Source organism: Mustela erminea, chromosome 5 (genome assembly GCF_009829155.1).
Source record: "Mustela erminea isolate mMusErm1 chromosome 5, mMusErm1.Pri, whole genome shotgun sequence".
NCBI lineage: Eukaryota > Metazoa > Chordata > Mammalia > Carnivora > Mustelidae > Mustela > Mustela erminea.
In genome coordinates this window covers 84,839,265-84,950,632 of record NC_045618.1, presented here as the reverse complement: position 1 = coordinate 84,950,632, position 111,368 = coordinate 84,839,265, and the positions used below count along the sequence as shown (strand labels likewise).

At 42.5% G+C, this 111,368-nt stretch overlaps 1 protein-coding gene and 1 long non-coding RNA gene across 2 annotated transcripts; both read left to right on the top strand.

Annotated features, from left to right (window-relative positions):
- Positions 1 to 11,562: 11,562 nt before the first annotated feature.
- Positions 11,563 to 47,726, top strand: LOC116591257. Its single transcript, XR_004285913.1, has 3 exons — positions 11,563 to 11,788; positions 16,936 to 17,012; positions 47,110 to 47,726. It is a non-coding gene; the product is annotated as an uncharacterized LOC116591257 (long non-coding RNA).
- A 307-nt stretch (positions 47,727 to 48,033) lies between these two features.
- Positions 48,034 to 72,486, top strand: SPTSSA (serine palmitoyltransferase small subunit A). Its single transcript, XM_032344013.1, has 2 exons — positions 48,034 to 48,224; positions 71,341 to 72,486. Exons 1-2 carry the CDS (start codon positions 48,122 to 48,124, stop codon positions 71,442 to 71,444), a joined length of 207 nt encoding a protein of 68 aa, XP_032199904.1. The 5' UTR covers positions 48,034 to 48,121; the 3' UTR covers positions 71,445 to 72,486.
- Positions 72,487 to 111,368: the final 38,882 nt, after the last annotated feature.

Sequence of the window (111,368 nt, the reverse complement as noted above, 5' to 3'; positions counted from 1 at the left end):
GGAATTCTTAAATACAAAAATCCAGTGTATGAATTAATGTCAAATATAATGAAAATCTATGTTTTAAATTTAAAAATTAATGATGTTTATATGTGAATTTAATTAAACATCTCTTACTTTTGTAGGTTTATTTTATTTAGAACCAGGACCTGCCCATATCACAGACATTTTTTCCCTGTGGATTTTCTTTACTGGAAAAGCTTATAAGCCCTGGGTACTGTGCCTGCAGTGCCAGATGGATAAATTGGTTTTGTTTGACTCTGCCTGTGGATCAGTAAGGGGGCAAAAGGTTGACAGCAGTTTACTAACATCCCATCCTCAGAAAATTAAGCAGTTTCAGTAATTCTTAATAGTATGACAGATTTTACTTTCACTTAATAGGTGTTAGTTTATGGGACTTAGAGAAGCACAGGAAAATTTTTCTTCATACTAAAGCAATTCTAGGCAGAATACTTTTCATTTATATCTGTGCATTAGTTTGCTAGGGCTGCCATACAAAATACTACAGATTGGGCGGCTTTAATATACATTTACTTCCTGATAGTTCTGGAGGCTGGAAGTTCACATTCAGGGTGTCAGCAAGTTTGGTTTCTTGCTTTGCGTTGCAAAAGGCTACCTGCTTGTGGTTTCTTCACACTGTGGTTCCTCTGTGTTCCCAAGTGTGTGTTCTAATCTCTTCATAAGAACCAGTCACAGTGGATTAGGGCTTGCCTATATGACCTCATTTTTCCTTGATTATCTCCTTAAAGACCCTGTCTCCAAGTATAGGCACATGGTAAGGAAAAGGTATTAGGGTAGAGTTAGCTTTCAGGCAAACAGGCTTGAGCGATGGAATGTAGAAAGGGCCCACAGTGACCCCCCCCCCCCCGGAGGAATAGAAAGCCCATCAGGGCGACCCTCCTCAAAATATCTGTAGGCCCTAACTAACCAGTGGGCTACTTACAACCAGGCACAGTTAAAAAAAAAAAAAAGGGGAAAATTCCATATATCACCAATACCTTTTCACCTTACCCCACCTTGAAAGCAGCCCCTACCCTCTGTCTCCTCACAGACACCGTCTCCTCTGCTGTCCTGCCCTCCACTCCCTTGTGCTATATTTGATAAACTTCTCTATTCTTTGTTCTGCCTCAGGTGAGTTCTTCGACTGCCCAAGCTACCGCTTTCCACCAAATTTTCGCCTCATGTTTGGGGGCCCCCATCTGATCTGACAGACACCGTGTTTAGACACTACAGTTAGGACTTCAAACATGAATTTTGGGAGGATGCAGTTAAGCCCATAACAATTGTCATCCTTCATTTTATGAGATGAGCAAAGTTGATGGTAAAGCACATTTCAATGAAGATGAGTCTTATTTTCCATTGCCTTCTAATAGAAACCCCCCTACCCCTCAGTGATGAAGCATATCAATAGTGGAAGTAAGAGTGTAAGCCAGAAAGCAGGAACAGATTTGTTTGTTTATTTATTTATTAACATATAATGTATTGTTTCAGTGGTACAGATCTGTGAATCATCAGTCTTCATACAATTCACAGCACTCACCATCTCACCATAGCACATATCCTCCCCAATGTCCAAACCCAGCCACCCTAACCCTCCCCTCCACCCCCCAGCAACCCTCAGTTTGTTTTGTGAGATTAAGAGTCTCTTATGGTTTGGCTCCCTCCTGATCCCATCTTGTTTCATTTTTTCCTTCCCTACCCCCCATGACCCCCACCCTGCCTCTCAAATTCCTTATATCAGAGAGATCATATAATTGCCTTTCTATGATTGACTTATTTTGCTTAGCATAATACCCTCTAGTTCTATCCATGTCATTGCAACGGCAAGATTTTGGGGTTTTTTGATGGCTGCATGGTATTCCATTACATGTATGTGTATAGATATATACACACACTCCCCATCTTTATCCATTCATCTGTTGATGGACATTTAGGTTCTTTCCATAGTTTGGCTACTGTGGACATTGCTGCTATAAACATTCAGGTGCACATGCCCCTTCGGATCACTACATTTGTATTTTAGGGTAAATACCCACTAGTGTGATTGCTGGGTCGTAGTGTAGCTCTATTTTCAACTTTCTGAGGAACCTTCATGCTGTTCTCCAGAGTGGCTGCACTAGCTTGCATTCCTACCAACAGTGTGGGAGGGTTCCCTTTTCTCCGAATCCTTGCCGTTTCCTGACTTTTTAATTTTAGCCATTCTGACTGGTGTGAGGTGATATCTTATTGTGGTTTTGATTTCTATTTCCCTGATGCTGAGTGATGTAGAACACTTTTTCATGTGTCTGTTGGCCATCTGGATGTCTTTTTTGCAGAAATGTTTGTTCATGTCTTCTGCCCATTTTTTTAAAATTTTTTTTAAAGATTTTATTTATTTATTTGACAGAGAGAGATCACAAGTAGGCAGAGAGGCAGGCAGAGAGAGAGGAAGGGAAGCAGGCTCCCTGCTGAGCAGAGAGCCCGATGCGGGACTCGATCCCAGCACCCTGAGATCATGACCTGAGCCGAAGGCAGCGGCTTAACCCACTGAGCCACCCAGGCGCCCATCTTCTGCCCATTTCTTAATTGGATTATTTGTTCTTTGGTGTTGAGTTTGATAAATTCTTTATAGATTTTGGATACTAGCCCTTTATCTGATATGTCATTGGCAAATATCTTCTCCCATTCTGTTAACTGTCTTTTGGTTTTGTTGACTGTTTCCTTTGTTGTGCAAAAGCTTTTGATTTTGATGAAGTCCAACTAGTTCATTTTTGCTCTTGCTTCCCTTGCCTTTGGTGATGCTTCTAGGAAGAAGTTGCTGTGGCTGAGGTCGAAGAGGTTGCTGCTTGTGTTCTCCTCAGGGCTTTGCATGGATTCCTGTCTCACATTGAGGTCTTTCATCCATTTGGAGTCTATTTTTGTGTGTGGTGTAAGGAAATGGTCTAGTTTCATTTTTTAAAAAAATATTTTATTTATTTATTTGACAGAGACACTGAGAGAGAGGGAACACAAGCAGGGGGAGTGGGAGAGGGAGAAGCAGGCTTCCCACTGTGGGGAGACCCTGATGTGGTGCTCAATCCCAGGACCCTGGGATCATGACCTGAGCCCAAGGCATACGCTTAACGACTGAGCCACCCAGGCGCCCCTCCAGTTTCATTCTTTTGCATGTGGCTGTCCAATTTTCCCAACACCATTTGTTGAAGAGACTGTCTTTTTTACATTGGACATTCTTTCCTGTTTTGTCCAAGATTAGCTGGCCATAGAGTTGGGGGTCTATTTCTGGGCTCTCTATTCTGTTCCATTTGTCTGTATGACTCTTTTTGTGCCAATACCATACTGTCTTGATGATGACAGCTTTGTAATAGAGCTTGAAGTCTGGAATTGTGATGCCACCAACTTTGGCTTTCTTTGTCAACATTCCTCCAGCTATTTGAGGTCTTTTCTGGTTCTGTATAAATTTTAGGATTATTTGTTCCATTTCTTTGAAAAAAAATGGATGGTATTTTGATAGGGATTTCATTAAACATGTAGATTGCTTTAGGTAGCATAGACATCTTCACAATATTTGTTCTTCCAATCCATGAGCATGCAATGTTTTTTCCATTTCTTTGTGTCTTCCTCAATTTTTTTCATGAGTACTTTATAGTTTTCTGAGTACAGATTCTTTGCCTCTTTGGTTAGGTTTATTCCTAGGTATCTTATGGTTTTGGGTGCAATTGTAAATGGGATTGACTCCTTAATTTCTCTTTCTTATGTCTTGTTGTTGGTGTATAGAAATGCAACTGATTTCTGTGCATTGATTTTACATCTGGACACTTTACAGAACTCCTGCATGAGTTCTAACAGATTTGGAGTGGAGTCTTTTGGGTTTTCCACATAAAATATTGTATCATCTGCAAAGAGTGATAGTTTTACTTCTTCTTTGCCGATTTGGATGCCTTTAATTTCTTTTTGTTGTCTGATTGCTGAGGCTAGGACTTCCAGTACTATGTTGAATAGCAGTGGTGATAATGGACATCCCTGCCATATTTCTGACCTTAGGGGAAAAGCTCTCAGTTTTTCTCCATTGAGAATGATATTTGCTGTGGATTTTTTTTTTACAGATGGCTTTGATGATATTGAGGTATGTATACCCTCTATCCCTACACTTTGAAGAGTTTTGATCAAGAAAGGATGCTGTACTTTGTCAAATGCTTTTTCAGCATCTATTGAGAGTATCATATGGTTCTTGTTCTTTCTTTTATTAATGTGTGGTATCACATTGATTGATTTGCGGATGTTGAACCAAAATTGCAGCCCAGGATTAAATCCTACTTGGTCATGGTGAATAATCCTTTTGATGTACTGTTGGATCCTATTGGCTAGTGTTTTGGTGTGAGATTTTGCAACTGTGTTCATCAAAGATATTGGTCTGTAATTCTCTCTCTTTTTTTTTTAAAAAAGATTTTATTTATTTATTTGACAGACGGAGATTACAAGTAGGCAGAGAGGCAGTCAGAAAGAGGAGGAAGCAGGCTCCCTGCTGAGCAGAGCCCGATGCGGGGCTCCATTCCAGGACCCTGGGATCATGACCTGAGCCGAAGGCAGAGGCTTTAACCCACTGAGCCCTGTAATTCTCTTTTTTGATGGGGTCTCTGTCTGGTTTTGGGATCAAGGTAATGCTGGCCTTATAAAATGAGTTTGGAAGTTTTCCTTCCAATTCTATTTTTGGGAACAGTTTCAGGAGAATAAGAATTAATTCTTCTTTAAACATTTGGTAGAATTCCTCTGGGGAGCTGTCTGGCTCTGGGCTCTTGTTTGTTGGGAGATTTTTGATGACTGCTTCAATCTCCTTACTGGTTATGGGTCTCTTCAGGTTTTCTTTTCTTCCTGGTTCAGTTGTGGTAGTTTATATGTCTCTAGGAATGCATCCATTTCTTCCAGATTGTTCAGTTTGCTGGCATATAGTTGCTCATAGTATGTTTTCATAATTGTTTGTATTTCTTTGGTGTTCGTTGTGATATCTCTTTTTTCATTCATGATTTTATTTATTTGGGTCCTTTCTCTTTTCTTTTTGATCAGTCTGGCCAGGGGTTTATCAATCTTATTAATTCTTTCAAAGAACAAGCTCCTAGTTTTGTTGAATTGTTCTACTGTCCCTTTGGTTTCTATTTCATTGATTTCTGCTCTGATCTTTATTATTTCTCTTCTCCTGCTGGGTTTAGGCTTTCTTTGCTGTTCTTCCTCTAGCTCCTTTAGGGTGTAGGGTTAGGTTGTGTATTTGAGACCTTTCTTGTTTCTTGAGAAAGGCTTGTATTGCTATATATTTTCCTCTCAGGACTGCCTTTGCTGTGTCCCACAGATTTTGAACAATTGTGTTTCCATTTTCATTTGTTTCCATGAATTTTTTAGTTCTTCTTTAATTTCCTGGTTGACCCATTCATTCTTTAGTAGGATGCTCTTTAGCTTCCATATATTTGGATTCTTTCCAACTTTCCTCTTGTGATTGAGTTCTGGCTTCAGAGCGTTGTGGTCTGAAAATATGCAGGGAATGATCCCAATCTTTTGGTACAAGTTGAGACCTGATTTGTGACCCAGGATGTGATATCATCTGGAAAATGTTCCATGTGCATTGGAGAAGAATGTGTATTCTGTTGCTTTGGGATGGAATGTTCTGAATATATCTGTGATATCCATCTGGTCCAGTGTGTCCTTTAAGGCCTTTATTTTCTTGTTGATCTTTTGCTTGGATGATCTGTCCATTTCAGTGAGGGGGGTGTTAAAGTCCCCTACTATTATTGTATTATTGTCAATGTGTTTCTTTGATTTTGTTATTAATTGGTTTATATAGTTGGCTGCTCCCATGTTAGGGGCATAGATATTTAAAATTGTTAGATCTTCTTGTTGGACAGACCCTTTGAGTATGATATAGTGTCCTTCCTCATCTCTTATTTATAGTCTTTGGCTTAAAATCTAATTGATCTGATATAAGGATTGCCACCCCAGCTTTCTTTTGATGTCCCTTAGCATGGTAAATTGTTTTACACCACCTCACTTTAAATCTGGAGGTGGCTTTGGGTCTAAAATGAGTTTCTTGTAGAGAGCATATTGATAGATTTTGTTTTTTTTTTATCCATTCTGATACCCTGTATCTTTTGATTGGGGCATTTAGCCCATTTACATTCAGGGTAACTATTGATAGTTATGAATTTAGTGCCATTGTATTGCCTGTAAGGTGACTGTTACTGTATATCATCTGTTACTTTCTGTTCTACTACTTTTAGGTTCTGTCTTTGCTTAGAGGATCACTTTCAATATTTCTGTAGAGCTGGTTTTAGTTTTTTAGTTTTTGTTTGTCCTGAAAGCTTTTTATCTTTCCTTCTATTTTCAGTGATTGTCTAGCTGGATATAGTATTCTTGGCTGCATATTTTTCTCATTTAGTGCTCTGAATATATCATGCCAGTTCTTTCTGAACTGCCAGGTCTCTGTGGATAAGTCTGCTGCCAATCTAATATTTTTACCATTGTATGTTATAGACTTCTTGTCCCGGGCTGCTTTCAGGGTTTTCTCTTTGTCACCAAGACTTGTCAGTTTTACTATTAGATGATGGGGTATGGACCTATTTTTACTGATTTTGAGGGTGGTTCTCTGTGTCTCCTGGATTTTGATGCTTGTTCCCTTTTCCATTGTAGGGAAATTCTTTACAATAATTCACTTCGAATATACCTTCTGCCCCCCTCTCTCTTTCTTCTTCTTCTGGAATCCCAATTATTCTAATACTGTTTTGTTTTATAGTATCACTTACCTCTTAAATTCTCCCCTCGTGGTCCAGTAGTTTTTTGTCTCTTTTTTGCTCAGCTTCTTTATTCTCTGTCATTTGGTCTTCTATATCACTAATTCTCTCTCCTGCCTTATTTATCCTAGCAGTAAGAGCCTTCATTTTTGATTGCACCTCATTAATAGGTTTTTTGATTTCAGCTTGGTTAGATTTTAGTTCTTTTACTTCTACAGAAAAGGCTTTTATTTCTCCAGACAGGGTTTCTCTAATATCTTCCATGTGTTTTTTTTTGGAGCTTATTTAGCACCTTGAGAATCGTCATTCTGAACTCTAGATCTGACAAATTACCAATGTCTGTATTGATAAGGTTCCTAGCCTTCAGTACTGCCTCTTGTTCTTTTTTTGTGGTGAGTTTTTCTGCCTTGTCATTTTATCCAGATAAGAATATATGAATGGGAGAATAAAATACTAAAAGGGCGGCAAAGATCCCAGAAAAATGTACACTAACCAAATCAGAGGAGACCCCAAATTGGGGGGGAGAAGAAAGGGGGTGAAAAGAAGTTTAAAAATTTTTTTTTAAGTTAAAAAATAATATATATTAGACTGGTGAATAGAACAGAGCCACCCACTTGATTTTGGGTGTATTTTGGTCACTTAGAGGAAACTACCTCCCCAAATTTTTTTTTTTATTTTTTATTTTTTTTAAAGATTTTATTTATTTATTTGACAGACAGAGATCACAAGTAGGCAGAGAAGCAGGCAGAGGGAGAGGAGGAAGCAGGCTCCCCGCTGAGCAGAGAGCCCGATGCGGGGCTCGATCCCAGGACCCTGGGATCATGACCTGAGCCGAAGGCAGAGGCTTTAACCCACTGAGCCACCCAGGCGCCCCCCTCCCAAAATTTTAAAGAATGAAAATCATATATATATGTATACACACACACACACACACACACACACACACACACAAATGTGTGTAAACATGCTGAAGGGATGGAATATGACTGTAAAGATGAAAATTTAAAAAACAATTCTAAAAAAGGAATTGAGAAGATAAGTTGGTTGGAAAGAGAAGGAAAAAAAAGGGGGGGGGGAGGAGAGAATTTGCTCAGGCTGGAGACTAGAACAAAACCCTATGCTAGATTTAGAGTATATTTTTATCTACTAGAAATTGTATCCCAGAACTTTTTAGAAGAAAACCCCCTATATGTATACAAAAAATAAAGTTAGATGCAATGAAGGATAAAATAGGACTATAATAATGAAGGTTGAAAAGATTTTTTTAAAAGATTTATTTATTTGTCAGAGAGAGAGAGAGATCACAAGTAGGCAGAGCGGCAAGGAGAGGGAGAAAGAGAAGCAGGCTCCCTGCTGAGAAAGGAGCCCGATACAGGACTTGATCCCAGGACCCTGGGATCATGACCTGAGCCAAAGGCAGCTGCTTAACCAACTGAGCATCCCTGAAAAATATTTTTTTTATTTTTTATTTTTTTTTATTTTAAAGATTTTATTTATTTATTTGACAGAGAGAAATCACAAGTAGGCAGAGAGGCAGGCAGAGAGAGAGAGAGGAGGAAGCAGACTCCCTGCTGAGCAGAGAGCCCGATGCGGGACTCGATCCCAGGACCCTGAGATCATGACCTGAGCCGAAGGCAGCGGCTTAACCCACTGAGCCACCCAGGCGCCCAAAAATATTTTTTTTTAAAGAAAGGTATTGTTAAGATAAACTAGTTAAAAATGTTAAAAGAGGAAAGAGGAAAGGTTAAAAAAATTAGAAAAGAAAAAATAAAATAAAAAAAAATTAACTTTACAAGTCTAAAGAATCATGGGGAGAAAGCCATGAATTCCATGCTTTGCTTTCTCCTCCTCTGGAATTCTGCTGTTCTCCTTGATGAGTGAGTTTGGTCTTGGCGGGATATTCTTACTGATCTTCTGGGGGAGGGTCCTCTTGCCATGATTCTTAAATGTCTTTGCCTGAGCAGAATTGCACCACCCTTGCCAGGGGCCAGGCTAAGTAATCTGCTCGGGTTCCCTCTTGGGAGCTTTTGTTCCCTGAACACTTTCCATAGAGCTCTGGAGGACGGAATGAAAATGGTGGCCTCCCAATCTTTGGCCCAGAGGAGCCAAGAGCTAGGGGCCCCACTCCTCAGTTTGCTCTCAGAGAAAAGCACTCAATCCCTCCCATCTCCCACATCTCCGGATGTGCTCTGAGCTCACCCGGCCTGTGACAGAGCATTTCTGTCTCTGGCACACAGCCCTGTTTGGAGTCTGCACACCCAACAGATCCTGTCGCTCTGCTCTTCCAGTGGATGAGGGTGGGTCTCCCCGGATATGCCACTTGTGGAGTCCCTTCTCAAAGAGCCGTGGCCCGACTCTGCCTTGGATCACGGTTTAAGGTAACCCCAAGCTGAGAGCTTACTCCTTGGCTCTGTCTCTGCAGTTGGCTTTCCCCACTCTGATACCTGGCAGCTCTGCCACACTCAGACACCCCTGATCTTTCAGTGACCCCATGGGTCCTGAGACCACACTGTCCCCATGAGGGCTCCATCCCAGCTTAGCCTCTGGAGCGATGCCCCTCAATGGAGCAGACTTTTAAAAGTTCTGATTTTGTGCTCTGTTGCTCCACCACTTGCCGGGAGCCGGCCCCTCCCCACACGGTCTATCTTCCTGTTGCTTTGGATTCACTTCTCCCTATGTCCTACATTTGAGAAAGTGGTAGATTTTCTGTTTCTAGAATTGTTGCTCTTCTTCTCTTCAATCTCCTATTGGGTTTATAGGTGTTCGGAAGTTTGATAACTAACTGAACTCCTGCGACCTGATGTCATCTCAGTCTGCTCCTCCTCCGCCATCTTGACTCCTCCCCCTGCCCTTCCCACTCTTGAGATTTCCCTCCCTCCTTTGCTTTGTTTTCAGTGTTACTATGTGCTAAGGCCTAGAGATACAAAGTAAGAAGAGACAATATTCTTCTTTTCATGGAGTTTACTGTCTCTTGGGGAGAAGACAGATCATAAAGTGTTGATACTGGATAGCAATTGATAGTTGTGTCTTGATGTAAGTGTAGCTTCTAGAAGAGAGTGAGTGAGTGTGTGTGTGTGTTTTAAATTTAAAGCGGGGAGAGGGACGCCTGGTTGGCTCAGTCAGTTAAGCATCTGCCTTTGGCTCAGGTTATGATTCTGGGGTCCTGGGCTTGGCTCCATGTGGGGCTCCCTGCTCAGTGGGGTGTCACCTCCTGATGGTGCACGGGAGAAGAATGAGGCACAAACAAGTCAGCTGCAAGAGAATGGGACAGGGGGTGACAGTAGAAAATATTGTTGCCCCAAACGACTCCTCAGTCTCATATTTATTAGAAAGTGAATAACAATCAACAAAGCCAGAGAAGATTACACATTGGCCATGAATCTTATAGATATGTAAGAAGAAAGGCAAAATGTGTTTGGTCACGTAGTACATGACCTACAGTGAGCTAGCTCAAATGAAAGCATTGACTAACTGCTGATGCTCTCGGGGGAAGGGGAGATAACGAAAAAATGAAGCAGGCGGCATTCCGTCCTGAGCGAGTCTGGCATCCCCAGCTGCTCAGCTTCAAGACGTCTGTCATTCTCTCCCCAAAGACCTGTTGCCAGTACATGTTTTTCTTAAAGCTATATCTAAGCATGCTTGGTAACTAGGTTATATAACATAGGTTATAAGGTTTTATATATATGTGTGTGTGTGTGTGTATAAATTATTTATTTGACAGATCACAAGTAGGCAGAGAGGCAGGCAGAGAGAGAGGAGGAAGCAGGCTCCCCGATGAGCAGAGAGCCTGATGCGGGTCTCAATCCCAGGACCCTGAGATCATGACCTGAGTCAAAGGCAGAGACTTTAACCCACTGAGCCACCCATACGCCCCTCATAGGTCATATTTTAAGCAGCATGTTGTTCTGAGGGAGGATTACAGTGGGGAGTCTGCTTCTTCCTCTCCCTCTGCCCCCTGCCCCTCCCAGCTCGTGTGTGTTCTCTCTCCCTCTCTATCTCAAATAAATAAAAAGAATCTTAAAAAAAAAAAAAATAGAGCTCAGAGAAGCCCCAAGGAAGTGATGTTTGAGTTGAAACCTGGCCATTGAGAAGAGTTCTTTTCCTGCTGGTTGATATTTGGATTGCTTTTCTTTTTATTTATTTATCTTGCTATTATAGAATTAGTGGATCCCAATGTGGGGCTTGAACTGAGGACTAACCCTGAGATGGAGAGTTGGAGCTTAACTGACTGAGCCACTCAGGTGTCCCCTTTATCTTGCTATTATAAACATTGGTATCATGAGCATTCTTATACATTTCTTTATTTCTTCTTTCTTTTTTTTTTTTTTTTTTAAGATTTTATTTCTTTATTAGAGAGAGAGATTGAGAGCACAAGTGCGAGGAGGGGTAGAGGGAGAAGCAGACTCCCTGCAGACAGGGAGCCTGACTTGGGAGTCAATCCCAGAATCCTGGGATCAAGACCTGAGCCAAAGGCAGACACTTAATGACTGAGCCACCCAGGCGTGAGATACAATTGCTTTTAAATAAAAAAGGCAAATTCCCTCTTTAATCATATTTCTGAATTGCTTACTTTGGGTTTAACATCTATGTTTTTATAAGATACAACCACATTGGGTATTATTAATTCTTAAGGTTAACAAGAGTTGAAATACATATATAAGCAAATATATATGTATATTAATTACATATATATGACTAGCAGCTGATTAAAATTCACACCTTTATCTAAAATATTTCTAAGTACTTATTCATGATAAATTCAGACCTATGCTTCCTTAAAAAATATTAACTGACATTATAGTGGGGCTAATGGGGTACTAGAGAAGTACTTCCTGTATCAGTGATTTCATATAAAGCGATTCTTTACACAGACACACACAGGCATTCACATAGCTTCCTCCCATGCATTAAACAAAAATGCCAACCTCAGTTTCACTGTGTTTCTGTTTAAGCAGATGCTGTGTTCTATAGGAAGATGCATGAAATTGTTGTAAAACATTCTACCAGTTATCAAGACTTACTAGAAGCATGCACAGGTTGGCTTCTGTTGCCACCACCTCCTGAGGCTGCTTGTGGAATCCATTTAGACCTTGCTTTTAGCTGCGGGACTTAATATTTGTTAGTGGTTTCCTTGCGGGCTCTGAAGTGAGAGAAACCCCTTTTGATGTGAGCTGATTCGTTTATTGGCTGCTATAGCAACGGCATCTCCTGGGTTCCCTAAAGTACTACCTTTTGATTTACGTGGATTCTTCTCCCTTTCTTTACTGGGGCTTTTCCTTTCATAAAAACCAAGACTTTCATTTTTACTCATAGTGACTTTGTCATTTCCTTCACTTTCACTGAAGTCAGATCACTAATACGGGGTCTAATGTCCACTTGAAAGAATGGTTCTCTGTCCTACCCAAGCATCAACCATCATGAAAATCATCTCCTCCATTATTTTATCCGAATTTAATTAATCACTAGTTGTGCTGCAATGAGAGACATGGGAAGGCTCATTCATTCTTTTTGTTTTGGTACTGCTGTATTTTTAATTTCTTTTATCCCGGAGTCTCTGCACACCAGTGGAGACCATTGATGGTTCCTTCCTGATAATGCTGATGAACTTCTTTTTGTTTTTAATTTAAATCTTTATTTTAATTCCACTTGGTTGACATGCAGTGTTCTATTAGTTTGCTGATCAGCTTCTAAATATCTCTGGTAGAGTTTGTCGTTTAAGCATGGAGTTTTCTCCTGAAGTCAGATTTTCCAATTTTGAACTTAAGTGTTTGTTTCTAATTCTGGATTATTTTTGGATTTTTTCAATGTACAGTTAGGGAGCGCCTGGGTGGCTCAGTCTGTTGAGTGTCTGCCTTCGGCACAGGTCATGATCCCAGGGTCCTGGGATTGAGTCCTGCATCTGGCTCTCTGCTCAGCTAGAGCCTGCTGCCCACGCACCCCCTGCCTTTGCCCCTGCTCATGCTCTTTTCTCAAAAAAATGAATAAAAATATTTTAAAAAAATGTATAGTTAAACAATATCATGATCATGGTCTCTGTTTGAGTACGTTAACTTTAGTAATTGTCTGGCCTAGAATATTTAAAAATTTTTTCTATTTTTACTTAAGTATGATTGCCACGTATTATAATATTAGTTTCAGGTATATGATGTAGTGATTCGGCAAGCTAAGTGTTCAGGAATATAGGAGTTCAGCAAGATGACTGACTAGAAGAGATATATATATATATATATATATATATGTATATATACATATATATATGCTGTATCTGTCTATCTATATATAATGGGTGAGTTGTATGGTATATGCGTTATATCTCGGTGTGGCTACTGTATTAAAAAGAATCTGGTACTTGCTTTTGGACGAGACATGAATCCATACCTCAGTATACTGTAATTTATACAGTATACCTGTATACTTTATACTATACAGTTTGTCCATTTTTATTTATTTATTTACTTATTTATTAAAGATTTAATTTATTTATTTGATAGACAGAGATCACAAGTAGGCAGAGAGGCAGGCAGAGAGAGAGGAGGAAGCAGGTTCCCCACTGAGCAGAGAGCCGGATTCGGGGCTTGATCCCAGGACCCTGAGATCGTGACCTGAGCAGTAGGCAGAGGCTTAACCCACTGAGTCACCCAGGTGCCCCCAGTTTGTCCATTTAAAGCCAATTGATTTTATAAATCAATCTTATATTCAGTCATTTTGCTAGACTCTTGTATTCCTATACTTTTGTCTTTTTTTTTTTGTAAATTTGTTTAACTTTTTTTTTTTTTTTTTAAAGATTTTATTTATTTATTTGACATGGGCGCCTGGGTGGCTCAGTGGGTTAAGCCGCTGCCTTTGGCTCAGGTCATGATCTCGGGGTCCCAGGATGGAGTCCCACATCGGGCTCTCTGCTCAGCGGGGAGCCTGCTTCCTCCTCTCTCTCTCTGCCTCTCTGCCTACTTGTCATCTCTGTCTGTCAAATAAATAAATAAAATCTTTAAAAAAAAAAAGATTTTATTTATTTATTTGACAGAGAGAGAGAGATCACAAGTAGGCAGAGAGGCAGGCAGAGAGAGAGGGAGAAAGCAGGCTCCCTGCTGAGCAGAGAGCCTGATGTGGGGCTCCATCCCAGGACCCTGAGATCACGACCTGAGCCGAAGGCAGAGGCTTACCCCACTGAGCCACGCAGGCGCCCCTACTTTTGTCTTTTTTTTTTTTTTTTTGGTAGACAACGCTGTCATCTATGAATAATGGCATTTCTTTTTTCCTTTCCAATCCTTATACCTTTTATTTTTTTCTCTTACTGGACTGGTGAGAACCTCCAATAAAATGTTGAATAGAAGCATTGATTGAAGGCATTCTTGTTTGTGTGCTTCTAAATTTTTTTTTTAAGTCTTTATTTAGTTGAGAGAGAGATAGAGAAAGAGTGAACTGGAGGGAGAGGGAGATAGAATTTGAAGCAGACTGTGTGTGGAGCGCAGAGCCAGTCACGGGGCTTAATCTCATGACAGCAAGAACATGACCTGAGCTGAAACCAAGATTCAGCTGTTTGACTGACTGAGCCACCCAGGCACCTCTGCTTCTAATGTTTTAAGAAATTATGTTTGCTATAGATCTTTTTTTTTAATGGATATATTTTATCAGATTAATTTATGCTTGGCTGAAGTTTTTATAATTAATGTGTATTGAATTTAACCAAATATGTTCTCTGTTTATTAAAATGATTAGTTTCTTTTGATTAGGGAACATTATTTATAGATTTTATAAATGTTAACTCCCCTTACATTTCTGGGATATATTCAGCTAGCTTGTAGTATTGTGTGGAAAAGGGTTAACATAGCTGGTCTGACTGCTATCCTTTGAAAGTCCTTCTTACCAGGTTAGTTCTTGGCTACATCTGGGAACCAGGAATTTTGGGAGGGTTGTAACACCCTAACTTATAAGAACGGCTCACTATGCCTAAACTGTTTGTGTAAACAATGTGATTTATGCTAAACACTTACTTTCCTTCAGAGGGCCTGGAATTTTGGTAGAGTTAGGCAGAGCGTACCTATGTGACCAGCCCCAAATAAAAACCTTGGGAACCACATTTCTAATGAGTTTCCTTGGTAGAGAGCATTTCACACATGTTGTTACAGCTTGTTGTTAGGGGAGTTAAGTGTGTCCCAGTGACTCCACTGGGTGACTCTCAGAACCTTGTGCCTTGTTTCCTCTGGACTTTGCCCATGTGCCTTTCTCCTTTGCTTATTTTGCTTTGTACCCTTTCGCTGTAGTAAATCATAGCCATGAGTGTGACTATATGCTGAATCCTGTGAGTCCTCCTTCTGAACCGTTGAACCTGGGAACCCTGGTCTTGGGAACCCTGCCCAGACACAATTATTTGTTTTATTATTTATTATTATTTTTTAATTTTTAAATAAGTTCCACACCCAGTGCAGGGCTTGAACTCATGACCCTGACATCAACTTCTGAGCTGAGATCAAGAGTAGGAGCCCCCCTCCTTTTTTTAATAGATAATTTTTTAGAATAGTTTTAGGTTCATATTATAGTTTTTCTATATTTCTGGATTTGCTTTTCATATGGAATTTTATTTTTATTTTAAGATTTTTATTTATTTTTTATTTTTTTTAAAGATTTTATTTATTTATTTGACAGACAGAGATCACAAGTAGGCAGAGAGGCAGGCAGAGAGAGAAGAGGAAGCAGACTCCCTGAAGAGCAGAGAGCCCGATGCAGGGCTCAATCCCAGGACGCTGGGATCATGACCTGAGCTGAAGGCAGAGGCTTTAACCTGCTGAGCCACCCAGGTGCCCCTTATTTTAAGATTTTTTTATATCCAACATGGGGCTCAAACCTGCAACCCCAAGATCCAGTCATATTTTTCTACTGACTACCACCAGGTGCACTTTGGCTTGCATATTTTTAATGTTTTTATAGCTTTATTGAGGTATAAATGATGTACAACAAAGTACATATTAAAGCATTCAATTTTATTTTCACATATGTATGTATCCATGAAACCCACCACAGTGAAGGTGTTAAATATATATACGTGGATTGAGCTAGGGAGTATAATGCTGAGTGAAATAAGTCAGAGAAAGATAAATACTATATGATCTCACTCAATGTGGAATTTTAGAAGCAAAGCAGATGAGCAAAGGAAAAAAAAAAAAGAAAGATAAACTGAGAAACAGACTCTTAACTAATGAGAACAAATTGATGGTTACCAGAGGGGAGGTAGGTAGGGGGATGATGGAAATAGGGGATGGGGATGGATTAAAGAGTACCCTTATTATGGAAAAAAAAATAAAAGAAAAACAGATCAAAGAAAAAGCAAGCCCAAGAACACTGGAACATTCACCCTAATACAAACACCTGCTACTGTCTTCTCTCTGCTTTTGGTTGGGTGGGGTGTGTTACTTCTACTTCCAGGGCTAGAACAATGCTCGCCCCCAGCCACACTCCAGATGTGGAATTTTGGCCTCTGGATTATCAGTGCCAAATGGGGCCTGGCCTTTTTTTTTTCTCTTGATCCCGTTTCTTAGCCAGGGCTAAGTGTTTGCTGTATTAGAAGGCTTTGAGAGGATGCGCTGTGTGGGTTTGCTCACAGCAGGATTGCGGAGAGCGTTGACGAGTACTTACAGATGATTCCTCTGCACAGGGGATGGAAATGTTCTGAGCTAAGGGGGAGAAAAATGGGAATGGCCTTATCACAGATCCAAGGACTTAGGAGGACATTTTCAAGGCGAGGATGCTTGTGCTCTCGGAATCATGGTTTGTTCAGAATCCTATCTAGCAAGCAAACATTTTCTTTAGAGTACAGCCTTTGGGCTTATGGCTGGAAAACCTTTCTACCCTTTTTTCCTCTTTTATACTTATTTTATGTTTTTATTTTTCATACATTTCATTGGTCCACCTGGAAATTTATTTTGGCTTGAAGTTGTATTAAATGTACAGATTATAAAATAATACATGTATACATTAAACATATTAAGTATATACATTAAATGTATACAATGTCAGGACACTGACATTTCATGTTTCCAATTTACCAAACCTTCTCATTATCAAAATCCTTTTTCAGTTTTTTGTGAATTCATAAAAGTCCCACACATTTTCCAAGTTCATCCCTAGATATTTTTGTTTTGTTTGCTATTGCAAATGGGAATCTTTTGTCTATTATATTTTCTAACAGGTTGTAGTTGGAGGAAAGCCATTGATTGTTGCAGACAATTGCTTGTTGGATTCTGTAACCCACCACCTTGCTGAACTGTGAGTTCTAATAATTTTGGGGGGCATTCTCTTGGGTTTTCTACCTCTCATCTGCAAGGGGTACTTCTCCACTGGTGTCTGGGATACTGCACAGCCCTGCCCCTCCACAAACACATTTTTCTTTGCTACATTTTTTTCTTCTTCCTTTCCTTGAGGCCTTTGCATTCTCGAAATTTCAATCCTTCAACTACTCAATGCAGTCTCTTCCTAAGAATTCATCCACAGTTTTCAATTGTTTCAGCCTCAATGCCAGTGGCTCCTAAGTCTGTTTTGAGCCTTGACTCTCATTCTTTTTTTTTTTTTAAAGATTTTATTTATTTATTTGACAGAGAGAGATCACAAGTAGATGGAGAGAGAGGCAGGCAGAGAGAGAGAGAGAGGGAAGCAGGCTCCCCGCCGAGCAGAGAGCCCGATATGGGACTCGATCCCAGGACCCTGAGATCATGACCCGAGCCGAAGGTAGCGGCCCAACCCACTGAGCCACCCAGGTGCCCTTGACTCTCATTCTGAATGTGCAATAGCATATTGGATTTTTCCAGGACCTTGCAAAATTTGCTTTTCTAAAGATGGACAAACTGGCTCCTCTCGAATTCCTTTATGCCAGTTGTGGTAGCCGCCTCCTAACAGTGTAGGTTTAAAATTAAAAAAAATTTTCATGGTGATTTCCTTTTTATTCATTTCACACTTCCTTTTAGTTAACAGATCTTTTATTTTATTGTATCTTTTTATTTGAGAGTGAGAATGAGAGAGAGAGAGAGAGAGAAATTGTGCAGGAGCACACAAAGGGGAAGGGACAGAAGAAGAGGGAGAAGTGGACGTCCTGCTGAGTGGGAAGCCCCACATGGGGCTCTATCCCAGGACCTCGAGATCATGACCTGAGCCAAAGGCAGGTGCTTAACCAACTGAGCCACCAGGTGCCCCAACAAATCATATTTCTTCTCACTCTCAAATGGCCCTTATTCGTCTATCTTTTCCTTCTAGTCACACTGAGTGCCGGTCATTTTCATTCCCTGTGGACCATGACAACTACCTGCCAACTGGTTTGCTTTCTTCTCATCTCCCTTTCCTTCATTCGTTTGTCTGTTCTTCAGGAATTGAGCTCCTCCCATGTGCAGGGACTATTCCAGGTGCTAGGAATTGACAGGTCAGTGGCAGGGGCCTGCTGTTAACAAGTTGACATGAGAGGAGTCAGTGAAGCAGGTAACCAGCAGTGACGGTAGTGTGTGATGGGTGCCATGGCACCCGTTTGACAGCAGGTGCCACCAGAGTATAGAAGAGAAAGGACTAGGAGCAGCTCTGTACAGGAGATCATGTTTGAGCTGAATCCTAGGGCTTTAGTGTGAATTGGTCAGAAATGCAGCCCTCGGAGGTTGTTAATTTTTCGTTTGACCAAACTCTTCTTTTTTTTTTTTTTTTTTTTAAAGATTTTATTTATTTATTTGTCAGAGATAGAGGGAGAGAGAGCGAGTGAGCACAGGCAGACAGAGAGGCAGGCAGAGGCAGAGGGAGAAGCAGCCTCCCTGCTGAGCAAGGAGCCCGATGTGGGACTCTATCCCAGGGCCCTGGGATCATGATCCGAGCCGAAGGCAGCTGCTTAACCAACTGAGCCACCCAGGCGTCCCTGACCAAACTCTTCTTTGGGAAACTTTTTTTGTCTGAATGCAATTTTTCCATCTATCTTACTATTATTATTATTATTATTTTTAAAATAGTAGACTTTAAGTTTCTTAAAATGCTCTTTTCAGATTTCATTCATCATAACCCATGTACAGGACCAAATTTCAAGCTACCAAATGACTACATTTACTAAGAAACTAAACTTCAGGTATGAATTTGCTAATTACCCCAAATACAATGCTATCTAGAGTGTTATGATGGCATTTTGGAGATCAACAAGGTTCTCATAGATTTGATGGTGTCTCAGCCCATCTACAGACCTATAGTCTGACCAGCTTAGGTTGACGAGCTCATTGCAATGGGGGAGGCAATCCACCAGAGGACCAAACAAAAGATAAGCATTAATGTAAGACTTGGGGGAAGGGAGGAAATACAATTTAAGTAAAGCAGTATTTTGATAGGCTAGAAGCAAAACAGACTCATGGAAAGGGGTCAGTGTTAAGTCTAAACTGTTGTGTTGTTTCCTTGGAAACCATAGGGTTTGGATGTGGAATGCTGGGTCCACAACCTCCTTTCTGAAGCTTTGTGCCTAGGTTGTAAGTCAAGATTGCTTCTCTGTATCCGGCAATGGTTGTTTCCTTTTTACTGATAAAATTTTAAAAAGGAAAATTTCTTTTTTTTTTTTTTTTAAAGAATTTCTTTATTTATTTGAGAGAGAGTGAGAGAACACAAGTGGGGGGTGGGGCAGAGGGAGAAGCAGACTCCCTGCTGAGCAGGGAGACTGGATGTGGGGTTCATGTGGGGCTTGATCCCTGGACCCCAGGATCATGACCTGATCCAAAGGCAGAGGCTTGACCGACTGAACCACCCAGGCGCCCCAAATAGCAAAATTTCTGATAATCTAATCTGTAAAGAGAACAAGGCTTTCAGGGAGGTAGCAAGCCGTAGTCACCCAAAGGAGGGTGTTTTGATACTTGATAATGTGCCATGGGGAGAGATACTTTTCTCTTTATTTTGTGGCTGCCTTCATCTGTAACTGTTACCTTCATCTGGACAAGGTAAGGCAGATGCTGAATTTTCATAGTCCTGCCCAGCTTCGGTTTTTTCACTGCTCACGTGACAATAAAGCAGGATCTGTGGACAAAAGGCAGAGGGGTCTGATGAAGGCAGGTGCTCCTCGGTGAAGCCTGGGCTTGGTGGCTGCTGCTGCCAACATCAGCTGCTGAGCTCGCCGTTTTTTTTTTTTTTTTTAAGATTTTATTTATTTATTTGACAGAGAGAAATCACAGGTAAGCAGAGAGGCAGGCAGAGAGAGGAGGAAGCAGGCTCCTCGCCTGATGCCGAGGCTCGATCCCAGGACCCTGGGATCATGACCTGAACTGAAGGCAGAGGCTTTAACCCACTGAGCCACCCAGCGCCCCTGAGCTCGCCGTTTTAAGGAATTGTGTGGAATCATCTGCTCTGTATTTGGGCTGTGAGTTTCTTGAGAGCTGAGCCTTTCAAAGAGTCCCTTTGTATGGCTGGTTTCCGGCACATGACGTTGAGCGAATTCACATGTGAGTCATCAGGATTGCTCACCTCCAAGTTTTTCCCAATCTGTCTGCCACTCTTTCAACATATCCAAGGCGGAGGTAGCACTACCTCCGCTGAGTAGTGTGTCCCCAGAATCCCAAGGACCGCAAGAAAGCTTTTGACTTCCCGTGTTGCTTAATCGGTGAGGACAGAGGATAGGCGAGTCATTTGCTTATGTGTCAAAAGCAAGTAAGCCAGAGTCTTCATGCAGGGCCTTACGTCATATTCTGAGCTTCTTGCAGAATCTCTGGCCCCGGCCTTTAAAAACACCTCCCGTCCTTTAGCTGTGGGGGCTGGACCCCAGCACAGACTTCTGGCTGAGCTGCCCCGGGGAAGTGTGACTTCACACTCTCCTGGAACAATGCAAATACGTAAGCAGCAGTCATGGCTTTGTCAATTCTCAGAGTTTAAAAGGAGCGGTATCATATTTACATGAACTCTTAGCCTCTTAAACCACCCTCACTGGGTGTGTAAGCTGTCTGTATTGTTGTAGGAGCAGTCAACATGAGTCAGTTAAAAAAAAATTTTTTTTTTCCACAATAATCTCTACACCCAGTGTGGGCCTCAAACTCAGATGCCCTTCCCACTGAGCCAGCCAGGCACCCCTAACAGGAGTCCCTTTACAGGCCCTCAAACCAAATCACTTCTTCTTGGGTTTTTATTTTATTCATTTTTTAAAAAATTATTTATTTATTTATTTTAAAGATTTTATTTATTTATTTGACAGGCAGAGATCACAAGTAGTTAGAGGCAGGCAGAGAGAGAGGGGGAAGCAGGCTCCCTGACGAGCAGAGAGCCCAGTGTGGGACTCCATCCCAGGACCCTGAGATCATGACCTGAGCCGAAGGCAGTGACTTAACCCACTGAGCTACTCAAGCGCCCCTATTTTTTAATTTTTAAAGATTTTACTTACTTATTTATTTTGGCAGAGACAGAGAGAGCACAAGCAGGGGGAATGACAGGCAGAGGAACAGGGAGAAGCAGGCTCCTCGCTAATCAGGGAGCCCAAGGCGGGGCTTGATCTCAGGACCCTGGGATTGTGACCTGAGCGAAGGCAGACACTTAACTAACTGAGCCACCCAGGTGCCCCATCCTTCAGTTTTTAAATTGTCAGATGGGGTGTGCTTAACCCAGGGCCCCTAGCAATGCAGAAATGCCAGTTTTCATGGGGCTCCAGGTACTAGGACTGGAGAAATCTTTCTAATTTTACTGTAGTAAGCTGCTTTATGAAGTACCTGCAGCTTTCCAGTTTCAGCTTTTGGTTCAGAATGATTTTATCAAATCAAATATCGTAGCCCCTGCTTATTAACCATGTGCATCTGTAATGCACATAATACACCCGTTGCCAAGGCAGTTTTCTGCTATATAATAACATGATAAATAATTCATAGGGAGGATTGTCGTCTGTCAAAATATACTTTGTGCCTTTGTTAGCTTTTACCTGGAGATCTCAAGAGAGATTTGTACGGATGCTCTAGACTTGCATGAAAAGTGTCCTTTGTCAATGTGTCCTGAATACAAGAATAATCTCTGTCTTTATTTTTTTTTAAAGATTTTATTTATTTATTTGACAGACAGAGATTACAAGTAGGCAGAGAGGCAGGCAGAGAGAGAAGGGGAAGCAGGTTCTCTGCTGAGCAGAGAGCCCTATGTGGGGCTTGGTCCCAGGACCCTGGGTCCATGACCCGAGCTGAAGGCAGAGGCTTTAACCCACTGAGCCACCCAGTCTCCCCTGACTCTGTCTTTAGATAATGTCTAAAATTTTGTCCTTTATCATTGCAAATCTTGAAATTAAAAAAAAAAATTGGGGGGAACTTTTTAGTTTTAGTTTTTATCAAGTTAATACAGAAACTGTTTTAAGAATAATACTAACGTACAAAAACAGTGTTTCTCTCCTCTAGCTATGCTCCTTCTGTCTAGAGACGTCTCCTTCCCATTTAGTTGTTTTTTTCCGGTATTTACTCCTCCTATCTATATAATATGCTTATACCATGGATTCTGGATTCATCAACTTTAGGTAATAGTGTTTATTTTCTGTCTGGTCAACAAAGACCTAGAGCAACAAAGACATCTCTCCCACCCACCATCCTGTTTGTGTAGGTATGTGCATGCATGCTTTCTCTAAAATAAATAATAAAATCTTATGTTTTTTTGTTTTTTTTTTTGTGGGGGAAGGGGCAGAGGGAGAGGGAGAGGGGGAGAGAGAATGTTAAGCAGGCTCTACATCCAGTATGGAGTCCTATGCAGGGCTTGAGATTGTGACCTGAGCCGAAATGGTCAGCTTAACCCACTGAGCCACCCAGGTGACCCTAAAGATAAAAATCTTAAAAACTAAAAATTACCTTTATTCATTTGCTTAATTTTCTTGACCTTTAACTAAGCAAGTCTTCCCACACCTTTAACTGCTTTTAAGTGAACCATTCCATGTGGTCAAACCTGACAGATAAACTGTCCCTTCCAGGTTTCCTAGAAACTATATTCCTGGAATCCTTGATCTTACTCTACCTCTCTCTGGCTCTGCCATACACTTGCCATTCTAGGACTTCCCTTTTGCCATAATATAGGAAATTCTCTTTGTTTCTCTCCTTTGTTGGGCCTTGCTTCTGGGATTCTAGGACTTAATCATTTTTGGCTTAATCCCTCTTTTTTTTGCTAGAGCATATCTTTCAATACCTGAGAAAGGGTATATGGGACCTAAGAGATAGGTCCCATGTAAGAAAGTTTGGCCAGTTAAGAATTTTGATGAGAGGAGCACCCAGATGGCTCAGTGGGTTAAGCATCTGCCTTTGGCTCTGTCATGATCCCAGGGTTCTGAGATGGAGCTTCATGTCAGGCTCCCTGCTCAGTGGAGAGTCTGCTTCTCCCTCTCCCTGTGCCCCCCACCCCCTTCTTCTGGCTTGTGCTTTCTCTCTCTCGCTTCTCTTGCTCACTCTCTCTAAAATAAATATTTCAAAATAATTTTGATGAGAGGGGCACCTGGGTGGCTCAGTGGGTTGAGCCTCTGCCTTCAGCTCAGGTCATGGTCTCAGGGTCCTGGGATGGAGCCCCACGTCAGGCTCTCGGCTTGGTGGGGAGCCTGCTTCCGCCTCTATCTCTGCCTGCCTGCTTATGATCTCTTTCTCTGTCTCTTAAAAAAATAATTTTGATAAGAAATAATGGTCACTAAGTATTTTGAAGACATTGTTGTCTGTACTCTAGTATCTGGGGTTGCTATCAGAGGCCATTTTGATTTCTTTGTACGTGATGGTGCAGATACTGTGAGGTCCCATTTGTAATCCCTCCACTAGCCCCTTTCCCTACATGTTTTTTTTTTTTTTTAAGATTTATTTATTTATTTATTTGACAGACAGAGATCACAAGTAGGCAGAGAGGCAGGTAGAGAGAGAGGAAGGAGAGGAGGAAGCAGGCTCCCCGCTGAGCAGAGAGCCCGATGCAGGGCTCGATCCCAGGACCCTGGGATCATGACCTGAGCCGAAGGCAGAGGCTTTAACCCACTGAGCCACCCAGGCATCCCCCTTTCCCTACATGTTAAACATTTCTCCCTGTACACGTTGGAGCAGCTCTGCCCCAGGGCTTTCTCTAGGCCTTGGAGCTCGCAAAGCCCATGCCCCCCAGCTGATAAAGTGCCAGGCAGCTTCTGAGTAGCCTGCAACCAGTGATTACAGGAGTGGGTGGTTAGTACCCCTGGGGTAGGACAGCTCTGAAATGTGTTCTACACTGTCTCCAAAACATCCCTTGTGGGACAGAGTTGTCTACTTTCTCTATTGTACTACTTCCCTACTAAGGTTTCTTTGGGGTCATCTCCTAAATAAACTACTTGTATTCAGGTTCAAGGTGTGCTTCTGGAGATACACAACCTATGAGAGCCTGTATTCTACCCCTCTTCTTTTTCCCATGGTATTCTGAGATTTCACAGTAATGTGCCTTTACTCCATAGAGTGGTTACTCAGGTGCCCGTTCAATCTGGATCTTCAGTTGTAGAACTGTTTCTTTATAATTTCCCTTCCACTAGGCTCTCTTCTCTTTTAGAATCTCTTGTCAGATGTAGGACCTTTTGGATTTATTCTTATTCTCTGAGGTTTGCTTTAGAAGATGAATGGATAAAAATTTGTTCATCTGTTTGTCTTTATTCCAGCCAGGATAAGTATCATACATCTCTTTTTTATTCAAAAAATTTTTAGGGGCACCTGGGTGTCTCAGTTGTTAAGTGTCTGCCTTAGGCTTGGATCATGATCCCAAGGTCCTGAGATTGAGCCCCGCACCAGGCTCCCTGCCTGTTGAGTTCCCTCTCTAGCTGTGTTTCTCTCTGTCAACTAAATAAATAAACTCTTAAAAAGAAAAAAAAAATGTTTAACATATTTTTATTATGTTCAGTTAGCCACCATGTAGAAGATCCATTGTCCATCTCTTTGTCATTTTGTTTTTTTCTGGGAGATTTCCTCAACTTAATCTTCTAGTACACTCACGTTGCTTTCTGTTTTATACCTTAGTGCCTTGCACAGTATTGGTAGGTATTCTATAACAACCATCACCATAACAACAGAGATGCTTTGGTCAGCTGAGTTTGGGACACATTGGGTTAAACAAAGGACTTCTAAGAGCAGCTTGTGTGCTAATGTGCATTAAAGCTCTCCAAGAAGGAGCTCCACCCCTTTCTTTTGAGAATACCAGTATTCCTTAGAACATGGTGGGCAATCCTGGACTTGGTCATTTCAATAACTTCCTAATGGGGTTTGTCCTGTCTCCATCTCTCTTATCCTAAGTCCATGATTTATATTGTTGCCACAATTTTATTTCTAACTCAGAGCCAATCTTGGCACTTCAGTTCTCAGAAAGCCTCTCCATTTTCATGAAAAATACAGTCCATACTCAAGATCTTTGAGACTTTCTATGTTTTGACTGTAATAGGTTTTCCTGCTCATTCTTCCACCATTTACCTTATGCATCTGCACATTTCAGCCAAATTAATCACGAGTTTTACTTGGGCTCACAGAGTAACTTAAAGGTCCTGTTCCTTTCTTCCTTTACCCAGAATGCTCTTCCCTTACCTCCCATTATCTTCCATGAAGCCCTCTGTGATCTCTTTTTTTTAAAGTAGATTTTATTTATTTGACAGAGAGAGACGCAGCGAGAGAGGGAACACAAACAGGATGAATGGGAGAGGGAGAAGCAGGCTTCCCGCTGAGCAGGGAGGCCGTCGTGGGGGCTCAATTGCAGGATCCTGGGATCACAACCTGAGCTGAAGGCAGCTGCTTAACGACTGAGCCACCCAGGAACCCTGCCCTCTGTGATCTCTTTTGTCATTTGCCACACATGTTGGAATGACATACTCCCTTTTCTGGGCTTCCATTTTGTGATTCTGTCAGCCCTTTGCAGTTAGACTTTTAGCTCGTTGTCTCTCTGGTGGAGTCTCGGGGCAAGATACTGTCTTGCTCGTCTCATAATTCTTGTGTTGGGTACTCAATAAAAACTCATTCTTAAAGAATTAGAAATGGAAGGGTACCTGTGTGGCTGAGTCAGTTAAGTGTCTGCTTTTGGCTCTGGTCATGTTCTCAGGATCCTGAGATCGAGCCCCACATTGGGCTTCCTGATGAGCGGGGTCTGCTTGTCCCTCTCCCTCTGCCCCTCCCCGACTTGTGTTTATTCTCTCTCCCTTCATCTCTCAAATAAAATATTAAAAAAAAAAAAAAAGAAATGAGAGTACTCTTTGTGGATCTAATGTTATACAATAAGAGGTTGTTATACTTAACCTTATTGAGGAGTTGATTGCTCAGTTTCTAGATTATCTGGGTACCTTATTAATTTTTCCTCATTTCAGTGGCTTCTTAGCAGCTTCATCGCTTCCAGATCAGGGTGAAAAGGAACTTAGAATGAGATTACTATCCGATTTCGCTGTTGTTTAGCAATTTTAAAAAATGTAAGTATTGGGGCGCCTTGGTGGCTCGGTGGGTTGAACCTCTGCCTTCAGCTCAGGTCATGATCCCAGGGTCCTGGGATCGAGCCCCGCATTGGGCTCTCTGCTCAGCAGGGAGCCTGCTTCCTCCTCTCTCTCTGCCTGCCTCTCTGCCTACTTGTGATCTCTGCCTGTCAAATAAATAAATAAATAAAATCTTAAAAAAAATAATTAAAATAAAATAAAATAAAATATAATTTGAAAAAAAAGTATTTAATTGGAAAAAAGATTGAACTTGGTGTTTTAGATTCCATTAACTTTATTCACAAATTCCTACCCCCTCACTTGCACCAGTTATCAAGATCTAATTGTATGTTGCCAGATGCATCTTTTATTTATTAAGCTACTGAGATGCCAGCCTCAAACTCTTTCTCATTGATGCCCTAACCTGGTAGAACACTGTGATACTAAGGCCTAAAAGGAAACTAAAATTAGCTAGACTTAATTTTTTAAAATGATGGTAAAATTTCAGTGTCATAAATGAAAACATCCACAAAATCTAATCCTGATGGATAAATCCATGCGGTCAACTTTGAAGTAGAAGATTCATCAGGAGAAGATTTTATGCTAATTCAAAATATAAAAACAGGCATGCCTGGGTGGATCAGTGGGTTAAAGCCTCTGCCTTCGGCTTGGGTCATGATCCCAGGGTCCTGGGATGGAGCCCCGCATCGGACTCTCTGCTCAGTAGGGAACCTGCTTCCCTTCCTCTCTCTCTCCTTCCTCTTTGCCTACTTATGATCTCTGTCAAATAAATGAATAAAAATAAAAAAAAAAGAAAGCAAAAAATAAACCACAAAAAATACAAAAACCCAAAAACGAAATATAAAAATAGTAGTTTGTTCATCCTCTAGGATGCCTTGTAATTAGCTTAGGCTCTTCACTTCCTCATGCTGAGGAGACACGGCAGCAAGAGGATGGGCCTCCTGGTCAGTCTTGCAGGTTGGCTGTCCTCTTCCTGAAAAGCTTTCTGGGTTTTCTCTTCTTCTCAGTTTCTTATTGGTTCTTTCATCCCTTTTGACTTAACATATTGGAGTTAGAGTTTCCTGGGTGTAGTCCCAGCCTCCCTGTCTGGGCTCCGGATATAAACATCCAATGGCCATTGTGGTTTCTTCACCTTGAGGTCTCATAGGGCATCTCAAACCCATCATGGTCCTTCAGCTCTCCGGCTGTCTCCCTCTGGCTTCTGCATGCTTTAGCTGGATAACTTCTGTTTATCCTTCGGCCTTCCCCTTAGTATTATAATAGTATTAGTATTAATCTAATAAATACTAACTGAATGCCTAGTATGTGGGTTTATTTTATTTTTTAGATTTTATTTATTTGACAGAGAGAGTAACAGCGAGAGAAGGAATACAAGAGGGCGAGTGGGAGAGGGAGAAGCTGACTCCCCACTGAGCAGGGAGCCTCAATATGGGGCTCCATCCCAGGACCCTGGGATTATGACCTGAGCCGAAGGCAGACAATTAAATGCCTTAGCTACCCAGGCGCTCCTGTGGGGTTTTTTTTTTTTTAAACATATATTACTTTCAGAGGTAGAGTTCAGTGATTCATCAGTCTTATATCATACCCAGTGCTTATTACATCATGTGCCCTCCTTAATGCCCATCACCCAGTTATCCCATCCCCTTCCCCCCTTCAGCAACCCTCAGTTTGTTCCCTGTGGTTAATAGTCTCTAATGGTTTGTCTCCCTCTCTGATTTCATCTTATTTTTCCTCTCCTCTTCTATGATCCTTGGTTTTTGTTTCTTAAATTCCACATATGAGATCATATAATTGTCTTTCCCTGATTGACTTATTTCACTTAACATAATACCCTCTAGTTCCATCCATGTCATTATAAATGGCAAGATTTCATTTTTTTGATATTATATATATGTAATATGCATATATAGATAGATCTATGTATATATATATAGATACATATATGTATCTATATATACATCTTCTTTATCCATTTATCTGTCAATGGACATCTACGCTCTTTTCATAGTTTAGCAACTGTGGACATGGCTGCTATAAACATTGGGGTATGGGTGCCCCTTCGGATTACTACATTTGTATCTTTGGGGTAAACACCCAGTAGTGCAGTTGCTGGGTCATACAGTAACTCTATTTTCAGCTATTTGAGGAACCTCCATGCTGTTTTCCAGAGTGGCTACACCAGCTTGCATTCCCACCAACAGTGTGGGAGGGTTCCCCTTTCTCCACATCATTGCCAACACCTGTCATTTCCTGAGTGGTTAATTTTAGCTCAGCAGGGGTCTGCTTCTCCCTCTTCCTTTCTGCTCTCTCTCTCTCAATAAATAAAATCTTTAAAAACAAAATGAAGAAACAGTGCTGAGAGTGGACATCCTGTCTGTGTTCCTGACCTTAGGGGAAAAGCTCTCAGTTTTTCTCCATTGAGAATGATATTCACTGTGGGTTTTTCATAGATGGCTTTTATGATATTGAGATATGTTCCCTCTATCCTTACACTGTGAAGACTTTGAATCAAGAAAGGATGTTGTACTTTGTCAAACACTTTTCCTGCATCCATTAATAGGATCATGTGGTTCCTATCTTTTCTTTTATTAATGTGGTGTATCACACTGATTTGCAGACGTTGAACCAACCTTGCAGCCCGGGAATAAATTCCACTTGGTCGCGGTGAATAATCCTTTTAATGTGCTGTTGGATCCTATTGGCTAGTATCTTGGTAAGAATTTTGGCATGCACGTTCATCAGGGATATTGGTCTATAATTCTCCTTTTTGTTGGGGTGCCTACTATGTATTTAAAGGTCCCATCCTCAGAGAAGCGTTGTCTGATGCCCCAGATCTGGTTAGGCACCTCTGTTATAAGGTAAACCACGTTCTTCCTATTAGAGCGCTTATTACAGTAGAAGTTATGTGACTTAAAAAACAAAGTCTGCCCCCACTAAGTTTAAGATCCACAAGGGTAGAAATAACGTCTATTTATCACTGCATTCCCCAGTGCCTAGGATGGTGTTTGGTACAGAACAGGAGCTCAGTAAATGTTTGCAGAACACATGAATGTAGAAGGCTTTAACAGAACTACTTATAATCTAGTTGAAGAAAGACAAGGTTTTCACATGCAACAGACACTTACAAAGCAAAGTCAGCGAGGAAGTGGTTAGACTTTGTGACTCTCAAAGTCCTATCTGATCTTGAGCCTCTGATTCTTATCCTCATATCCGAGTTAATATAGAACAACGTATACTTCGATACGTTCTGAGGTTGTACAGAGCAAAGGGATACACAGAGTTGGGAATGGCTAATTTGGGAATATTTCCTGATTGAAATAGACTAACTCATAGCAGGATTTCTCAATCTAGGTACCACTGGTACTTTGGGGCCAGGTGATTCTGTGTGTGGGGTGGGGCTGTCCTGTGCGCTGTGGAAGGTTTCCTAGCATCCCTGGTCTCTACCAAGGAGCAACGGATGCCAGTGGCAGTCCTTAGCTCTGACAACAAAACATGTCTCCAGATATTATCAAATACTCCCCGGAGGGCAAAATCACCCCAGCCTGAGAACCACTGACTTACAGGAGAGGACTACGTTGGACTGCCTGAGAGAGATGCTTGCCAGAGGAGGGTGCTTACAGAGGCACTAATCCGGGAATGAACAAATAGTACTTAGGAAGTGGTGAGATTCTCTTGGTTAGAATGGGGAGTGCTAGAATCGAATGTTCGTGAAGCTGGGCAGAAGAGCTGAACTCTGTTCACAAAGGGTGGTTTAGGGACATCTTGAAAAAGATGCAAGTTCTGTGGAAGTTCTAAGTATGAAGTCAAAGGCAGCCTGCTGATGAAGTAAAGTGACAAAATGAGCTCCTTGGGGAATGGGTGGTGTCCCTCGCTGGGCCGGGTGCCTCCCATCTGGGCTTCAGTGGCTCCCCAGTAAGCCTGCGTCAGAGCCATTACGTCCGGGGACCGTGTCTTGGCCGGGCTGCAAGTCTTACTAGCGTGGTGCCTGCCCAGCACATTGATGAAGTTCGTTAAATGAGCTCTTGGCTGGGCTGGCCTGAGCAGGAGGAAGGAAAAGCTGACAGAGAAGGGGAAAATCTCCCAGTTTGTTGGTTTGATGCATATCCAATTAAGTACTTAGAGTGATATCAGGAAATCAGACACTTACTTTTTTTTCTTCCAAACAACTCCTTGCTAGTCATCAGATTTTCATACCTTCTGATTTCTATCTTTATCCCAGGCTAGAACAGGAAGAAGAAGGTGATAATTTCTTGCTTGATTTGTCATGGCTATTAGGTGTTTAAGTATGACACGTTTTTAATATCTTTTTAAGTCAGGTGATGGTATCACGGAAATCTTTGTATTAAAAAAAATGACTTTTCCCCTGCAAGATCCAATGTAAGTATAATATACCACTCTTTTTATTTTTTTTATTTTTAAAGATTTATTTATTTATTTATGTCAGAGATGGGGGGGTGGAGAGAAGGCATGAGCAGGGAGAGTGGCAGGCAGAAGGAGAGGGAGAAGTGGGTTCCCCACTGAGCAAGGACCCTGATGCGGGACTCCATCCCAGGATCTTGGGGGTCATGACCTGAGCCAAAGGCAGATGCTGAACCAACTAAGCCACCCAGGCATCCCAATATGGCACTATTTTTAAAAATTAATTTTATTCTTAACAGCAGTGACTTTGTGAAATTGTGTGCTTATTTTCCTGATGCTATTGTTGGTAAAATATTCTACGAGCTCTTCATTCTTTTGTTTATTCCTTCAACAAACATTTATCGAGAATGCGTTTTGTCCTAGGCACTGCAGGTGACATAAAAATGAAAAGGCCCATGGGGGAAACTGGGGTGGCTCAGTGGGTTAAGCCTCTGCCTTTGGCTCAGGTCATGATCTTAGGGTCTTGGGATTGAGCCCCGCATCCAGGGAACCTCTCCATCTCTCCCTGCCCTCCCTCCCCACCTGTGCTGTCTAGCTCTCTCAAATAGATAAATAAAATCATAAAAAAAAAAAAGATGAAAAAGCCTAGGGCTGGTCCTCAGGAGCTCTCCGAATGGTGGGGCAGCTGTGACAGCGCAGGGACAGTGACAGTGTAGGTAGAAGGTGCTGTAGGGGTGGGGTGAGTTATGCGCTGGCTCATTGTGGTGGGTGTGAGAGGGGAGGGCTGCTTGGGGTCTGAAGGAGACAGAGAGGCAACATGGAGCTCACCCTTGCAAGGTGAACTGGAGTTCAGCAGGATGCAAGGGAGGGTGGGGACTCACGGGCTTCCTGACAGAAGGAAGAACAGTTCCTTCGTGTAGGCACAAGGTACTGAGAGGGTGTGTTCCGTAGAGAGTAGTAATCTTTCAGTGTGTGGGGGAGAGATGGGGCAGATCAGAACCTTGTCGGTCGTGCTGAGATAGTAAAGAATCATGGAAAGATTCTTAGAAAGTTCACTCCTACAGTAGTGAGGAGGAAGGACTGGGTTCAGGGACAAGACAGGGAGAGGAAGTATGGAGGTCACCACTGCTCATTTGCACAAAGTTGGGTGGCACTGTGGGAGGTGCCCAAAGGAATATGCACTGCACCCCCAAATTCCTGGGGGGGGTGTGAAATACCTTTGTAATTCTGAGAAACATGTTAGAACCATCCAGTATGTGAACCGTTGACGTGCATGGTGAAATGTAGCCTATAGTTCCATCTGTCCTGCAAGAACATAGCAGTTAAACATTATTTTTAAAGATTTATTTATTCGAGAGAGAGAGAGAGAGAAAGTCCAAGTGGGAGGGGCAGAGGGAGAAGGAGGGAGAATCTCAAGCAGAGTCCACGCTGAACATAGGGCCCGACACAGGGCTCGATCTCACGACCCTGGGATCACTACCTGGGGTCAAAATCAAAAAGTCAGTCACTTAACTGTTTGCACTGTCCAGGCACCCTTAAACATTTTTTAAAAAATGTTTAAAAAAATTTTTAAAAAATAGTCTCTAAACCGAGCATGGGGCTTGAACTTATAACTCCAAGATCAAGAGTCTTATGCTCTGGGTGCCTGGGTGGCTCAGTTAGTTAAGTGTCTGCCTTCAGCTGAGGCCATGATCCCAGAGTCCTGGGATGGAGTCCTTCATCGGGTACCCCGCTCAGCAGTCTGCTTCTCCCTTTAGCCTTCCTCCGATGGTCGTATGTACTCATGTTCTCTTTCTTTTGCAAAAATAAATAAAATCTTAAAAAAAAAAAAAAGTCTCATGCTCCACTGACTGAACCAACCAGATGCCCCAACATTTTTCAATGTAGAAAATAACTGACTTCCCCTACCTTCTACCCAACCAGAGAATATGTTAGTTGTGTTGCACCTTTGGTTTATCCAGGTGAGAATCAATGGCTAACCTAAGTTAGGGAAAGGAGATCTCCCTCTCCCTCTGCCTCTCTCCCCCCACCCACCTTGCATGTGCACTCACTCTCTCTCTTTAAAATAAAAAAATCTTTGGGGCGCCTGGGTGGCTCGGTGGGTTGAGCCACTGCCTTCAGCTCAGGTCATGATCCCAGGGTCCCGGGATCGAGTCCCACATCGCTCTGCTGAGCAGAGAGCCTGCTTCCCTTCCTCTCTCTCTGCCTGCCTCTCTGTCTACTTGTGATCTCTGTCTGTCAAATAAATAAATAAAATCTTTAAAAATAAAATAAAATAAAAAAATTTTTAAAAGAATTGCCTTGTGAGGGTTGCCTGGGTAGCACAGTTGTTAAGCATCTGCCTTTGGCTCAGGTCATGCTCCCAGGGTCCTGGGATCGAGCCCTGCATCAGGCTCCCTGATCAGCAGGGAACCAGCTTCTCCCTCTCCCACTTGCCCTGCTTGTATTCTCTCTTTTGCTGTCTCTTTCTGTGTCAAATAAATAAAATCTTCAAAAAAAAAAAAAAAAAGAGAAAAGAATTGCTTTCTGAGACCTTTCATGGGTCAAGATCAGGGTCCTTCGTTTTTTACTCAGTCTATAGAGCATAAAGATGACTCATTTAGTCTTCCTTTTTCTCATTCCATAGTGAATGAACCAGTTTGGTAACCCACATGAATCATTAAATTATCCTTTAATTCACTTTGGGATATTTACAATAAAGGATCAGGTTTACCCTCCAGTAAGGATTTGCAAGAGAACATGCCCAAGCTCTACCCTGTTCTTTAAAATGTTTTCTTTTATCTGGAACTAGGAAAACATATCATAACAGGAAAGATTTAGTGAAAACTCAGTCCTGAACTGAGCTAGTGTGTCTGGTATTTTCAAGAGGCTTTGGCCTTTCATGTTTTCACTGTCAAGGCAGTTTCTTCTGTCTAGAATGTCTCCCCATGTCCCCCCCCCCCCCCCCACCATTTCCAACTTCAGGCCAAGGAATCATAACACACCTTTCGAGGCCCAGGCCAAATATTGCTCCTTCTGTCTCCTTGACACTCTCACATCACAGGCAGTTAAAGAATCCCTGCCTCTCCCGGCCCATTTTCTCTAGTAGACTGTGTGCTCTTTTAATAGAGGCTGCATAGACCCATCTTTGAGATGCCATTATTCACTTATGGAAACAGCCTACGTTTAATTCATTTGGTTGAAGTGTACAGGATTCAGAAATGTAGTAACCAATGTTCTATCTGCTTGGGAAGGTTTGGAACCCAGAGCCCACCATGAGGAGGCTACAAGGGGCAGGACGCCCTGGCTCCGGGGAAGAAGCTGTAGGTGGGCATCAGGGAGGACCAGCATGAAAGCAGGAAAGGGCTGGGGTTCAGGGCCAGGATCACTGGAAGGGCTGGAGAGACAAGGTAGTCAGGGACCAAGACAGGGACTTGGCATGGCGCTGGGGGAGTGGGAGAAGGCGCTGGGGGAGATGTTTTCAGGGGGGCTTAGGGACCAGAGGTAAGGCATGACCCAAAATGTGAGAAAAAAAAATCAAGCGACCTGGGGCGCCTAGGTGGCTCAGTGGTTTAAGCCTCTGCCTTCAGCTCAGGTCATGATCTCAGGCCTCTGCCTTCAGCATCAGGCTCTCTGCTCAGCGGGGAGTCTGCTTCCCCCCCCCTTCTCTCTGCCTGTCTCTCTGCCTACTTGTGGTCTCTCTTTCTCTCTGTGTGTCAAATAAATAAAGACAACCTTTAAAAAAAAAATCAAGCGACCTGCCAAATTATTAGTTAGCTGCCTCCTCATTCTTGAAGAGCAGGGAATCATTACATTTGAGAAGGAAAACTTAAGCTGGGTCTGGAAGAACATGAGTGGGCCATTTAGAGGTGAGTGGTAAAGAAATTCCAGGCATAGAGGTGGGAGCAGCACATCATGTTTATACATGGAGACGTGTCGTTGTGAGTGTGGGACCACCAGCAGGTGTGGGCACTACACTAGTCAGAGGGGGCTGTCCCAACTATGGAGATTTGGGAGAACATGGTACAGCAGTTCGTGCCAAATGCAGAAGGAAGAAAGAGATGCTTTCTGTGCTTTCTGAGTAGCAAGAAGAGTGATGAGACAGCCCTGTGGTGGTGGTGGGGGGGGGATGGTGTGTGTGGATGACTGAAGTCTGGGAATCCTGGAGTCCTGGGAGCTAACTTTGATAATCAAGTCTGAGCAGAAGGTGAAGTAGGACAGGCTGCCATCAGTTTGCAACTCAAATCTCAGTTGGTGTGTGTGCTGGGGATGCTTGAAACCACCATCTTCGCAGGTCCCATCTTCCTGGCACAGAGGATTTATTTGGGAGGTTGTGGGGGAAAATACTTACGTACTTTTATACTGAAGCAGATGTAGGGGCTCCTAGGTGGCTCAGCCAGTGAAACATCTCCCTGCTGCCTTGGATCAGGTCATGATCTCGGGGTCCTGGGATCGAACCCCATTCAGGCTCCCTACTCAGCACAGAGTCTGCTTCTCCCTCTCTCTCTGTCCCCTGCACCCCCCCATATTATCTTTCTCTAAAATAAGTAAATAAAATCTGAGGGAGACAAACCATAAGTGACTTTTAATCTCACAAAACAAACTGAGGGTTGCTGGGGGGAGGGGGTTTGGGAGAAGGGGGTGGGATTATGGACATTGGGGAGGGTATGTGCTTTGGTGAGTGCTGTGAAGTGTGTAAACCTGGTGATTCACAGACCTGTACCCCTGGGGATAGAGTATTATGCCTCCATCAGAAAGGATGAATACCCAACTTTTGTAGCAACATGGACGGGACTGGAAGAGATTATGCTGAGTGAAATAAGTCAAGCAGAGAGAGTCAACTATCATATGGTTTCACTTATTTGTGGAGCATAACAAATAGCATGGAGGACATGGGGACTTAGAGTGGAGAAGGGAGTTGGGGGAAATTGGAAGGGGAGGTGAACCATGAGAGACTATGGACTCTGAAAAACAATCTGAGGGTTTTGAAGGGACGGGGGGTGGGAGGTTGGGGTACCAGGTGGTGGGTATTATAGAGGGCACGGATTGCATGGAGCACGGGGTGTGGTGCAAAAATAATGAATACTGTTATGCTGGAAATAAAAATAAAAAAAAAATATGAAAGTGAAGGAAAAAAAAAAAAAGATTTATTAATTGGACACAGAGAGAGATCACAAGTAGGCAGAGCAGCGGGCAGAAAGAGGGGGAAGCAGGTTCCCTACTGAGCAGAGAGCCCATGTGGGGCTCAATCCCAGGACCCTGAGATCATGACCTGAGCTGAAGGCAGAGGCTTAACCCACTGAGCCACCCAGGCGTCCCAAGTAAATAAAATCTTAAAACAAACAAACAAATGCAGATATATGGTTTTGAACAGAATGCAAATTTAGAATGGGGTTTCAAATAAATGTGCCAATTGTTCTTGCTGGCCCCTCTGTCGCTTTAGGGGTGAAGTCACCTCCCCTCACCCCCCAAGACTTCTGGGACACCTCAGCGGTAAAGGGTGGTGGAAAGGGTGGGTGAGACGCTCTCTGTGTGCAGTGCGAGGAGAGTTAAGGAGACTCACAGACTTGTGATGGCAGTGCCTGAAGGTCACATGGCTCACACCGACTGGGGCAGCAAGGACATTTCGGGTCAACTCCTCTCCCACTGTCACTGCATCAGCAGCACTCCACTGAAGGTTAAAAAGGGACACTCTCTACTTTCCACATCACCCACCGGCGTCCTTTTCATACAACCCCTGAATATTAATTTGTGCCATGTTAAAAGCTTTAGATACTTCATGTGTTGGAGGAACGGGAGTTTTTAGGTACACAAAATTCCGATTACTCCAGACGTAACACGTGTGGACCTAGAAATAGATGTGGAAAGGATTGTTCTTGTAAACCGACATAGTGAAGGAGTCATACAGTTGCTAAGTTTAAGTTTTTCTTAGATCACTTAGAGACTTAGAACAAAATGGCTGGAGTGAAGTAGTTAAATCGAGATTAGAAGGATAACAGATTGTAGGACATACACTTATTTTGCCCATATATTTTTTAAAATTTAAATTCAGGGACGCCTGGGTGGCTCAGTTGGTTAAGCAGCTGCCTTCGGCTCAGGTCATGATCTCAGCATCCTGGGATCGAGTCCCACATCGGGCTCCTTGCTCCGCAGGGAGCCTGCTTCTCCCTCTGACTCTGCCTTCCACTCTGTCTGCCTGTGCTCGCTCTCGCTCGCTCTCTCTCTGACAAATAAAAAAAAAAATAAAATCTTAAAATTTAAATTCAATTAACATATAGTGTATTATTAGTTTCAGAGGTAAAGTTCAGTGATTCATCAGTTTTCTATCATACCCTGTGCTCATTACACCCCATGCCCTCCCCAGTGTCCACCACCCAGTAATCTCATCCCCATCCCTCTCTCCCCAGAGCCCTTAGTTTGTTTCCTATGATTAAGAGTCTCTTTGGTTTGTCTTCCTCTCTGATTTCATTTTGTTTTATTTTTCCTTCCCTACCCCTATGATTCTCTGCTTTGTTTCTTAAATTCCAGATATGAGTGAGATCATATGATAATTATCTTTCTCTGATTGACTTATTTTGCTTAGCATAATATCTTCTAGTTCCATCCATATTGTTGCAAATGGCAAGATTTCTTTTTTTTTTTTTTTTGATGGTGGAATAATATATATATATATATATATATACACCACATCTTCTTTATCCATTCATCTGTTGATAGACATTTGGGCTCTTTCCATAGTCTGGCTACTGTTTACCCATATTTTTCTAAAAACTTCAAGCTTTCTGCTATCTTTCTATACTATGTAAATGGTTGCCATCATGTTACATACTTGTAAGAAGAGCTACAGAACAGGGGCACCTGGGTGGCTCAGTGGGTTAAGCCGCTGCCTTCGGCTCAAGTCATGATCTCAGTGTCCTGGGATTGAGCCCCACGTTGGGCTCTCTGCTCAGCGGGGAGCCTGTTTCCCCTCTTTCTCTGCCTGCCTCTCTGCCTACTTGTGATCATTCTCTCTCTCTCTGTCAAATAAATAAATAAGTAAAATCTTTTTTTTTTTTTTTTAAAGATTTTATTTATTTATTTGACAGAGATCACAAGTAAGCAGAGAGGCAGGCAGAGAGGAGGAAGCAGGCTCCCCGCTGAGCAGAGAGCTCCATGCGGGGCTTGATCCCAGAACCCTGAGATCATGACCTGAGCAGAAGGCAGAGGCTTTAACCCACTGAGCCACCCAGGCGCCCCTAAATAAATAAAATCTTAAAAAAAAGAAAAGCAAAGCTACAGAACATAGGACCACATAAAGCAAAAAGTGGTCTCTTTTCCTTCCTCCTGCTGTCTTCCTCTTCTCAGGGTTAGCTGCTGTAACTGTTGTGTATTTTTTAAAGACATGCTATAGGATTACCTGAGCTACTAGGTAATTTTCCAGCTTCTGGAAGCCTGCAGGGAACATGGTAGACACGATTATAAGCCTTCTAGACTTTTCTCTTTACAAACTTGCATCCATTCAACAGATAATCAAGCACTTCCTTTGTTCGAGACATTGTTTCAGACATTGGGGTACCTCTGTGTACAAGAAGGCCTGTATCCTCTTCTGCAAGTCTTTTCTCTTTAGTTGTATCTCTTAGACATCATTCTGTTTTAGTCTGAAATGGATCCTACTCGTTCCTTTTGAAAGCTAGTCCATTCGATAATTGTGTCATAATTTGTCTGACCCCCTATATGAGCACATTGACACTCATGGCCTAGCTTTTCAGGGTTACCAACATAATACCGGGGACATTTTCAGGTTCTTAGTGGCTATTGCAAGCAATCCTGTCTCCCAGGCAGAGGTGGTCTGGTAAGCTGTGACTATAGCGGGAATGCCAGCCCCTGGGGCTGGCTTTTAAGGAGGACTACCAGTTTTCCTGAATAATAGTGATCTGGGAGGAGCCACAGGGTTGGCCAGAGGCCCAAGTGAAGAGGCAGATCTTTGGGGGGTTTTTCAGTGAAATGCCTCTGGGAGATGTGACATCCCACCTATGTTCTTACCCAGTCCAGAGCAGCTACAGAAATCCCTGTGTTTTCTTTGTGCTGGATTCCTGGTGGGAGCTGCTGAAGGGTCAGTTAAGGTGTGCTAGTTGGCATCTGGAAAACCTGAGTCAGTCTTCATGGGTGAGCTGGCAGCCACATCCTGGGCCTTGTAAACAATGTTCATGGACATTTGCTCCTCCTTTTGGCTTAATTTCCTTAGGTCAAATTCCCACAAGTGAAATTTCTGGTTCTCACATAGATGGCCAAAATTACCCTCTTTTGGAGGTTGTAACAATTTACATCCTCATTAACAGGGATTAAAGTCTTTTCCCATCCTTGACCCCCACCTATGATAACACTGGCTATTTATCAGTCTTTATAGGATGTATTTCTTCTGTGAAACACTTTTTTTTTTCATTTCTTTTACCCTTTTAAAAATATAGTTTATCTTTTTTTAAGGATTAAAGTGGATTTTACTGAAGATTCTGTAGAGAGAAGGATTTATGTCCCTAATTTATCTTTTTTATTGTTGACTTATAAGAATTCTTTGTATATTATTAGGCAAATTGGTTCTTTATCATATATGCTGCAAATATTATGAAGGAAAAATTGCAGTGGGTAACCAAACCAGATTATTTTAATGAATGTCCTTCAGTTTCTTTTCCTTTTCTATAACCTCCTTTGGTTTCTTCTGTAGTGTAATCACATTTAATGTATTTTTCATTGTATTTGAAATAGAGCATTATAAAGATATTAAGTTATGCTTAACATGCAAAGTTTGAAACAATGAAAATCCTCCCAAATTAAAAAATAATCAGGAATCATATATTCTAAAAGAAGTTGGCTTAGTAAATTCCATTTAAGTATTGCTACATGACATTTCTTCTTTAGAAGAAAGCAAAAATAAAGGCCACCCTTTGTCAGGCTCTGTTTTGAATTAATGTTTTAAATTATATAAAGTCTTTAAGAATACATCCCCTGCATAAAATCCAACAGCCCTGTATCCTAAATCACATTTTATTTCTTTAAAAAGGATTATCTTATGAATCTCTTAAGCTTCTCTTATTTTTGAATTTTAGGAGAAAGATTTATTTTTTTCCCTTCCTCCACTTAGCTAAAGACTTTGAGATGACCCTGACATGTCTTCAAAATGTGTTGATACTGGCTGAATTTCAGTATTAATAGTCAACTAGCATAAAGATTTATTTTGGTAGCACATTAGAGACAACCAAATATTCCTAGGACTTCTTAGGACAATGTCAGATAATCCAGCTTTTGTTGTACAAATAATTTATAAAATTATTATGAAATGACATCATGATTCAAGGCACCTAAATCCCTGTCCTGCATAATATCTGTTCCATATGGGATTGAAATTCAGCAGTAGGAAGCCCAACTAGATCTAGCATTAATGACTGAAAACACCAGTTAGCTTTAATGAGCAGAAATGCATTTTCGAGCCAATAGTTGGAAACCACCTCCACCTTAAGTTTTGGACAAGCTCTTCCAGACCTTAGTTAATTATGTCTAGATTAAATAGCCTGGTCCAAATCCTATTTGATATAATTTTCAGAGTCGTAGAGGGAAGTTATTTTACTTTATCAAATGATTATTTTGTAGAATTTTGTCTCATAGGTGAGCTACTAATCAGTTCAAATATCTTCCTAAGTAGTCAAATCCCATGCATATGAATTTTAGACTTTAAAAGTACAGCATCCTAGGGGAGCCTGGGTGGCTCAGTCGGTTAAGCATCTGCCTTTAGCTCAGGTCATGATCTAACGGTCCTGGTGAGGTGATGAGGGAATGGAAGACAATCTGAGGACAAAGCAGAAGCTGAAACCCTATAAGCCACCCCCACCATGGGATATTTGTGACATTCCTCAGGCACTCTTGGCTGCTGTAAAGGAAAAACAAATAGTTAACTTGTACAGATCACAATCCTGCAAGACCCGAGTCTCCTTCAGCTTACAAATATCCTGGTGATTTACAAGGAAGAAGCTTTCTTACCAACAGCCTAATTTCTAGAGACCCATAACTCAGTTTTCTCAAGCCCTAACATCATGCTCCCCCATAAAACTGAGGGAGGCTGAGGCAGAAGGAAATGTAAATAAAACTGAATTTCTTTTAAACCTACAGCTCACTGGTAGGGATAGGTGATAGGAGGAGCTCCCAACTCTCTTACTGTTAATGGCTTACTAGAAGGAAAAGCAACCTTAACTTGACAAAGAGCAAAGCCTATGGTATCCTGTGTGTCTTCTTTAACACGAAAGTTCTTGCAGAACCTCCCTTTTTCCTTACCTCCTCCATCCCTATAGTATATAATCACAACTCCCCCCTACAGTCCAGGGTAGCAGCTCTTCCTGCCCATGGTCCTGTCCCCGTGCTTTAATAAGCCACCATTTTGCACCAAAGATTTCTCAGGAAATCTTTCTTGATCGTTGGTTCTGGACTCCACCCCACTGAACCTCACCTATATTCCAAAACCACACCACTGGGATCCAGCCCCATGTTGGGCTCCCTGCTCAGTGGGGAGTTAGCTTCGGCCCTCTCCCCCCGCTCTCTTACTCTCTTCTTCTCTCTCAAACAAATAAATAACATCTTTTTAAAAAGAATATAGCCTCCTAAAACTGTTGATCACCTATCAGAATTATTCACTGAACTTCAAAGTAGTGAGGTAAATTATTTTATATTCTACATTTGCTCCCTCAGAGGTTATTTTAAAGGCTACAAAGAATGCCGTAATAGGAATGGCCTGCTATTTATTTATTTATTTATTTATAAATTTCAATATGTCTTAATTTTTTAAAATTTTTATTTATTTATTATTAACACATAATGTATTATTTGCATCTTACACAATTCACAGCACTCCCCCTTTTGTGATCTCTGTCATAAATAAATAAAATCCTAAAAAAAAAAAATAAAATGTAGTTGGGAGGCCAGAAGGGGAGCCCTCAGACCCTACCACTGATTGCAGACTTTGTAGACCCATCAGGAAGAGAAGTGAAGTACCTTGCATTTTTGTTGTTGTTAGGTACCTTGCATTCTCAACAGGAGGAAACCCACTTTACTGTAAGGGCCTATTTACCCAGAGTGATTCCATCCAGTTAAACAGTGATTTTGTTGTTTATGCAGTAAAACTTAAACTGACCCTACCCCCCACTCTTTTGGGCTCCAATTCTGACCAAGGTGATAGGCTAGTTCAACTAGCTACTATGGGGTAAATTGTAATTCAATTGGCCACCCATTTGTGACCTAGCATGACTGTGCAGCTCTCTCTGTGTGTTACAATCTCATTGGCCACCTGTGTGTGGCCAGGCTCAACCACATGGCCTTTGCCCTAAAAAAGTTAGTCTGTGAGGCTGAGAGGGGTCGCCCTCTCTGTTAAGAGGCGGCCCTGGACGGTCGGTTTGATTCTCGATGATTGGCGCGAAATAAAGCTTTGCTTGACTTTCGCTTTGTATTAGTCTCGTTCCTTTGATTACGGACCCAACATTACTACCTCAGCAAGAGAAAGAAAGGTTGTCTCCTTGTCCAGCAATGGCCCCCACAAGGCAAGACTGTCACAGCTAAGCCAATGAAAAGCCACAACACTTCCAACTCACAGTTTACTTTAGTGGACTTTTGGTTCGTAACAGCCTTTCCCAACTCCCCCCTTCCCTCTCTAAAAGAGCATTCCTGTCCTTTGTTCTCTGCACTTGCCTGCGGCTTTTGCTACAGCTTGCGTGTCCTGAATTGTAATTCCTGTTATCCCCGAATAAACCCATTTTGCATCAGATAAAATTTGCTTTGAAGGCTGGCAACTTTTAAACATAACATTGCTGAAGGAAACTCCAAAATTCATTCTCCCCCATTTGGAAGCCCATCCATTTGCCGAACTCTGATTCCACAGAAACAATCCATTTGAATAAATTATGTATGGCGAAAATGTTGATAGTCATTCTGTCATAAATAAATGTTTATTTTCTTTGTACCTTTCTGTATTTGCTATGATAAAAAAAATGCACAAAAGTTTTACCACGCCTGTACTGTGTTTTGAGGGACTGTACACCGGTTTGGAGGGTTTTCCTTCGTTTTCGTATTCAAACTGACTAGGCTTTCCTCCCATACCAAGCCACCATACTAGCAGTTTCTCTACCCTGTGGACTGACTCTCACCTCTGCCCTCCCCAGAGCCCATCTGTTTTTCACCTTCTTTTCTTTCTCCTTCACCCACAAACGTTTCCCTCACTGCTCCTGGAATAACTCAGCTTCCAGAGGCTCTGCCCAGCCCCTGCCAGACAGACGTGTGCCAAGAACCCCGAGGTTACTGTGACTGCTGGTCCAAGAATGTCACAAAAACCTAGGATTCCTCTGTTTCAGTGTCTTCCTGTCTCTTCTGCGTGGCCAGGAACTCCTTAAACGCTGGTTCCGTGTGGCCTGCCCTACCACTCCCATGGCCCCTGGCAAAGGGAGGTACTTACTATGGTTAAACTTAATTATAACATTCTTTCTGAGGGACATATGGACACGTTTCTTATCAGACCATGAACTCTGAGAGCAGAGGTCCCAACGGGCTGGTCTTCCTGTAACCCAGCCCATTGTGGGCACAGGATGATTTAAGTGAAAACATTCAGGAAGTAAAAACAAAAAACCCCACAAAAAACATGGAATAGTTTCTGGAAAACCTGTAATTCTTTTCTCATAAATTAAAAAGATTTTCAGGGGGGCACCTGGGTGGCTCAGTGGGTTAAGCCTCTGCCTTTGGCTCGGGTCCTGGTCTCAGGGTCCTGGGATTGAGACCCACATCAGGCTCTCTGCTCGGTGGGGAGACTGCTTCCCCCCCCTCAAGCCACATCCCCCCGCCCCCCTCGCAGGCCCCCCCCCACCCGCCGCCGGCCCTCTGCCCCTCCTGCCCCCCCCCCCCCGCTGCCTGCCTCTCTGCCCCCCCCCCTCCGCCGCCGCCTGCCTCTCTGCCTATTTGTGATTTCTGTCAAATAAATACATAAAATCTAAAAAAAAAAAAAAAAGGATTTTTGGGATGAAAGTTTTCTTGGAACTCAAGTTAGTGGTTAGCAAGCAGGAAGCACTGATGGTAGCTGGTCAGCCAAGTTGGGAGGACCATCCTTAGGCTTGTTATCTTGATAGAGTGAAGTTGTGTGTGGATCTCCAAAATGGCAGATTCGACTAAAGAAGGCACACCTGAGATACTGGGAGAAGGGAATTAAAACTGGTGAAAGGTTTTTGCCCTGGAGATTAAGATACTTTTTGCCGCTGGCAGAGATAAGAAAGTGAGATAAGAAAGGAGGTACAGATTAGTTTGGGCTTGAACAGGTCTCTGAACTCCAGCGTCCATAATTATAAAATAGGGGCTGTGTTTGCTCTTTCTGAGGCAATGAGATGATGTGAAAGCACTTTGAAATTTGAAAAGGGAAGGACTAGACAATTATGTTAATGATAACCTTTATTATTATTTTAACTATATTTAGATATGTTCTGCCAGCAGTTAGAATAAAGACTTGAAGTGGCATTTGGGATCTAAGGAGTATGAGACAACTGAGGAAGAAGGCATCAGTGGAGAGAGCTAGAGGGGTCAGCAGCCCTTTAGGGATGGGAGAGAAAATAAGTTTTATCAAACTCCCCAGAGAAGGTTGGATAAGGCTGGGTGGTAGAAACCAAGAGTGTGGAGGAGGTTTAGAAGCCAGAAATGTTCAGCATCAAATGCTACACAGAGAGAGAGGCTGAGTAAGAAGAGGTATGATTAATTTGGGTTGGATATGGTAAACTTCAGTAACTGGTCTTAGTGGAGGTTGGAGGTAGAGCCCAGACTCTATATTTTGGAGGGGTGGGTGAGACGACTGTAAGACAGGAAGTGATGGCCCAGGGACTCACCACAACTTAACAGCAAAGGGAAGACAGCTCATAAATTTTTTTATACTATTATTCCAAAAAGGATTTGGAGGGAAAAATAGGGGAAGAATGATTGCTTGAGAAATGTATGGAGGGTGCAGGGAAGCTGGGGGTGTGGGAAGAGAGGAGAACTCTTGAGGTGCTGTGACAAAAAGTGACATTCAAAGTCTAGGTGGACAGGGTAGCTTTACAGATTAGGTACAACTCTATTGAAGCTAAGAGGAACTCTGACCCAGTTCTTGCAGCCGGTATTAGGATTGTGCACTCCCCACTAACCTTCTTGCTTCTTTGTTGCTCTCTCGGGCTCAGCCAAGCAGGACCTCCACCTTGGAGCAAGTCTCCTAATTCATCCTCCCCAGTTCCATACAGGGGTCCTGTGGATTGCGGGTGAAAATTACACAATTTTTTTTTGCTTGCCAATCCCTAAGAAGCTTTAGAGAGTCTCCCACTCCCCTTTTCCTTTTTACCTCAACATCTTGCTCATTTTCAACAGAGGGCTTTACTTTAGAAAAGCCCTTTCTTTTTCTGTAAGAAAACCGAGGCTGTGAAGTAGGGAGTTCCTTAACTTAAGCTCTTGTGTTTATGTCCCGGCTTTCCCTCCTTGCCCTTTTAGGAAAAGAGCTACTGGCTCCAGTTTCTTAAGGCTGTAGATCTGATCCCCCAGCCCACCATCTTCACCTGTATCTTTAAGCCCATAAACTTGCTCACACCTCTCCCATCTGAAAATCAAACACAACAAATATTCTTGGTACCATCCTATCTTTTTCTCTTCCCAGGCAAGCTTCCGGCAAAGATAAATCTGATTTGCTCCCTTGGCTCCTGACTTCCCCGCTCCCTCTCTAATCCGGTTTTTGCCCCTTTCATTCCACAATGAATGAGTCATCAGTTGAGCCCCAAGTGGACAAAACAAATTGGTTCTTCCCTTCCTCCTTTTGCCTGTCCTGAGCCACTTGATCTCCTAGCTGTCCCTTCTTTTCTTGGCTTCTCCCCTAGGTCCCTGGTCTTTGCTATCAGAGCTCAGCTTCTCTTGAGTGCAATTTATTGGCTCCCTTGGGACTCTCCTCCCGTAAATGCCCGAGTGGCTGGGTTTATTGTGTACTGTTTTTCCTGGGCTGTGTGCTTTCCCTGGGTGACCTTATCTGCAATCACAGCTGCAGTTAATAGGGTCTTATTGAAAACTCACATTCCTCTAGGTCCTGTTCAGGCTTCTCTTCCGAGTTCTAGGCCATATGCCCAACTGCCCACTAAATGTCCCCCAGGTACTTTAGCCTCAGTCTCATTGTAACAGAATTCATGCCTTTTCAGCCAAGCTTCTTCCCCTGGATGCTTTCTGAATATTGTCATCATCTAGGATCCTAGTCTCTTTTCCCCCTTTCTAGTCAGTTGTAATAGTATGATGAAGGAATTTTTGCTCCCTAGATTCCCAGGGAAGGTGAGGGATACAGATTGGCTTGGTAGGGCTGTACTCCCAAAGAGATGCTGTGGATTGAGGGGCTACAAAAGTTGGGGAAAACTATGTGGTGGGAATGGCAGTGAGGGAGCTTCCCCAGGGAGGGAAAGGTAGCTGGGTAAACTTAACTGAGCATCACTAAGTGCTGAGGTATTTGGAGTTCTTGAAGAAAAAGGAACAAAGCTTGCACATACCCAAACAGATCTGAAAAGAAATACTTTGGAGAAGAATGAGGACAGAGAGAAGCCCAATACAGTTAAGATTCAGAAATGGGAAGGCCAAATGTACTTAGATCTCTTCAGGGTAGGGAGACCCGGAGGGCATATGGGTTATAGTTGCTTCCATTTATAGGTTCTCCCTCTGTAATGTCTCCGACCTGATCCTCTTTTTAAAAAAATTTTTATTTTATTTTATTTTTAAAGATTTTATTTATTTGACAGACAGAGATCACAAGTAGGCAGAGAGGCAGGCAGAGGGTGGGGGGAAGCAGGCTTCCTGCTGAGCAGAGAGCCCTATGTGGGGCTCAATCCTAGGACTCTGGGATCATGACCTGAGCTGAAGGCAGAGGTTTAACCCACTGAGCCGCCCAGGCACCCCATGATCCTCTTTGTTTTAAGTGTCTTCTAGGCGACTGTGGACTCCCAAGGCTTGTTTAATCTTATTAAGCCACTGGCTCTTTAACTTTTGTATATCCAGGTAAAAATTCCTTGGCTTCTTACCCAAGGTGCTTCAGGATGTGGTCCCTGTTCATTATCTAGCTCCATCTCCTGCTATTGACTATGCAATCTTTTTGCATCAGCCACGTGAAAGTTCTTCCAGCCTTTAAAAACATCCCACCTTCCTGTAATGGTTCCATGTGCCTGTGCTTGGAATATCTGTCTTACCCTCTCCTCTCTAAACTCATTCATTCTGCCATTTCTACCTTTCTTTCAATACTAAGCTCAAGTACTATTTCCCAGAAGACATTTACACTCCCAATCTGATTTTCGCTGGGCTTTCATGGCAGCCTACACATAACATAAAACTACGCTTCACTACATCTGTCATCAGTTAACTTGCTTCTCATCCTTAGTAGACTGGATCCTTTATGAAGGCAGATCTCCGTCTAGCTGGCTATCCCCAATATTTAGCTCATAAACAGCCGCTAATATTTCTAAATGAATAAATAAAAATGATCAACCATGAAAGTTTTAAAGTTTAAGCGGTAGGATATTTAAAAGAAACTTCTTCGCATTTAAACAGCAGGCCATTTAATTGTCATTTCACACGCTGTTTATCTTGTTCCTGAAGGTGAGGGCAATAGTGTCGACCCATCTGCCAAGTGGAAAGATCTGGATATTTACAAGGGCTTCTCCATGCCTACAGACGGATTAGCCTGTCACCTACAGAACCCCTAGATCAGCGTCGTTTTCCTGGCGTTGACCTACAGGGTACCTATGGCCAGGCTACTAAAAGAGGTATGCCGATATAGTTAAGGTAATCTTTGTCTTTAGGTTAAGGAGTGCATGGGGTGGGTATGCTGGTCGATGTGGGTGTTTGTGTGTATATGTGTGCGCGCTCGCCGGGGTAGGGAGGAAGCAGGCAATGTGTGCATCACTTCTTCGGAGATGCCTTCCCTGACCTCTCTGACTAGGTGACGTCCGCCTCGCCACCCTCAAGAGCATCTTATTCTCTCTACACCCATCACAGCTTGGACTTGCATTCGTGTGGTTAGTGCCCGTCGCCCCCGCTAGATCGTACCCTGCGCTAGTTAAGGAACCTCTTATGTTCCTGCTCACCCCTGTAATCCCCCTGCCCAGTAGGATGCCAGATATTCCACAAATATGTCTTCAACGAGCGTTTCTGGGTCGCGCTGCAGGTACCGACCACCCCCGGGCGGCCTCGGCAGGCTCCGGCGCCGCGACCCCGCCGGGACTAACTCCCCGCCCACCAATGGCCGGGCGAGGCGGGGCGGGTAGGGCGCGGCCGGTAGGGCGCGGCCGGCAGCGCGCGGCGGGCGCTCTCGCGCAGACGGTTCTCCCGCTCCCGTGGGCGCGGCCCGCAGAGGGGGAAACCGGGGAAGGGGCGGGCACGACGCGTGGCCTCACAGGGGCCAATGAGCGCCGGCCGGGCGGGGCTCGCCGCCGGCTGCCCGGGGGCGCGCGGGGCTGGGCGTGCCCACGGGTGACGCGCCGGGCCGGACCGGCCAATAGGCGCACGGTGGCGGGCGGGCGGGCCTCGCGGCCGGGGGCTGGAGGACGCTAACCGGAGGCTGGCGGGCCAGACTGACGCTCGGCCTCAACGAGGGAGGCGTGCGGAGGGCATGGCGCTGGCGCGGGCCTGGAAGCAAATGTCCTGGTTCTACTACCAGTATCTGCTGGTCACGGCGCTCTACATGCTGGAGCCCTGGGAGCGGACTGTGTTCAGTATCCTGCCCAGGCCGCGCGCGCGGGGGCCGGGGTGGGCGAGCGGGCGCCCGGGCCCCATCTTCCCGGGCCCAGGCGCCAGGGGGTGCGGGGTGGAGGCTGGGGGGCGGAGGGCGGAGAGGCGGCCCTGCGGGAACGGCGCGCGCGCGGACTCGCCCCTTCGCTGTGGGCGCGCGGGGCGGAGATCTGGGGCGGGGGGCAGCGCTCCCGAGGTTGGGGAGGGTCGGGGCTAGAACTCTTGAGATCCGAGGGGGCCTGTGGGTGGCTTGAACGGAGGTGGAAGCGGCTTTACTATTGGAGGAAATCCCCCAGGGCGATGTCTATCCAGGATTGTCCTCGCCTGCACTTCGGCCGCGCCTGCCTTTGGTTTCGTCCCCTGGTCTTTGGGAGGCAGGGACCGTGTAAATGGAGCAAATCGTTCCCGGCTGGGACGCCTTTGACCTTTAACTGTCCCCGAGTTAGCTGACTTTGGTCCTAATGAGAATGCTAACCAGTGTTCACCAGACTCTTAATCATGTGAACTTGTGTTTATGCCACCCCAGTATAGTTTTTGAAAACAGCTTGTTGTACCTTTCTGGTGTGTTTTATTCATTAACTTAATGTTTTCACAGTCCATAGTAGTCGAGCCAAGAAAGGAATTTGTGGTTAATTGTAGATAGTGTTTGAAACTGTGTTTTCATAGATAGCTGATAGATACTTGTTAATATACTACTGAAGGTTCACTATGAGCCCAGCAATTGTGCTAAGCTGTTTGCCTATATCTTAACTCATCTAACTTTATAACAACCTCACTTAATACGCAAGATTGTGAAAAAAAGGCTTTCTGAAGTCTGCGATATTTGTATCATTTGTCGGTGTTGACATCCCTTGATGCTGTTCTTGCAGAATACATATTAATAATAAGCTATAACTTTCTTCTTCCCTTTTTTTTTTTAAATTGGGGGGCCGATATGGAACATTTCACATAAGATGTCTACTTCATACAGGGTCCCCCATTTTCTTTAAATTGAAGTATAGTTAACACAGTGTTACTTTAGTTTTAGGTATACAACACTGATTTGACAATGCTGTATGTTACACGGCTTCCTTTTCAGTGCGGTTTAGTTCGGAGTAGCTTCAGAACAGCTTTGTAAATGCATTATTGTATTTAGGTGGAGTGACTGAGATTTCATTCCAAGCATTAGTAAGTCTGTTTATTCGTATTGAACTAGCATAAGATTGTACTCAAAGATGTCTTTTGTTTCAACACTTTGGAGGAATCTTAAGCTGCTTGCAAGGAAATTTATCATCTTACTTGTTTCCAAAGCTTTCCAGAACTTAAGAACTGTAATTCGTACTTTGGATTTAAAGTCTCAGTGTAAAGTATATTCTGATTTCCTGAACCATTTATTTGTTGTTGCAGTTCTATAGGTTAGATAGAGCTCATGAACTTATCTTTCTAAAATGTATACTAAAATATAGAAGCACATGCTTCTCGACTCATTTAAAATTGTCTTTTTTTTTTAAGGGGGGGCCGAGGGAGAGAGAATCTTTTTTTTTTTTTTTAAGATTTTATTTATTTCTTAGAGAACACATAGAGTGAGAGGGAGAAACAGACTCCCTGTTGGTCAGAGATCCTGATGTAGGACTTGATTCCAGTACTCCTAAGATCATGAGCTGAAGAGCAGACACTTTAGCCGGTTGAGCCACCCAGGCGCCTGAGAGAGAAAATTTTAAGCAGGCTGATTGGATCCTAAATAGGGGCTCATCTGAGGAACCTGAGATCATGACCTGGGCTGAAGTAAGGAGTTGGATGCTTAACTGACTGAGCCACGCAGGTGTGCCATCTTTTTTCCTTTTTATTTATTTATTTATTTTTAAAGATCTTTATTTGTTAGAGCATGAGCGAACACAAGCAAGAGGAATGACAGGCTTAGGGAGAAGCTGGCTTCCTGCTGAGCAAGGAGCCTGATGTGGGACTCCATGGCAGGACCCTGGGATCATGACCTGAGCTGAAGGCAGATGCTTGACAAATTGAGCCACTCAGGTGTCCCTTTTTTTTTCTTAAAAAAAAAATTATGCATTTATTTACTTAAGTAATCTCAATACCCACTGTGGGCTTCAAACTCAACAACCAGGTGATCAAGAGCCACATGCTTTCCCAACTGAGCCAGCCAGGTGTCCCTCAGTTAAAATCATCTTGAAAGTGAATTTAAACAATGTTGCACTAAATTGATACTTTAAAAATATTTTATTTATTTATTTGACAGATAAGTAGGCAGAGAGGCAGACAGAGAGAGAAGGAAGCAGGCTCCCTGCTGAGCAGAGAGCCTGATGCGGAGCTCGATCCCAGGACCCTGGGATCATGACCTGAGCCGAAAGCAGAGGCTTTAACCCACTGAGCCATCCAGGCGCCCCTAAATTGACACTTTTTAAGTCAAAAGTTGAATGTAGAGCCCACTGCTAGAGTTTATTAAATCTTTTACACTGTAAAGCTTTTGTCTGCATGTGGATACATGCTACAGTGTCAGTGGTATTAAGGTTTTTCTGTATTACATAGTAATAGTAACAGCATCCTATAAATAACCTGGATGATGGGTTTTTGGGGGATGGAGGAGTAAATTATGAACTGAAATGTAATGTGTCTATAGATTTTTTCCTTTTGAAGCTTTCTTTTTTTAAAGATTTTGTTTATTTATTTATTTGACAGAAAGAGATCACAAGCAGGCAGAGAGGCAGGCAGAGAGAGAGGAGGAAGCAGGCTCTCTGCCGAGCAGAGAGCCCGATGTGGGGCTCGATCCCAGGACTCTGGGATCATGACCTGAGCTGAAGGCAGAGAGAGGCTTTAACCCACTGAGCCACCCAGGCGCCCTGAAGCTTTTTTAAAAAAAAGATTTTATTTATTTGACAGAGATCATAAGTAGGCAGAGAGGCAGGCAGAGAGAGGGGGAAGCAGGCTCGCCGCTGAGCAGAGAGCCTGATGTGGGGCTCGATCCCAGGACCCTGAGATGATGACCTGAGCCAAGAGCAGAGGCTTAACCCACTGAACCACCCAGGTGGCCCTGTTTTGAAGCTTTTGACTTCTCATTGGTTTATGTGACCAAGTGATTTCAGTTTTTAAGAAACTAGTAAGAACTGCAACCAACTAGCATTGGGTCCTATAGAAGTCTACGGTTTTAAGCCTAGGATTTAAAAAACAACAACAACAAACCAAAACAAAACTTATTTCAAAGCTCACATGATTGAATTAATACAAGGTAGAAATGTAATGCTTTTGACATAAGCCAATCTTAAATTAATATCAGCTGTTTTGTTATTCTAACTCAACGTCTAGAGTTAAAGTCAGGCATTTAATTATTGTATAGTTTGGAACATCGATTTGAGATGAGTCTGCATCCTAGGGTGGAGGAAGGGGCTGAATGAGAAAGTGGATTTCCCCCCAGTCAGGAGCTTTAATCACTGTGGATTAGTTTGAGTTTCATAAATTCATTAGTAGTTAGTAAGCTTCACATAGAACAATTTTGTGGCTAGTTAAATGGTTTTGGAAAGAGACATTCTTTCTTAAAAATTCCATTGAAAATGGTTGTCACTGCCAGCAACCTAAGATTTCATGTAAGAGAAATTTGTCTGGCGGTCTGAGAAATGGCCTCTGAGTTGGAAGGTCCTAAGAGAGGGGGCACCAGGGTGGCTCAGTTGTTAAGCATCTGCCTTTGGCTCAGGTCATGATCCTGGGGTCCTGGGATCGAGCCCGGGGGTTCTGGGATTGAGCCCTGCATTGGGCTCCCTGCTCAGTGGAAAGCCTGCTTCTCCCTCTCCCACTCTTCTGCTTGTGTTCCTTCTCTTGTTCCTCTCTTTTGTGTCTCTCTGTCAAATAAATAAATAAATAAAATCTTGAAAAAAAATCAAAGGTATTAAGACTCAAAAAAGGTAATTGCGTTAGTTTACATGTCGCTGCTATAATTCCTTTAATAAATTGAAGTTGTCCCTGTTTTCAGGAACACTGACTGATACCTCGCTATTAACTACTTCTGCACATTTTCTAGGGGCGTCTGAACATCTGAATTTGCTTCTCTGTTTCCCAAATCTAAAAGCTAGAAGTTAATTAACAGTTGTTAAAAATTGAAAGGTCAATCCCAGTTGAATATGAGGGTTTTTGAAATTTTCTAAGGGAATTGTGAGTCACCAAAAATAATTTTCAGTATGTTTTTAAGGAAATGCATCTGTGTCAGGTCAGGCACACCATAAATGGTTCTTGAAACAGTAAGATTTAAAAATCTGTTTTGTAAATCCTTCCATGCTAGGGCCTATATCCTAAATTTCTCTCTTATCATCTGCTTTCTGTTACTACATTTGAGATGATAAATTAGCTTTTGCTTTGTCAGCCAGTATTTGAACTTTTACCATGTGTAGACATGGTTTCTACCATGCAGGAAAAGGGGATATGACACCTGATTAAAACAGAAGCTAACAATAAAGTGAATCCAGTAAATGCAGGGTAGTATTACAATGATTACTACAGGAGACCTGTGCAGACTGAAGTCCATTGAGCTTACTCCAGAGTAGAAGGTTTAACATGTTTCTAAAGCCCCCTTTCTCTACTGGCAGCCATCAGCGGGAGAGGAGAAGACCAGGTTTTGTAACAGAGACAGGTTTTGTAACTAGTGAGACACTCCCTGTAGTGCCTCACTGAATCACATTGTAACCATGTTGTTGAGGAGAGGTGTGGAAAATTTAAAAATACCTTGTTAAAATTATTTGAAGCCTAAATAAAAGTTATTTAGACTTTTTAAAAAAAATTTATTCTGTCGTCACTGAGCTATATTTGCAGTCTTTCTATGGCTTCTTATGTTTCCATGACATTTTATACTTTTATTTTAAGCAAAATGTGGGCAGTTTTTTGGTTTGTGTTAGGAATTAGATTCCCCCGAAAGATAGTTTCTTTGTTTCTTAAAGGAAATAAAAAAATTTATTATTACTATATATATATATATATTTTTTTGAGAGCATGTGCATGCACACACACACATACACACACACCATTTGGGGACAGGGTAGGGGCAGAGGCTGAGAGAGAGGGAGAATCTCAAGCTCATACTGGAACCCTGCATAAGGTTTGATCCTGGACCCCGGGATCATGACCTAAGCTGAAGTCAGACGATTAAGCAACTGAGCTCCCAGGTGCCCCAGGAAAAAACAATTTTTTTTTAAACCTCAGTGCTGGACACACAGATAGTGCTTGAGGAACATTTGTTTGTATATTGATTTGTCATTTTGAAGGAATTGCAGAAGTATTTGGGAATGGTAGAAGAGACCTGATTTTAAAGCAGTTTTAGGGTAGCTTTGGAATTTGGCTGTTTCTGATGAACAGAAATCAGTTCTTAGAATTCAGATTTTTAAAAGGAAGAAAATGCTATAGATTGAAAGAACTTCTTTGATTTATTTTAACAGAGATTAACAGAATTTGCATTGTTATGCCTATTCATTTGTACAATATATCTGTTTGCTGAATTATGCATTTCACAAGTATTAGGTACTTCCTAATCACCAGATACTATTCTAGATAGCGGGGGTATGACTGAACAAAACAGATCACGTTGTTTATTCTAGTGTCGCTAGATAAATAGGTAAAAAAATATATAGACTGTTATTAGATTGTTATAGCTGTTACAGAGAAAAATAAACCAGAAGAGGATAGGAAGTAAGGAAGAGTGAGTGTTTTTCAGTTTTAGCTAGAGTGGTCAGGAAGGGCATTCGGAAAGATTTCAGCAGGGAGAGAATTCCAGGGGAGTGAGCATTCTAGGCCGAAGGGACAGTAAATATGAATGTCCCAAAGCATGTCTGTCCTGTTTCACAGATGGCCCTCTGGCCAGTGTGGGGGAGGGGGGCAGAGTGAAGGAGGGTATCAGGAGAGGAGGTCAGATCCTGTAGGATCTGGATGTAGGGCATTGGATTCAATCTAATATAGGACATTGGGTCAGAGTTTAGGAGGTAGAGGAGGTACTCATACCTTTTGAGTAGAGTCACTCAAATCCAGTAAGAATTCTCTCATTGGTATTTTAATATTTAATAAACTAGGAAAAGAAGCCACAAAAACATACATTTCTCCATGAGACTTGAAGCTCTTTTCATTTTGAATGGAAAAAAAAAATAACATCCTGGAACAGGTTTTTATTTTTATTTTTTCATTTTTAACATACTGAGTTCTATAACAGATTTTCAAGAAGATGGACTTAAAGGATTTCAAGGATGGATGGATTTGAAATCCAAAGATGGATTTCAAGGAAATTAGAGCCAGGCTTTAGGGGAAATTGGGATTTATACACATTCTCAGCTGGATCCACCCTTGGGTCGTTGCAGTAGAGTGAGCTGGGCAGAAAGTGCCTTGGAACACAGGGCCTGGGAGTGCTCAGAGAACTTGCAGGGAGGTATTTGAGTGATTTGTTTTTTTTGTTCCCTTAAATGGGAAGAAGGTGTGGACTGGGGTGCAGAGGTGTGCTGGGACGATGAGTACACCAGACTGGTTGGAACAGGGATTCTTTAAGGCAGAAGAGGTGTGAAATAAAGTTGAAAAAGCAGGTTAAGCCATTTATTAATTCACCAGGTGCTTCTGTGTGCTTACCTGGTACCAGATGCTGACTTAGTGCATCTGAGGTACCTTGAGATATACTGAGCAGATGAGAAAAAGATCCTTGTCCTTGTGGAATTTTTCTTTTTTTTTTTTAAGATTTTATTTATTTATTTGTCAGAGAGCGAGCGAGAGCGAGCACAGGCAGACAGAGTGGAAGGCAGAGTCAGAGGGAGAAGCAGGCTCCCTGCGGAGCAAGGAGCCCGATGTGGGACTCGATCCCAGGATGCTGGGATCATGACCTGAGCCAAAGGCAGCTGCTTAACCAACTGAGCCACCCAGGCGTCCCCTTGTGGAATTTTTCTAATTGAATTGTATAATATGCTAGGTGGTAAGCATTAAGGAAAACAGAAAAGTAGGTCAGTGCACATTTCTTACCCCACTGACCTACTTTCTGGTTTCCATAATGCTGTTTTTTTTTTTTTTTTTTTTTTTTTTTTTAAACTTGTGCTTGCACCTGTTTTTAAATTATTTTTTTTAAAGATTTTATTTATTTATTTGACAGAGAGAGATCACAGGTAGGAAGAGAGGCAGGCAGAGAGAGAAAGGAGGAAGCAGGCTCCCTGCTGAGCAGAGAGTCCGATGTGGGACTCGATCCCAGGACCCTGAGATCATGACCTGAGCCAAAGGCAGCGGCTTAACCCACTGAGCCACCCAGGCGCCCCACCATAATGCTGTTTTTAAAGAGGCTATTGGGAGAGGCTTCATTGAGAAGGGATATTTGAATAAAACATAAAGGAAGTGATGGGGATAACAGGGTAGAAATCTGAGGGAAGAGCATAGCTGGTGGAGGGAACAGTCAGTGCAAAGTGCCAAGAGTCCAGAGCCTGGCTGGTGTGTGTGAAGGCCACCATTGAGACAGATGTGGCTGGAGTTGGGTGAGAGCAGTAGGTGATGAGGTCAGAGTCAATGCAGATCCTGGAGGATTTTTTTTTTTTTTTAAGATTTTATTTATTTGAGGGAGGGAAGGGGGGAGAGCAAGAGTGAGAGAGTGCATGGGCGCGTGGGGGGCAAGGGGCAGAGGGAGAGGGAAGAAGACTCTTCCGCTGAGCTGGGAGTCTGATTTGGGGCTCTGTGCCAGGACCCTGGGATCATGACCTGAGCTGAAGGCAGACGCTTAACTGGCTGAGCCACCCAGGCGCCCCTTGGCTTTTAATCGTAGTTGAAAAGGGTGCCCTTTAAAGGTTTTGAGAGAGGAGTGATCTAATCTGATTGTAAGTTTGAAAGCATGTACTTTGGCTGTAGGGTTTGGGATAGATTAAGGGTGGTGAGAGGAAGCAAGGTTAGAAGTAAAGGCAGGTATTTTGGATTGAGAGGTAGGCTTTGCATGATAGTGAAAAAAAAAGAGCATTGCAAAATTCATGGTGTATGCTATTTCAGTAGCAGCTAAGTTAATCTATTTTCTTAGATTTTTGCCATATCCTCAAGTGCTTATACCTAGGATTGAGAATTTTTCTTTGCATCTCAATATACTAAAATATTTGGGAGTTGAGAGAATATGAATTCTTAAATTGTAAATAAAAGTAGATTATAGGGACGCCTGGGTGGCTCAGTTGGTTAAGCAGCTGCCTTCAGCTCAGGTCATGATCCCAGGGCCCTGGGATCGAGTCCCACATCAGGCTCCTTGCTCGGCAGGGAGCCTGCTTCTCCCTCTGCCTCTGCCTGCCTCTCTGTCTGCCTGTGCTCGCTCGCGCTCTCTCCCTCTGTCTCTGAAAAATAAATAAAATCTTTAAAAAAAAAAAAAAAAAAAAAGTAGATTATACATCCTCATGGTTCAAAACTCAAAAGGCACCAAAAAGGTAGATGTTAAAAGTCTTCTTTCCACCCCAGCCACGCCAGACAATCAGTGTGTCCAGTTTCTTGTGTATCTCTCCTGAAATACCTATGAACACCTGGAAAGTGCTCTTCATCCATGTTTAATAGTGCCTGGTTTGGTGAAGTCAGAGTTCTTATAAGCCAGTAGAGAGGTGATTGAGGAATATATTTGGCCATGCCGCTTCTGGGGGTCTTAATAATTGAGTTTCTCTTTCTGCGTATTTCCTACATAAAATGTTTTTGTAAATAAACACAACGAACAAAACAAAATTGACTAAGAAAAACCATATATTTTGGCCAGGGACCTTTAGATCACTTTCTCTGTCTTTGGCAGAGCTTCCTCTGAGCTATTGAGTAGAAGGAATTACCATAAAACCCCCAGTTCACCAGAGTCTTCTACTAGAACTTTCTTCTTAATCAGTGCCTCTTGAAGAAGATGTTTGTATATACAGAAGATGTTTGTATATACAGAATTCTTGACACTTTAAATAGAGTTCCAGTAAAAATCAGCATGTGGTTTGATGGAAAATTCTTAAGGTCAGAGAAAGTTACTTCTAGAAAAATATTGTCAGCAAATCAGTTTAATGCTTTTTGGTAAGATTTATCAAGGTATTTTCAAACAAAATGTGATTTCAGAATAACACAGAAAGAACCTGAACATTGCCTTCAAACTTAATGGAAAAAAAAAAAGAATTTCTTCTCAGTAATCTTCAGTGTTTTCTGTTTTATGCCACTTCCTTTTGAACTTCCTTTTGTAGAAATGAATGCAGTCTCTGTTACAAGGAAGGGCTGAAGGCGGATGAAGCAGAGGGAAGAGTAAGTGTAACTGGGAAATTAATAACTTGGAAGCCTCCACCTCAGAGGCATTCAGACTTTTTGTTTGTGTAGCCCCTACAAGCACCAAAACCGTGCTGCACTGTATATCATCTTGTTCATTTAAATTAACATCAGAAATATTTCATAGTAAATTTAGACAGAAAGGATTTTATTCCTGGCTTTTCTTATGTGCATTTATTGTGTATTTTTGTTAAAACCTTAAACCTCTTTTTTTTTTCTTGTACAAGTCATAGAAAAGGTTCATCACATAATCTAATTGGCAAAAAGCCAACCCTCATCATGAAGCCAAAGAGGCAAAATCAACCTTAATTTCTTTCAGAAAAAGCTTGGTGCCATTTTTCTGCTCAAAAAATTGTCCTAAACACTTTAACTCCTGTCTCCTCCTCTTTTTTTGTTTTAAATTTATGACTTGATTTGACAGTCAGTGGTTGGTTCTCATCTGTATTGACTATAGATTTTTCTGAGTGGTGAGAGGTGCATAGACAAGCACTGTATTAAGCTTGTTGGTGGATCTTCATCCTCATTATGTTTCCAGGACAACCACACATGGGTATACTGTGGGACATCTCTCCCTCCCTTGACTCAGACAGTTTTGTGGAGCCTGATGTGGGTGTGCACATCTGGAGTTCTCATCTTCATGGCAAATTTCCAGATTTTTTTTTTTTTTTTTGAGTGCCTGAAGGGCACGCTTCTCGAAGCCCACTGTCCATGGGTGCACTTGTAACTGTTGACAGTGTGTTCTCTGGTCACAACCTCACTGATGGCAGAGAGGCCCTTCTTCTCGCCGTCCTTTTTTGTAGGAGTCATTCTGTCAGGCCCAGGCTGGAAAGGTGTCTCACTTCTGAATTCAGATTATCAGATGGATAGCTGAGGCTTGTAGCTGTGCCAGGAGTTTGTTGCCTGCATGCAATAAAGTACAACTCAAGTTAGTTATTATTCCTTTGTTTGCTGTCCCAGAAGTTATTTTATACCCCTGGGGAAATGCATGATTGTAAGAGTCAGGAAGTAAAGTGGGAGGAGAAACGAAGTTGTAAGGGCTATGGGAAGGCGAACTAGCAGGTCCTCGTAATTGTTAGATCCGTTTTAGGAGAGAGGACAGTGGCCACTGAAGATCTGTAAACCCTTCCCCTTATCCCATCCGAACTTGCTGGAAAGTCGTCTTCGTCTGTCTGAGGCTTCTGGGCTTTAGCTCAAAGCCAGCTGCTCTAGCCTGTTTTATCCTGCCTCCGTGTTTGGTTGGCTAAGGGAAAATGTTAGAATATCCCTTATCTATACTTCTTAGGATATTCTAATTTCTTCTTCAGTAGCTTTCAGGAAGGGTGGAAGGTGAATAAAACTATAACACAAGAACTGAGTGGTCGGTACCAGCATGGGCAGGGCAAGTCGCAGGAGGCTGGCCGTGAGGACAGAACGTACGGAGATATTCTGCAGTGTTTCAGCCTGTGGTGCCAGTGAGTTGTCAGCAGAGGTGACTGTGGCTCATATATATGTATATATATTTGTTTTTTAAGTAAGCTTGAGACCCAGGGGGCTTGAACTTGTGACTCAGATCAAGTCACATGCTCTACAGACTGAGCCAGCCAGGGGTCCCTTTTCACTATGTCACATTCTTAAAAACTTCGTGACCCACCTCACCCCCTAGGCTTTGAGTGTTGTAACATTCGTGGTACATAGGAACAAAAATAGATACTTTCGCTTCAAAAAAAAAAACCAAAAAAAACAAACTCCCACGTTCAGATTCAATAATTAAAACTATATGTTCCGGAAGATCTATTTAATAGAGCATATATTCTTTTCATAAATTGGAATGCTTAAAAAATAATAGTTATGAAACGATAGAAAGATATTATTTATGATCATAGCTATGAAGCGTAGAATTACTACTAAAACAAGACTTTTGGCCATCATGTGTTCCTGAAAAATCCCCAAATAATAGGTTTTATGGGAAAAGAGCACTAGGGCAGACTCCTCAAAGTCAAGGCAACTTAGTCATCAAGCACTAACTGAAATAATAATTGGCATCTTGGGGAATAACCTGGATAGCCCAGGCAGGCCGGCTGGAGGGTGCCTCAAGGGACAGGATTGACTGGAAAGGCTTCTGGAGTGCTGATGGGGTGGTCTGCCGCTGAGGAGGTCAGGCGGTCTTGTGGCCTGCCCTCGCTGAGAGCTGTGCTGGACCGGAGGTGTGCCTTTCTGGAGAGGGAGACTGGAGGCAGATGCTGACTTTTAATATTCTTTTTTTTTTTTTTTTTTTTTAAGATTTTATTTATTTATTTGACAGAGGTCACAAGTAGGCAGAGAGGCAGGCAGAGAGAGGAGCGGGGGAAGCAGGCTCCCCACTGAGCAGAGGGCCCAACACGGGGCTCGAATACAGGACCCTGAGATCAAGACCTGAGCCGAAGGCAGAGACTTAACACATTGAGCCACCCAAGATAGATCTCAAAGAATTCCTGCCTGTGCAGCAACTGAACTAAAGGATGTTTCCTGAAGAAGGTTCTAATTTTTCTCCCCACTAATCTGGCTCCCCTAATTTATGAAAAGTCCCATGGGAAACAGTGCAGCTCCTGTGCTCTACTGGTCAGGTGTGAGCTAGCCGGTGTTCCAAAATGTATTAACAGCAGAACAGATTATATTTCAGAACACACTGGGATTTTTTTTTCCCCCTTGACCTTGGGACTTCAAATCTGCATGAAATTAACAGATGCTTTATTTATAAAGGTACACAGTAATATGTAGCCTTAATGTCTCCAGGCTCAGAGCTGCAAACCATTTCCAGGACTGGTTCAGAATTGAACATGATCATGACTGGTTTCAGCAGCATGCTTTTTTTGTTTGTTTAGTTTTTAAAGAGTTCGTTATCAATTTTTAGTTTGTAAAATGAGTTTCTATACTTTGGTATAATCCACGCACGACAGAAAGGTCAGGGAATGTATTTTACTTGCTAAATACTAACTTCTGATGCTCGTGTGATGTCCTTTAATATGACCCACAGATATCAAGTTGGCTAACATACACAGACTGTAACAGTATCAGTATCTTCCACTTGCTTTCATTTTAAGACAATTAGAAAAGTATCATGAGATAGTTGATATTTTGGTAACAATACAGTTTCTTAACACTTCTCTTGGTGATGATCTCCAGTTTTTTTTTTTTTAATAAATTTTTAATTTTGATTCGAGTATAGTTAACATACAGAATTAGTTTCAGGTATATGATATAGTGATTCAATAATTCAGTATATTACTCAGTGTTCATCATGATAAATGTACTCTTTTTTTTTTTTTTTTAAAGATTTTGTTTATTTATTGAGAGAGAGAGTAGGAGGTTAGGGAGAGGGAGAGAGAATCCCAGATTCTGCTCTGAGTGTGGAGCCCGACTCGGGGCTTGATCTCATGACCCTGAGACCATGACCCAAGCTGAAACCAAACTGGCCAACTGACTGAGTTACCCAGGTGCCCTGATAAATGTACTTTTTTTTTTTTTTTTAAGATTTTATTTATTTATTTGACAGAGATCACAAGTAGGAAGAGAGGCAGACAGAGAGAGAGAAAGGAGGAAGCAGTCTCGTTGCTGAGCATAGAGCCCGATGCGGGGCTCGATCCCAGGACCCTGAGATCATGACCTGAGCCGAAGGCAGAGGCTTTAATCCACTGAGCCACCCAGGCGCCCCTAAATGTACTCTTTAATCCCCTCACCTGTTTCACCCATCTCCCCAACCCACCTCCCCTCTGGTAACCATCAGTTTGCTCTCTATAGTTAAGAGTTTGTTTCTTGGTTTGTTTCTCTATCCTTTTTTGTTTCTCTCCTTTGCTCATTTGGTTTCTTAAATTCCACATATGAGTGAAATCATATAGTATTTCTTTATCTGATTGGCTTATTTCACTTATTGTTATGCTCTCTAGGTCTGTCTGTGTTGGAAGTGTTAAGATTTCATTCTTTTTTAATGGCTGAATAATATTCCAGTGTGTGTGTGTGTGTGTGTGTGTGTGTGTGTGTGTGTGTATGTGTACACACACACACCCATGTTGTCTTTATCTGTTCATCTGTTGATGGACACTAGGGCCTCTTCCATAATTTGGCCATTCTAAATAATGCTGCAGTAAGTGTAGGGGTGCATGTATCCCTTTGAATTAGCGTTTTTGTATTTTTTGGGTAAATTTCCAGTAGTGCCATTACTGTATCATAGGGTAGTTCTATTTTTAACTTTTTGAGGAATATCTATACTGTCTTCCACAGTGGCTTTACCAGTTTGCATTCCCACCAATACTGCACAAGGATTCCTGTTATCTCCATATCGTCGTCAATACTTGTTTCTGATTTTAGCCATTCTGACAGGTGTGAGGTGATATCTCATTATAATTTGATATGCATTTCCCTGATGATGAGTGATGCTGAGCATCTCCTTATGTGTCTGTTGGCTAGCTGTGTGTCTTCTTTGGAGAAATATCTGTTCATGTCTTCTAACCATTTTAAAATTGGGTTATTTGTTTTTGGGGTGTTGAATTGTATAAGATGATCCCCAGTTTTTTGAGGTAAAGGGAGAAAAAACCCATAGTAATCAGGAATATTTCCTTTTTAGAGCCTTATTCAGTAGTTGACAATTGTTTCCACTTAGGGTTTTTATTGCTTTTCTCAAAACATTTTATAAAATGATTTTTCTTTTTTTATTTAGATGGTTCCTTAAAATAAATTAGATTTGTCAGAACTTTGGAGTATTTCAGGGTAAAAGTAGCATTCAGAATTGACTTTATAAAAGCAAGTTGACTAAAAGAAGACTGGATTGTCTTAAGTGACATTTTAGCTTTGTTTTTTGAGTGAACAGTGCAATCAGAGACTTAAAGCTTTGAAATTACTTAGATTAGTGAAGAGGTGTAAGTCACACCTGCTGGAACAAAGGTCTTTGGATTTTTCCCAATGAGAAACTACTTTGCTTTCTCTAAAATCCTGTGAATAGGTTACTAAGGTAGGCGGTGATAGTGCATTACTGGTTGGGACAGAAAGTGTTAGTTACTGTCATCTTGCTTCTGATATATTGTACTTAATCTTTAAAGCATTTCCTCTCTTTGTTATCAGGATTTTTTTTTTTTTTTCAAGTTGCTGGGAAAAGGATTGAGGATGGCCCTTGTATGGGCAAAAGAAATCGTTATTTTTTCCTATCAGAGTCTGGAAACTTACCAGCTCATGATTAGTTGGGGATCCCTGTTAAAGAAACAGCAAACAAAATACAGATATATAGTTTCACATATGCTTCTAAATTCATTTGCTTTTAGGGGCACCTGGGTGGCTCAGTGGGTTAAAGCCCCTGCATTCGGCTCAGGTCATGATCCTGGGGTCCTGGGATCGAGCCCTGCATCGGGCACTCTGCTCAGCAGGGAACCTGCTTCCCCCCCCACACCCCTGCCTGCCTCTCTGCCTACTTGTGATCTCTGTCAAATAAATAAATAAAATCTTAAAAAAAACCCTTTAAATTCATTTGTTTTTAAATCCATGGAACCTGTAAAATATTTATGTTATATCCAGGTTCAAAGTAACATCTGATTGTTCATTCAGTCCTTGAACAAACATTTATTTTCAGTGCCTGCACATATCCTGGCACATTGTCTGCTTAGTTCTTGAATGATTTATGAGGTACCTGCTTTATCTAGCTGCCTCCTGCCGCTGGAAGCAAAGGAGTAGCCGAGCCAAGGTGCTCACTCCTAAGTACTTAGAATTCAGTGGTAGAGACTGTTATAAGCATACACACACAAAATTTTTTTTTCCGTCTTTAAGGTTTTGTTTTGTTTTTATTATACTCTTGATTTCACTAACTTTATTCTATACTTCTCAAATCATGTAGCCCCCTCTAGAATGCCGTCCTGGTTAATTTGTTCACAGCTGCTGATGTATGTATTACTTGCAGACAACCCTAAGAGTTCTGTAGATAGATTACGCTATCATTTTGTGTATTACCTTCCAGCATATGTGTGTTATGAAACATTGATTGTTTACATTTTCTCTGTGTGAGAAACAGAAGATTACATTAAGGGTGATTGCAAGGTGGTGCCTAAGTTCCCTCTCGATGTGGGTGGGATCTGAAAATAATGTAGGAAGTAGCCTTATCTTATGGAGAAGAAACTTGGTTCCAGGGGGGTCATGATGTCCCAGAATTGTACTGTAAATTAATAACAAATCAGTCATAGGGTGATGTCGGGCGATTCCCAAACATTGTCTAAGTCATGATGTTAAATGCCTGAGCACTAGAACAATAGTTGTAATAAGGATTATATTGTCTTTTTTGCCAAATGGATTTGATTCATAATTCTCACATTGGCCCTGAAAGGGAGGTGATGTGTTTCCTTATTCTATAGACACGGAGACTGGTGATCAGAGAGTTTTTGACACAGTCAGGGACTGGCAGAGTCACAGCTCAAACCTAGGTTTCCTCCAGGGCCGGGGTGTTTCCAGTACCCATTTCTTGCATTTCAGTATGTGAAGGATACTTTAAACTGTGAGAGGTGTGTTAAAGAATGCAGTGATTTGAGAAATCCATTCAAGTACCAGATAAAATTATAGGTAGTCCGTGCTCTAAGTGGTGTATGGTTAGCTCTGTTTGTGAGAACACTTCTCAGTATGAACCTTGCAAACATCACAATAAAACCGGTGCCTATGAGAGTCAATAAAACTACCATTTTAAGTGGTGTCAAGCATAATATTAAGGAATATTCAACTGAGTTACATGGGAACTATTTAAACTACATTGCTTAAATTGCATTTGTAGAAAGCTACTTATAAAAGGTGCCTTCCTTTTGCATTTTTGGGAACGGTGGTTATTGAGGCTGGTAGAAGTTCCTCATGGTCCCATTATCTACTTACTCCGTGTGAGTGTCATTGTATGGTTAAGTTGGTTTTAAATATTATGTTTCAGAGCTTTAAGATAATTTTTGGGAATAATTTTGACATTTAATTGTACAGAAAATGTACAGTTAGAGGCCTACTTAATTATTGTGATTCTGGAAATAATTAGAAATGGGATCAGAATATATAGAAACCTTTTTTTTTTGGAGAGACATGGGATAAAGTTTAATAAGTGACTATGGATAGAGGGTTAGGTTAAATTTTGTTATTAAATACTTTTTTTGAGCAGCTTATAAATTGGGATTTTTTGCATCTAGGTTCAAGTGACTTTCAGTAGTTTTCTGTTTATCTGGCCAGAATCAAGAATTATTTATTCTGTTTTTGAGAGCTGAGGCTTTCTGTTTATTTCCTAGTAACAAATTAGACCCAATGATGTCTAGCTCAGATTTTTTTTTTTAAAGATTTTATTTATTTATTTGACAGACAGAGATCACAAGTGGGCAGAGAGGCAGGCAGAGAGAGAGGAAGGGAAGCAGGCCCCCTGCTGAGCAGAGAGCCCGATATGGGGCTCGATCCCAGAACCCTGGGATCATGACCTGAGCCGAAGGCAGAGGCTTAACCCATGGAGCCACCCAGGCGCCCCTTAGCTCAGATTTTTTAAAGGGGGAGGATCCTTCACACGAAACAGTTTTTAGTCTAATACTGTATGTAGTTTCATTGTCCTTTACAGTTCTTACTAAAAAAAAAAAAGGTTACTGACTATTCAGGCATACAGAACCTCCATAAAGATAATATAGTGAGTGTGCATATGCTACCAACTGGTGAAAAAAAAATTACTCATACTGTGAAGCTTCATTTATGCCCCTTCTCAGTCACTTCTTTCTTCCTCTCCCCATTTCACCTCACCAAGTAACCATCCTGAATTTAGCATATATAATTATCATTTATTTCCTACTGCTTTTATTCCACATATACATGCATCACAGCATAAGGCTATATAAAGACATGAACTCTAGTACCTTGTGATTTTTTTTTTTTTAAATAAAGATTTTATTTATTTATCTGAAGGAGCACAAGCAGGGGAAGGGGCAGTGGGAGAGGGAGAAGCAGGCTCCCTGCTGAGTGAGGAGATTGATTCAGGGCTCCATCCCAGGACCCCAAGATCATGACCTGAGTGGAAGGCAGACACTTAACTGACTGAGCCTCTCAGGTGCCCCTCTAGTACCTTAGGTTTTAATCAGGCAGATGACCTTTTAAAGTTTGGTAAATTGTTGTTTCACTTGCAAAATATAACTTGATATGCATACAGGAGGGATTTAAAATTTTGGGGGTTCCTGGGTAGCTCAGTTGGTTAAGTGTCTGCCTCTGGCTCAGGTCCTGATCCCAGGGTATTGGGATCAAGCCCCATAATGGGCTTTCTGCTCAGTGGGGAGCCTGCTTCTCCCTCTCTCTCTGCCTGCCGCTCTACCTGCTTGTGCTTTCTGTGTCAAATAAATAAATAAAATCTTAAAAAATAAAAAATAAAATTTTGACACTTTAGTGTTCACAAAATAGTAAGTTTCAGATTCTTGTCTTACAGTAAGGTAACCTGTTAAGGTAATTTATACATGTTTCCTAACTGATATATTCTCCATACTAAATTAAAGAATTAGAGTGCCAGAAAGAGTATATAATACAATCATTCAAATGGCTGTTTTTACTAATCACTTCCTAGTTGAGTTGAATTTGAGCCATTGATCTGAAGATCTTACCATTTCATTTACTTGGTGTGTACATTTCACTTATTTATTTATTTGGTAGCGGGGCAAAGGGAGAGGGAGAGAGAATCTCCAGCAGACTCCCCACTGAGTACAGAGTGAGACTCCTGCAATTTCTGTGGTCACTATAAAGGTTTTCATCCTGGTAATGTGCGTGAAATGTGTAGAAATTGACACACTGAATCTAGAATCAAATAATGTTTCTTGAGAAATTTCATTATTCATCAAATATTTATTTATTTATTAAAGATTTTATTTATTTATTTGACAGACAGAGATCACAAGTAAGCAGAGAGACAGGCAGAGAGAGAGAGGGGGAAGTAGGCTCCCTGCTGAGCAGAGAGCCCGATGCGGGGCTCGATCCCAGGACCCTGAGATCATGACCTGAGCTGAAGGCAGAGGCTTAACCCACTGAGCCACCCAGATGCTCCCATCAAATATTTATTAAGCGTGTGTTATGTTAGATGTTGGAGATACAAAAAAGAAAGACATTGTTCCTATGCTCAAGAAGTTGATAATCTGGATGAGATAAATACATAAAAAAAGTGGGTAATATCAAGTAATAAGGGCCAAGTTATGTGACTGAAGAGCTTTATGAGCAGTAGGGCCAAGAGGTTAGGGTATAAGAATGGGAAAAATAGGAAAGCTAGGGAAGGCCTCGTTTGAGAGAGGATAACTAACCGAGCTCTGAGAATGATTGGGTTTTATTCGAAGGAATAGGATTTTTCACATACAGGAAGGTATTAAGCATAGTGGTTGAGAACACAGATTTTTGGTTTGACGGATTTGGTTGGGAATTTGCTCTATTGCTCACTCTGATTTCAAGATTCGGGATTACTTAAACTTGTTGAAGGGTTAAGGCAGTGCTGGGCACACACTGGACGCTCACAAAATGAAAGCTGCATATACCGCTCTTATTCTTACTCCTAATTATTAAACCACAAGCCAAAGCAGAACAGCATGAAAATATAAAGCACTGTTTTCTGAGACATCCTATGGCTGTGAGTAGGCTGTGTCTGTCGGGAATTATTTGAGTGTTGAAAGTTACAAGGGGAAACAAGTGTAGTAGGTGATGCACTTGGTCTCCTCCTCGATGCCCTCCACTAGCCGATGTATTTCTCCCCCGTCCTCTGCTAATCCCTTCTAGCTGCCCCCTTCCTCAGACTCCTGGCCTTGGCCAAGGCAGCTGTCTTACTCAGGTGCGGGTTTCTCACTCAGTTCTGCAGCCAGTGATTGACAGCTGAAGTGTCGCCTCAGACCAAAACCAGCACGTGGTATAATTCGTCCTCCAGAGCATCCTGTGGGAGCTGAGCCCCTGAACCGACTTACCTTTTTCTCCCCGCTTAGTTCTGCTCTGCTTACCCCCCCTTCTGCTAAAACTCTTGTACAAGAATCCCTGTCCTTATCTCTTAGTTTCTGTCGACTTCTGTGGACTCCAACCTGAGGTACTTCGGACTAGACTGGGAAAGTCCTTGGATGTTTGGCTTAGAATTCCAAGTGCTGTCCTTTTGCATTGGGAAACCTAATGTATTTTTATTTATTTATTTATTTATTTATTTATTTATTTATTTTTTTTTTAAAGATTTTATTTATTTATTTGACAGAGAGAGATCACAAGTAGGCAGAGAGGCAGGCAGAGAGAGAGAGAGGAGGAAGCAGGCTCCCCGCTGAGCAGAGAACCCGACGCGGGACTCGATCCCAGGACCCTGAGATCATGACCTGAGCCGAAGGCAGCGGCTCAACCCACTGAGCCACCCAGGCGCCCTATTTATTTATTTTTAAAGACTTATTTATTTGATGGAGAGAGAGAGAGAGATCACAAGTAGGCAGAGAGGCAGGCAGAGAGAGAGGGGGAAGCAGGCTCCCTGCTGAGCAGAGAGCCCGATGCGGGGCTGGATCCCAGAACCCTGAGATCATGACCTGAGCTGAAGGCAGAGGCTTAACCCATTGAGCCACCCAGGTGCCATGTATTTTAAAAGGATCTCTTTAGTAAAGAGTGGCGTGGAGTGGAAAGTGAGGAGAGGCCTAAGATAGGAGCTTTGACATAACTAAGGAGTGATAAATACCTCACTCATTTATCATTGATTAGGGTCGGGGAACAGGAGATAGAAAAGTTGTTTGTAGGGACTGGGAAGAACTGAGAAGTCTTAGATAATTTGAATCTACAGAGGAGGAATCAGAGAAGTTTCTAGATTGAGTGACTAGGCAAATAGTTCATCAGGAGTTCTATCAACTAGTTCAAATAGTTGAAAAAATAAGACTCCTAGGAAGAGGTGGTTTTGGAAAGAGTTAATGAGTTCAGTTCTGACTCTGTTGAATTTAAAGTACCTCAGGAATGTCATAGGTGAAAATGTTCAGGAAGTTGTAGGAAATACTTGTCTGCAGTACAGAAGGTGGGTTCAGGTCAACAACATTAGGGTCAAGCAGGAGTTAGTTTGTGGGACCCAAGACAAAACATTGGGGATTCCATTTTGTCATTTATAATGTTTTCAGCTACAAGCATAAAATTTAAAACTGATTTAAGAGTAAAGGGGGTTATTGGCTTCAGTATCTGAAAACTCAGTGGTGGGTAGGTTTCAGGTGTTCAGGTGAAGTTTCTGGCTCCATTTTCTATGATTACTTTTGTTCTACCACCTCCATGTGTCAGTTTTGTTCTTTTTTTTTTTTTTTTGTTAAGATTTTATTTATTTGTCAGCAGAAGCAGAGAGAGTTCCAGGCAGAATAGGCAGAGCAGGCAGAGAGAGAAGCTGGCTCCTTGCTGAGCAGGGAGCCCAGTATGGGACTTGATCCCAGGACCCTGGGAACATGACCTGAGCCATAGGCAGATGCTTAACTGATGGAGCCACCCAGGCATCCCAAAATTTTGTTGTTTTTCAAGGGAGGCAAAGTGACTCTGGTGATTCCAGGATTTCATTAGCAAACTACATATTCAGAAGGAGAGAGAGAATCTGTGTTCCTTAATTCCTGGTAGAAGTACTAACCTTGGAGCTGGTTGATCAGTTTCGAGGAGGTGGGCATTGTTACGAAGAGAAGGGTTTTCTGATTGGTCACAAATCAGCAGGCTGGAGCTGGGAGAGCTTAGGCCCATCTGAAGAGCCTGACTGTCACACTAGGTGTGTGTGGGGGGTGGAGTGGATGTTTGGGCAAAAGGAAGAATTCACTCTGATTATTTTACGTATGAGGAACAGGTAGGGAAAAGAGCCAGTGACACAGGAGAATGGTGAGAGAGATGGGCGGAGAGTCCTAGAGAGGAAGGACTAAAGCTGTCAATTCAGAAAGCCATTGGATTTGATGGGTGGCCGCTGGTGACCCAAGAACAGTGTCTCTAGCCCACAGGGGTAGAATTTATTTATTTATTTATTTTAAAGATTTTATTTATTTGTTTGACAGAGATCACAAGTAGGCTGAGAGGCAGGCAGAGAGAGAGAGAGAGAGAGAGAGGAGGAAGCAGGCTCCCCGCGGAGTAGAGAGCCCGATGCGAGAGGCTCCATCCCAGGACCCTGGGATCATGACCTGAGCCGAAAGGCAGAGGCTTAAACCCACTGAGCCATCCAGGCACCCCCAGGGGTAGAATTTAGATGTTTGTGTAATGGGCAATGATGTGAAAGCAGAATGGTGTGTGTGTGTGTGTGTGTGTGTGTGTTTAAAGAAATTAAGGAGTAAATAGAAAGTGGTAGTTTTAGAAAGAACTGGATTAAGGGAGGCTAAAAAGTAAATTTAGAAAATGATTATGGGAGACTTTCATCCTTGTTTGGGGGTTGAAGTCAGGTGGCCTCAGTCTGTGCTCTGGTTCTAGAGATAACCCCTTGTAGGGCCCTGGACGAGTCACTCTGTTTTGTCAGGCTCTGATGAGTAATTGTCATGGCAAACATTTCACAGGAAAGCTATTAGGGTCAAGCGAGATAGTACGTAAAAGAAGTTTGTCAACTGAACTGTTATACAAATAATAGTTGGTAGTAAGCACGTTGTTTATTTAAACCCTATCTTTTGGTGAAGGAGTGTCATGCGGTGTGGAACTACTGTATGCAAAGTTGAAAGGTCTGAAAGACAGGAGCGGGGACGGGGAGAGAGAGAGAGGATGTGAAGGAATGGATCAGTAGAACGTGGTCCCAGTCCAGAGCGGTTATTCCCTTGAACATGGCTACCTGCCAGCAAAGCAGAAGGCCCTTAGAGTTTACATGATTTTTGTTAGCAGTATTTTGTGTGGCCCAAGAAGAGGACTCCTTGCTGATTTGCATGTATGCCATTTCCGTTCCTCTGGAACTGGGAGAAAGGAACCCAGTACAGATGTTTATTGTTGGGCGCCTGGGTGGCTCAGTTGTTAAGCGTCTGCCTTCAGCTCAAGTCATGATCCCAGGGTCCTGGGGTCGGTCCCTGTGTGGGCTTCCTGCTCAGTGGGAAGCCTGCTTCTCCCTCTCCCACTCCCCCTGCTACATCCCCTCTCTCTGTCAAATAAATGAAAAAATCTTTTTAAAAAAATGTTTATTGTTTGGGTGGTCAGGATGACTTTTATTTGATGTTGCAAAGTTTGTGATAATAATAATAAATGTTTAATACTAGAGGCACTGTGAATTTATGTGTCATTAGGTACATGACTGATCTTGGCTTAGACTCTAAAAGCCAGGGCATTTAGCCAAATAGTCTAAATAATTTAAAAATTAAATTAGGGGGCGCCTGGGTGGCTCAGTGGGTTAAGCCGCTGCCTTCAGCTCAGGTCATGATGTCGGGGTCCTGGGATCAAGTCCTGCATCAGGTTTTCTGCTCAGCAGGGAGCCCTCTCTCTCTCTCTCTCTCTCTCTGCCTGCCTCTCTGCCTCCTTGTGATCTCTGCCTGTCAAATAAATGAATAAATACAATCTTAAAAAAAATTAAATTTGGATCATACATCTTTTTTTTTCATACATTATTGTTGAAGTTGGTAGACCTTTTGAAATCATTAAATATAATTTTATTCTTACATATTTCTGTTTCTTAGGTTGAACAGTGTCACTTTCTGTGCTTCGTTTTAAGCAGTCTGTGTCTCAAAGTGTAACAGGGAGAGTAGCAAACAGGTACCTGTCCTGGACGGTGGTCGTGAAGGTGAAGTGAGCTACAGAACTTAGAATGGTGCCAGGCATAGTGAATGTTAGTGGCCGTAATGATTAGTTCTTGATATGTATTAGAAAGCATTAAGCGAACCGGTACTCCAGCATAAAACAGTTGGAAAGATCGGGGCATTTCCTTTGGAATCAATGGAGAAAAGGTAAGTTGTTTCCTTAACTACAATTCAGATTCCATGCTGGTTTCCATCGTGGGGATGGCCCTGTACACCGGCTACGTCTTCATGCCTCAGCACATCATGGCGATACTGCACTACTTTGAACTTGTACAGTGACCAAGACGTGACCCAAATTGAGCGGCTCTTTGGGGAAGGACCATCCTCTGAAGTTGGAATGAAACCTCATCAGATGTCATAAGAAACTCTACTAGATGTCAACACAACCAACCCTATGAATATAAAGACTAAAATTCATGAGTAGAACAGGAAAATGATCCTGACTCATGTGTTGTGTTCTTTATTTTTAATTTTAAAAGAGGCTCTTGTATAGTAGTTTTTGTCTATTTTAACATTGTAGTCATTTGTACTTTGATATCAGTATTTTCTTAACCTTTGTGACTGTTTCAATATTACCCCGTGAAAGCTTTTCTTAATGTAACTTTGAGTACATTTTAATTGCCTTCTATTTCTAAAACCCAAAGTCATTAGCTGGGCTGTACTGTTCTCGCTCTCGTATGGCACATACATCTGCCTGGATATATTTCTACTCTGGACCAAAGTTTTGTAAGAAACAATACAAGATCCGGGGCGGGGGATGGGGAGGGATGATATTTTATCGAGAACTATTTGCAAAAGACTTACCTGTAAGTTTGAACTCAGGAGTATGGTTTTAGCTATCTAGACTCTACTCTTAACAGCTTTTGCTTTAAAATTACTCAAGTATTTCTTAACAATGAAAAAGAAAGATCTTGCTAAAGTTAAAATAAGGAACATTTCACCTTTTAAATATTCAATTCTTATGCGGACTCCTTTCCAGAAAACTTTGGTGATGATTCTTAATGACAAAAGGTGGTTAAATAGCATTATTATGTAATGCTTATATACCATAGAGTTTTTAGGAGAAAGTAAATCAGTTGCCTCTGAGGGTTATTGTAAGCAATGTACTTCCTTAAATTTAGTTTCCTGATTGTAATGGGTGCTGCAGATGCATTTGCACATTGCAATAAGATGAGATGAATTGTTAAAAACTATAGCAAAAAGAAATGTAAACTTGGTTAAAATCCTTTCACTCTTTGTATTTTTTTTAAAGATTTTTATTCCTTAAATGTAAAATGACTACCTGATTTTTTGATGTAAACTCATTAAATTCAAAGAAAAATCAGCTGATGTAGCAGTGTATTTTTTTTGACTGTTAAATATTGGCCTAGTATTTAAATTTCTGAGTTGAAATTGCTGTGGACAGGTAAGCAGTAAGTATATCTTAACATTCTCTCAACGTAAAAGTGTTGCTTGTTAAAAAAACTAGACCTGGGGGTGCCTGGGTGGCTCAGTGGGTTAAGCCTCTGCCTTCGGCTCAGGTCATGATCGCAGTGTCCTGGCATCGAGCCCCGCATCAGGCTCTCTGCTCGGCAGGGAGCCTGCTTCTCCCTCTCTGCCTGCCTCTCTGCTTACTTGTGATCTCTGTCTGTCAAATAAATAAAATCTTAAAAAAAAAACAAAAACAAAACTAGACTTGTTTTAACATGCCTCCCATAATAAGTTTTACTATTTCAAAAAATATAAGTATTTTTGGCTCTAATTTTTTTTAAATAATTTTTTATTTTTTATAAACATATATTTTTATGCCCAGGGGTACAGGTCTGTGAATCGCCAGGTTTACACACTTCACAGCACTCACCAAAGCACATACCCTCCCCAATGTCCATAACCCCTCCCCCTTCCCCCAATCCCCCTCCCCCCAGCAACCCTCAGTTTGTTTTGTGAGATTAAGAGTCACTTATGGTTTGTCTCCCTCCCAATCCCATCTTGTTTCATTTATTCTTCTCCTACCCACTTAAGCCCCCATGTTGCATCACCACTTCCTCATATCAGGGAGATCATATGATAGTTGTCTTTCTCCGCTTGACTTATTTTGCTAAGCATTGGCTCTAATTTTTAAGGACTAGCCTTTTGAAGTGTTTTCTAGCCTAGAGGTATGGAGTAATATATAAAAGTTGGGTATTTTCAGAGTCAATTTATATCATTACTGTTAAATACAGATGGTGAGGATAATTTGTAATATTTCATTTCAGTATTCAAGCAAATTAATGAATATGAGGAATTAACTTTGAATTTGTTCCATTAATGCTCAAATTTGGCTTCGGCCATCGCCCCCTTCCTTCCCATAGAGAACCACTGATAAGTGGCTGTCTATTACCTGAATTTCTGGTGAGTTGAAGGAAGGAAAAGTTGAGACTCACTAGTTTAGATAGGTATAGATGACTTATCCTAGACCTCTACACGGAAATCTTTAATTCACCCTCATTCTTCTCTGAAATCCATTAAATTGCTGTTGCATAGCTGGTGATTGAAACACTGGCCTATGAAATACGAGATAGACGGAAGAGAAGTTTAGCTTTACAGAGACTTTTTTTTTTTTTTAAAGATTTTATTATTTATTTGACAGAGAGAGATCACAAGTAGACGGAGAGGCAGGCAGAGAGAGAGAGAGAGAGAGAGGGAAGCAGGCTCCCTGCTGAGCAGAGAGCCCGATGCGGGACTCGATCCCAGGACCCTGAGATCATGACCTGAGCCGAAGGCAGCGGCTTAACCCACTGAGCCACCCAGGTGCCTTTTACAGAGACTCTTGAGAGTCAGAAATAGGAACAGGTCTGTTAAGTAGAAGGCTATTTAATGAGAGAGTGTCTCTTTCTGGAGCAAAGGGCACTATAAAAGATTTGGGTTCCCTGTGCTCAGGGTTCCTCCCTGAAGTGCCACCCTCTGCATGTATACATATCACCTGGCCTTTCCTTTGATTGTCCTGTTGGAAGTGGGGCTTGGGAACCAGAACAAGACAATGATACTTTGGCTGTTGCTGTGAGTAATAAAGTCCTCTGTGTCCAACCCTAGAATCTCAAGTCTTTCTGCCATCACTCACAGAACGGGGCCAGACTAACCCGTTAGCTTGCAAGTAGGGTAAAGTCTCAGCCCCTCTTGACAGTTTGGGAGATGAGGATGAGAAGCTGACAGAGACATGGTCTCTAGAAGAGAATGGGTAGTGACCCCACAGGCCAGACCCAGGGTGGAGCCTCCTCCTTGTGATCTGGTAGTAAATGCTGTTTCCCAAGTATTGGGTGGGTTATGGGAGTAAGGGTCCCCTGTTAGCTACTTTTTTTTCCTTTTTTTTTTTTTTTTAAGATTTTATTTATTTGACACAGAAATCACAAGTAGGCAGAGAGGCAGGCAGAGAGAGAGAGAGGGGAGGAAGCAGGCTCCTGCGGAGCAGAGAGCCCCATGCTGGGCTCGATCCCAGGACCCTGGGATCATGACCTGAGCCGAAGGCAGAGGCTTTAACCCACTGAGCCACCCAGGTGCCCCTATTACCTACTTGTTAATGATTAGAGGCTGAGTAGGGAGTAGGATTGGAACAAGCTGCCTAAAATTTGCCTTCATTGTTGGGCAGATGGGAGAAGAAATCTTATGATAATGGGACAACTCTAAAGACAATGTGGTTGTGGCTACTAAGCAAAAGAATCTCAAAAACTGAAATAAATGGCATCAGCAGTGAGGAACTTTTTTTTAACAAAGACCTAAAAACATTAAAAGTTCATTGAGGTGAGCATGTAGGAGTGGCCACTGGAATTGAACGCAAAGCCTTGCTTATTGGCTTAGAGCCACTCATTGTCTTCGTGCCCTCTGCTCCCTTCTCTTCTACCCTGACTTCAGTTTCATTAAGGAGAAGATGATGGAGCCTGGTTGGTCAGGTTATTCGTGAGCACTATCTTTTTCATTCTGTCCTCAATGAGAGAAGGCTAGGTCAGTAGCTGGTGAGAAAAACATGATAATTTGGACCAGGGTGGTGGTGCTGGAGGTAGAAACCACAGGATTCCGTGACTAATTAGATACATACGATGATGGGAAGGAGAGAGGCCAGGCTTCTGTCTTGAGCCACTTGGTAAATGGTGACATTTCACAGTGACTGGGGGAAGGGGTCAGGTATAGGGTGATCAGAATTCAGTGGGTCGTAGTTGGTAAAGGACCTTGTAAGCCATGTTAAGGAGTATGGACACTATCCCTAGAGCAGGGGGGAGTCACTGAAGAGTTTTAAGTGAGCAAGTGTTAACAGATTTGTATTTTAGAAAGGTTGTGAGGTTGAACATGTATTGGAGGGGATAAAAACTCTGTTAAGAGGGCTACTTGGGAGGCTGTTAAAAATTTAAGGCAATGCATGGTGACCAAAACTTACTTTGTTGCAGTGGAGATGAGAAGTGGATGAAACTGAGAGATACCGATTTGAGAAGAGAGAATATTAGAGAGGAGAGATGGACGTCATGGTTGCTGACCGGATTTTTGGCTTGACTCAGTTGAATGGTTAGTGATTCCATTCATTAAAAATTAAAGAGATGAATGAGTTGGGCGTAGGAGGAAATTATTTCAATTTTTGATATGTTGAGTTTGATGTTAGTGAAATACTTGAATGGACATATTTAGTAGTTTGATGAATATGGAGATATAATCAGGAAGTGGATCTGGGCTGAAGCTATATATAGGTATAGATACATAAATAGAGATGTCGATATATAACATACATATATATTTGCCTGTCTTGGATAGATGATGGTTGAAAAGGATCATCCCTTGGAGAAGATGGAAGTTCCTCCTAGGAAGAGCATTTTAGAAAAAGCAGAGGTTCATAAACTGGTGCCTAAGCCTATTAAAGCTCCTGAAAGCATATGGAAAATTATATGTAAATTTTCTGAGGAAATTTCCCATTACTTTAATCAGATTTTTAAAGGCAACATTGATTTGAAAGGATTAATACCCATTATCATAATCTGTATTTTCTTTCTTCTTTCTTTTTTTTTTTTTTTTTTTTTTGCAATGGATATGAACTAATTAGTAATTAAAAAACCTATGGTACTATAAGCTAGATTGGAACATGACAGAAAAGGGGGAAAACTGGAAAAATCTATGAGAAAGGGTTTACTTTCCTAATCTACAAAAACATTTTGGAAATCAATAAAGAATAGAGTTCCATAACCCCTTATTGAAAACCTCTGGTAATATAAATACTTCATTTTTGGGATATTTAGGAAGGTAAATGGTATATATTACTTAATATTCCCAGGGCAGTATATGGTTTATCAAATACATTTTTTTTTTAAAGATTTTACTTATTTGACAGACAGAGATCACAAGCAGGCAGAGAGGCAGGCAGAAAGAGAGGCGGGAAGCAGGCTCCCGAGCAGAGAGCCCGATGTGGGGCTCGATCCCAGGACCCTGAGATCACTACCTGAGCTGAAGGCAGAGGCTTAACCCACTGAGCCACCCAGGCGCCCCTCAAATACATTTTTTAAAAGTTTTTTAATTTACTAGAGAGAGAGAGAGAGAGAGAGAGGGAAAGAGATCACAAGCAGGGGCAGGGGAAGAGGGAGAGAGAGAAGCAGACTCCCTGCTGAGCAGGGAACCAGATGTGGGGCTCTATCCAGGACCCTAGGATCATGACTTGAGCTGAAGGCTGATGCTTCACCAACTCAGCCACCCAGCAGCTAATTTTTTTTTTTTAAGGTTTTATTTTCAAGTAATCTCCATACCCAGCATGGGGCTTGAACTCACAACTCATCAAGAGTTACATGCCCCACTGACTGAGCCAGCCAGGTCCCACAAGCCTTTTCTTCTCTTACCCAACTCCTCATCACTTTCCTAGCCTTCTTTCCACTTCAGGGCTCAGGGTGTTACCTAGGCTCTTTCCTTCTCCTGGAGGGTGCCTCCCCCACCCTCCTTCTAGATTTTCTCTGGTCTACCCAGTATAGGTGTCTCTTCCTCAGGAGAGCTCTGTGACACTCCAAACCAAGGGACAGGCCCTGGGACACAGGGTCACTTAGTACACTTCAGTGATTTGTATTACAAGTCATCTCTCTGCTACTAGTCTATAAAAACTGTGAGAGTAGGTCTTATGTTTGTCTTGTTCTTTTCTATTTTAATATCTGTAAATATAACTGGAATGAAGAAACTTATGTTTTGAAGATATGAAAATTACTTTTTCCCCTATTTGCTATTCCATGAAAGGGAACCATATTCCCCTTCCTGTTTAAAATTTTAGTAGCAGATTCTATAATGGATACTTAAAGACTATGCTTTTGAAAAAGCAAGACCCATTAAAAATAGAAGTACCTTTAATTTTTTTCCCCTAAGTATAACAATGATAGAAATCTACTAGACAAAATTTCAGCAAGATTGGATGGCACTTAGCACATTTTGTTAAAATCATCATGCTATTATCATCAGTACTTATTGTTGAAAATCTATTACATATGAGTACTTTACACTTGGAATCCTTAACTTGTCCTGTGTGGTCGGTATCATCTCTATTTCATAGGTAAGGAAAGCAAGGTTAGGACAGACTTTCAGAGGTCACACACTCATAAGTGGTGTGTGTGTGTGTGTGTGTGTGTGTGTGTGTGTGTCTGCAGATATATGCCCACAGCTATCATGCTAGAAACTCTGTGCACCTCCCTCTGTCAAGAGGTTCCTTTCCAGGATGATGGTCCCTGATGGTTCCGATTCAGATCTGGCACGGAGCCCGAAATCCCTATTAGTTATGTGGTTCTATAGTTACTAGTTCTACAATACCAGACAGTCTTCTCTTCTTCTTCTTTTTTTTTTTTTAGATTTTATTTATTTTATTTGACAGACAGAGATTACAAGTAGGCAGAGAGGCAGACAGAGAGAGAGGGGAGGAAGCAGGCTCCCTGCTAAGCAAAGAGCCCGATGCGGGGCTCGATCCCAGGACCCTGGGATCGTGACCTGAGCCGAAGGCAGAGGCTTTAACCCACTGAGCCACCCAGGCGCCCCACAGTCTTCTCTTCTTAATTTAGGAGAAAAGTATAAGCAGGCCTGACTTGATATCTGATCATTTCACTTAGGTGTCAAGTTGTTTGTGCTCCTGGTATTAATTCTGGCCAGCAAATAAGCATTGAACTTGGGAGTCCTCCTCCATAGATCTGCTTGCTAATGCTCCTATTGTGTCCTTCAATGGTTAAGGTCTCATTTTATCTTCAGGATTCCTTCCTTCTGTGCTGCCATGTTTTGATCCTGGGGCATCTTGCCTGGGGACTGTGACCTCTTGAGATCCTTAGGTTGTGGGCTCAAGTTGAAGAGCAGGGAAGGAGAGGTCACAATGAAGCCAAGCAATATTGGGAAATAAAAGGGAGAGAGAGAAGGAAGAGGAAAGGGACAGAAGAAAGAGAAGGAGGGGGAGAGGGAAAAGAATCTGACAAATAAAAGAGTATTTGTGATTAAGGAGTAATAAATTTCATTTTTTTTATATGACTGATAACCCATCTCTGAAGACAGTTTTATTAGGGGGGATCCAAACATTTATTTTAAAGCAGTTTAGATTGTCGCATAAAAGGAGACAGGACTGTGATGATGTTCTGGAGGTTGTGCTAGTGCCAGGATGGAAAGATCTTTTAAAAATTCTGTGGAGTCAAGGTCATCGTTGGCTTTGAGGTCTTTGCATGTGACCACCACTCAAGCCAACACTTGACGGCGTGAATAGCCCTGAAATGAAGTATCCAAGTCTAAAATGTTCAGTCCTGGAGAGTCTGGGTGGCTCAGTTGGTTAAGTGTCTGCCTTCGGCTCAGGTCATGATCCTGGGGTTCTGGGATTGAGCCCCATGTCAGGTTCTCTGATAAGTGGGGACACTGCTTCTCCCTCTGTAGTGTGGGGTGAAGTTGCTGGTGTAGGGCCATGGCCACCCTGGGATGTGCCCCATCCCTTTTAGAGGTGTGGGAAGGACCAACCACCTGATTGTAGTGCCTTTATATGCTGAAAGAGCTTGTCCTGAATGGAATATACTTTGTAATTTCTTGAAATAGTCGTTGCGTGATTCTAACTCTTCCAATATCTTCTTACACCTAACTGTCAAAAATGTCTTAAAATTGAAGTGTTACTAAGTAATTAGAGAAATGGGAGTTTCCATTTATTGTTACTGGTTGGAGTGAGAATTTGTATAACCATGTGGACAGTAATTTAGTACTAGTAAATGTTTTAACATTTGTATCATTTGATCCAGTAGTTACACTTCTGTTTTTATTTTTATTTTCTATTAATTTTTTTTGAGAGAGTGAGAGAGAGTGGGGAGATGGAGAGGGAGAGAGAGACTCTTTTTTGAAAGAGATTTTTAAAAATTTACTTGACAGTGAGAATGAGAAGAGACAGAGGGCATGAGATGGGGAAGGGTCAGAGGGGGAAGCAGACTCCCCGCTGAGCAGGGAGCCTGATGCAGGACTCGATCCTGCGACTCCTAGATCGTGACCTGAGCCGAAGGCGTTACCAACTGAGCCACCCGGGTACCTGAGAGAGAATCGTAATCAGGCTCCATGCAGAGTGTAGAGCCTGATGAGGTGCTTGATCTTATGACCCTGAGTTCATGACCTGAGCCAAAATCAAGAGTCAGATGCTTAGCCACCCAGGTGCCCCCAATAGTTACATTTCTATAAAGCTATCCTTCAGAAAGACTCACTCAATTTCATAATGATACATGTAAGGAATATGCATTCAGTATTTTAAAATTTTTTTTTGATAAAATGCATTAAAAAAAGTTCACAGAATTCACATATATGATTTAATAAATAATTACAATGCAAATACATAATCAACACTCATCTCAAAGAAGATAACAATATCAGTTTCCCAGAATTTCCCACATGTCCTTCCCAGTTACAGCCCTACTTTTCTCCTGTAGAACTAACCTCCTTCCAGACTTTGATGTCTGCTACAATTGGCTGTCCAGTGTGGTAGCTAGCCTCTGGTCACACGGCAAAGAAGCACTTGAAATGCGGCTAGTTGGAATTCAGATGTGCTGTAAGTGTAAAATTTGCACTGGACTGTGAAGACTTAGTATAAGAAAAAGAAGGTAAAGCACTTCTTTAATGATTTTTAATATTGATTACATGTTGAAATGACAGAATTTTGACTATATTAGGTTAAATAAAATATATATTTATTTTACCTGCTTCCCACCTTCATTTAATATGACTACTAGAAAATGTAAAATTACATGGCTATTTATGTGACTCATGTTGTATTTATATTGGACAGCACAGCTCTACCAGTAACCACTATCTTGTCTTTTTGATAATAATTTTCTTCCTTTTCTTTAGATTTTTTATGATCTTTGCACACATCCATAAAATAACAGTTTCACCTATTTTTAAAATTTATATAAATGGAAATGTTTTATGTATCCTTTCATATCTTGCTTCTTTTGTGTTTGTGTAATTAAGCCTGCTCTTACATGTAATTATAATTCATTCATTTTTTGCTGCTTTGTGTAGTATGCCATTTTGTGGGTAACAGGACAATTTGTTTATTCATTTTTTTAAAAGATTTTATTTATTTGATAGACAGAAATCACAAGTAGGCAGAGAGGCAGGCAGAGAGAGAGGGAAGCAGACTCCCCGCTGAGCAGAGAGCTGGATGTGGGGCTCCATCCCAGGACCCTGATCACGACCTGAGCCGAAGGCAGAGGCTTTAACCCACTGAGCCATCCAGATGCCCCCTGTTTATTCATTCTGCTATGCTAATTTATACTCCTACTAGCAGTGTATAAGAATTACAGCATTGTTTTTAGTAGTGAAAAATTGGAAACCTCACAAATGTTCATTAGTAAGGTTGGTAGGTAAATTGTGGTACATCTACGTGATGAAATGCCACACAATTATTGAAAAGAGTGAGCTAACTTTCTCTGAAATGACTTGAAAAGGTATCCATAATATATTGTGAAAGAGGAAAAAAAACACATTAAAAAGTTACAAACTAGGTTTATAGAACCATCCCATTAAAAACAAAACAAAACCCTTCCCCTGGACATTAGAGCAAAAGTCTAGAAGTGCAAAAGAAGTTTGTGCAGCAAAATAGGCTTGAGAGTCTTGGATTGTACACCAGAGAAGGGTGGAGAGTGAAGTGGTTCAGAGGCTCTGACCTGGAGGTGGGGAGTTGTGTTAGTTCGAAGCAGAAGGGCTCTGGGAGAGGTAAGACTACCTCTCAGGCTGTGCATTGTCCACTTGGGACATGACCACAGCAAAGGAGACTTAGTGATGAACTGCAGAGGGAGGCCTTGAATTTATGTCTCCCTGGGCTGCTCTAGCTCTCTTGGGGTTTAGATGGGACCCAGAAACTGCCAAGAGACAGACTGGGGAATCAAAGAGGACCTCTTAGGGGTGTCTGGGTGGCTCAGTGGGTTAAGCAGCTGCCTTCGGCTCAGGTCATGATCTCAGGGTCCTGGGATCGAGTCCCGCATCGGGCTCTCTGCTCAGCAGGGAGCCTGCTTCCCTCTCTCTCTCTGCCTGCCTCTCCATCTACTTGTGATTTCTCTCTGTCAAATAAATACATAAAATCTTAAAAAAAAAAAAAAGAGGACCTCCTAAGGCAGGGGAAGGTGTCTCTGTAAGGTAGGGAGGAGGCTATGGAGAGGCCCCTCCAGGCTAGGACCCTGTGGTGGTTACCGTGAGAAATTGAAGGGGTGTACTGAGGCAGCAGAAGCTGAGAGGAAGTCCAGTCAACAAGGAGTTGGCCAATAATCCTTGAGAACGTTGAGTGAGCCAAAAGAATAGACCATGAGTCTTCAGGGGGGTCTAGCAGACAGGTTATACTGGGCCATCCAGCGGACAGAGAGTCATCCCAGAGACCCCAGAGCTCAGGGCACACGAGGCTTGTAAACCCAAGGATCAGCACAAGGCCACAGCTCCCTTTCCTCTAATACGCCTAATGACTGAGCCACCCAGGCACCCCTCTCATACTAATCTTTAAAAAAGAATCTTTCCTGAAATGTCAATCTTTTAGTTAGGAGCCTGCAAAGTAAAAGCTCACTTTGTTATTTACCATTAAAGTTTAGCTGGCAGGGATACCTGGGTGGCTCAGTTGGTTAAGCGTTTGCTTTCGTCTCGGGTCTTGTCCTAGAGTCCTGGGATTGAGTCCCGAACGGGCTCCCTACTTAGTGGGAAAGCCTGCTTCTCCCTCTGCCTGCCACTCCTTCTGCTTATGCTCGTGTTCTCTCTCTAAAACAAACAAATAAATAAAATCTTAAAAAACAAAAAAGTTTAGCTGGCAAAAGAAACTACATTTCCAGGATAATTTTCCCCTTATATTTATGTGTTTTCACTAAAAACTCAGCATAAATAATATAAAAAATATAATTAAATCTAGGAAGCTTTTATACTTTCCCCAAATCTTCTAGTACTTATTACAATTAGTACTGAGTTGTACTCAGTACAGAGTTGTGTTTTATTTTAAATTTGACATGATGTGGAGGATCACAGTATTTTTTAAAAAATTAACATATAATATATCATTTGTTTCAGGGGTACAGGTCTGTGATTCATCAGTCTTACACAGTTCACAGTGCTCACCGGACCATATACTGCCCCCAGTGTCTATCACCCAGTTACCCCATGCCCCCACCTCCTCCAGCAACCTTCAGTCACAGTATTTTTCAATACAAGATTCTAGTAAAAAAATTATAGTTACAACTGATAGATTACTAGAGCAGACATAATTGTCTCCGAGTAATTAGAAATATCTGTAGGCTAGTGAAACTTGGAGACATAATACGATAAAGCTAGCATTTCTTTTCAATCATTTTGGGAGAAAAATGTGTCCAGCAATAGTGGGAGAAAGCAGTGGGAGATTGCAAAGTACTAAAGTTTGGACCTTTGAAAGTTTTCGTAGACACCTGCTTCTGAAGCTTTCTCCTGCCTTTATAGAAATCTGTAGAAAAATTCAATTTTGATTTAAGAAAAATTTGATTGGTGTCAAGGTGTATTCAACTAGCTAGGAATCCAATTTTCTTGTGTCCCTTCCTAGGCTTGGAGAATTTATCAGATTCATTCTCATTCCCATTAATTTTTAACTACAATCTCTAGTTTGTAACATTTGTGAATAAGACTCATTTGAGAAATAGCGGTTGTTTCTAATGGATTTAATAAAACTTTATGCTTCGTAAAGTTAGAAAATTGATTCATTTTTTTCCTCAATTCACCTATGTTAAAGACCATTATAGAGATAACATTATTTTTGCCTTTTTGTCTTCAGAGTTTTTTGAAATCACCACACAAGGTCATGGGTGGGTTCATTGATTATTTTTTGTGAAAATGCTGATTTATAGATATTTCTCATTTTTACAATGCTAGACATAAAAACTTTAGTATATATAAAATTAGATACCATTTATTATGACAGTAAAAATTCAAGTAACTATGAGAAAAACAAAGTTGAGGGGCACCTGGGTGGCTCAGTGGGTTAAAGCCTCTGCCTTCAGCTCAGGTCATGATCCCAGGATCCTGGGATTGAGCCCCGCATTGGGCTCTCTGTGGGGAGCCTACTTCGCCCTCTCTCTCTCTTTGCCTACTTGTGATCTCTGTCAAATAAATAAATAAAATCTTAAAAAAAAAGAAAAGAAAAGAAAAACAAAGTTGAATACAAAAAATTATTTTCATGGGTTAAACCCCAGCTACTTTTACTTTAGTACCAATAATGACAAGATATTTTTCCAACTTCTTTTTTTTTTTTTTTAAAGATTTTATTTATTTACTTGAGAGAGAGCATGAGAGGCGAGAAGGTCAGAGGGAGAAGCAGACTCCCCATGGAGCTGGGAGCCCGATGCGGGACTCGATCCCGCGACTCCGGGACTGTGACCTGAGCTGAAGGCAGTTGCTCAACCAACTGAGCCACCCAGGTGCCCCTTTTTCCAACTTCTTAATCAGAATACTTTGAGTCAGAAAAGCTGAAGAACTGGTATAAGTAACACTATGCTTAGTACCTCAGGTTTATGAATTGGTAATATTTCCTGACAGTTCTAAAAAGTTACAATACATCTTTGGGCAGTGGAGAATTGTATTTTGTTTTTGCTTATTTTTTTGTTAGTTTGCTTCTTGGTGATTAGTTACAGAGACAAAAAGACACTGTAACAGAATTATCCTCCCCATTTGGTCAGTGCCAACCTTGTGGTATCTGCTAATTAAGAGCCATTCATTCAGGGTATGGGTTCTCTTGGATCATAGCAAGAGAAGAAGAGGAGAAATGAGAGTATCTTTCCTCCATGAAGTGTCTTTTCACGCTTTGTGCTGAGTACTTGCTGGTCTGAAGAATTACCCGTGTGCCATCAAGGCAGGGTGAATCCATTTTCTTCTTTTTCCCTTCTCAAGTGAAGAAAGTTCAATCTCTCTAGGTTTTTCTGATATACGATATTATCCATCAGAAAGTTTGCTATGATTCTGGATTCCGTTACATTTCCCACAAACCTGTCTTCAGAGCTAATAGTTTATAGCACTCTCGTTCGGATAAGAAGGATTGGCGCTGGAGGATTTATGATAGCTAACCTAATTTTCCATCACCATACCTTGACCTTGGCCTTATAAGTTGTTGCCCATACAAAGCAATCAATTTTTATCTGATAGAAGCAAATGACCCTCTTTAACTCTAGGGCAGTACTAATCAGGTCTTGATAATTGTGATTTATCTGCTGCCAGCTGTGATTGCGTCTGTCCCTCTAAATTGAATGGATGCAACTTAGACGACAGGAAACCAGTTCCAGAGGCTTTCTCCTTTTATCCTTAGCCTCACCAGGGCTCCCAGAATGGGATTGATGAAGTCACTTTTCTTTCACTGTGGTCTTCTATCTTGAGATATGGTAAAAATTCATCTTCTCTTGAGCAGGCCATTTTTTCCTTGTCAGATCTACAGTCTTTCCTTGACTGAACCCATTTGTTATCTATAAAAGCAGCGACCTTGCACTGTCCCTCGATTCAAGGAGCTCTGGATTGGCCGAGAGGGATTTTCTTCTATAAATTTAGGAGAGGGTCAGCTCTTGCCTTAGCCAAGGCATTTCGTTTCCCCATTAATGAATTTGAGAGAAAAAAAGAAATGACTAGTATTGGTGACCTTCTGGAATATTTCACAGTTTCATCCCTCAAGCATAACTGACTGAAACTCTGGGCAAAGGGAAACCCACACTTACTTTTCTGTAGGTTCCAGGATCAAAGGATATCTTAGTCATCAGTAGAAATAACGATGCAATAGTCTAGATCCCCTCATTTAAAGAAGTTACCACTTAGGAGTTTGAGGAACCCTTAAAGCTAAGCTCTTTGGGCTTGTGGCTGTCCAAAGGGGAAACCTCCTAACACCCCCTCTAAAATACCCAATCATGGATAATACCAGATTTAATATTAACATGTGACAGTAACTGGGGGCAGGAAGTGATCTTTTATCCCGATACACAGCCCTGCCATGATGATACATTTTTATGTATTTTTTCTGCTGACTTTTGCTTGGTGGTTACTTGATTTCAGTTCACATGTATCTGAAGTTCAATCCACAGATGAACTCCTATTAGTTTTTGTGTTGACACAACTTTATTGTCTAATAAAGCTACTGTGTGCTAAACGTTTCTGGAGCCCAGGAAAATGAGGACTCCTTATAGGTAAGTGAGGCTGCATGCCTTGGCTGCCCCAGTAAACACGAGGCCTCTTATCATCAAAGATAATGTTGATTGCAGCTGCTTGTTTATGATCGGTGCTTAGGCAACATCTCCCATGGGACCCAAGATACCTGCCTATTACGTTCAAATGGATCGCATGGGTCCCAATGACCCAAATGACATTGATTGTTCTCCCACCCACTCTAGCAGGGCTTCACCCTGCTAAACATTTTTGGAAGTCCCCAGGAGGTTTCTCTTAAGTGCACACAAATGAACCCTCTCCAGCCTCGTGTTGCTGTGTGCTGCTGCTGCCTTGCCACCCCAGAGGGTGCCTGCCTTTTGGGTCCTGCTGGCTCCTACTGGGTCCCAGGGCCTGCGTCTGAGTCTCGAGTTCCCTTACTGTTCAGATGCCCTAGGCTTTTCACAGACCCGAGCTGTGCATCATCCGTGAGGTGGGGAGGGATGCCCTCTGACCTTGGAGCTTGATGTTGCTGTTAGAGGGGTTGCAGAGCATGACTGGCCCAGATTTACCACCAGAGCTTTTCCCTTTTTATGCTACTTGTGTCCCTTAGGACCCAGGTATGCATCCACGGGGGTGGCGGGGTGGTGGTGGGGGTAGATGGGCTTGGGAGTGTCCTAATTGTTGCTATAGATAGTTAACAGTTATTGAGCACTTGATAGATGCTTAGCTGTGCGATAAGCCCTTTAATAATTATTCCTTTTAATTCTAGATCCTATTATTTCCATTTTACAGAGAGGGAAATCAAGGCTTCAGAGTTAATTTCCTTGCCCAAGATTACCTAGTTAATACTGGCAGTCTGACCTCTAGTCCACTATCCTTTTTTAAAAAAATTTTTTATTTATTTATTTAGAGAGAAATAGAGAGAGAAAGAGAGAACAAGCAGGGGGAGGGGTAGAGGGAGAAGCAGGCTGCCCTGCTGAGGAAGGAAAGAACCCAATGCGGAGCTTGGTCCCAGGACTCTGGGATCATGACCTGAGCCAAAAGGAGACCCTTAACCAGCTGAGCCACCCAGGTGTCCCTCTGGTCCACTGTCTTAATTACTAAATCCAAACTGCAGACCCTACTGTTTTCAGCATCACCCCAGCCTCTAACAACCAAAGCTTCTTTGTTGTATTGGTTCATGGTGCCAATTCCTTGCTTTTAGGACAAATTTTCTTACAGGAAGATCCTCAAGGCTCTTACCAAATAAATTTCAGTTTGGTTCTTCCACCGGCTCATGAGACATATACAGATTTATGTTGAGTTTAGCAAAAACACGGCATAATCTTTTCCCCCTCAGAAGGTACTTCAGTTTTTATTTTTTAAATTTTTAATTTTTTATTAACATATAATGTATTTTTAGCCCCAGGGGTACAGGTCTGTGAATCACCAGGTTTACACACTTCATAGCACGTACCTTCCTCAAGGTCTATAACCCCATCGCCCTCTCCCTAACCCCTCCCACTGGCAACCCTTAGTTTGTTTTGTGAGATTAAGAGTCTCTTATGATTTATCTCCCTCCTGATCTCATCTTGTTTCATTTTTTCCTTCCCTACGCCCCATGACCCCCACCCTGCCTCTCAAATTCCTCATATCAGAGAGATCATATGATAATTGTCTTTCTCTGATTGACTTATTGCGCTTAGCATAATCCCCTCTAGTTCCAACCACAACGTCAAAAATGTCAAGATTTCATTTCTTTTGAATACATTTCCATTGTATATATATACCACATCTTCTTTATCTCTCTATCTGTTGATGGACATCTAGGTTCTTTCCATAGTTTGGCTACTGTGGACACTGCTGCTATAAACGTTCAGGTGCACGTGCTCCTTTGGATCACTACGTTTGTATCTTTAGGGTAAATACCCAGTAGTGCGATTGCTGGGTCATAGAGTAGCTCTATTCTCAACTTTTTGAGGAACCTCCATGCTGTTTTCCAGAGTGGCTGCACCAGCCTGCCTTCCCACCAACAGTGTAGGAGGTTCCCCTTTCTCTGCATCCTCTCCAGCATCTGTCATTTCCTGTTAATCCTGTAATTAACATTTCCTGTTAATTTTAGCCATTCTGACTGGTGTGAGGTGGTATCTCATTGTGGTTTTGATTTGTATTTCCCTGACGGCGAGTGATGTGGAGCACTTTCTCCTGTGTCTGTTGGCCATCTGGATGTCTTCTTTGCAGAAATATCTGTTCATGTCCTCTGCCCATTTCTTTTCTTTTCTTTTTTTTAAAAAAAAAAATTTTTTTTAAAAGATTTTATTTATTTTTCAGAGACAGAGGGAGAGAGCGCGAGCGAGCACAGGCAGACAGAGAGGCAGGCAGAGGCAGAGGGAGAAGCAGGCTCCCTGCCGAGCAAGGAGCCCGATGTGGGACTCGATCCCAGGACCCTAGGATCATGACCTGAGCCGAAGGCAGCTGCTTAACCAACTGAGCCACCCAGGCGTCCCCTCTGCCCATTTCTTGATTGGATTATTTGTACTTTGGGTGTTGAGTTTTGTACTTTGTACTTTGGGTGTTAAGTTTTTTATAGATTTTGGATACTAACCCTTTATCTGATATGTCATTTGCAAATATCTTCTCCCATTCTGTCAGTTGTTTTTTGTCTTTCCTCATTTTCTTTCATGAGTACTTTATAGTTTTCTGAGTACAGATTCTTTGCCTCTTTGGTTAGGTTTATTCCTAGGTATCTTGTGGTTTTGGCTGCAATTGTAAATGGGATGGACTCCTTAATTTCTCTTTCTTCTATCTTGTTGGTGTATAGAAATGCAACTGATTTCTGTGCATTGATTTTATATCCTGACACTTTACAGAATTCCTGTACAAGTTCTAGCAGATTTGGAGTGGAGTCTTTTGGGTTTTCCACATAAAGTATCATTTCATCTACAAAGAGTGAGGGTTTGACTTCTTTGCTGATTTGGATGCCTTCAATTTCTTTTTGTTGTCTGATTGCTGAGGCTAGAACTTCTAGTACTGTGTTGAATAGCAGTGGTGATAATGGACATCCCTGCCATGTTCCTGATCTTAGTGGAAAAGTTCTCAGTTTTTCTCCATGGAGAATGATATTCGCTGTGGGTTTTTCATAGATGGCTTTGATGGTATTGAGGTATGTACCCTCTATCCCTACACTTTGAAGAGTTTTGATCAAGAAAGGATCCTATACTTTGTCAAATGCATTTTCAGTAGTTATTGAGAGTATTGTATGGTTCTTATTCTTTCTTTTATTAATGTATTGATTTGTAGATGTTGAACCAAACTTGCAGCCCAGGAATAAATCCCACTTGGTTGTGGTGAATAATCCTTTTAATGTACTGTTGGATCCTATTGACTAGTATTTTGGTGAGAATTTTTGCATCAGTGTTAAACAAAGATATTGGTCTGTAATTCTCTTCTTTGATGGGGTCTTTATCTGGTTTTGAGATCAAGGTAATGCTGGCCTCATAAAATAGGTTTAGAAGTTTTCCTTCTGTTTCTATTTTTTGGAACAGTTTCAGGAGAATAGGAATTAATTCTTCATTAAATGCTTGGTAGAGTTCCCCTGGGAAGCCGTCTGGCCCTGGGCTCTTGTTTGTTTGGAGATTTTTGATGACTGTTTCAATCTCCTTACTGGTTATGGGTCTGTTCAGGGTTTCTATTTCTTCCTGGTTCAATTGTGGTAGTTTATTTGTCTCTAGGAATGCATCCATTTCTTCCAGATTGTCCAATTTGCTGGCATATAGTTGCTTATAATATGTTCTTATAATTGTCTGTATTTCTTTGGTGTTGGTTGTGATCGCTCCTCTTTCATTCATGATTTTATTTATTTGGGTCCTTCCTCTTTTCTTTTTGATCAGTCTGGCCAGGGGCTTATTGATCTTTTTAATTCTTTCAAAGAACCAGCTCCTAGTTTCATTGATTTGTTCTACTGTTTTTTTTTTTTTTTTTTTGGTTTCTATTTCATTGATTTCTGCTCTGATCTTTATTATTTCTCTTCTCCTGCTGGGTTTAGGCTTTCTTTGCTGTTCTTTCTCTAGTTCCTTTAGGTGTAGGGTTATGTTGTGTACTTGAGACCTTTCTTGTTTCTTGAGAAAGGCTTGTATATCTATATATTTTCCTCTCAGGACTGCCTTTGCTGTGTCCCACAGATTTTGAACAGTTGTGTTTTCATTATTATTTGTTTCCATGAAATTTTTCAATTCTTCTTTAATTTCCTGGTTGACCCCTTCATTCTTTAGTAGGATGCTCTTTAGCCTCCATATATTTGGATTTTTTCCAGCTTTCCTCTTGTGATTGAGTTCTGGCTCATTGTGGTCTGAAAATATGCAGAGAATGATCACAATCTTTTGGTACCAGTTGAGACCTGATTTGTGACCCAGGATGTGATATCATCTGGAGAATGCTCCATGTGCAGTAGAGAAGAATATGTATTCTGTTGCTTTGTGATGGAATGTTCTGAGTATATCTGTGATGTCCATCTAGTCCAGTGTGTCATTTAAGGCCTTTATTTCCTTGTTGATCTTTTGCTTGGATGATCTGTCCATTTCAGTGAGGGGGGATGTTAAAGTCCCCCACTATTATTGTATTATTGTCGATGTGTTTCTTTGATTTTGTTATTAATTGGTTTATATAGTTGGCTGCTCTCATGTTTGGGGTATAGATATTTAAAATTGTTAGATCTTCTTGTTGGACAGACCTTTTGAGTATGATATAGTGTTCTTCCTCATCTTTTATTATCGTCTTAGGCTTAAAATCTAATTTATGTGATACAAGGATTGCCACCCCAGCTTTCTTTTGATTCCATTAGCATAGTAAATTGTTTTCCACCCCCTCACTTTAAATCTGGAGGTGTCTTCGGGTCTAAAATGAATTTCTTGTAGACAGCATATTAATGGGTCTTGGTTTTTTATCCATTCTGATACCCTGTATCTTTTGATTGGGGCATTTAGCCCATTTACATTCAGGGTAACTATTGAGAGATATGAATTTAGTGCCATTGTATTGTCTCTAAGATGACTGTTACTGTATGTTGTCTCTGTTCCTTTCTGGTCTACTACTTTTAGGATCTGTCTTTGCTTAGAGGACCCCTTTCAATATTTCCTGTAGGGCTGGTTTGGTGTTTTCAAATTTTTTTAGTTTTTGTTTGTCCTGGAAGCTTTTTATCTCTCCTTCTATTTTCAGTGATTGCCTGGTTGGGATATAGTATTCTTGGCTACATGCTTTTCTCACTTGGTGCTCTGCATATATCATGCCAGTTCTTTCTGGCCTTCCAGGTCTCTGTTGATAAGTCTGCTGCCAATCTAATATTTTTACCATGGTATATTATAGACTTTTGTCCCAGACCATGGTATATTACAGACTTTTGTCCTATATTATAGACTTTCAGGATTTTCTCTGTGTCACTAAGACTTGTAAGTTTTACTATTAGGTGATGGGTTTTGGACCTATTCTTACTGATTTTGAGTTGGGTTCTCTGTGCCTCTTGGGTTTTGATGCTTGTTCCCTTTGCCAGTGTAGGGAAATTCTCTACAATAATTCGCTCCAATATATCTTCTGCCCCCCTCTCTCTTTCTTTTTCTGGAATCCCAATTATTCTAATATTGTTTCATCTTATAGTATCACTTATCTCTCGAATTCTCCCCTCATGGTCCAGTAGTTGTTTGTCTCTATTTTGCTCAGCTTCTTTATTCTCTGTCATTTGGTCTTCTATATCACTAATTCTCTCTTCTGCCTCATTTATCCTAGCAGTAAGAGCCTCCATTTTCAATTGCACATCACTGATAGCTTTTTTGATTTCAGCTTGGTTAGATTTTAGTTCTTTCATTTCTCCAGAAAGGGCTTTTATTTATCCAGACAGGTTTCTCTAATATGTCCCATGCTTTTTTCAAGCCCAGCTAGCACCTTGAGAATCATCATTCTGAACTCTAGACCTGACATTACAATGTCCATATTGATTATGCCCCTAGGTTTTGGTTCTGCCTCTTGCTCTTTTTTTTTGTGGTGAGTTTTTCAGCCTTGTCATTTTATCCAGAGAAGAATATATGAATGATAGAATAAAATACTAAAAGGGTTGCAAAGACCCCAGAAAAATGTACACTAACCAAATCAGAAGAGACCCCAAATCGTGGGGAGAAGAAAGAGGGTAAGAGGAAGTTAAAAAAAAAAGAATTTAAAAAATTATATATATATATATATTTTAGACTGGTGAATAGACAGAGCCACCCACTTGATTTTGGGTGTATTTTGGTCTCTTAGGATAAACTACCTACCAAAAGTTTAAGGAAAGAAAAAACATATCTATCTATCTATGGATAGATAAGTATACACACACACACACACACAAATAAGGGTAAGCATGATGAAGGGATGGAATATGACTGTAAAAATGAAAATTAAAAAAAAATTCTAAAAACGGAGTCGATAAGATAAGTTGGTTGGGAAAAGAAAGAAAAAGAAAGTGGAGAGAATTTGCTCAGGCTGGAGACTAGAACAAAGGCCTATGCTAGATTTAGGGTATATTTGGTTTTATTAGGAGGAGTTGTATCCCAAAAATTTTTAGGAGAAAAAACACTGTATGTATATAAGAAATAAAGTTAGATACAATGAAGGATAAAATATGGCTATAATAGGGGCACCTGGGTGGCTCAGTGGGTTAAAGCCTCTGTCTTCCGCTCAGGTCATGATCCCATGGTCCTGGGATCGAGCTCTGCATCGGGCTCTGTGCTAAGCAGAGAGCCTGCTTCCCCCCCGCTCCTTTCTCTGCCTGCCTCTCTGCCTACTTGTGATCTCTGTCTGTCAAATAAATAAATAAAATCTTAAAAAAAAAAGGCTAAAAAAAAAGACTATAATAATGAAGGTTGAAAAGATTTATTTTAAAGAAAGGTATTGTTAAGATAAAGTAGTTAAAAAACATTAAAAGAAGAAAGAGTAAATGTTTAAAAAATTAGAATAAGAAAAAAATAAAATTAAAAAATTTAACTTTGCAAGTCTAAAGAATCATGGGGAGAAAGCCATGAATTCCATGCTTTGCTTTCCCCTCCTCTGGGATTCCGCTGTTCTCCTTGGTCAGTGAGCTTGGTCTTGGCGGGATGTTCTCACTGATCTTCTGGGGTAAGGGCCTGTTGTGATTCTCAAGTGTCTTTGCCTGAGGCAGAATTGCCCCACCCTTGCCAGGGGCCAGGCTAAGTAATCTGCTTGGGTTCCCTCTTGGGAGCTTTTGTTCCCTGAATGCTTTCTGCTTTCTGTAGAGCTCTGGAGGATGGGAATGAAAATGGCAGCCTCCCAATTTCTGGCCAGAGGAGCTGAGAGCTTGGGGCCCCACTCCTCAGTGTGCCCTCGGAGAGAAGCGCTCAGTCACTCCTGTCTCCCTGGTCTCCAGCTGCACTCCGTGTTCACCTTGCCTGTGACCAAGTGTTTCTATCTCTGGTGCACCACCCCGTTCAGAGTCTCCAAACCCAGCTGATTCCTGTAGTGTGCTCCCGTACCTCCTCCCAGAGGAATAAGTAAGGGTTGTCCTTGGATCTTCCACTTGTAGTGTCCCTGCTTGAAGAGCAATGACCTGACTGCCTTGGATCACAGTTCAAGGTAACCCTGAGCTGAGAGCTTGCTCCTCGGCTCCCTCTCTGCAGCTGGCCTCCCTGTTCTGATACCTGGGATCTCTACCACACTCAAACACCCTGAGTCTTCCTGTGACCCTGTGGGTCCTGAGATCACACTGTCCCCACAAGGGCTCCACCCCCTGCTTAGCCTCTGGAGCCACATCCCTCAGTGGTGCAGACTTCTAAAAGTTCTGATTTCGTGCTTTGCTGCTCTTTCACTTGCTGGGAGCCGGCCCCTCCCCACTGCCGTCTATCTTCCTGTATGTCACCTCGGATTCACATCTCCACATGTCCTACCTTCCGGGAAGTGGTTGATTTTCTGTTCCTAGAATTGCTGCTCTTCTCTTCTATCTCCTGTTGAATTTGTAGGTGTTCAGAATGGTTTCATAACTATCTTGCTGAACTCCTGGGACCTGATGATATTTATGTCTCCTACTCCTCCGCCATCTTGCTCCTCCCTCCTAAGCATCTGAACTCTTGATCTCAGCTCAGGTCTTGAGGGTCAAGAGTTCAAGCCTTGAGTTGGACTCTACATTGGGCTCCATGCTTGAGGATCATGAGTCAGGTTCATGAGTTCAAGTCTTCACGTTGGACTCTGCATTGGGCTCCATGTTGGGCTTGAAGCCTACTTAAGGAAAAAGTAGAAAGAGAGAAAGGCTCTGATTGGTTTTGCTTTACTAATTTGTCCTTGTTTTAATTCACTCCCTTGCCTGTAATTCATGGAGCCAAGAAGAAGGGGAACTTTGATTACAAAGGCCTGGATCAGAAGCTAATCCCTATGGTCAAGGGTGTGAGATACTGTGATCTGGCATTCATCCAGAAGCATAAAGAATTGGAGGGGCAGTTACCCAAAGAAGATGGGTGCCACTACTAGAATATGGAGGAAAATCATATTGAGCAGATAGAAAAAAAAGAAAGACAACCAAAGTATTGCTTATGCTACAATCATTATCAACACTACTACCACCACCACCACTGTTATTGAGCAACTAACGTGTCCTAGTTCCAGGGCACATCCTTTCTTTACACAATCTCTTCCTGAATGTTACACATGACACTCACCATTTTAGAGAAGAGAAGACAGATACTAGATAATTTAACATTCTTGCTTGAAGTCACAGAGCTAACCCGTCTGACTCCTGGTTGGTATACTTTCCATCACACTGCCTTCTCTTGGTTGGGGAGTCCTCTGTCTCACTGTTGCATGTTAATTACAGCTCACAAATGACCCCCATGGAGGAGTAACTGAACGAGTGCATGACTTACTAAATTGACCTTCAGTCGCATTGGCCAACTTAAGTTCTTATGATGTTGAAGGTGCATTTTTATGATCCAGTCTGTGGAATAAGGTTAATGAACTGGTCTTGTCCTCACATGGGCTGAATGTGACCACTGAGGTGGAGATGAGGAGGACTGAGCTGTTTTATAGGAACAGGACTGTGCATGCCAGGAAGACCAAACCTCTCCACAGACATATTGAGTTCAGTGTTGCAAATCAGCATTTCAAAAGTAGAAGCCTACAAAACATGTTTGCATCTAGCCCTTTACTTTGGATTGTTTAAATTAAAAGAAAATCATTGATTATTGGTTTGCCACTAGCTGTTGAAGACTTTAAGCATATGGGGAAATAGTAATCAAAAACACAAATATGATTTAGCCTTGATAAATGAGCTAATTTGTGGATAAGGGAAGGAGTCAATGTTGTATACTTAAATATATGTGCTATATATACTTAAAAATATTCTATATATCCTATATAGTACTTAAATGTACCACATACTCATATTGAAAACTGTATGTACTTAAAATATGGCTCAACCTATTCAGTGAAGAAACTTGGAGGTGTTAATAGGGTTCCTGGTCTCACTTTGATTATGGTATACTTCACTAGGTTGGGGGGGAAATATGACTTAACCAACTGAGTCATATTTCTATTCTCCTAGTCAGAGCTGAGTACCCAGGCCAAGGTGAGTCAGGTTACAGGTTGGTCAATAGTCTATAAGATGGCTTGATACTAAGGATCTGCCCAAACTGTTCTGTGGTGACCGCTGGAATGAGCAATGTCTTTGTCTTTAAGAGGATTGAGATACAGAGAGAGCTGATTGGTTGTGGGTGCAGGAGTTGAAAATACAGAGGGAGGGCAATCTGCAGATGCCACAGCTTCCTTGAAGCCACTCGGAAGCAGAGGTCGAGAGGTAGGGGAAGGGCACATGTAGCCTCACATCACCTTGCCTGAGTTGGGTCTCTGAGGTGGTTCCTTAAGTGGGATTTCTTAGGCCAGGGCCTTTGGGAAACACCACATCAACGTCCCCTCTTGGAGAGTCACATAGTGCTTTGGCATTTTAAAGACAGAGGATCCCACAGTAAGGAGCTCATCTCATGTTAACTCGGTGTTTCCCAGACTTTCCTGTCAACAGAACTCTCGCCTGTTAACATCTTTTCTAAAACCATGTTCCAGAGTTTAGAGGACAAGCTGTCATGAGGGTGGGAGCAGAAGGAGGGCTGGAAGCTGAAACAGAGAGGCAGCCCTGTCCCCGTGTCAGACGAGATGGAGCACTACTTTGCTAAGGGGGGGTGACAAGACTTCCGGGTCATTATATTATATTGGTTTCCCACTCTGACCTGCTGCCTTCCAGTCACTGTGAGACTGGGGTACGCGTAGCTGCCCTTTGGGCTGCTGTAATATTTCAGTATTTCTTACTTCGCTGAGTATTATCTCAGACCTCCACTAATTAAGATGAACTAGATACTATGACAGGTGACAAATGCCATCACTTCCTCTTGAAATGTTAGACCACCTGTGGAGGACATGCTGAGAGCCCGGGGGAGGGGGCTGGTGTTGCCAGCATTCGCCTGTCAGGTGCTCTAGGAGGGGGTGAAGAGGGTGAGGAATCATCGTGAGTGTGGGCAGTGAGAATTCCTGGGGGACAGTTGTCCGTGTGCCTCTCAGGGGGAGGAGAGAGAACTTGCCTGGGGTCGTCAGGCAAATGAGGGAAGCTTCCGAGATTCAGGTGAAGGGACTGGAACATGTTTCTCTCTCGCCTGAGACAGCAGGGTATGGCAAGAAGGTGAAGATGGAAGACATGTTCTCCCAGGGGTGGAGGAGCTAAGGCATGAATAGGTGAGGCCCAGAGAAGAGGTGGAACTTGGGTTGTCTTAAAAACGATGCTGTTGGGGCACCTGGGTGGTGCAGTGGGTTAAGCCTCTGCGTTTGGCTCAGGTCATGATCCCAGGGTCCTGGGATTGAGCCCCACATCAGGCTCTCTGCTCAGCGGGGAGCCTGCTTCCCCCCTGCCGCCCCGCCTGTCTCTCTGCCTACTTGTGATGTCTGTCTGTCAAATGAATAAATAAAATCTTAAAACAAAACCAAAAACAGTGCTGTCCTGGAGGCCAAGGCAAACCCAGCGTTAAGAGGCTGGATGAGGGCAGTGGGGGAACTAGAGCTGATGGACAATGCTGGTGACCAGTTGGAGGAGCTCCCACCTAGGCTGGGGATGACGTCAAAATCCTCAGTGGGGAGGAGGGTCCTGTGAGGACGAAAGGGCAGTTAATTGTGCATCTCCTGCACCGAGGCCTGCTTTCAGATTACAACTCCACAGCGTTAGAGGACTTTGATGTTCCTACCTGTTTTCCCTCATAGTCCGAGGAGGAGCCAGAAGCAGCAGGGGGCACGGGTGCTAGGGGGTGGGGGTAGGCATAGAAGGAGTGAACTAGGCCCCCCGCACGGCATCCTCAGCAGATTTTCCTATTGGAAAACAAGGAAGTTTTAACTGAATGAGAGTTTACTGATGAGCTGTTGGAGCAGACAAGACTTCTTGCCTTGAAGGGACTAAAGGATTTTCATTTTCTGAGTGACTGGAGAACCTACGAGCCTTAAACTGGGAAGGAGCAGATCGAGGCGGTGGGTTTTACAGAGGTGGTCATGCCTTTGGCTCATTTAGTTTTGGACTCTGCACCTTGGGAATCGGAAAATCCTAAAATTCGGTTTAAAAGTTTTCTAAGTGTTTATACTGCCTCCCAAGTAACTATGGTTGACCTAAATAAAGAACTAAATGGAGGCAAGCTCAAAAAAACGTTTTTTCAGGAAGGGCAAAGGGAGATGCAGGAGAAGCAAACTGGAACAAGCGGTAGGCAGGTATGCTGAGGGTTGGAGGGCTGTGTCCATGGGGCAGAGAACATAAGGAGAGGGGAGTTCGGTTAGAGTCCGTTAAAGCAAAAAGCAAACAGAGACCAGCCTTGAAAAATTTCCCAAGCAGATACAATCAGTCCAGTCACACACACAAAGCTCAATTCAGCCGAGTTTGTGGGACCAATCTGACCCGGGTCATCTCCAGTTCCTGCCTCTGGCAAAATTTCCCAAGCCTGGTCAGAGACAACCTCTGATCGACCTCTAATCAGTTAAGAAAATTCCAACCATATAAGTTTTCTGCAAATCAGGCAGGCACTTACGGGGAATCACTCTTAGTTTTGTCTTCCTGAGAGCACATGCTTGAGATCCCCCATTTTATATTCTCTGGTTGGGTTGTATTCCATTCCATTCCATTCCATTCCATTCCATTCCATTCCATTTATTTATTTATTTATTTGAGAGAGAGAGAGAGAGAGGTGGGAAGCGCAGAGGGAGAGGGAGAGCAAGAATCTTAAGCAGGCTTCATGCCCAGCATGGAGCCCAATACCCATGAGATTATGACCTGAGTTGAAATCAAGAGCCGGTCACTTAACCAACTAAGCCACCCATGTGCCCCTTCTCTGGTTGTACTTTATTTTTGTAAGATTTTTATTTTTTTCATTTGATAGAGCATGAGCACGTGCACAGGGAGGGGAGGGACAGCGTGGGGAGGAGGGAGAAACAGACTCCCTGCTGAGCCGGGAACCCGACATCGGGCTTCATCCCAGGACTCTGGGATCATGACCTGAGCTGAAGAAAGACGCTTAACCTCAGAGCCACCCAAGTGTCCCCAGGCACTGAATTCTGACTACACAGCTCTCCTAAGACCGGGCTGGGCTCAAGGAGGAAGCAGCAGGAATTTATTGGTTTAATTGTGGCTAATGACTGATGCGAGGAGCCCAGAGGAGCCTGGGTACCTGATAACAGAATTTTCAGAAGTCTGCAGGAGAAAATGGAGCGGAAGCACACGAATAGAGAATTCTAATCTAATCCCCATTTAGCTGTTTGTTCTGGGCATTTGGTTGAGAGTCTTGCCTTTTCTGTTGCCCCGATGATATAATTAGGACAGTCCCAACTTTTTTTTGTATGGCTTTTGTAAGGCATAATGACTGGAATCCCCTGTTTGTACCTGGACACTTTATGAAGATGAGGTTATTTTTTTAAAAAGGTGGGTTTTGGTTGAATTGTTAAACATGCAGAGTAAGTGGGATAAGATAGATTTTGTTGCAAGACATTGGGCTTAGTTTAATCTGATGTTCCCTTATTATGCATTGTTTATTTCCTTGATTTGATGACTCAGTTTATAGGTGTGATATGATTTTAGTCACTAGTGATTAGATTTATTTTATTTTTTGTTTTAGTTTTATTTTTACAAATGTTATTTTTCCACTTGGCAGAGACAGAGTGAGAGAGAGCGAATGAGCATGAGTACGGGAGGGGAGGGTGAGGAGGGGCAGAGGGAAAGGGAGAAGCAGGCTCCCCACTGAACAGAGAGCCTGATCTGGGGCTTGATCCCAGGACCCTGAGATCATGACCTGAACCGAAGGCAGAGCCTCAACCCACTGAGCCACCCAGGCACCCCCACTTGTAGTTAGATTAAAAAAAAACTCTAATGTGCAGGGCTCAGTCAGTGGAGTGTGCCAATCTTGAGCTCAGAGTTGTGAGTTGGAGCTCCACGTTGGGTGTTAAGATTACTTGAAAAGGAAATCTTTAAAAAAATAAAAATAAAGAAAAAATAATGTGAGAACCAGTGCAATTGGAAAATGGGATAGATATATTTTTAGAAAGCCGAATAGGTTCTTAGGGATAAAACAAATGTGTAGAAGTAGAGTAGGCAACTGACTATGGACTTAAAAGCTGAGGAGTTTATATTCTTTAGGTTATTAATATGCTAAGGGGCCCTGAGCCATGAATATAGATGAAAATCTATGAAAAATTGATACGTGTACTCAAATTGGGGCAGTATATCATCACCACGCCCAAGATATGGTGCAATAGGAACATCTTAAATATTTAATGTAATGCTGTGCCGTATAATTACATGTATGGCATTATCTTTAATAGGAGCTGATTAATGAAGGTGACATAAAGCCAGGATGGATATTAGCTATCACTGATGTTCAGAGAGCCACCTGAAAAGTCATTGTTCTCCAAGTTCTATTCCTTAAGGATTATAGAAATGTCAATTGTTTTTGCAGAGTTTCCATTTCAAGAAGCAGTAACTCATTCTCCCCGGGGAACTCTTCCCTAACAGACTACAATAAAACTTAGAATTAATGGCGGTGACATTTTAGACCTAAATTACTGCCTTCGTGGCTTAAATAATTATCCTGCCATGTCCACGCAGGAGACTTTCACATTTTTCACTTCATTCCTGGCTTATCTTTCCTCCCCCTTGCTTTTCTCTTACCGCTGAATACAAGAGGTTGAATTTCTAATTTTCCCCCTGAAAATTCTCCTGCTTATTAACAGTAATTTTATGGTGATTCATCTAAAATAGTTTTTCAACAGACTCTTCTCAGAAGTCCTCTTTTGCTGTCCATTTCTTCATTTTGGTGTTGAACAGCTGCTATGCATTGGTCTTTTCTGGCATTTGTCTATTTCTTCACCTCTATTTCTTTGTTAAGGCAGAGAGAGAGAGAGGGAAGCAGGCTCCCTGCTGAGCAGAGAGCCCGATGCGGGACTCGATCCCAGGACCCTGAGATCATGACCTGAGCTGAAGGCAGCGGCTTAACCCACTGAGCCACCCAGGCGCCCTGTATATAATGTATTTTTAAAAATGATTATTTATTTTAGAGAAAGAGAGAGAGTGCACAGGTCAGAAGGAGAGGGAGAGAGAATCTTAGATTCCATGCTGGGCGTGGAGCTAGATGTGGGGCTCAATCTCACAACCCTGAGATCACAGCCTGAGCCAAATCCAAGAGTTGGACACTTAACCAACTGCACCACCAGGGCACCCCAAGTGTAATTTAGTTTTTAGACCAATTTTAGGTTCACAACACAAGTGAACAGAAGGTACAGTGATTCCTCATATATCCCCTGTCCCCTCACATTCAGTCTCCTCCATTATTAGTGTCCCCTCCACCAGAGTGGGACATTTGGTACAATTAGTGAAACATTCATACATCATAGTCACCCATAGTTCATAGGTTTTATTAGGGATCACTTTTACTTTTTTAAAGAAAGTATAGTTGACACACAATGTTACATTAGTTTTAGGTGTACAACTTCGTGATCATTCGGGTTAACTATTGGTTAAGTATTGTACCACTGTGGGTTTGGACAAATATATAATGGCATGTACCCACCATTATACTATCTTCCAGAGTAATTTCACTGCCCTAGAATTCTCTGGGCTCCACCTGTTCATTCCTCTACCTCAACTGTCAATTTTTATTTATTTATTTATTTTTTAAAATTATTATTATTATTTTTAAAGATTTTATTTATTTATTTGACAGACAGAGATCACAAGTAGGCAGAAAGGCAGGCAGAGAGAGAGAGCTGGAGGCAGACTACCTGCTGAGCAGAGAGCCCGATGTGGGGCTCAATCCCAGGACCCTGGGATCATGACCTGAGCTGAAGGCAGAGGCTTAACCCACTGAGCCACCCAGGTGCCCTCAACTGTCAATTTTTAAATAAACAATTGTTAAGTGCCTGCTATCAACTAGGAATGGACAAGTCACTCCAAAAACAAAGTAAAAATCAGGTCACATGTGATTAAGAATCATACAGTCTGTTGGGAAGCCAGTTACATAAACAAATAGCCTAATATGATAACCTAAATTGCCTTAATGAGGTTGTGTGTCAGTGTTGACAGGGCTGTTGGAAAAATGGAGCTTGTAAGTTGACCTGGGGAACATAAAGAAGGCTTCCCAACAGACATATCTCCTCTAGTAGGAGTGTGCTAGTATGCAGTGTGGGGAGGGGTTGATACAGAGGTGGCAGGGGATGGCATCTAAACTGGGAGAATGGCATGTGCAAATGTCCGGCAGCTCTGGTGGACACGGCATGCTTGGAGTGACCACAGCCATTCAGTATGTTTGAAGGACTGGCTGTGGGATGGGCTGCAGAAGGAAGGCAGAGACAAAGATCATGAAAGGCCTCGAGGATCATGGCAAAGGAGTTTACTAGATTTTACCTTGGAGACACGGGAGAGCTGCTGAGGAATTTTGAGCAGTATACTGCTATGATCGGATTTTTATGTTAGAGAAATCCAGCCTGGTACCAGGGTGGAAGATAAGGCAGAGGGCAGAAGATGGGGGGTAGGAAAGGCCAGTGAGGGTGATTTCATAATATTTAGTTTGGGAGATGGCGAGAGAAAGAATAGAGCAGTGAGGAGGAGTCCAAGAGGAGAGACTTCGAGGTACCCAGGGCTTAGTAGTTGATTAGGTGGGGAGCAAGGAAGAGGAGAGATTCTGGCTTGGTCCGTTTGACAGTTAATAAGCTATAGAAGACAGAGGGGTGCCTGGCTGGCTCATTTGGTGGAGCCAAATGGTGGATCATATGACTCTTGATCTCGGGGTTGTGAGTTCGAGCCCCACGGTGGGTGTAGAGATGACTAAAAACAAAGACAGAGAAGATGGAGGAGTGGGTTTTGTGTTGAGGGCGTTGTGCAGAGGAAGGACGTGTTTGATTTTGATTCAGGTGAGAAGGTCAAGTAGAAAAGGGCTCCACAGGTCTGGAGCTACAAAAAGTTCCAAGCTGAGATATTGATTTGGGAGTTATGCTGTGGGTAGGTGTGGTAAGCACGAGTGAGTAGAGTAGGTAAGGACTGTGAGTAGAGCCAAGAAAGAAGAATGAGAAGACAAGAGGGAAAATGAAAGGGCATCAGGCTACGGACAGCAGGACAGGAGATCCTCTTAGACAACCGGGATATCAGTTCCCTATCAAAGAAAATCCACATTACTTCAATAACATTCAAAATCTTGTCCCTGCTCAAATTCCCCAAACTGTACTTTTAAGATGTTTCTTAACATCTTAATCCAGGATCCCATCAAGTTTCCTGCACTGCATTTGACTATTAGCTTTCCTTAGTCCCCGTCTGTGAAGTCCCCCTACCTCCCTCTATTCTCTGTGGCACTGAGAGCTTTGGGATTCTGGGTGTGTTGCTCTGCAGGGCAGTCCGCATTCGGGACTGTAGTGAAACTGAGGTCAACCTTTTCCAGCACTTCTCACCACATGTGATGTTTGTTGATATGCAGCACACCAGAGAGATTCTAATGTCAGGGTCAGGCCCCCCACTCCTTTTTTTTTTTTTTAATTTTTTTTTTAATTTTTCTTTATTTATTTTTTTTTAAAGATTTTATTTATTTATTTGACAGAGAGAGATCACAAGTAGGCAGAGAGGCAGGCAGAGAGAGAGAGGAGGAAGCAGGCTCCCTGCTGAGCAGAGAGCCCGATGCGGAACTCGATCCCAGGACCCTGAGATCATGACCTGAGCCGAAGGCAGCGGCTTAACCCACTGAGCCACCCAGGCGCCCGTTTTTTTTTAAATGATTTTACTTATTTGACAGACACAGTGAGAGAGGGAACACGAGCAGGGGGAGTGGGTGGGGTAGAAGCAGGCTTCCCGCTGAGCAGGGAGCCCGATGTGGGGTTTGATCCCAGGACCCTGGCCTCCTGCCCTGAGCCGAAGGCAGATGCTTAACGACTGAGCCACCCAGGTGCCCCAGACCCCTTTCATAGTCAGATTTTTTTTTTTCATAGTCAGATTTTTGACTACTATATCCGAGACTGTCCAAAGCACCTGATAAATATATACATATTTGGATCCAAATGTTAGATTTATGGGTGGTTTTTTCTACAAAATGAAAAACTTTTCTACAAAGTTCTGAATCTTTCATCTTTGAGAGATGGGTGACTAAGTCCACTTTGCAGCTGTTCATTCTGATTGTTTTTTCTTGATTTATCCCATAGAAACCTGGGTTGTGAATAGCTTGTTCGGAGTGAGGCCTGGGCTGGCTCAGTGATATCCAGAGACTTCAGTTGAACTGGGTCACTAACATGACTGCTTTTCTGTCTCACCAACCACTATCCCCTGCTGTTCTGTTGGATAAACCAACGTTGAAGGGATGGAAGGAGAAAGCGCTGCGCACTGAAAAGACAGAGAAGAAGGAGCCAAAGAGAGGAGGTGAGCCAGGGGTGAGAGTACGTTTATATTCGAGCTCTTTTCTGGTAAGTAACAGAAGCCGGAGTCTTCGAGAAGAGTGAGACAGGAGGCAGGATTCAAGAGAGTTGGCGCTAATATGGGTGGATATTCACTGGAGTTAATTAATTTATAGTGAGCGATCTTTCTTTCTTTCTTAAAAGATTTTATTTATTTATTTGAGAGCACGAAAGTGAGAGAGATCACAGATCTTTCTTTTTTTTTTTTAAAAGATTTTATTTATTTATTTGACAGAGAGAGATCACAAGTCGGCAGAGAGGCAGGCAGAGAGAGAGGAGGAAGCAGGCTCCCCGCGGAGCAGAGAGCCTGATGCGGGACTCGATCCCAGGACCCTGAGATTATGACCTGAGCCGAAGGCAGAGGCTTAACCCACTGAGCCACCCAGGCGCCCACAGATCTCTTTCTTAAATGATCTTGAGCCAGCAGGCAGGGAAAGGGTGGCCTCTGGGCCAGGGACTCAGAATCTGGACTCCGAACTTCTCTTCTTATGCAATGATCTCAGCTTAGTCTTTAAGATTCCCCATATCTTCATTTTACAATCTGTACAAGCATATCACATTATCCACTTATGTTAACGGGGGAGTGAGTCTGATAATAGTTCTGAGAGGTACCACGGGATCAGAGTGTTGAATGCGTTATTGTTGAAGGGAGCATTGGACGCCTTTATAAGCCGCTCCTGCCGTCTGAATGTTCTCTAAGGCCCCAGTTGTGGGAGAACCGGTTTCTGAGAGAAAAGCTTAGTGACGTTCTTTAGAAAATCCTGCTCATAGACAACACTCATATACCAGAGAGAGTGTATTGATTTTTGATTTAAGGGTATGTTTGATATAAGAGCAAATATTTTTTTGCCTTTGATTTTCATAAACCCTCCTAGCTGGTAACCTTTTCTGTAATACTCAGACTCTGTTTAAAAATAATTTAATAATACTAAATCAGGGATTACTAAGCTGTCTGGGACTTAGCTGTACTTAAAAAAAAATGTTCCATTCAGGGGTGCCTGGGTGGCTCAGTGGGTTAAGCTGCTGCCTTCAGCTCAGGTCATGATCTCAGGGTCCTGGGATCGAGTCCCGCATTGGGTTCTCTGCTCAGCAGGGGGCCTGCTTCCCTTCCTCTCTCTCTGCCTGCCTTTCTGACTACTTCTACTTGTGATCTCTCTCTGTCAAATAAATAATTAAAAAAAATGTTCCATTCAATTTATTCTTTTTTTTTTACTTTTTAAAAATTGCAGTAGACTAGACATCAATAAAACTTCCTATTGTAACCACTTTTAAACATACAGCTCAGTGACATTAAGTACCTTCACAGTGTTGTGCAATCAATACCACCATCCATCTCCAAAATTTTTAAAGATTTTATTTATTTATTTGCCAGAGAGAGAGAGAGAGAGAAGCACATAAGAGCAGGGGGAGCAGCAGGTAGAGGGAGAAGCAGGCTCCCCACCGAGCAGGGAGATCAATGCGGGACTTGAACTCAGGACCCTGGGATCATGACCTGAGCTGCAGGCAGACGCTTAACCAACTGAGCCACCCAGGGGCCCCTCAGCTGCATTTCTTTAGAAATGAAAGTAAATGATCTGCTCGTTGGCCTCAGTGATTCCTTCTGCTGGGGCTCTGTCCTGTGATGGCAGGCTGAGGGACTCCTTGCTCCCAGGAAGCCTCTGATTTTTTAGGGATGGTTCTGAAATGGAATGAAAAGACACCCCCACCCCCCCACCCCCACCCCCATTAAAGACTGACCTTGTCAGGGTCCACAGTAGTTAAGGATTTCTATCACAGCTTCGATGGAAAGTTCTCACCAACTATTGTTTGCTGACGAGCTATAGCACGTTTTATTTGGAGGGCGGAAATTTCCCAGGTTTCCCTACTGTCTGGAGAATGTTGGCAGCACCACCTTGGGCCAGAACTAGTCAGTTTCTGCTGCCTGTGTGGATGCCGCACTGATCCGGTAGGAGGAGCCCGAAAGTGGCAGTGAGTGGGTCCGGTGGGAGTGAGAAGGCACTGTCCCAGCCTGCTGACCAGAGGAAAGCAAGGTCACACCCATGCAGTTGAAAATCAGCTTAACATCCTGTGGGAAACTGCCTCTTTCTTCCCCTGTAAACTGAGAACGTTGTGGGGTGGAGAGGGATGGCTAGAAGTTTCGAAATCTCAAGCAGAGAAGTTGGGAGGACTTCAAAGCTTTTCCCGGGATTCGGTCTTTCTTTGGCATCCCTTGGAAGAGAGCATCTCCAAAATGACTCACTCAACACCTGTTCCCTAAGGACCTCCTTGTGCCAAATGTGGCCTTATCCATATTCCCGCTGTTCTGTCAAAGTGCACGGGGACAGGTGCTCGTGAGCTCACGATTGATTGCCAGTGCTGTCCTGAAGGCCAACAACAGCAGGGAAAGGCCCGAGGTGTCTTCCTGACCAGGTTAAATGTCTCCTTTGGAGGACTGGGTTGTTTTCATACGGCTCAGAGGAAATAAAAGTTTGCCCTTTCTGTTCGTGGACTGAAGTCCCTGTGGCGTCGCCAGGGATGGAGTTGGGTGTCCTTGTCATTGGTTAAGGAGTCCTCTGCAGATGAGTTCGAGGTCATGGGGTCTGCGTAGCCAGGACTGGATGGAATAGGGGGCTACACTGTTCTCCTTGAGGGGTGCTTTGGAGAGCTCCAGGACAGCCCGCTCCTGCTCCAGCAAGATGCTAGCTATGCACGGTGCCATGACACCATGTCAGATGTGGGGACCAAATCCCCCTATCGCTCAGCTCTCCGCTGTGGCATGAGAAGCTTGGTGGTGGGATATGACCTCCTTGTTCATCATCTGTGTTGATTTATGAGAATCATGTAAGGAAATATACTGTACCCACAGTAGGAAAGGAAAATCTAGACAGAGCAAGGGATATGGTCAATGGATTGATTGGTGTGTCTGTCAGTCTGTGCATCAGTCTGCCTTTCTCTTGCTTCTTCCTTCATGTCAATCTTTCTCTTGGTTTCTCTTTCTGCCTAGCAGCTTTCTAGGTGTGTCTGTGTATGTCTTTCTCTTTCTATCTTGTTTTTCTGAGCATGTGCTAAGCTCCAACTATGTGCTAAGTAGGATGCTAGATTCTGAGTCTAAAGGCAAAGACAGAGTCTCTGAATAATATAGTAACAATGTAACTGGCTTTGTTGTTAGTCACTTAGCTTATACTAGACTCTGTGTCAAGAGCTATTTATGTGTATTACTGCATTTAATCCTTGCAATAACTGTATCGTGATGGTTACATTACCTGTTTCGAAGATGAGGAGATTGAGGTTCATATAACTTGGAAGAGGTTGTAGCTATCTGACTCGTGAGTCCACATTTTTTTCCTGCAACCCTCCTTTGCCCTTTAGCAGTGACCATGAATTCCTGGAGTCTTCAGGCTTCCTGTAGGAATGTTTTATGATATTGAATTGATTCTAGATTCTAGATTCTAGATTCTAGATTAGTGGTCTGGTCCACATCTGGAAGCATTATGTGGGTGTGAAGTTTATTTACTTATTTATTTTAAAAAATTTATTTATTTTTTTGACACAGAGAGACAAAGCAAGAGAGGGAACACAAGCAGGGAGAGTGGGAGGGGAGAAGCAAGCCTCCTACCAAGCAGGGAGCCTGATGAGGGCTTGATCCAGGGACCCTGGGATCATGACCTGAGCTGAAGGTAGACGCTTAACTGACTGAGCCACCCAGGCGCCCCTCGCTCTGAAGTTTGATTGGGAGAAGGGGTGAGGAGAAGGGAAGGAGGAGAGAAAGAGACAAATACAGAGAGAGACAACAGAGAGGCAGATAGTGACGGAGGGACCTAATGGTAAAAAGAAATTGGAACGGAAATAGACATACTAAGTAAAATTTGCCCTGCAAAAAAGATCATTTTGATCCCATCTTGCTTCTCCCCTTCCCAAACCAGGCACCATTTCCTAAGCACACTGGGGGCTTTCACATGCTGGTGATGTGTCCTGCTGCCCAGGATGCTCTTCTCTTCACTTTCTTGATGTTTCCAACTGTCAGAAGACCAGGAACTGCTTTTGGTAGCTTTCTCCAAAACCCACAGATAGAATGAATGTCTTTCTATTCCGTACACTTACGCCTCTTTGGAAACACCCTTATCGCGGCCGTTATTACCACCTGCTTAATTAGAAGCCGGCATCCTTCATCCTTGTAGACTGCGAACTCTTTGCCGGTGGGCAGTGCCTTAACTGCTTTGTGCTCTTTTCAGCTAGGTGGAGCCCCTGAAGATTCTGGGAGAGAAGCCCGGGACAGCCTTTTGCCCTTTGTCACGTTCTACAGCTTCCCTTTCTTTGCTAAGGTGTTACCGTGAGAGCCCAACCGGCATGGGTTAGGCATCTCCATCCTGCAAGAAACGGGCCAGGGCATGGCTGTAGATTAGTTTTATTATTTTATACAGGGCTTGTACTACATCATGGTAGTATTTTCAGCCTTGTTACTTTGAAGTGCCTCTGGCAGAGATTAGAGGACGCCCACTTGTCAAGCCCCAAGAAGGTAGGAAACATGTGTGGCAACTGTTGCTGAGAGGATGGGAGTGCGGCTCACCTGGAGAGACAAGGGCATTCCGGGTGGCGTTCACCGTGCTGGACTGTGGACTCAGCATGGTTGGTTCACCCTTTCTAACTTGGGGGATCTTGACTGCATATTTGGACTTTAAACATGTTGACTATTTGAGGAGAGAACATGGAAGGTAGAAGTCTGATAAACTAATGTAAATCATACCTAAGTATTCCTTATTATTGGATAGAAAAAAAAAGAGACTTCACCGTAAAACCCTTCAGACCAATGTCTCAGAGTCCAGACCTTCTTGCAACTTAATTTGTAAGAAGAATGTGCTTATCGTTTCTGAGGTTTCTGGGAGAAGGAAGACTGCCATGATATTGGGACAAAACGCTCCGCAAAGCACCAGGATATAATATGGTCACAGTTCAGAGCCGGTGGTTGGGAAATGCTTACTGAACAACCGAAGTTGATGTTGCTTCAAAATGTTCCTTACGACAGATTGCAATGTCTACCATTTTGGTAAGAGAGGAGCCAAGCCCCGATGTAAGCGGAGGAACTAGTTTTGCATGGCCTGGAGTTGAACTCCTTTACACCTCACAGCTTCCTTACCCCGCAACTTCGCGTGTCTGAATCCCAGGCTGATTCAGATCCTGGGAAGGGATTTAAATTCCTGGACCCTGCGGACTCTGGGCAGGTGGCTACCACAGGGCTCCACTAGTGTGCCCTTGACTCACTTCAGCCGTAGGCTCTGGTGCAGGCTTAAGAGTTGCACAGAATGCTGTGAGGTCTCCCTTCCCCCTCCTGAACTGCGGAAATGCTGTGAGACTCTTCTCCCCTCGACCAGTGAAACTGCCACACGAGATCTGAGGTCTGCTGAGAATGAGTTCTCATCTCCATCGTCTGAGCTCTGTTTGTGGTCTTCATCTGGCCCCAGTAGAGAGAACGCCCATATGCGGCTGGCTACAGCGCCGCTATGTTTTGCAGGACGGGAGTGAGTGGAAAATCGCCAGGATTTTCTGCCGTATTTCACCAGTGTTGCTGGCAGCCCTCAAGGTTTGCAGCCAGGTTGTTCTGGGGTGTGCCTCATTGAGCAACCTTGTGTTCACCCTTGTCATGAGCCCTTCGCTTACAACAGTCTTTTGAGGTTGGATGTGCCACAGGGCTGGCCAAGCTGGCTTCGTCAAAGGGTGACTTGGATGACGATTTGGCTTCTGAATCTGTATGTGTCACTTGCCAGGCAGGGTAGATAGAGTCTGCTTTTCCTGGGAGTCCTGAAGGTTCTGACATGGTGTGCAGCAAAGCAGGAGCTGTGGACCAGGATTAAGGCTGGAGTCGGAGGAAGCGGATTAGTGCTGGTGTGAGAGCAGAAGCTCTGGTCTCAGGCTCCTGGGACTTAGATCCCCCTGTTCGGTCCCGGCAAGGGGCTTCGGCTCTCTGACCCTCAGGAACCTCACCTGTGGTTATAACATGCACCTCACAGGGCTGTACGGGGAGGACAAGCGAGATGCCCGTGAGCCGCGGAGCTGCAGGGGCTGAGCTGGGGGTGGCGGGAGGTACTTTTTCCTTGCTGTTTGGGTGTCAGCCCGTGCTGTTTGCTGTGTGTGGTGCCTTCCTTGATCCCACAGGGAAGGAGATGCATGGGGTGGTCCTTGAGGAATTTTCATTTTTTTAAAAAAGATTTTATTTATTTATCTGAGAGAGAGAATGAGAGAGCGTGAGCATGAGGTGCGGAAGGTCAGAGGGAGAAGCAGACCCTCCCACTGAGCAGGGAGCCCGAGGCGGGACTCAGTCTCGCAACTTCAGGATCCTGACCTGAGCTGAAGGCAGTTGCTTAACCAACTGAGCCACCCAGGAGCCTGAGGAATTCTCAATTTAAACATATTTTTTGTGTGCCTGGAACAAAGCTTACGTAGATACAAGAGTGCACACATTTAAACAATAGGTTCCTGAACAAGAAATTACATTTCATATTTTGGTGAAGAGGAAATCGCACTGATTGCAAGACAGATCTTCATGGGGCTGCAGGACATCCCTGCAGACTTTAGGACTCAGGCAGAAATCCAAGGGTGCTTTGGTTAATCAAAGACAGAGAAGTTGTCAAATGTGGGACAGGGTGTATCAGGCTAGCACTTTCCCCAGTGCCTGCAGCACACTTAACCTCTAAGATTTTTCTGGGATAAAAGGAGTTTGTGCTCAAAAAGGGTTGGAAACAAAGTTGGGTTAAGAAACGTCACTTTACCCTGCAGGTGTCCTCCCCCAACTGCACAGGACAATGCATATTCAATACATTAACCTTTCTGAGACTCCTGGTAGCAAGAAAACCTTGTATAACTGAGCATTTTTCAAACTTATTTGTATAAGAAATCTTTTTCAGGTGTCTTCTATTGAGATCCAGCGGGCAAAGGTTGAGAAAGCCAGCTTTAATTGTTGAGTGTGGTGTGAGGTTGTTTGTATTAGATGGAGCTGTGAGTGGGTTTTCCTAGAAAATTCTTGAGACAAGTAATACAGATGGAAGTTATATGGTCTTATGAGTAGGTTTTTTTCCTTGTTTAAAGTCTTTCTCATTTCTTCACCTTTTTCTTATGAATGGTTTCAAACCTAGTGGGAAACTGAGAGGTTAGTGCAATGAACGAACTAGGAAGTTATATACACATTGTAACACACCCCCTCTCAGTTTCCCCCCACACTTCACTTAAGAATGCAGATACTGGGGCACCTGGGTGGCTCAGTCAGTTAAGCATTGGGCTTTGGCTCGGGTCATGATCTCAGGGTCCTGAGCCCCACTTTGGGTTTTCTGCTCAGTGGGAAGTCTGCTTCTCCCTCTCCCTCTCCCCAGCTCATGCTCTCTATCTCAAACAAATTAGTAAAATCTTAAAAAAAGAAATTCAGATACTTATCTATAGAGTCATAATTCCATTATCCCTGAGAAAATTAGCTATCTAAAATTGACTTGATGGGGCACCTGGTGGCTCAGTGGGTTAAGCCTCTGCCTTTGGCTCAGCTCATGATCCCAAGGTCCTGGGATCGAGCCCCATATCAGGCTTTCTGCTCAGCAGGGCGCATGCTTCCTCCTCTCTCTCTGCCTGCCTCTCTGCCTACTTGTGATCTCTGTCAAATAAATAAATAAAATCTTAAAAAAAATAAAATTGACTTAATGTTTAAATTTCCCC

Bases quoted from the DNA above. Each gene is read 5' to 3' on its own strand.
- SPTSSA (XM_032344013.1), top strand. From the start codon at position 48,122: ATGGCGCTGGCGCGGGCCTGGAAGCAAATGTCCTGGTTCTACTACCAG. The intron at 48,225-71,340 runs GTATCCTGCCCA...ACTACAATTCAG, and splicing joins CTGGGAGCGGACTGTGTTCA to ATTCCATGCTGGTTTCCATC.